The sequence below is a fragment of the Mesoplodon mirus genome, assembly GCF_964341445.2.
Source record: "Mesoplodon mirus genome assembly, chromosome: 5".
Lineage (NCBI taxonomy): Eukaryota > Metazoa > Chordata > Mammalia > Artiodactyla > Ziphiidae > Mesoplodon > Mesoplodon mirus.
The window spans coordinates 38243469-38351416 of NC_138980.1; the positions used below are offsets into that span (position 1 = coordinate 38243469).

Here is a 107948-nt window from a genome sequence, read left to right on the forward strand (position 1 = left end):
ATCCCTGGCCCGGGAACTAAGATCCCCCCACCAAAAAAAAAAAAAAAAAAAAGGGAGGGGGAGGCAAAAATATGTTTTCCTTTTCTTTTCTTTTCTTTTCTTCTTTTGGCCCTGTGGCACGTGGGAGCTTAGTTCCCCAACCAGGAATGGAACCTGGGCACTCGGCAGTGAAAGCATGGAGTCCTAACCACTGGACAGCCAGGGAATCAAAGATATGTTCTTTTTTATATATATATAATTTCATTTATTTATTTTTGGCTGCATTGGGTCTTTGTTGCTGTGCGTGGGCTTTCTCTAGTTGCGGTGAGCAGGGGCTACTCTTCCTTATGGTGCACGTGCTTCTCATTGCAGTGGCTTCTCTAGTTGCGGAGCATGGGCTTTAGGCACGTGGTCTTCAGTAGTTGTGGCACAAGGGCTCAGTAGTTGTGGCACACAGGCTTAGTTGCTCTGCAGCATGTGGGATCTTCCCGGACCAGGGCTCAAACCCATGCCCCCTGCACTGACAGGCAGATTCTTAACCACTGCACCACCAGGAAAGTCCCAAAGATATGTTCGTTTTAAAAAATGGGGTATGGGGCTATATAGGCATGTGGGGGAGAAGGAATTCATTATAATTATTTTTACCACAGAGTTTTTAGAAATACACTTGGAAGCTTTTCTTAACAGTTCCAAAATTTTAATAGATGCAATGTACAATAGATAGTAAGAGAGAGGGAGAGAGGGAAGACACAGAGAGGGAGTATAGACAGCGGCAGAGAGGGTGTAGACAGATTCAGAGTAGAGACAAAGACAAAGAGAGAACAGACAGAGGCAAAATGTAGATGGGACAGAATGTAGACAGAGGCGGAGACGGATGGACAGGGGCAGAAAGCGTGGCTGTATGGCATTCACCGCTCCCAAAACCAGAAGGAACCCCCTACCTACTATTTAGAAGGTTGAGATCTCAAACCTCAGAAGGTCCTGACACTCCCCACTCTGGGTGCCAGCCTTGCCCGTTTCCATTTCTGTCTCTCCATTTTGAACTTACGATGTCACCCTCTCTTCTGTGACAGGGTCCTTCCCTGCCCCACCCCCCTCCAGGGCCCACCCCTGCATCTTGGGGTGGAAACTTGTTCTTTTCTCTAAGTCTTGCCCCCTATCCATAACTGCCTCTACATCTCCCTCCCCAGCCTGAGCGATCCCCCCACCCTTCCCTTCCCTGTTAATAATCTTGGGCCCGCCATTCATTCATTCATCAAACATTTATAAGCAGTTCCCATGGGCTGGGCCCCGCTCAGCAATGCCGGGGACCCCCTGACCTAGGCCCTGCCTTCCCCCGCCCCCATGTATCTAGGAGGGGTGGGGGATGGGAGGGCCATGTAAGCAGTGATAACAGCGTGCTCTGAGTTTGATGGGGGAACATAGGACACTGTCAGCCTCAGAGAAGATACCTAACCCTGCCTAGACTAGAGAGTGGGACAGGCCTGAGTCTCCGGTGTGACACTCCGACCACCCAAAGCCCCGCCCTCAGCACAGAGCCGGGCTCAGAGAAGATGTGGTCCCTCAGCCTAAGGGACTTCTGGCAACGCCCCTTCTCAGACCCAACCCATTTAGCCTCTACCTGATCTGCCCCCGCCCCATCACTGATCTAGGCCACGCCCTTCTCAGCCCCTCCCATACTTCATTCACACCACCAGGCCTCAAGCCCCACCGCCCGGGAGGCTAACCTCACATGATCTCGTTGGCCAGAGAGCGTCACTTCACCGCCCTCCTTCAGTGTCATTGGCTCCCTAGATGTCAATCTTCTTTATAGAGGCCCAGGAGTTACCATGGCCGAGGTTTGAGGGGCAGATAATAATGGCCGTCCCAGGAAGTCTCGTTATTGGGCAAAAAGCCCGGCTCTGGGCGGGGCTTAGAGCCAAACGCTAGCCTGCCTCTGTCTAGGGTTCCTCAGGGACGTAGCCTTCCCTCAGAGACACACCCCTCTCTCCTTTCTATTGGCCCTGCCAAGTGTTGATCAACAGGATTCCACATTCCGATAGGCAAAACACCCCGTCCTTCACTGCTTCCCTAATTTCAATTCGCTTCTCTCCTTAAAGGCGGCAACCTTCTGGCCGTAGCCAGGGCCCTCGCCCTCCTTACGGAGTGACCATGGATTGGCCAGACACCCCGTCACTCCTGGCCAGTGGGCGGAGCCAGAGCTCCTTGGGGCGGTGAATTGGCTGACTGGGCCTCGGGGGCGGGGCAGCGGCTCCTGTCAGCGGGTGAAATGGCAGCGACAGAGCCGGCGGCGGCCGCGGTCCCGGGGGGCGGCTGAGGGGGCCGGGCCGGGCTGCGGGGCGAGCGACGCGGCGGGGCCCGGGACGGCGGCGCGGCCCGGGACGGCAAGGCTCGGCATGGCTATGGCGGCGCGCTCTTCGCAGGTAGGTAGGCGGCGCGGGCCGGGCCTCCCGGGCGCCTTCTCAGGCCCGCGACTCCGCGCTGCGGCCCACGGGGGCCGGGCAAGACTGGGACTCGGGCCCCCTCGCCCCGGAACCCGCGCCGGGAGCCCTCGGCACTCCCAGCACGGACCCTGGCCGTCAGCCTCGGGCCCTGGCCCCTGCCCATCCTCGTTCCGACGCTTCCCGACCCCTCAGGGCCCCTCCCACGACTCCTCCGGGCGCCCTCCTCCCCCACGCCACCCCCTCCCCGGAAGGCCCCCTCAGGCCCGTGACCCCCGCTCACCCTCTTTACTGACCCTCAGGACCCCTTTCCGGACCCTTCAGGACTCCTCCAGTCCCCACCCCGCAGCCCGGCCCCTACGAGCGCCCCCGCAAGCTCAGGACCTCCGCCCTCTCTCTGTCCTGATCCCTCAAGACCCCTTTCATCTGTAGACCCCTTGCCACGCCATCCCTCCCCTCACTTCACATCCTATCTCTGGGCCTAGACCTGCCCCCGCCCCCAAGGATACCCGTCCTAGAGCCATACCCCTCCCTTCTGACCGCACAGGACCCTTCCCCAGCCTCTGTAAATCCGGATTCCTGCCCGCAGGCCTCACCTCAGCCTGCTGGTCCATCTCCCACCCCCAGCAGCCCCATACCCAAGGGCACCCCTGAAAGCCACTCCTCAAGGTCCTCCTCGCACGCACACACACCCTGATCCTGACCCGTCTTGATCCCTACTTCCTGAAAATCCACCCTCACCTCATGCTCAGGACCTCCCAACAGATGTTCTGAACCCCACTCCTCACCCAAGGGACACGACCTCTGTGAGGGCCCCACTCACACGCACAAGCGCACACACACACACACACACATCTGGGAGGCAACAGAGCAAAACCCAGGAACCCCAAAAAACTCATACTGATAGACACCCTGGGCCCCTCACACACATTCAGGAGCCCTTCACACACACGGACGGACAGACACTTGGATCCCCAACACACACAGAAAAACTTAAGACCTCCAACACAGAGCCAGGCAATTGGGACCTGCCCCCCTCAACGCACGCGCGCACACACACACACACACACACACACACACACACACGGCTCCTCAGCACTTTGGCACCCCTCCTTGGAATTCACCTGCCCAGGTCCTCCTGGAGACCCCAACAGCTCCCAGCTCAGGCAGAGAGTCAGAGACATGAACTACCTGCCCTGCCCCAGGCAGCCAGCCTTCCCATCCACACCAGCCTCCCTGAGCCCGTGCCCCTATTGGGGCCCTGGAGGTGGCGGGGTGACCCAGAATCTCCCAGCACCCCTGTGGACACCTGCCCCAGGCCTCTTCCCCTTTATTCATCTCCCCCACTTTACCCTTCTTCAAAGGGAAGGATGCTCCCTCTCTCTCCTACACCAGTCTCCCCAAAAGAACCACTGCCTGCCCCCTGATTTCTGCCACCCCTGGCAGAGGGGTAGGGGTACCGCCTGCTCCTGGCCCCAGTCCTGAAGTCTGACCAGACTGGTAGGACCAGCATCCTGACCCCATCACGCCCGCTGGCCTCAGATGGCAGGGGCAGCCCCTGACAGCCCCGAGAACTCTTTCACCCACGACCGGCCTGTCATGCCAAAATGAAACAGCTTCCTTCGATCCTGGCATTTGAGACCCAGTGGGGCTGGGTTTGGGCCTGCCAGAAGCAGACAGCTCTTTGTTAAGGAATATTTTCAGAAGGGAAAAATGTGCTGAAGAGGCTCGGGTGGAACACGAGTGAGGACTCGGCTTGGTTTTTTTCTCTCAGCCGGGCTGGGATGGATCTGGGGGACCCATGTCGTCGTGTCTTTCCAGGTGTACTGGCTCTTCCCGCCCTACAGCCCACACTCTCGGGTCCAACCTGTGTGTCCCCCTGGGCTTCTATGGTCGACTGCAGGTGGTTTGGTTTGACTGCAGGTTGGGATGAGGCAAGTCAGAGAGGAGGGCAGATCACAGAACTGGCGAGACAGCGCAGCCAGGACCGCAGGGACTGAGAAGGAGCCCCAGGTCCTGCCTGAGGGGAATCCAGATCAGGCCAGCGCTTCCTGTCTGACATAAGCATGCCTGGAAAACCCCAGAGGAACAAACCCAGGCTTCTTTGTGGATATTTACCAGCGGATTCTGGATGGCTCTGGGGAAAAGCGCATCTAGGCTTGGGGCCTTGACTTACCCATCTAGAAAATGGGGAGAGAAATCCCGAGACCAGGACTTTGTACTTCAGGGGAGCCAGAGAGGTTAGGATGTGGCCCTGAATGTCCCCTGGGCACCATGTGGAAGGGGTCAGTGGGGTCCAGGAGGGGAGTCGCCCACCTCTGGGTGCTAGCAGAGTCACTGGGCATCCTGGGCCCCTGGTTGGAATTAGCTGATGCCTCAGTGGATAATGGCTGTCTTTCCATGGCTGAGCCAGTTTACATCAGGGCTAAGAGACAGTTGGTTGTGGGATTTGTGGTCCCACAGGGACCTCCCAGGGGGGCAGAGGGCTGTCGGGTGCCTGTTTGCTGGCAGTGCCCACACCCCACGTAGACCTCTGACGCTGGGCGGGGAGAGGTTTGTTCTGCCCACGTGCTGAAGGGAGGAGTGAACGAGGAGATTCTGAAGGTCACGAGGCACACAGGAAACAAACTCCACGGCCTCCCCAGGGGGGACTTTGTGAAGATGCAGTGGGGTCAGAAGCCTCCCCAGGATAGACTGTGGACTCCTTAGGAAAACACGAGAAGGCTCCCGGGAAGGTCTGGTGAAAGACATCAGTGCCCTTTACCCTAGACTTGGGGGCCGGGGCCAGGTCTTTGTGCATGTGCTTTTGATGGGTGCAGGGGGAACGGAGGATTGTGCTCCAGTTTCCTCTTGCAGAATATGGGTGCTGGTTGTTCCAGATGAGGCCCCCACCACGTACTGGGAATCAAGTCAGGAGCTGGGGTGTGAAGGAACGTCAGGGGTGGCCCCTGCCCTGCATCTAAAGACCCTCTCCATGTCAGCAGGCAAGAGCTGAAACCAGGAGCGCACACTGATCAGGCCGTGCTGCGCACCAGGCCCTGTACCAAGCCCCATTGACATACTATCTCATTTAATCCCCCCAAACCACCCGGAGGAACCAGCATTCCAGCCCGTGCCCTTACCATCCCATCCCGTGTGGAAGCAGGAGACAGATTAACGGACAGCATGCTGTGGAGCAGAGAAAAGGGCCCAGCGCATCCCTGGGGCATCAGGGAAGGTGGAGCAGAGATGACATACGAGTTGGGAGAGGAGCTCTCTGGGCAGGCATGGCAGGGAGGGGTGTTCCAGGCAGCCCAAGTGCTTGGAAGAGGCCCAGGCGGCAGGAGCAAGCATGGTGCATGCAGGGAAGCGTGCCTTGTTTGGTGGGTTTCATCCTATAGGCCTTCATGTCCCAAATGCCATCCAAGGGGCACACACCATGGGATGCTCCCTGGTCAAAGGGACCAGTATTTGAGGGCTTCCCTGGTGGCGCAGTGGTTGGGAGTCCGTCTGCCGATGCAGGGGACATGGGTTCGTGCCCCGGTCCGGGAGGATCCCACGTGCCACGGAGCGGCTGGGCCCGTGAGCCATGGCCGCTGAGCCTGCGCATCCGGAGCCTGTGCTCCACAAAGGGAGAGGCCGCAACAGTGAGAGGCCCGCGTACCGCAAAAAAAAAAAAAAAGGGACCAGTATTTGGAATTGAACTTGGAAAGGCAGCAAATAACCCCACCCCACGCCCCCCTCCACCCAGGGACGTCTGCTGCACACATGTTCTAGAAGCCAAACAGAGGGCAAGAGGGAGGATAGTTAGAGGAGAACTAACAACTCGCCGGGGCTGGGGAAGAGATTGATCCCTTCCAGGGAGATTTCAAGAGCTCCACTGGCACTTTTCTTTCATTTCTCAGCGCACCGTGATGTGTTTGTGAGATTGTTTTTTTTGTTGTTGTTGTTGTTTTTTATCTTTTGGCCACGCCACGCGGCCTGTGGGACCTTAGTTCCCCAACCGAGGATGGAACCCGTGCCCCCTGCATTGGAAGCATGGAGTCTTAACCACTGGTCTACCAGGGAAGTCTCTGTGAGATTGTTTCATTGAGGGCTATCTCCCAGCCCAAGAGTCCCACGAGGGCAGGGCACGTGTCTGTTTGTTCATGGTTGAGTCCCAGGCAAGAACAGGGCATGTAGCAGATGCTCGGCAGACACTTGGTTGATTTTAGGAGCTGACAGTCCTCCCTACTCACCCAATTCTGAAAGAGGGCCTGGATCTCTTCTGCAGAAAGAGGTCAGATCCATCTGCTTGGAGAGCCCCCAAAGGCAGGGCCGACCCACCTTGCCCTGGGCCCTGGCCCAGCCAGCCTTTGCAGCAGGAAAGATACCATCTTGGCTTTGAAGAGCCAGAGCCTTTACAAGATGCCACTTCTCTTATCCACCTGTCCCTGGAAGGCTTATGAGGGCTTTAAATTGTTTCCTTTGTCATTCTCAGGAATACTGAAATATAGAGAAATCAGGGATTTGCCAGGAAGGAACCTGTGATGGTGGCAGAAAGTAGCTGCTGACATGCAAGGTAGTAAACTTTTTTTTTTACGTCAGAAGGGATTCCACAGGTCCTAGGTCAGAAGGGATTCCACAGGTCCTAAGGGATTCCACAGGTCCTTCCACAGCTGATTTTAGCCTGAAGGTACTTGCTGCTGCTGCTGTTACTACCAATAACAATGATTTTAGTTTTATTGCGTTTAATATTTAAACAGGGCCGCCACATAAGGGGTGGGCCTGCTGAGGAGGGAAAGTTTGTTTATTCAGTCCACAAATATCAGATGCCTGATGGTACACTAGACTCTGGGGATCCCCTAGTGGGCTAGCCAGCCCCTGCCCTCATGGAACTTTCCACCCAGGGGGAAATAAATATCATGGGCCAGCTCCTGAACTAAGTACTTGACAGGTTTTAGCTCATCTATTCCTCCCAACAAAACCTGTGAGGTCGGTACTATCATCAACCCTGTTTTCAGATGAGGAAACTGAGACAAAGCACATTGTACCCAGATCAGAAAGATAGAAAAGTAGGTGAGGAGGGATTTGAACCCAGGCTGTTGGCCCTGAAGTCCTCCCGGGAGGCCAAGAGATCTGGGATCATTTATACACACACACAGCCATGGAGGAAGGTACATGGATGTGGAAACATCACGAGTGACACGGAGGAGCGGCTAGAACTGGGGACAAGAGGAGGGCCGGCAGTGACTGCTGAATTCCAGCAGCCGTCCTTGTTACCTGAGGGGCAGCTCGCCCATCAAATGCCCACCCCATGGCCAAGGAAAAGACCCGGAGACGTCAGGCCGTCTCCCCAGGAGTCGGGGTGGTCTGAGTGGCCCAGCTGATAGTCTGTCAGTCTGGGCAGTTGGGGTCACGTGGCATCTTTCAAGACTTCAGATTTAGAAATGACTCTGGGTCCCCATAATCATTAGAGGTAGAGGATCAGAAGCTGGGCTGGTAGGGGGTGGGGTATGGAGGCGGGGTAGGTAGAAAAGCAAAATTAAAGGAGTCTTGGGGTCTCCTGCCTGCCTCTGAAAGATGGCACACACACACTCACTCACTCTCCCTGTTGAAAAAGAGTAACTCATTTACTGAGCGCTCACTGCACTTGGTGTTTTACATAGGTTGTTTCTAAAGTCATTGAATGCAGAGTGACAGCTCAGCTGATCAACTTGGGGCAAAGGCTCTGGAGTCAGAAATCCAAGTGCAGGGAATTCCCTGGTGGTCCAGTGGTTAGGACTCTGCACTTTCACTGCTGAGGGTGCGGGTTCCGTCCCTGGTCTGGGAACTAAGATCCCGCAAGCCGCTCAGTGAAAATAAAAAGAAATGATTTTTTAAAAATACTTTGGTCACTCAGTATTTAAAGAAAAAAAGAAGGGCCTCCCTGGTGGCGCAGTGGTTGAGAGTCCGCCTGCCGATGCAGGGGATACGGGTTCGTGCCCCGGTCTGGGAGGATCCCATATGCCGCGGAGCGGCTGGGCCCGTGAGCCATGGCCGCTGGGCCTGCGCATCCGGAGCCTGTGCTCCGCAACGGGAGAGGCCACAACAGTGAGAGGCCCGCATACCGCAAAAAGAAAAAAAAAAAAAAAAAAAAAAAAAAAAGAAAGAGAAAAGAAATCCAAATGCAAACCTTTCTTCCTCTACGGCCTCGTCAGGAGACCCAGTGAGCAACTCTCTACTCGCTAGGGCACCTCTCACATGTTATAAAACTGTCCTTTACTTTTCTGTCTACCCTGGTACAGAATCTTCTTCTTTTTTTTTTTTAATTTTAAAAATAGACTTTAGTTTTCAAAACAGTTTTAGCTTTACAGAAAAATTGAGAAGATCGGGACTTCCCTGGTGGCGCAGTGGTTAAGAATCCGCCTGCCAATTCAGGGGACACGGGTTCGAACCTTGGTCCAGGAAGATCCCACGTGCTGCAGAGCAACTAAGCCTATGCTCCACAACTACTGAGCCTGCACTCTAGAGCCCGCGAGCCACAACTACTGAGCCTGCGTGCCAAGAACCTGGTCTCTGCAGCAAGAAAAGCCACCGCAATGAGAAGCCCGCACACCGCCATGAAGGGTAGCCCCTGCTCGCCGCAACTAAAGAAAGGCCACACGCAGCAACGAAGACCCAATGCAGCCAAAAATAAATAAATAAATAGATGTAATCTCTCATCATTTCTTAAAAAAAAAAAGAAAAATTGAGAAGATAGTACAAAGCATTCCTACAGACCCCACACTCACAGCCAGTTTCCCCATATTAGTAACATCGTCTGGTAAGTTTGTTATAATTAATGGACCAATACTGATACATTATTATTAACTAAAGTCCATACTTTATGCAGATCTTCTTAGTTTTTCCCTAATTTCCTTTTTCTTTCCCAGGACTCCTTCCTGGATCCCATAGGACATTTTGTCCTCACGTCTCCTGAGGCTCCTCTTATCTGGGACAGTTTTCTTAGGCTTTCCTTGTTTTTGATGACTTTGACAGTTTTGAGGAGGACTAGTCAGGAATTTTCTAAAGTGTCTCCTAATCTGGATTGGTCACATGTTTTTCTCATAGTCTTGGGGAGAAAGGCCCAGAGATGAAGTGCCCATCTCATGTCAGCGTATCAAGTGCACATGCTCTCAACATGACTTAGCACTGATGGTGTTGACCTTGACCACCTGGCTGAGCAGCACAGGGGTTTTTCTCTTCCTTCATCCAGCAGACATTGATTGAGCACCTACTATTGGCCAGATGCTGCATTAGGGGCTTGGAGTAGAAAATTAAGAAGATAGGCCTTTGCCCCCAGAAGGTTCATGATCCGGTAGGGCAGGCAGTCGTGTATAGTAGGAATTGCCATAGAATGTGTCTTGGCCTGGGGTATAGGGGTAGGTATTTTGGGGGAGAGGGGAGAGAAGTGAGCCAGAACCCTGGAGGTGGTCGGGGGCAGGGGGTGGTTTGCCAGGAAAGAGTTCACCAAAAAAAATGAGTTTCCTTCTTTTTTATGGTTGAATACCATTCCATTGTCTGGATGGACCACATTTCATTTATCCATTCATCCATCGACGTTTGGGTTGCTTCCACTTTCTGGCTATTGTGAATCATGCTGCTGTGAACAATCATGTACAGGTGGGACTTCCCTGCAGGTCTAGTGGTTAAGACTCCACGCTTCCAATGCAGGGCACGCTGGTTCGATCCCTGGTTGAGGAACTAAGATTCCACATGCCGTGCGGCCCAGCCAGGAAAAGAAAAAGAAAAGAATTAAAAAAAGAACTGTGTACAGGTTTTCCTGTGAATGTACGTTTTCCATTCTCTCAGGTAGATAACCTAGAAGCGGAATTGCTGGGTCATGTTGGCAACTCTTTGTCTACCTTTTTGAGGAACTGCCAGACTGTTTTCCACTCTACCTCATCTTTTATTCCATGCGTTTCTCTCAGTCTGTAATAGAAAGTGCAGGTGATCATCTCTTGGTCTCTGCCCGCCCCCCACCCCCATATGCTCTGGGCGTGCAGAGGCTGCTTCTGTCTTTGCCCAGCAGTATTCAACCCTTATCATGGTGCCCAGGACCTGGCTGGCACTAAGGAAATACTGGTGGGTGGGCAGGCAGGTTCTATTCCTCCAATATTTCTCAACTCTCAGGTTGTACCAGGCTCAGTGCGGGACGCAGAAGTAGCAGGGACCCAGACAGTGGTGATTCCTACCCCGGTGGTGGATCTGACTGAGCCGTGCTGGAGTCAGTTGGCAATCTTGGCTGGTGCTCAGGAGAAGGGAAAAGCTGGGGATGAGGGTGTCACAATCACCGACATGTATCTGGTCATTTAAGTCCTGAAAGTGAACTCACCGAGGACATGACGGGATAAGGACCAAAGCAGGGCCTGTGGAGGAAGGGGCACCAGGCTAGGCCGAGGCAGGAGGAGCCTCAGGAACCTGGCCTCTTGGAAACTAGATGGGAGAGGACTTAAAGAAGGGGGAAGCATGACTGGCAGTGTCCAAACGCCCCTGTGAGGGAGAGAAAAAGGGAGGCGGAGGGTCCCCAGCATCTGGACCTTTCTGCCCTCCAACCCCACCCCCAGCTCACCGGCAGTCTTCTCCCACCCCTCTGGCTTGGCTCAGCTTCCTAAGCCATGGGCCACCTTATAAGGGCGTGGCAGGCGGTGGTGTCAGCAGGGACAGCATTAGGTGGCCCACTGCCCACTCCGCAGGAGCCAGGAACCCCCTTCGGGTGGCTGCAGTGAAGCAGAAACAAAGGGCATTGAAATGGGGCCGTTGAGAGGCTGGGACCCCAGACCTGGAGGGCCTGTGTGTGGATCTCAGAGGCCAGTGGCTCCTCAGCACTCAAGGGGACCTGCCTTGTCTCTGCGTCTCTGTGCCCATCCAGCAAGGGTAGGGCGGCCGCGTGCCCTGGGGAGATGGGGGCTCATTCGCCTCGTTCCGCTCCACATCCCTGTCCCTAGAACAGTACCCGGCCCTCAGACGACCCCCAGTAAGCGCCAGGGAGGGAGGGACTGAGGCAGTGAGAGTCCGGGCGCTCTGGAGAAGGGACAGGGCTGCTCACAGAGCTAGGAGGGCAGTGAGCCCACGTCCATCTGTATGTACTCGGTTCCAGGCGTGGCGAGACCTGGTCAGTGCAGGAAGCGTGCGTGTGTGTGTGTACGTGTGCACGTATGGGCAAAGGGGTGTGTGGGTGTGAGATAGTGTGTGATTGTGTATCTGAGCGTGTAGGTGTGCGACTGTGTGAGTGTATGTCAGAGCGTGTGTGCATGTGCCCGCAAGACTGTGCGTGAGGTGGTTTGTGAGTGTGAATGTATCTGTGGGGTGTAAGGTTGTGGGTAAGTGTGAGTGTGTGAGTGAATGTATCTGTGTGGGTGTGAGGTTGTGGGTAAGTGTGAGTGTGAGTGTGAATGTATCTGAGTGTGTGGGGTGTGAGTGTGAAGGAGTGTGTGTCTGTGCGTGCATCAGGAGGATGGCTTCTGGGGCTGCGCAGCATTTAGAGAGTATGGGGATGAGTCAAGAGAAAGTTCCTGAGGGACCAGAAGGTTCTGCCTCTCAGACTGCAAATTTAAGCCCTGGGTATTGAATACATTTTATTTCTTGTATGAAATACACATTAATTTGTGATAAGTATCTGAGCAAACTCTGCTAGTGGATTGCCCTAGTAGTTTCTTTTAATCGGAAACCCAGAACTGAACCATTCTCTTGGGCTCTTTGCAGGCCAGGGTTGGGGTTGGCAGGGGAAGGCAATGTGCTTCTGAGGCTGGGGTCCCCTGGGCTCAGCATGGAGACAGTGGACCCCAGCCCCAGCCCTGGCCACGTGTGGTCTTTGTCTTTGAGGCCCCCACTACTCCCCAAATCCAGCTGTGCTTATGGGGCTCCAATCCTCGCCTCCACCACCTACTCCCCTCTCCCAGCTCTGAAGCTGGGAAACCTACGCGGCCTTCCCAGTCCCTCCCTGCCCAGAGAGATCCTTCCAAGTCAGCACTCCTTGTCCATGGCCCGCCTCTGCCCCGGGCCAGCCACAGACTTTGCGGGAAGCCCTGGAGCGGCCCCCATTGTCCCTCTCTCAGAAATGATTAACTCCTGGCTTGGTGGCGCACCGTGGCTTGGTCTTTGGGGCAGGTTGTCCCTGGCCAGCTGGGCAACAGGAGGAAAAGGTCGTCTGCTTCTGATGGGAGCCATTGCCTAGAGTTTGTACCACTCTCAAAAGCTAGAGCCCTCAGTGCCCGACAAACTCGAGGGGCCCTCAGGGGCCAGAAGCAGAACCAGTGGCCTTGGGGAGCCACAGAGTCCTGGGGTAGGAGGGTTATGAGCCCCCCACGAGGTGAAAGAAAAATGGTGCCCCCTGCCCCTTGACAGGGGAGCACAAGGGAGGGAGACTAGAATCTAGTGCATGGCCAGGATCAAGTCCAGCTGACCTGTGGACCCCCAGGTGTTGGTTAGGGGCTGAGCTTGGGCTGTGGGAAGGTGCTCAGTGACCTGAGGGTGCCAGGCAGGTGCAAAATGGGCTGCTTTTGTCCTGTGACTGTCCTCCTGCTGCCTGGAGACCAGATGCCCCCTCTCCAGGAACTGGGCGAGGGCCCCTCTGTGGCTGAGCTGTCAGAGCCAGGTCAGGTGAGGTCCAAGGAGAGCCACATTTCAGACGCTGTTCCATTTGAGTCCAGAGCCTTTGCTTTCGGCACAGTGCTGAGCTGGAGCCAGTGTCCCTGAAGCTCCCAGGAGGGTGGGGCTGGACCATCCCCAGCAGGAGTAGGAGAGATGGGCCGGCACCCACCCGGCACGTGGCAGGCCAAGATCAGGATACTGATCAGAGCCTGTAGCTCTCACTCTGACACCATCAGAGCACAGATTCCTAGCACTTTGACATGTCCCTGGCTTCCCTGCCCAAGGAGAGTTGACTCTTCTGGCCATTGGCAGCACCAGACAATTAACAGTAGAGAATAATTGCTTCTGGCTGTGCCAGCAGCCCACTTTGGTTGATGAGACAGGGAAGGTCAGATGCTGAGGCAGGGCTCCCAGGACAGGCCACAGCTGGGGACAGGGACCAAAGCTGTCAGGAAGAGCCACCAAAGCAGGGGCATCGGCACCCCCAAGGTCGCAGCAGGGACTCTGAGTGTGATGGGGAGCCTTGACCCCTTAGCCTGCTGAAGACTCAAGGGTGTCAGTTGAGACTTGGTGTTCATGTGCAGGGACAGCAGGACAGCTCAGGCGCTGGCCGTTGCCCTCCTGATTCCATCCAGGCATCTGGCCTACAAAGGCAGGGATCCCAGTAGCCAGCCCCCGGGGCAGAAGGAGCCAGCCAGGCCATCAGCTAGACTGGGGTGCGTGGGGATGAGGAGTGACCAAGTGGACAGACCAGAGGTGGGAAGCCTGGGGTGAGGAAATGTCTCTGTGTGACCAGCAGGCTCACTGGTCCAGAGCCGGCGGGACAGGGTGGGCACCCTGCCCAAAGCTGACCACACATGTTTCTGGTCCCCAGACAGAGCTGTGACCTGGCCCTGCTCGCGGCTGAGGAGCCTGCCCACCATGGCGAGCCCCACTCTGAGCCCCGACTCCTCGTCCCAGGAGGCCCTGTCGGCCCCCACCTGCTCCCCCACCTCTGACTCCGAGAACCTCAGCCCCGATGAGCTAGAGCTGCTGGCCAAACTCGAAGAGCAGAACCGGTGAGCTGGGACCTGAGGAAAAGGGAGAGGCCCCAGGGGTACAGCCTGGGCCCCAAACAGAAGTTGCTGGTGCCACCTCACACTCAGAGCTAGGCCTGGCCCTGGGCCAAGCGACAGCTCCCAGCAGAGGCTTGACAAGGATGTTTGCCATCACCTCCCACCAGACGGTTCTCCCATTCAGATGAGGAGGCCACGGTATCAGGGCCCAGTGGACCTGGCCTTCACTTCTCTAGCCTTTATTGAAGGGAAGAGTAAATCCTCTGACTCTGGAGTTGGCCCTTCCCACTTCTCCTCTGGCCCACCCCCTGTTTTAAAGTGTAGGTTTTATTATTATGCCAGTATGGCGAGGCCAGCAGATCAGGAGATGACTGCCATTAAAAAGACAGTTTGGGGAATTCCCTGGTGGTCCAGTGGTTAAGACTCCATGCTTCCACTGCAGGGGGCACGGGTTCGATCCCTGGTCAGGGAACTAAGATCCCACATGCCGCGTGGCATGGCCAAAAAAAAAAACCCCACAGTTTGTTGCGCACAGATTCCAAGAGGAGGGGCACAACACACCGTGCACCATGCAGGGCCACCCGGGAAAGCACCAGGGTCAGTCAGGAGGCAGAGGGAATGAGAAAAATGTGGGCAAGAGCCTTTATTGTGGTTTCTGCCAGAAGGAATGGTGAGGCAATGTAATCAAGCTTAGGACTGCCTAGTCTGAATACCTTCAGCAAGCTGGGGGCATAGGGGCTGGGCCTATTTGTCTAGTACCCGGCCCTGGGGTGATTAGGGCAGAGGGATAGTGGCCTTGAGTGCAAGAGCCTAACAGAGGTGGGTGGTTTGTGGGTTCTGGATTGGTTGGTTTGCATATGAAAAGTACACTAGCAGGCAAGTCCTTAATTATCTCTAGGAATCTGCTAGGCCTGGGAGGGGCAGTCCCTCCTGCGTCAGGGAGGCCCCAAATGTCAAAGCCTCAGAAATAGGTGGTTCATGCAATCCCTTGCTAGTTGGGTGCCCCCAGCCAGCATCTCACCCTCTCTGTACCTCGTCTGTAAACAAATCTTTACAAAACCCGCCCCACAGGGTTGGTACGAGACTACATGAGCTACTCCCCATGCTTCTCAGCCCAGGGCCGGGCACAGAATGGGACACATGAATGGCATCCTCTCCAGGGCTCCCGGGATCAGGATCAGGGCTCAGAGAGGTTAGGGCACTGGTGAAAGTCACTCAGCAAGTGCCTGCTCAGGAAAAACAACTTAGACCCAATCCCTGGTATCCTCTGGGACCCCAGGGAGGAGGGGCCAGGCTCTTTGGGACCCAGGGGCCAGGGTGGGAAGCTCCTGCAGCCTCCACCCTCCCCCACTGCCACACCCAGGCTCCTGGAAGCCGACTCCAAGTCCATGCGCTCCATGAATGGCTCCCGGCGGAACAGCGGCTCCTCGCTGGTGTCCAGCTCCTCAGCCTCCTCCAACCTGAGCCACCTGGAGGAGGACACATGGATCCTGTGGGGCCGGATCGCCAACGAGTGGGAGGAGTGGAGGCGCAGGAAGGAGAAGCTGCTCAAGGTGGCGCAGGCGGTGGGGCTGGGCGGGCGGCCGGGGGAGGGCAACGTCTGCCAGGGGCCGCAGCACGAGCAAAGGGCAGGACTGGAGGTGTGGGGGCACTTTCGGGGTGCCTTGCCAGGGCCGGGGGGATGGGTGTGGAGATCAGGGAGGGGCTGGCACCCCAGGCACCCTCCTGCTTCCCGCCCGTGAGTTCCGTGATGGGCTGGGGCGGCGCATTCAGCCTCGTGGACGCCGCGTGCCGTGCAGTGGCTCGGCCGAGCTCTGGGCCCTGGGTGAGGCGTGGGTGGACCCAATCTCAGAGGCCGGGCTGGGTGGCCGTGGGGAGGCTGCTCTGGGATGGAATCCAGCCCGGCCTCCCAATCCCACCCCCTGACCCCCCCACCCCCGCTCTGACCCTGTCGCCAGGAGCTGATCCGCAAAGGCATCCCGCACCATTTCCGGGCCATCGTGTGGCAGCTCCTGTGCAGCGCCACAGACATGCCAGTCAAGAACCAGTATTCGGAGCTGCTCAAGATGTCCTCACCTTGCGAGAAGCTGATCCGCAGGGACATTGCCCGCACCTACCCAGAGCACGAGTTCTTCAAGGGCCAGGACAGCCTGGGCCAGGAGGTGCTCTTCAACGTCATGAAGGTGAGGCCCCCTGGCCCCACAGAGAACCGCTGCGGTCATCAGTCCTGGCAGGACCCTGCCCTGACTCGCATGTGTTCCCTCTCAGGCCTACTCCCTGGTGGACCGGGAGGTGGGCTACTGCCAGGGCAGCGCCTTCATCGTGGGCCTGCTCCTCATGCAGGTAGGTGGCCTGGGCCCGGCCCATCCCGGCTCTGTCTGCCCCCAGGAGGTGGACAAAAGGAGAGTGTTCCCTCCATCCAGTGTCCTCCTAGGTCAGAACCTCCCTCTGTGTCCACCTGTGACCTCTGACAGTCTCCCAGCCAGGCCCCCAGGGGGTGAGCACAGAAGGCTGGCCACCTGTTCTGTCCCTTATCCCATCCCAAGATTGGAGGGAGGGGTAGGCCATCCTACTCAGTCACCCCCCAGGGTCGGGTGGGACACTCAGGCTTAGGTCAGCCAGTGGGATGTTTATGGGGCTCGGGGTCTCCTCCAGAGAATCCAGCAGGCTTAGGAGAGGGAGAATGGAGACGGCTGGGAATGCACCAGAGGATGCCTCCACCATGGGCTCTGGAGGTGGCCAGACCTGGGGTTCAAGTCCCAGCTCTACTGTTTTCTGCCAGGCGGCCTTGGGCAGGTGACTTCAGCCTCAGGAGGCTTCCTGTCATTGAAACAGGGTGGTGATATTTACCAGAGAGGTTTGCTGTGTGGGTCCGGGCAGCCCGGCACTGTCCACGTTCAATAAAAGTAAATGGAGCAGAGACAAGCGAAGCCATAAGAAGAGCAGTGGGCGCCCCCGCCCCCCCCAACTCACAGCCCCCTGCCCGCCCACCCCCAGATGCCCGAGGAGGAGGCCTTCTGTGTGTTCGTGCGGCTGATGCAGGAGTACCGCCTGCGGGAGCTCTTCAAGCCCAGCATGGCAGAGCTGGGGCTCTGCATCTACCAGTTCGAGTACATGCTACAGGTGAGTGGGCCCAGGGGCGGTCCCGCCTGCCCCCTCCTCTCCACCAGCCCACACCTACGGGTGCTAACATCGGCCATCCCGGTGAGTCTCTTTGACTGAAAATCCCACGCCTGAGAATCACATCCAGACATTCCAGCTCAGAGAGGGGCTCTACTCCCCAGGGGGCCGTAAAGCACTGCCCTGAAGGATGCTTTGAGGGACCAGGCAGGGGCCAGCCCCTTCCAGTGGGGGCTCCTCAGAGCTCGGGGCTCCCAGAACCACTACGGCCAGGATGGAGGGGTCAGCCTGGCTCAGTCACACCCATGGCACCCTCCTGTCTGCTCCCCGGTGTGGCAGAAGGAGGGAAGGTGTTGTCTGCCTGCCTTTGCTGATTACTGGAGAACCGCAGCCGCCTCTGTTTATAAATAGCAGCCCCACAGGGCCCGCTCCTGGCTGGCAGAGAGAACCGGTATACGTGTGTGTACACGCACACACACACGCACACACACACACATGCACGCGCGCACGCGCCTGCTCTGGAAGCCGGTCGCAGGTGGGGCTGTGCAGCTCTGTGCCACAGTGGGCAGGACGCGCCCAGTCATGAAAGCCCCCTTCCTCAGGCCCAGAGGATGGCTAGGTGCTGTCAGTCAAGGGGACCGGTAGTGCCAGCAAGCAGGTGTTCCAGGGCCACAGAGAAGGAGCAATCCCACCCCAGGCTGGGGAGCTGAGAGCTCCCGTGGTGAAGGAGCTGGCCGCCACCAGAGAGCTCCTGAGTCAGGAAGCCCAGGGCAGGCCGGGGGACAGCCCGAGGGTGTGTTCTCCCAGTGAAGGACCTCCAGGGGGTCCTACCGCCTTCTCCAGCCTCAGTTCCCCCAGCTTCGGTTGCTTTCCAGCAGTCTGAAGTTCAGACCAGTCAGACAGGCATCCCTTGAGCGTTGCTGGGCACAAAGCACAGAGCATTGTGGGGGGCGGTGGTGAGGGTCCCACGGGCAGCTGGGCCTCCTGCCGTCCCTGCCCATGTCCCCACCTAGTGCTCCTCAGAGCTCTGCGGTGCTGCCGCCCCACCCAGAGACAGTGCCGGGGGCTGCCCAGGGCAGGTCAAGGAAGGCTCCCTGGAGGTGCAGGCACTTCCGGGTGGAGGGAGCCTGTGGTGCCGACAGCTGTGCCCAGCACCCTCCTCATGGTGCCCGGCCCCCTACCCCCACCCCAGGAGCAGCTCCCGGACCTGAACACCCACTTCCGCTCCCAGAGCTTCCACACGTCCATGTATGCCTCCTCCTGGTTCCTCACGCTCTTCCTGACCACCTTCCCACTGCCTGTCGCCACGCGTGTCTTTGACATCTTCATGTACGAGGTGAGGACCACATGCCCCTTCCTCTCCTGGCCACTCTGGATGGAGTGATTCACGCCCTCAGTGGAAATGGTTGCAGGGCTCAGGGAGGGGTCAGAGGGCTCCCCAAGAGAGCGTGACCAGAGATGCACTCCCCCCGCCTCCTTCACAGGGCCTGGAGATCGTGTTCCGGGTGGGCCTTGCCCTGCTGCAGGTGAACCAGATGGAGCTGATGCAGCTGGACATGGAGGGGATGTCCCAGGTGGGCCAGGAGGGCCAGGGCAGGCAGGCTTGCCCCCCAGCAGGGGCATCTGGGCAGGTGGAGCCCTTCTGAGAGATGGGGAGGCCCTGGACTTCCTGAGCACCCTGATCCTTTCCCATCACCTCTGCCCCCAGCCAGGTCTCCATGGAGGACCGGGGTGGGGGGGTGCCCGAGGAGACCCAGGCTCTGCCAGACACAGCCCAGGGCCAGCAGCCTGGCAGCAGGGAGAAAGGAAGCCCCAGGCCGAGCCCTGGGAGTCCCCCCGCTTCACCTGCCCCCAGCTCTGTGTCCCCAGAACCTAACATGGCAAATGGTAATACTGGCCAAACCAGGAGGCCTTGGGTGTGGTTTTGGCCCCAGCAACCAGGCCGGGCGAGGGCACAGGAGGGAGTGAGGGGTCTGGGGCAGACTCTCGCCCTGCCCCACCACAGCCTACCCCAGCTGCCCTGCCTGCTTAGAAGAGGCCGGCCTGCATCTCACCGCCATGTCCCCATCATGCAGGCCCCCGCCCCCTCCCAGCGTCCTCCAGCTGGTGCTTCAGGGAAGAATGCACAAAGGCCACAGTTGTGTCCACGAACACGGGCATCCATTGTCCGCAGCTGCCAGAGGGGCCAGCTGGGCTAGGGTGCGGGAGCCAGCCTGGCCCCGAACTGCAGCAAGCTGTGTCCACCCGGCAGCTTGCACTTAACTCTTTGCGGAGGTTCCCGGGGCCCCAGGCGAGCAGGCAGACCACTGAGGGGTCCTCCCTCTGGCTTCCTCCACACCACCCTGATCCTTCAGCCTCTTCCGTCTCCTCTCACTGCCCTGGGGCAGCGGCATGTCTCCCCCTTCCTCCATGAAGGTCCTCTGTGCTCGGACCCCACCCACACCCACACTTGGCCTTCGCCCTCAGGAGCTCCCGAAGCCGCTTTCCCTGCACACACAGGTCCTGGCTGCAGGCAGCTCCTTCTCACGATTCCTGCTTCTTTCTCACACTCGCTCACTCGACCCACACAACAGGCCAGGTGATGGCGAGGGCCCAGGCCGACCGGCTCTGGCCATCCCTCCTGGTGTACCCAGGCCCTCCTCCAGGGGAGCAGGGTGCCGCAGGGGCTCGGGTGGCCCCAGGCGGTCAGGGCCCGTGTGTCCGTGACCACCCGTGTCCCCACAGTACTTCCAGAGGGTAATCCCCCATCAGTTCGACAGTTGCCCGGACAAGCTGATCCTCAAGGCTTACCAGGTCAAGTACAACCCCAAGAAGATGAAGAGGTCAGTACTGGGAGGCCAGGGTGCTGGCAGAAGGGGGGTCCCCGAGGGTGGGACAGTGAGCACGTCAGCCCTCCCCTCTGCAGGCTGGAGAAGGAGTACGCAGCCATGAAGAGCAAGGAGATGGAAGAGCAGATCGAGATCAAAGTGAGTCCCGGTTCGTCTGGGCAGTGTTGGCGGGAAAGCTGGGGTGGGGGTGGGGGTGGGGGTGTGGTGGTGGTGGTGGTGGATATGCCCTTGGGAGCCCCCTCAACCGCCGCTAGAGGGCAGCCCACCCAGCGCGGGCCACACAGCAGGGGGTCCTTAGGCTCTGAGAGTTGGTCCCTTGGCCTGCCTGTCCTTTCACTCACCACCAGGCCAGCATGGGAGCAAGGGCCACCCCCCCAGCATTGGGGACACGGTGGTGAACAGGGCCACTGAGATTCAACCTCCAGCCCTTTCCCCTCACGGTGGTCTCGGGCTGGGACTGAAAGGTCCAACCCTCTCATCACAGGACTGTGTCCCCTCGCAAGCAGCACCATCCTTAGGTGACAAGGGCGGGTGGGGGTGGGGCTTTCCAAAAGTCATCTCATTAACATAACAAAGACACCTTTATTCCTCTCCTCACTTAGGAAATTCCCAGGGTTTTAGGAGCCTGTGCCGGGACCAGGGACAAAGACCAAGTATATATTCCTTGTAAATCACAATATCATAGAGTGTGTTCTGGGTGTGCAGAGCCTCTGAACCCAGACGTCCCTCCGTCTCCTTCCCTCTGCTTTCATCCCTCCAGACGTGATTTTGGTTATTCCCTCAAGAGGCGTTTAGTGAGCACTGTGCGTCAGAGTCACAGCAGGACTGAGGGCCCCCAGTCCAGTGGAGGTGGGGGACAGCCACAAACACAAACACCAGCATAGCCTGGCTCTGTCCTCTTCAGGGGGACTGGAGCCCCACAGACCAGAGTTCAAATCCCAGCTCTCCTACAGACCAGCTGTGTGACCTGCCAGGAAGGTGAATTCACCTCTCTGAGCCTCAGTGTCCCCTCTGCAAAATAGGGATGACGCTCTCCTGTTCAAGTTATTATTATTATTAACCACCACCATCATCGTCATCCCTACCTCCTCTAGAAAGGCAGAGACAGAACCTAGATTAGAATCCAGGTCACCTGCCACCCATACCTGAGTGACGAAAGAGGGCATCATTGTCCTGGCCGTTTGTAAGTTTCTGAGAAATAGTCTTGTGTCCTGAATTTTTAAGCATCTCCCTTTCTCAGGAATGGCAGCTTTACTGATGCACCCGTCCAAACATGTATGTATGTTTTGCTCATGCACAGACAAGGGCCTGCTGCCATATGGTGACCATGATGGCTCAGCAGTAGGGAGGGACACAGCGGATCCTTAAACCACATGCCCAGCCTGGAATATTATCATGAGAGGAGACTGCGTGCCCCAAGGGCAGGGCAGATGCCTTCTCCCCTGACCCTGCCCTGTGCCCTTTCACCTTTCGCCTGTTTAAAAATGTACCTGGGATTTGTTTTAATCAGGTATGGTGAGGTGACAGACACAGAGACAACTGCCTTCAAAAGAAGAGTTTATTACTCACAGGAGGGGGCACACCTCTGCACGCAGGGCCACATGAGGAAGCACCAGGGTGGGTCAGGAGGCAGAAGGAGAGAAGCATGGGCCAGAGCCCTTACTGTGGTTTCCACAGGAAGGGATGGGTGAGGCAGGGCAGGCAAGTTCAAGAGAGTTCGGGATTGGCCAGTTTGAATAATTCCCAGGCTCTGGGCTATAGGGGTGCTCCCTAGCTGTCCTGGAACCATTGAGAGCAGGGGAAATACTAGCTTGGTGTGCGACAGTTAGATAAGGGAGGTGGGTGGGGGCGTTGGCTCTGGATTGGCTGGTTTGCCTATGGAAGGCAAGCTAGCAGGCAGGTTGTCTACCCTCCCTAGGAATTAGCTAGCCCTGGGAGGGGCAGTGGCTCCAGGATTAGCAAGGCCGCAGGATGTCAAAACATCAAAAATACAGAAAAAAAGGGACTTCCCCAGCAGTCCAGTGGTTAAGACTCTGTGCCCCCACTGCAGGGGCCACAGGTTCAATCCCTGGTTGGGGAACTAAGATCCTGCATGCTGCATGGCAAAAAAAGAAAAAAAAATTTAATAGTGTGATTAGTACATAGGCCCCCATAGTCCATGTTCACTCTCTGTCTGGTTTTCCCTTGGGAGGAAGAGGAGAGAGGCGAGTTGTTGGTCGGCACATCCAGCTCTTCCAGGGATGGCTGAGCTTGTGGCATCAATGCATTGAGGCCAGAAAGGGGGCAGACATTCCAGGGGTCAGGGGTCAGGACCCTGGTTCTGGATCCCTATGAGCAACAGAGACCTGTGCCGGCAACAGCTCTAACCCCAGCGAGCCAGGAGGCTCGGGCAAGACACTACCTGCCTCTGACTCAATTTCCCCTCCCATGACATGAGTCAGTGCCCATCAAACAAGTCTGCAATTCTCTCTGACCACAGTTGCTTCCTGGGAGTGCTCTGGGTGTTTCCATCGCCTGTTTCTCCCCCGTAGAAACCAAGCAGTGTTCTGTGTGATCCACAGGGAAGCAGGACCCTCACTAATCCGCCGATCAAAACTATTTCTGTACCCACTGCTTAAGGGGTACGTAGTTAGAAACTAGGTGCAAGGCAGATGTGAACCTTCCCCTCCTTCCCTGCTGTGAGGGAACCTAAAACCACAAATATGTAACCAAGACTACCAGCACAGGATGGAAGGCGGAAGCAAGGAGACCATCTCCAGAACTGCAGCCGGGGGAAACTGACCACTCTTGGGTACAGCTGGCTCTCAGTGGGTTGCGGAAATGTAGTTGTCAAACTGAAAGAAGCATGTGTTCAGCAAGACCTCTTCCCCTGGACCCAGACTCTGAGTTTGTCCTCTGAGAGTTCAACCCTGGCACTCCAAGTGAAGCAGTGAGGGGTGGGGCCTGTCTGCAAGCGGCTTCCCCCAAAACACAGAGGCCTTTACCCTGTGGGAGGCGTCACATTGGCCCTTGACAGGCTCAAGCGTGGGGTAGAAACAGACTCTGGAGGAGGAACCACCCCCCCAACGCCCCCCACCCCCCTGCACACACAGTGCGTAGCCACCAAAGTGATCACATTATTTTTACTGAACCAGAGTTTGTTTTTAAAAAAACACCTGGTGGACCATTCCGAACGGGAATTGGCCTTGACTGGTTTCTGGAATCACTGACCCAGAGCGTGAGACACTGGCGCCGTCCTGCCGGGAGGTGGCCTAGCCCTGCAGGGACAGCCGTCTGTGTGTACAGGGGCAGGCGGCGGGCTCTGACGTGCTCTCCCCTCTCCCCGCGTAGAGGCTTCGGACAGAGAACCGGCTCCTCAAGCAGCGGATTGAGACCCTGGAGAAGGTGAGGGGTGCGGCCACCAGCCTGTGGCACCGAACCCTCCCGGCCCCGAGCAGAACCCAGCAGCCAGAGGGCCAGCCAGCTTCCTGCCCCGGGCGCCGCGCCCCACTCCACCCCCTCAAAGCCTGTGGCGTAAATCCCAGAGGCCCCACCACAAGCCCCACTGAGATTTGGGCCACTGTATAAACTTGGGACTGTGGCGAAACTGCTTGAGGAGGGATTGAGTTATAACCCTGCTAACTGCAAACACGGAAATCCATGTGTGCCCAGTGCCCTCCCGGGCTGCCTGGGTGCGGGCTGCTCGGACAAAAGGAGACAGGATGGGGGAGGAGGGGGCGGCCTTGCACTGTGGAGGGGCTGCCATAGCCTTGACCCTGGCCCCAACCTGTTTTTAAAGATGGGAGTAGAGACGGGGATCCTGTACTTCCAGCTCCCCACTCAGTCTTGCTTGACCCTCCACTGACCACACCGAGTAGGTGGAATTTTTTGCCCTTGCCCCAGAGCCTTGATTCTTGCTTTGCCTCCAAATTAAAATGCACCCACCGGGCCCAGTGCTTCCCTCCCCTGCCCCCTCCCCGGATGGCACCTCCTCACTCACGAGTGAGGCCCCCGCCTGGCGGCCCCCATGGGTGGCACTGCCCTCCCCACTCACACGCAGACCCCTCTCCAGGACGGAGCTCGCTCTGGCTTTGGTCTTCCTCTGGGTCCTCTCCTGCTGGTTCTCTGGTTCTCTGGTCTCACTCCTCTCTCCCTGCTTCTAGAGACAGTCCACTGCGTTAGTGACAAGTGGTTCTTGTCTGTCTCTCCCTCTCTCCTGTCCCCGCGCCTTCTGCTCTGCCTCTTCCCCTTGTCGCTCGGAACCCCTCCACCGGGTAGGAGAGCGCTGCTCTGGCTGATAGGCTAATCCAGGTACTGTAGCTTTTCGTCTCCCGCTCCCACTTCTTCCTGGTCCCCGCACATGACCACCACACCACCTCTTCCCTGGCCGCTGCCGTCCCCCGGGGGGTGAGGGGGGCAGGCCTGGAGCTGCGCATGGGGGTGACTGGGGACCGCTTCTCCCGGGAGACAGAGGCTTCCCTCTGGGGGAGGGGGCGTGCATGTGAACGCGTGGTGCGTGTGGGTGCATCTGTGAGTGTACCCACACGCACATGCACGGGTTTCCTCCCTCCAGGGGACACAGGTGGGGACCCAGGAGGGCTCGGGGACCCTGAGGCTGCATCAGCAACAGGCCCTGGTGTGTGCACGGCTGAGCCTCCCCAACACACACACACACACACACACACACACACGTACACCCCTTCTGGCCCTCACGCTCTTCTCTGCTCCCACCTGCAAGGCCGCCATCTCCTTCCACTCACCTGCTTCTGCTGCTGCCTCATCTTGAATGGCTTTATCTGGAAGCTTCTGCCCACTACCTAGTGGCTCTGAGCCTGCAATGGGGGGCCTAAATTGGGTGGGCTGAAGGGATGAGGCTGGGGGGGCCTTGGGCAGGTGGAAGTCCCGGGCTCCAGGACTGGAGAAGGCCCCGCGAGAGGTGTATCCCACCCCCTGACCTGGCCCTAAGGAGCCAGCCTCTGGGCCCTTGGCTACCCCCACATCCCCAGCGTCACCAGCAGAGCCCAGCCTCTGCTGTGCCATGTGCCCTGGATGAGGACTTCTTTCTCCTCACCTGGGACAGAGGCTGAGAGCCAGAGCCTGGGCCCCGGGTGGCTGTGTTCCTCCAGGTTCCTCCGAGTGTCCTGTTCCTGCCGGTCCCCCCATCCCCAGGCCCCGTGGGGCGCCCCATCCCAGGCTCTGAGTGTAGGAGGCCTCACCCCTCTTCCTTCCGCCCCACCTCCACCCTCTCTGGGCCTCGCCTGGGGTGTGAGCAGAGGGTCACGGCCCCCTCTCCTCGCTGTGCTCAGGGGCAGGTGACACGAGCGCAGGAGGCTGAGGAGAACTACGTCATCAAGCGGGAGCTGGCAGTGGTGCGGCAGCAGTGCAGCTCAGCGGCCGAGGACCTGCAGAAGGCACAGAGCACCATCCGGCAATTGCAGGAGCAGCAGGTAGCAGGCTGGGTGGGCGGGGCCCCCAGGGCCAGGCCACGCCCCGTGCCCAGATGCCTGCAGGGCTCTTGAGCACATGGCTCCAAATCAGCCCTGCCTCAGCCCCTGGCCCACCTGTTCCTTGCTGGGGGGCAGGGGACCCAGAGCAGAGTGCAGATTCTCCCCCATCCTCACCCCCATCCTCAGCAGCGAACAGCCCTACACCCGGGGGGATCCCGTGTTTTCCGTTTCCCACCCCCCAATAGGGTGTCTGGCCTACCACACTGAGAGCAAGGCAGTCACCCTCCCCGGCCCCCAGCCTCAGCACAAGAGCCCCTGGGAACCAGCTGTCCCTGCCGGGACCCCTCCTTCCACCGATGGGGCTGTGATTCCTTGGAGGAGCCCTGGTGTCTCCCCAGGGTCTGAAGGGCTGTTGGGCTGTTATCGAACTAAACCCGGGTCCTCTCACCTGACATGCAGCAAAGCCAATCCATCAACACTGGGTTGTGGCGAAGGAAAGTAAAGCATCTATTTCAAACAAGGAGAACAGGCAGCTCATGCTCAAAAGAACCCATTAAGTCCCCAATGGCTTTTAGGCAGGGGTTTTTAAAGACGGTGTTAGGGGAGAGGGTCCTAGGATGCACGATCAGCTCATGGGACCTCCTTCTGATTGGTTGGTGGTGAGGTCACAGGATGATGTTTCGGGAATCTCTGTCATCAGCCTTCTGGTTCCAACCAGTCTGGGGTGTGCGTGCTTGTGTTCAGCATGTAGTCACTGTCCTCCACCTGGCTGGGGGTCTCAGTTTCTGCAGAACAGCTCAAAGATCCGTGTCACATGGTTATCTGTGTCCCTTCAGGAGGACCTAGGTGTCCTGTGACCTACCGTCCTCATCATTAACTGCTTGCTGCATTCTGGAACTCAGGGAAGGCCTAGGAGACTAAAGCCTTTTTCTACAAACAAGCAACAGGGACACCAAAGGGGTTTTGTACCCGGAAAGGCCCCACAGGGTCCTGCTCGGTTTCAATCCCCCCTTTCCTTTGAAACTTGTCAGTCCTGATGGGGGGAGGGGTGGCACAGAAAGGCAGTAAAGTTTTGGATGGAGAGGTTAATCCTAAGCCTGGCAGGGGAACTCAGCTTTAGGGGGACTCAGTTTCAGGGCTTCCCGGGGCAGGGCCAGCCATGCAGGGCAGGAGCTGGGACAAGGGAGAGGGTAACTCCTTCCAGCGCCCAGCACTTTGCCCTTGGAAGAGGGTCTGGCCTGTGCCCACCAGTCTGAGCCGGTGGGATGGGGGTGAGGGGGCAGCCCAAGTCTGTTGTGGGGTCATGAACTTCAGACGGGTAGTGGGAGGACCCATGGGCTGGAGCACTGCAGAGAGTCCGCTTCTCCCAGAGAGGGCTTTCAGAATTTTCCTCCAGCCGTACCCAGCAGGCTGCCTGCCTTATGTGGCAGCCCACCAGCAGCTGCAGCCTGCAAGCTCAGCATGCATGCCCCAGCGCAGGTCCCAGAGGGGCAGGGAAGGATGCTGTAGGCTCCCTGCAGTCCAGGGCTGAACCCAGCAGGGCCTGGCAGTGAGCAGGGGCCGGAGGGGGGTCCCTGATTTGGAGAAACCACAGGTTGCTCAAGAAACAGTGGGTGGAGAGACGGAAGGGTCATTCACTGAGGAGGGCCCCCTCACCTAGGCCTGGAGACCTGGCCTGAGGGATGCAAGCTGATTCTTCGCTCCCGGGTACAGGGGGGTGGAACTTCACCGTTGCTCCCCTGCATCCACCTCCTGCCCCGCAACCTTTTGAGTGCTGTAGCCCCACCTGGCTCTGAAGCAGCCAGGCCAGTGGGGAAACTGAGGCTGGGCTAACCCCACCCATGGCATGATGCCCCCTCTCAGGCCAGTCAGAGAGACATTCACCTGCCACCTCTGAGCTCTGGCCTTTAGGGCCTGATCAGAGCTGGGTGAGGCAGGGAGGCCGCTGCAGGCAGAGGGAGGGAGTGCTGGAGGTGCCAGTGCAGCCCCTGAGCACCGTCTCCATAGGCTCCTGGAGGAGGTGCAGCCTGGCAAGAGGTTGGCATGGGGCCCGGAGCCCATCTGAGCCAAGGGAGAGCCACTGGTATCCATGGGCCTCAGAGACCCCCAGTGGTCAAGGGCAGCGAGCAGACCTGGGCAGCTAGGCAGGTGGGGGAAGAGGGTGGCAGCTGCCCTGCCAGGCTCCCAGGGCAGCAAGATGCAGGCCCCGCTCTGACCCCAGGGGCTGCCCTCCCCCACTGGCCAGGTTTGTTTTGTTTTGGCTGCGCCACACGGCATGCAGGATCCTATTTCCCCCGACCAGGGATCGAACCTGTGCCCCCTGCAGTGGAAGTGCGGAGTCTTAACCACAGGACCGCCAGGGAAGTCCCACGGCCAGGTCTCCTTTATTGGGCACACCCATCACCCCTGGGACTCCTAGGGTACCTTTGAGAAGCCCCTGGGCACTGACCAAGAAAGGAATCTCAGCAAACTCTTTCCCCATCTGCCCCATGCCTCCCTCACCCTGTGGTTAGGCCACGGGCCACATAGCAGGGAGGGGTCCCCGGAGAACTCACCCTCCGTCCTCATCCCAGTGATCCTGGGAACCAGTCACTGGTGTCCCTTTCCATGGCATCCTGAGGCTATGGAAAGTCCCCTCTGTTCCCAGGACCCCTAGACACAGAGCATCAGGGCCCCCATGGCATCCGGCCCCTCCGGCAGATCTGGAGTTTCTCCTCACCCCCCTCTCCACCCACAGCCCGGCCCTGGAGGTGGACGGGGTGGGGCCAGGCATGGGCCCACAGCCGGCTGGCAGGAAGGCTACCCACCTCTGGCTGCAGCCTGGGGCCCAACGCAGCCCTCTACCCGCCCCCAGGATAACCCGCGCCTCACCGAGGACTTTGTGGCCCACCTGGAGACGGAGCTGGAGCAGTCACGGCTGCGGGAGACCGAGACCCTGGGGGCCCTGCGGGAGATGCAGGACAAGGTTCTAGACATGGAGAAGGTGCGACTGGGCAGGTGCTGGGGGAACCCTGGGGAAGGGGAGGTGACAAGAGGCCCTAGCCAAGGAGAAGGGGCGGCCAGGGGGACCAGTGGGACAGAGCCCCCTGCCCCAGCAGCCCCCAAGGAGCTCAGGGCACCTCCCTCGGCCCCTGCCTCCTTCTCCTTGGTCTCCACACCAGGTTCTGGGCAGATGGGAAGTTGGGCCCCTCACCCTCAGACCCTCTCAAGCCCTGGAGGTACACACGTGCGTGCACATACACACACACGAGCATACAAAAAGCAACACGACTCCACAAGGGGTGCGCCCGCCCTCATGTGCCAGGCACCAGGCCACCAGTGCGGTGGCCTTCATGGGCTCCCTGGGCTGTATGTGTCCCCCCTCAGGCCCTGGGTTCCAGGATGGAGAGGGGGAAGGGAAGGCCAAGGCCCAGGCCCATCAGGGCTGCTCCCCTCCATGGAGACACCACCCAGGGGGCCATCCTCTCCCACCTGCAGCCCTCAGGGGGCACCAGGTCTCTTGGTCCCTTCCCAGCTCCTTCCACACCGGTTATTGTCTCAATTCCCAAGGTGCTGACAGAAGGGAGGTGCCCCGGCCACCAGAGGGCAGCACTCACCCACTGGCAGGAGCCATGCCCCCCCCTCCAAGCTGTGCTATTTTGGGTGCCCTCCCAGGTGGGGTGTCTCTGCCACAGCCTTGCATGGGGCCATCGGCCTCTCGGTCCCCAACTGCCCGCCTGCCCAGAGCTGGGCTTCCCACCCCACTCCCTCCACATCAGAGGGAAATGTGGGCCCAGTAGGTCTGCCACCCCCCCCCACCCCAACTACCAGACTCAAACGAGGGTCAGGGAGAACCTCATGCAGTGAGTTGGCTTTTGGTCCCAGAGGCTGGAGCACGAATCTCTCATCACTGAGCCCTTGGGAGGCCAGGATAGGGCCTAAGCCGGCCCTCAGTCCGTCCCCAGGGAGACGGTGCTGAAATCCACGGTCTTCTCTGCTCCAGCTGGGCCAGGTCCCGGGTCTGGGCCCGGAGGGTGTGGATCTCAGATTCCCAGGCGGTAGCACCCGTCCTGTCCCAGCCCACCCAGTGTTACTAGCAGTCACATGTTGTGAGGGGGTTGCCCTATGCCAGTCGTGCCAGAGAGCAGGTGCTGTTATTACACCGATTTTACAGACCAGGATGTCCAGCTGGGGTGGCAAGGGCGGGGTCTCCCGCCTCGGGCCTGGTCCTTGTTCCCCCAGCGCATACTGGGGTCCAGGGTGCGCCCTCTCCCAGCCGGGCCGCCCAAGGCGGAGCGCAGAGGAGAGGAGAGCCGGGGCGCGGGGCCTGCGGGAAGGGCCGCGTGGCCGCGCAGCTCCCCTGGGCTCTGACCGCTCCTCTCCCCGCAGAGGAACAGCTCGCTGCCCGACGAGAACAACGTGGCGCAGCTGCAGGAGGAGCTGAAGGCGCTCAAGGTGCGGGAGGGTGAGGCCCTGGCCTCGGCACGGGAACTGAAACTGCAGCTGCAGGAGCTTTCGGACACCTGGCAGGTGAGGGAGGGCCTCGCCCGACGCGCACGAAGCGGCCTCGGGGCTCCCAGGCGGAGGCCGACCGCCGACCTCTCCCCGCAGGCCCATCTGTCCCGCGGCGGCCGCTGGAAGGAGTCCCCGCGGAAGCTGGTCCTGGGCGAGCTGCAGGACGAGCTGATGAGCGTGCGGCTGCGCGAGGCCCAGGCTCTGGCCGAGGGCCGAGAGCTGCGGCAGCGCGTGGTGGAGCTCGAGACGCAGGTGGGCCGCTGGCCGCCTGGGGAGGGGACTCGGAGCCCGGGGTCGGCCCCGCGGCGAGGCCGTGACCCCCGCCCGTCCGCCCCCAGGACCACATCCACCGCAACCTGCTGAACCGCGTGGAGGCGGAGCGAGCGGCGCTGCAGGAGAAGCTGCAGTACCTGGCGGCGCAGAACAAGGGGCTGCAGACGCAGCTCAGCGAGAGCCGCCGCAAGCAGGCGGAGGCCGAGTGCAAGGTGCCGCACCCCCACACACACCGCGCCCGCACCCCCGCCCGTCCCGCCGCGCCCCTTGACCGCTTGTCCCCCCGCCCCCAGAGCAAGGAGGAGGTGATGGCCGTGCGCCTGAGGGAGGCGGACAGCATGGCGGCGGTGGCCGAGATGCGGCAGCGCATCGCCGAGCTGGAAATCCAGGTAAGCGGCGGGGCCGGGGCTGGGGCCGGGCTGCGGGGCGGGACCCCGCGCTGAAGTCCGGCGACCTGGCCCGCCCGCAGAGGGAGGAGGGCCGCATCCAGGGCCAGCTGAACCACTCGGACTCGTCGCAGTACATCCGCGAGCTCAAGGACCAGATCGAGGAGCTGAAAGCCGAGGTGAGCGCGGGAGGGGCGTAAGAGCCCCGGTGTCCTCGGCCGGTGACGGGCCGGCAGTCGGCGCCTCGGGGAGCGGGAGAGGAGGGGGCCCGGCGGCCGGACTCCGTCCGTGGGTACGTCGGTCCACGCCTCCAGCGCGCGGGTCCCCCGCCCCAGGTGCGGCTTCTGAAGGGCCCGCCGCCCTTCGAGGACCCACTGGCCTTCGACGGGCTCGGCCTGGCGCGGCACCTGGATGAGGACTCGCTGCCGTCGTCGGACGAGGAGCTGCTCGGCGTGGGCGTGGGCGCGGCGCTGCAGGACGCGCTCTACCCTCTGTCCCCGCGTGACGCGCGCTTCTTCCGCCGTCTGGAGCGGCCGGCCAAGGACAGTGAGGGCAGCTCAGACAGCGATGCCGACGAGCTGGCCGCGCCCTACAGCCAGGGCCTGGACAACTGAGGCAGTGCTCCGCGTGCTCGGAGCCCGGGGCCGCCGCCTGCCCGCTCCTTGGCCGCCGCCCGCACTTAACAAACTCCAGGCCCTTGGTGGTCCCGCCCACCCCGAGGGCCAGGACCAGCGCGGCAGGGCGCAGAGGGTAGGACCGAACTCTGGGGATCCTGAGTCCCCTGGCAGGCCCACTCTCCCCAGCAGTGTTTACCCATCTTGGTCTGTAGCCCTCTGGGCCCAGTTACCTGGAGGGTCTGCCCCTTTTAACAGCCAGGGCAGGGGCGGACCCAGGAGTCCGCAGGAACCTCCCCCCTCCTAGCTGGCCTCCGTCTGGGACAAGGATGGCCCGGCTGGGAAGGACCCAGGAGCTAGAGGAGGCCTGAGGAAGAAGAGGCCGCTCTAGGCCCATCGTTACCACCCCGTACCACCCTCGGGACCCTTGGCCTCTGGGGACAGATGGCCAGGCTGGGTCTCCCTGCCTGGGGCAGGCATTGTGGCCCCTGCGACAGAAACCAAAGCCCCCCCTACTGTGTGCAGGGCCGCGCAGGGTGTGAGTGGCCAGCCGGAACCAGCCAGGGCCTGGGTAGTGTCTGTCCCTGCTTCTTGGGGGCCAGAGCAGCTGTAAGGAAGTGAAGAGAGCCCCCTCTCCCCAGCACACCACATCTTCCTCTGTAACAGTCCCATCGCCCCAGGCTGGCCAGTGATGAAGGGGCTCCCCGACCCAGGCTAGCCTCCTCTCCAGGGGGTCCCCGGCCTCCACTTCCGTTCCTTCTCAGTATCCCCGGCCCCACTCTCTGGCCAGAGCCAGGCCCCAGGGGAGGAGGCCTCCCAGTTGGGTTGCCTCCCCGCACCTGCTCGTGGTGGTCCCGTGGTCTCTGCTGAGTTAGAACCAAGAACGGTGCCAAAATCCAACGATGCCCCCAGACCCCTACCCCCTGGGGCCTCACGACCCTCGGGCTGACCCTCTCGGTGCTCCTGGAGCCTAGAGCAGCATCACAAGCAGTCTCCCCGGCACTTCCTGGGGTGGGGATCCATGCTCAGTACCCCCTTCCCGGTCGCCCACTCCTCAGTGTTACGAAGCCTGGGGACCAGGGTGGGCATCTGAGGGGCTCTCCCATGTGCCCCCCACACTGCCCACCACCATTTTGCACACTGCCTGTTCACACTCCACATGTCGCCCAGGCGGGAAAGATGGAAAATAAAGTGTATTTACACAGTCACGGACAAGGGATGCTGAGCGGGGCAGGCCTTGGGGTAGGGGAATCACCAGCAACCATGGGTCCCCGGCCCCTTGTCCACTGAAGCAGCAGGGAAGGGAGCAGGCTGTCCTTGCCCTTGGGAGCCTCCCACCATCTAAGAGAACCAGAGGTGGAGGTCATAGCAGGCCAGTAGGGGGGGCGCCAAAGAGGCTGTCCAGGTCGGGTGCGGCATGGAAGAGGAAAGGACATTCACACGTACAGTGTGAGCATAAGTGTGGGCGTCAGAAGAGACGGTTAGTATTGTAGGAACGAGTCAGCAAGGACCTGGGACGTCAGGCGTACGGACAGACCCTTAGAGCAGGGCATTTTCAGGAGGGTGGCTCTGGAGATGGGGAGGGAGGATGGGCCATGATTTCCCACCTGGGTGACTCAGCTGGGGCCTCCCCTGAGAGAGACAGAGGAATGAAGGGTCTTAGGGCCTCAGGAAGATTCAGTATCTGGTTTATTAGGCACCCACTTCCCAAGGCCTTCCGGGTGCTTCACTGTGCCTGGTTCTGAGGGGTCCCAAGTGTAGTGGAGCAGACAGACATTGGGGTCGGGGCGGGGACTTAGCCTGCACAAGAGTGTGGCAAGTGCCTAGACGAATGTGTAAGGAGATCAGGGAAGGCTTCCTGGAGGAGGTGGGGGGGGATCCACAAGGGCAGAAGCATAGCGGTGAGACGTGGCAGGGGCCAGCAGGAGCCACGTGAGATCTGTGAAGAAGGAACAGGAGAGAGTGGGCATGGCCAGAACAGGAAGGGGCTTTTCTAGTCAGGAGAAAGAGTTTGCACTGTGAACTAAGGGCGATGGGGAGCCATGGAGTGCTTAGGTGAGAGGGGCACCAGCAGGTAGACTACAGTGTTGGGGGGCAGTGCAGAGGCAAAACAGCCAGGCAGTGAGGGTTCCGCTGGGGGAAGAAGGCCCAGAGAGGCAGCATCCTCTGTGGGGTTGCCCATGCAGCTGAGGCGGAGTCCTAGCTAGCAGAGCGGTGACACAGCCAGGGATGGCAAAGGAAGGTTTCCTAGGAGGAGACGTTTAATTGGGTCCAGCCAGGTGCCAGCCAGGCCCTACCCTCTACACCCAGTGTGGACCCACCAAGTGTCCCCCACTCTGCTGCCTGATACCTGCCAAGCGGCAGGGCAGGACACTGGTTATGCACCAGGACAGCCGAATCCCAGCTCTATTCCCTCCCACGACAGCTCCTGTGGGCCCATGCATCATTCCCGTCACACAGATTTAACACTGAGACCCTGACAGTTGCTGTCTGCCTCTCCTGCTGCCACCGGGTAGCTGGTGGCTCCAGCTGGCTGGCTCCCAGGAGGGGGCACGGCCTTGGGGGAAGTGTCTGAGGTTCTGCCCTGCTCCATCACAGGGGCTGGCCTTGGAGCCCTGGCTGCCCAGCATGTCAAGAGTCAGCCCCTACCCTTGGGCTTATCTCAGCATCTGGAAACAAGGATGCCTGGGTCCTCACCAGGGCCCAGCTTAAAAAAGAGACCTCTGTGGACTTCCCTGGCAGTGCAGTGGTTAAGACTCTGCACTTCCAATGCAGGGTGCATGGGTTCGATCCCTGGTCAGGAGAACTAAGATCCCACATGCCACTAGGTGTGGCCAAAAAAAAAAAAAAAAAAAAAGGAACTTCTGTAGTTTGCCACCTAACTGATTGGCTCCCAGGGGTGGAGGTGGCAGTGTCCCACTGCGACAGCGCCAGTGTCTCTTCAGACCCCAGCTTGGGAGGCAGCCGCTTCTGGGGTGGGGGACAGGCAGGACTTGGTGATTCCTGTCTGACAGGAACCTGGCTTCGGGGACTGGGTCTAGGAGCAGAGATAGGGCTGAGGGCCCAACACAGGGTCCCACTCTGTCCTTCTACCTGCCCCGGGGATTGTGGTTCCCCTTGGGCCTCCATCATTCTTGGTATGAAGCAGGACACCCTCAGGGAGGGAAGGTGTAAGGGGTGCATTTCCGGCAGGGGCACTTGGAAAGGAGAGCCTGGGCTGGGGCTTAAAGGGTCCAGGGTCAGAGTGACTGGACTGGGAGGGCAAGGAATTCTGACTGGGGGAGACAAGTGAAGACATTGGTTGGCTCTGGTGAGGACGCTTGACTCTGGGACACAGGCAAGAATGCCTGGCTGGAGGGGCTTGGGGAGGACACCTGAAGTTGGGATGAAAGGTGAGGCCCATGGTTGGGAGGCACAGAGGGGCATGATGAGGGCACCTGGAGAGGAGTGGGCATTGTGAGGACTCCCTGATCTCCCACCCAGCCTTCGGAGAGGCTGCTCCTTCCCTGCAGGCCCTCCTACTGCGGGCCACCCAGGAGGCAGGGAATGCCCTTCATGAGCCCTGGACCCAGCTGCAGGCCCGCCTTTTGCACTGCAGCCTCCTCGGTGAGCAGAGGGCAGTGTGCACGCTTGAGAGGCCCTGGAGGGACCCGAGATGGCCATGGGTCTCAGGCCACCCCTGTCTCCCTCCTACACCCCAGGGTGTGCGAAGTAGGGCGGTGCACACTGTGAGGAGGGACCTCAGGAAGGGCCCCCCCACTCCCTCCTTGGATCCAAGCAAGCCTTTCCCCTCCCCCCAGGAGTGCGCGCTCCCCTGGCCGAGCGTGGGAAGAGCTTGGTCAACTGGCCACACGGCCCACGCCTTGCTCACTCGGTCGCGCGGCCCCACCTGGGCCCATCCTGCACCTAATTTTTCCATGAGAAATTGGGCATGAGAAAACCTACGTTCACGAACGCGGGTGGATGCGCGGCGCTGGACCACGGGGACTCGGCATCGCCTGGTCCCACCCCAGCCCCTCCTCGCGCGCCCGTATCCTCAGTGGAGAAGACGCAAGGCCGGGGAGTGTTCGGGAAGGCCTTCAACCAGAGCTACAACCTGCTGTGCACAGCTGCCAGCACAGCCCGGCCTGGCCCCTCTCGCCGCCCTGCGGTCAGCTGCGCCGCTGGAGGGCCCCAGCCCGCGACCGCGAAGGCGAAAGTGAACAGGCTTCAGTGTCCCGGCTTTATTGCAAACTCGGGCTGCGCGCGGTAGATGATACACTGGACTCTGGGCAGGGCCTAGGCCGAGGGAGGGACGAGGCTCGAGGGGAGCGGGAGCTTGTCCTAAGCCAAAGGGGTGGGGCTCAAGGGTGAGCCTTGGCCAAAGGTGTGGGTGGGTCGCAAGCCTGGGCCAAAATTCTAGGGGTCTAAGGGCTCTGAAACCAATCCACAGGGAGCCGGACTCCAGGAGGAGGGGAGGGGGGGATCTAAGACAAAGATGTACAACCTGAGGGACGGATCCTAAGGCAGGGGTGGGGCGGGTGGGCGGGGCTAGGGTCTCGCTCAGTGGAAGGTCTCCACCTCTACCACGGTCCAGTCACCCTGCGGGGAAGTCACGTCATCCGGGGAAAAGCTAGTGACTGAGGTGATGCTGGCGCGGGACTCGTCCAGGGGAGACAATAGTTCGGCCCAGCGGCCCAGTTCGGCGTCGCTGAGCGCAGTGCGGGGTCCCCCCGCGCTGCCGGCACCTTCCGCGTCCCCTGAGCCACCGGTGCCGCCCGCGGCACCCTCGGCCGCAGCTAGCAGCAGCGTCCGGCTCAGCAGGTGCTGCACGACGCTCGCCTGCAGCGCCCCCAGCGGCAGCTCGCCCAGACGCGCCGGTTTCGCTCCCCGCGAAGCCGCTCCAGCCCCAGCCCCAGCCCCAGCCGCCGCCTTCCCACCGCCCGCGCCAGGCCCGGGCCCCGGATCCAGCGCGCCTGTGGCGGGAGTCGCCGACGACTCGGGCCCTTCAGCCTCGTAGATGGTGCACAAGCCGTCAGCAGAGCCCGACCCGGCAGCAGGAGACCAAGGCAGGGGCGCTCCTGCGAGGAGAGGAGCCAGGCTGGGCATAGGGAGCGGGAAGCCCCGCCCCCGACACAAGACCCCGCCCCTTCCTTCAACTCCGCTCTCAGACCCAACTGTCTTGCCCCCGAGTTGCAAAGCCTCCCCTCCGACCTCGCCCTCCTACGGTCCCCAGACCTCGCCCCTCCTACTGGTCCGCAGTGTCCGGAGGGCTGCTTACCTGAGGTGCCGCGGATGGCCAGCGGCGGAGCGGAACCTCGGCTCCAGGCGGCCGGGTGGCAGGCGGCGAGCTCCGCATCGGCGGGTGGGGAGGTTGTGGCGCCGCCCTCGGGCCCACTGTCGTAGCCGCGCAGCTCTTCGGGCGTGCTCGTGGCGCTGCTGCTGTGGCCCGCCAGGTCCGGGCCGCTCAGCGTACTGGACGGGCTGCGCGATGGTGGCGGCGGTGGGCCCGGGGCCAGCGCCAGGGTCAGCCGTGGGCCCGAGATTGGGGCATCGGGACCCGGGGTTGGGGGGCGGCGTGGGGCTTGCAGAGGGGGTGAGGCAGGGGGAGAGGGAGGGGTCTGCAAAGCGGGCAAGGACAGGGAAGGTGGAGCCCGCGGAGGGGGTGTGGCCAGGGGAAGGGGAGGGTCTTGCAGAGGAGGTGAAGCAGGGGGAGAGAGAGGAACTTGCAGAGGGGGTGAAGCGGGGGGAGAGGGAGGGGCCTGCAGAGGAGGTGAGGCCAGAGAATGTGGAGCCCGCGGAGGGGGCGTGGCCAGGGGAGAGGGAAGGTCTTGCAGAGGGGGTGAAGCAGGGGGAGAGAGAGGGGCCTGCAGAGGGAGCGAGGACAGAGGAGGTGGAGCCTGCAGAGGAGGCAAGCTCTGAGGAGAGGGAGCGGCCTGAAAGGGAGGCGCGGCCAGAGAAGGTGGAGTGTGTGTGAGGGGCACGGCCAGTGGAAGAGGGGCCTGCAGAGGCAGTGAGGCCAGAGATGGTGTCTGTATAGGAGGGGTGGCCTGTAGAGGGGGAGTGGCCAGAGGCGTGGCCAGGGGAGAGGGTGAGCCTAGAGGAGGAGCACCTGGCAGAGAGAGTGTGGTCAGAAGAGAGGAAGGGGGAGAGGTCTGTGGAGGGGATGTGGCCAGAGAAGGGTCCTGTGTGGGAGGCGTGGCCAGTGTATAAGGCGTGGCCTGAAGAGGTGGAGACAGAGAAGGACCGGCCTGCGGAGGGGCCGTGGGCAGAGCAGGAGCCTGAAGAGGTGGTGTGGTTTGAGAAGAAGACGGGCTCCTCAGAGATGTTGCTTGAGATAGAGGGGCTTGTAGAGGGGCAGTGGCTGGTGGCATAGGACCCGACAAAGGAGGTGTGGCCAAGGGAGAGGGGAGAGCTGGAAAAGGAGGTAAAGCCAAAGACGCTTCGGTGGTGGGCATACTCTGCAGAGCGGGTGAAACTGATGGAGGGACTGAAGTCAGAAAAGTGGCCGTGGCCAAGGGAGAGGCGGATACCTCCGGAAAAGATGTACCCAGATGTGCAGGGGGAGCTTGCAAAGGAGGTGTGGCCGGTGGAGAGGGGAGGGTCTGCAGAGAGGGTGGAGCAGAGGGAGGAGGGGCTAGTGGAGGGGGCGTGGCCAATGGGTGGATACGGGCCTGGGGAGGGGGCGTGGTCGGTGGAGATGGAGGGAGCGAGCCCCTCAAGGGAGTGGCTGTGATATGGGAAGGCGGTGCAATAGGACAGGGTAGGGAGGAGGTGGCCAAAGGAGGAGAAAAGCCCTGTGCGGGGACTGCGCCCTTCCTTGGGGGTGTGGCCTGCGGGGGGCGTAGAGCCTGCAGTCCTCTGGACTTGGGCTGCGAGGGATGCCCCAGAGCCCGGGGTGTTCCAGCCGGGGAAGCCCCGGAGCGGGCTGGGGAGGACAGAGGAGTGGCGCTGGAGCCCAGGGGGCGCAAGGTTGGCCTCTGGAGGCCCCCGCCGGCGCTGGGTCGCCTCCTGGTGGCAGGACTCGGCTCCGCGGCGCTGCGCTCTGGGGCGCTGCTCACTGATTTCCTGGAAGCCTCGGTCGGGGGCCGGGGCCGGGCACTCGGAGCTGCCCGGGGGACACCCACCTCAGCGCCCGCAGCCCGGGATCGACGGGAGATGGCCGAGGAGGAGACGACTGGAGTGGACCCAGAAGAGTCTGGGGACAAAGCAGAAGACCGAAGGGTCGCCGATACTTCTAGGCTGGTCCCCATCACATCCGAGGAACCCCCTTCCTCCCTAGATCACGTACCTCTCCGTGCCCCAGCGCTCAGGGCGCTCCTTCTGGGCCCTTCAGGGGCTTTTCCTCTGGCCACAGGTTCCTCAGCTGGGGGCCGGAGCCCCTTCTGCCCAAGAGGGCCTGGCCTGGGGACAAAAGGGTCTGCGCTCAGGACAGCGCTCCAGCTCCTTGTTTCGTCTCCCAAGTCTACATTTCCCCATGGGTGAGGGCATATGACCTCTCTGCCAACCAGTAATAGCTTTCACCAATTTGCGCCCAGTGATGAGCAAGGACTCCCACACACTTTAAATAAAAGCGTCCAGATGGAGACACTAACCCTTGCCCAAGGCAACAGGGGAGAGGGGGCTTGTTGTTACCTGGTGGGCCCGCTGGCATGCCCCGAGCTAGAGATACAGCCTGGGCCTGGGGTCTTCGCAGGGGACCGCTCCCCTCTCCCAGCTGCTGGGGGCCTGGAGGCTGTGGGGAGAAGGCCGAGTCAACGCAGGTGCCCGGGAAAGGAAGGGGAGGCTGGTGCCTCAGAGGAGAGGGAGGCAAGAAGATGGGGTCTGAATCAGGGAAAGAGGCTGGAGTACCTGGGCTCCGGGGGCCTGTCCCAGCACTCCGCAGTGCCCCCCCCCGGGGAGTAGCCTCCGGGAGAGCGGCTCCCCGGCTGCCCCCCGCTCGCTCTGCCAGAGGCCCTCGCCCTGAAGCTCCCGCTGCTCCCAGAACTCGAAGAGCCGCGCTGGTTACGGGGGGAGGGGGTCGTGGAGACCCTGGGGGCTTGGGGGTCGGAAGGTTGGGAGGGCGAGAAGAGGGCGTCCGACCGGCGGCCCCTGCTCTGTACTTGTCCCTCTTGTCCATCTCGCACCTGATGAGGAGAGAGACCGATCAGCATCCCAGGTCCTGGACAGCTACGCTGCCTGCAGGGATCTAGGTCCTGGCACCTCTCGGCTCTTTCCCCAGCGTCGCCACCCATGCGCGCCCAAACCTCTGCCTGGATCCACTTCCTTCCCACCCACCCACCACTCACCAGCGCAGCTGCTCATGGTTGTTCCCAAGTCCCACCCTCACCGCCTTCCTCCAGGCCATGCCAGCCTCAGCCAACCCCCCTGCTCCCTCTCAGGACCGGAGATCCACCCCCCTACCCCTCGCCCCCTCAGGGACCCTGACCACCAGCGTCGGGACAGGGGACTGCCACAGGTTCCAGATGAAGGGGACGGGAGCACACGCCCAGGTCCCCCTCGCCAGCCACCAGCGCCGTCCCGGAGGGATGTCGGCACCTGCCGGGAGGAGAAGCGGCCCTGGCTGCCCGCGCACGGGCTCGGGGAGACAAAGAGCCGGGTCCCGAGCCCTTCCCCTCCCCCAGCTGGGCCCTGGTCCGCGCCACCCTTCCACCTGCTCGAGCCGAGCTCACCTTGGGCTCCGGCCTCCCGCCGCTCCACGCTGGGTCGCCTGGGGTGGGGCAGGGTGGGAGCGCCGCGGCGGCCGCGAGCGGAGGGCAGGCGAGGGGAGGGGGCGGCGGGCGGCGGCGCGGGGAGGCCGGCCGGCCCCTCGGCGGCGGGCGGGGGAGCAGGGGCCGCGCGCGCTGGATGCAGACCCGGCAGGCAGAGGCGGGAGCGCGCCGAGTAGGGCGGCCGGGAGCGCGTAGGAGGGAGGGGCTGCTTCTCCGCGGCTGCGCCTGAGGACCCCAGACACCCAACCGGTCGGGCTTCGAGGGGAATCCCTTGGGGTCCCGGACTCAGCCTAACCTCCTCTCCCCACCCCCTGCCATACACACCTGCCCCGGCCCCCACCCCAACTACTTGGCGACCAAGGCCCGCCTGGACGCGGATAGGTTGGGCCCTGGCAACCGGGGGGCGGGACCATCGCGCCTCGTGCCCAATTGACCAATCCGGCTGCTCGGTGTCCCAGGCCCTGTTCTTGCTTTTGCGAACGCAGGGGCGGGCCCCCGAGGATTCTTGGGGCTTCCGCCCCTCTCATACCCAAAGGGTTTTCACAGACCCCAGGAAACCCCGTACCTGGTTGGGCTGGGGGGACTGGTGGGAGAATGCAGCCCTGGGAATGTAGGGGTAGACGCTAGATTTGGGGGAAGAGAGGAAGAAAGGACAGGAGGGAGAGACGGAGGATGGTGAGAGATGACCCAGCCTTCTGCAGGGCAGAGCACCCCCCAACTCGCCACACCCTCCCAGGTCACACGAAGTCAAGTCAGCAAAGGCTTCCTGGCAGAGCCGGGCTTTGTGGGGATGAGATTATGGGGGGCCTGGAGGTGTAAAAACGGGTGCAAGAGGAGCCGAGAAGATCCCGTCTGAGGTTTCCCCGCCCAACCTGAGGGAGTGAGAGGTGTCATTTTGGTGACCCTCCAAACTGGTGCAGAGGCCTCATGGAGGACCTCGGTAGGGGACTGTGGCACTGAGGGGGTTGAAGCAAGAAGAGGAAGACGGCCATCCTCAGCTGCCCAGAGCTGGCCAACAGTGCCAGGTGCCCTCTTGCACCTCTGCTTATACTCAAGGCCACATGGTTCCCCACACACACACCGTGCTCTCTGCCCCCAAGCCCCATCTCTTCAGACTCTTAGCCACTCACTACCCCATTCCAAAGAACCAGCTCCCTCTGCCTCACCCCTTCCCTCATCACATTTGTACATACACACACACACAGAGTATCCACCATATGATTCCATTTATATAATATTTTGGAAAACACAAGCTAATCTATAGTGACAGAAAGCAAATCAGTGGCTATTGGGGACCGCTGGGGGAGGGAAACTTTTGAACCACCAATTGAAGCCACTCTGATTGATTCCTGACCCTCAGAAACTATGTGAGACAATAAATTCTTATTGTCTTAAGGTGCTAGGTTTGGGGGCAATTGGTTACACAGCACAGTAATATGTAACTACCTCAGGCTCACAAAACCTTAAAAGCTGGGTATAAAATATCAAGTGTTGGTGAGAATGTGGAGAAATTGGAACAGTTGTGTACTGTTGGTGGGAATGTAAAATGGTGCAACCACTGTGATTCCACTTATATGGGGTCCCCAGAGGATTCAAATTCATAGAGATGGATGGTAGAATGGTGGGTGCCAGGAGCTAGGGAGAGGAATGAGGAATATGAATTCAATGGGGACAGAGTTTCAGTTCTGCAAAACAAAAAATGTTCTGAAGATGGATGGTGGCGATGGTTGCCCAACACTGAATGTACTTAATGGCACTGAACTGTAAACTTAAAAATAGTTAGGATGACAGATTCTATGTTATGTGTGTGCTCTACCACAATTGTTTAAAACCTGGACAGTGTCCATGTGGGAAAACTCACAAACTACCTGTGGGAATGTAAAGGGGGCAGGCTTCCTGGAGGACAACTGGAAAGCATTGTATGCGTGTCATATGACTGAGACATTCCACTCAAGCATCTGTACCTACCTGTGGCAGTGCCATACAGCTCCTTCCATATCTCCTGAGCACCCACAGTCCCCACCTGCAGGAAAGTCAGAAGTGTCAGGGCCTTAACACTCCCTCCATCCCCCTCTCCAGAGCAGCCCTCAGCCACGACAGGCAGGAGCTGGTACATCAATGCTTCAACTCCCTCACCTCTTGGGTGGGAAAACTTGGAGGTGCGTCCTCCACCATCTCCCAGAGCTCCCCAGCACAATGGAACCCCAGCTGCCCATAATGGCAGCCTGCTCCTTCACCCTCATTAACACTACTGGCTTCCATCCCTTCCCCACTGCCTCACCTTCCAGAGAAACTATTTGCATCTAATTCCTTGCCTCAGGATCTGCATCTAGAAGAGCCCGAACTAAGCATCCATCCGTCCATCATTTACTGAATGCCCACTGTGTGCCAGGTACCATCCCAAGTGCTGGGGACACAGTAGGGAACAGAAGAGACCCGTGTCTGGGGATCATGGGGCTTTGATTTCAGTCACCACAGAGACTCTTCAACAAGTGTGCAAAGCGTCATTTATGAAAACACTTATCCCAACATAAAGCTGGAAACAAACCGCCAGGGTATGGATCTCAAGGAGCTTCTCCCGAGGCTAGAGGAAAGGGAGAAACTATTCACCTCAAAAGGCCCCTGCCCCCTTGCTACCACTTCACCTCACCCTACATTGTTATATACACAGCATGTGTCACAAACTGACATTACCTTGTTCCTTCCTTATTTACTTTCTTACCTCTGTCTCCGCCCACCCCACTCCACCCCCAATCCACACACACACCAATAGAGCAGAAGCTCTGAGAGAGAAGGTAACCTCGCTTTTCTTGTCCACACAATGAAGGTTTGCCTTTGGGCAGCCTGTGGTCGAGCCCACAAGGACTTCTTCAAGGGTCGCGCCCATTGCAGGGTTTCACAGGGGAACCCAACCCTCAAGGTTTCGGAGTGTCTCTACTCTGGTGAACTTCTTTTCTTTTCCCCATGGGAGATGGGTTCTCACTCTGCCACCTGGTTCAGGTCCCCTCACCCTTGAGTTTTGCAGGCAGGGCAGATCAAGGTCAACTGTCGCCTAAGACCCAGCTCAGGCCTCCCAAAGTGGGGAGGAAATCGTGGTGGGGGGAGGCAGAGTCTCCCTTTGAGAAGCCGGCCTCCCAGACTGGGCTCCAACCCCGGCTCCCAGAGCCCTCTGACCCCCGTGCCCAACCCCACAAGGACCCGGGAGCAGCTCACTCCCTCTCCTCCCCCAGTGGAGAGCTTCCCCTGGCTCGGTGGTCAGAGCAGGAAGGGGGAAGCGCCTTGCCCTCTCTTGGGCCCTGGTCACTGATTCCTTGGTTAAGCCTCAAGGCCAGGTAGCTGCACCTGGGAGTGAAGGGAGGAGGAGGGGGAGGAGGACTTCCACGCGTTCCTGAGAGGGTCTATACAGCTTGGCTCCCGGAAGCGTGCCTTCAGGTTGGCTTTGGGAGCCCAGCGCCTCCAGCCCTCCTCAGTTTCCCCCGTGCCAGGTTTGCCCCACTGAAGCGGAGCCCAGAATTCTACGGTCCCTGCTCCTCCGACCAGCCCCTCGCCCACCTCGGAGACATCAGGATTAGGATCGCCCTCCTCCCGCGATCCCGCGGTACCAGGAGTCGGGGGCGACCTGTGAGCGCCCTAAGGGACGCGGGGCCGAGACGGCTGGTGGGCGGGGCCGGGCGGGGCCGGGCGGGGCGGAGCTGCTCCCGGCTCTTGTCCAGCTCGCCCGCCCGCCCGCCCTGACTCACCCAGCCTGTCCCGCGAACTCTGCGGGAGTCCCGGCCGCTCCGCTCCCAGGGACACAGGAGTTGGAACAAGCGTCCGGCCCGTGAGGTGAGTAGGTGGCTCTCCGCCCCTGGGGACCAGGTGGCGGGGTGAGGATCTGGCCCACGGGAGGACCGCCCCAGGTGCGGCTGGCCCTGTGACCTGAGTCCAACGCTGTCTGGGGCACAGAAGGAGCTGGGGGGTGGGCTGGGGGGTGCAGAGAGAGGCCCCGCCCTGGCCAGCCTAAGGGCGCCTGTCAGGGAGCCCGGCAGGCCTGGCCAAGGACGAGTGAAGATCAACAGGCTGGGGTCCACCCTGAGGGTCTTGACCGTGTTCCCCTCTCCTCCGCTGCTGACGACTCAGCCCTGTGAGTCCCTCAATTCCCAGAACCCTACCACTTGGGAGCCTCACCAGGCTGTCTCTTCTGGGACTCTTGAACCTCAAGACTCCCCAGACCCCCCTAGTCCTGGCAGGACAGCTTGGAAAAGTACTGGGTTGGGAGTCCCTAGGCCTGGGGCCCAGAACAGGATCTGCTACTATGGGGCCACCCTCCCCCAACCAGGCCACAGTTTCTCACTTGTGTAAAAATCCAAAGTTGGACCCTGTGTCCTCCAAGACCCATTTCAGGGCTGACAACAGTCACTGTTTCTTCTTTGCCCCTTAGCATGGGCTGTGGGTGGGGACGGTGTGGGATGGGGCGCTGGACCAGGAGCACCCGCCACCGCCACGTGTTCGGAGGCAAGCTGGGGGCTTGGGGAAGGCCTGAGGGAGAAGCAGCAGCAGGGGTGAGGCATGGGTGACCGGAGCTAAGGCTGGGTAGGGGGCATGTTCCTGGCCCTAGGCTGAGCAGGACAACTCAGCCTGCTGGGCAGAGCAGCCATCCTCCCTCCATTTCTTCTCTGCCTGAAGGAACCCCTTCTGAGGTTCTTTCGGCAAAGATGCTTCATCTCAGCGAGACGTTCTCACTCAACAACGTGATCAGACAGACGGGACTTGGGGGTCTCGCCTCGAATGCCACTTGTCACAAACTGTGACACCTTGAGCAAGTTATTTCACTCTCCTGAGTCTGGAAAAGGAGGGTCCCAACATCCACGCTCCCAGGGCTGGGATAAAATGAGACACTGAAAGCATCTGGTGGTCATAAGTTCTCTGCTCCCACACCCCCATGAAGCCTTCTCCCCAAGCCCTCCCACCAGCCCTGTTCAGACACAGGGGGGCCAGCCTTGTGTCTGGGGAAACTTAATGGCAGGTTCGGGACGATGAAGATTGAGTCATGGAGACAGATAATGATAACCCCATGTCTGCTTCTGAGGCTGTTGTGTATACACTTTGCTCTGGGGGCGCATCCTCTGGGCCATCTGCTGGGGACCCTGGGTGTGTCTCTGCCTTCTTGCCTTTGATTGTGGACCCGGGATGGCCACTGGGGAGCTTCCACCATTGTGAGATGGGTCCTGAAGGGTGGCAAGGCCTCGGGGGCAGGAAGTTGGTCCCTGCCCGTGTGTGTGGCATTTTTGCTAACAGTTACCATTCTCAGGTGAAGCAGCTAAGCAGTGTCCCTCGCAGGGGTAGGTGGCCAGGGCAGGGAGAACAGTGGGTGGCCAGAACTGGAAGAGGGCATATGGCCGGCTCCCTGGTCCTGGGTCTCTCCTCAACTTAGTGTGTACTTGCCCTTTGTACACACATGCCCTGAGGTGCACACGCCAGAATGCCCCCAGGGTGTCCCTTTTGGTGGCTGCAATTTGGCTCCTGGGGGCTGTTGAGCTGCCCTGAGTGTGTTTCTAGCAGATTCCCTGGTGTCTGAGCCAATGATGCACTGGAGGCAACTTTACTCAGCTTGTTGTTTAGGACACGGTGTTAAACTGAGCACGAGGGATGGGCCATTGGGTGAGGGATCCTGTGCTCTGTCTGCACACCCCCTTGCATGTGCCGGCTGCTGGGTGAGTCAGGGCCTGAGTCAGGGGGCCCCGGAGACTGGGTGTGGGCAGGCGTGTCCCTGACCCTTACGTATTATCCCTGGTACTGAGGTGGGAGCCTCTGATGGGATTAAGGGCTGTGGCGGACTGCCCTGACTTCAGCCTGGTGGGCGGGGCCTGCATCCCATATCCCCGCCCACTTCCACCTTGTTCTCACTCAGGAGTAACCCTAAGGCCTTCAAGGGTTGTGGGGACCAAAAAGGGAGGCAAGGAGGTGTCAGAGCGATTGACTGAGGTGTGGGACAGAGGCCAGTTTCCCTCCCACCCAGGAGAAGGGTGGGAGGCTGGAGGACCGGCTCGTGGCCCAGATGCCTCCCTTCTTTGCCCAGCCTGTGCCCAGTGACAGGCTATCAGGATGAGCACCGCAGGCCGCAGGAAACCTGCGTGATATAAAACAGGATCTTTATATTTGGGAGCATGGGTGCTGGGGAGGGGGGCAGACTGCCTAGGAGCCCCCTCCGAGGCGGTGAGGGGCTTGCTGCCTCCCTTTCCTTTTCGCCCCTCCAGCCTCGGAGATGGGGGAAAGGCTCCCGACTGCCTGTCAGGGAGGGTGATGTCCTGGCCCGTGGCCCACGCCTCCGTGTGACTTGCGCCTGGCTGTCTGTATCTGGAATAATGATACCTTGGTCTAAAATGAAAGCCTGGGACAGACAGAGTGGGCTGGCCGCCCAGGAGCCTGGCAGCCCAGCCCTGTCCCAGTCGTAGGTGTCACCCTGGCTCTCTCCCTGTGAGTTTTCCATTTCCTCATCCTCTGCCTCGTCCTCGCGCCCCCCTGCCCCTGCCTCTCAGAGGCCAGGTCTCTGTTTTCTGCCGCAGATCCTAGGCACTTGCCCCGCTAGAAATCCAGGTGTTCTAGGTGGCACTCCCACCCCCCAGGGCTGACCAGCCATCAGCTTTGCCACTCCCTGCCCCTGGGGCCCGTAACCAGAACCAGGCTCCAGCCGGCTTTTCCGGTTGGAGGTTGGAGGTGGTGCCCGGAGCGCCCCTGAAGGGGGTGCGGGGCCCACGCCCCGGAAGTCCCCGAGTCTCTGGGACTCTCTCTGGTCCAGTGGTGGAGGGAGCCGGGGCTGGCCGCCTGGATACCGGGTACCTGGGGTCAGAGAAGCAGAGCGAAGTGTTTCCAATTGGCGTCAAGGGTGGGAGGAGATGCCTGGGCTCCGGGAGAAGGCTACACGGGCAAGCTGTGGGGCAGCGGCCCCGTGGACTGCCCCTCCTGAGCTCTGAGAGGGCAAGCAGAGTCCGACCGGGACAGGGGTCCCTGGGAGCAGAGGTGGTGAGGACAGTAGTTGCCCGGCTCCAGGAAGGAGGCGAGGTCTGTGGGGGGAGGGGAAGGAAGCGCACAGCGTGTGGGTTCTGCCAGAGTTTGGCAGGGCCGAGCGCGGATTGGGAGCAGATGCGTGTGTCTGGCTCTTCTGGGGACCCGGCACCAGGCGCCCTTTCCTGAGGGTCTCTCTCTGCCCCCTCCACTTCCTGCTCTCCCACAGGCGGGATGATTCCGGTGGCGGAGTTCAAGCAGTTCGCGGAGCACCAGCCCGCCTTCAAGGTGCTCAAACCTTGGTGGGACGTGCTGGCCGAGTACCTCACCGTGGCTATGCTCATGATCGGGGTCTTCGGCTGCACCCTCCAGGTAAGGGGCGGGGCAGGGGCGGGGTCTCTAGGGGCGGGGTCTGGGAGGTTCCGGAAGTCTTCCGTTACCGTCTCTTAGTTCTGGAGACTGAAAGCCTGAAATCAAAGTGTTGACGGGGTTGCTTCCTTCCGAAAGCTGTGAGGGAAAATGAGTTCCACGCCTCCCTTCTAGACTCTGGTGGCCTCAGCTTTCCTTGGTTTATAGATAACGTTCTCCCTGTATCTTCCAAAGCATCTTCCGTGTGTGTACGTCTGTGTGTCTGTGTGTGTCTGTGTCCAGATTTCTCCCTTTTATAAGCCCAAAGTCCTATTGGGTTAGGGCCCACCCCCAATGACCTCATCTTAACTTGATTACATCTGCTCTGGAAAGACTATTTCCAAACAAAGCAACATTCACAGGTATTTGGGGGTTAGGACTTCAACATCTTTTCGAAGGACACAAATCAACCCAGCTCTTTTTTTCAGACAAAGTCCGATGCTCAGAGGTTTATTGACTCTTCCAAAGCTGGGGAACAAACTGGAGACAGTTGGGGGTTGATGGAAACCTCTCTTGCCTTCGGCCTGCTTCCTCCCACACCCCACAACTTCCCAGGCCGCCCCAGATCCTTCACCATCTTTCACCCTCTCTCCCATCCCCAGGTGACACAGGACAAGATCATCTGTCTGCCCAGTCATGAACCCCGGGAGAACTTATCAGAGGCCCCGTGCCAGCAACTGCTGCCACGGGGGGTCTCCGAGCACATGGGGGACCTCCGGGAGTTGAGCGGCCTCAGGAACAACCTGGACCTGCAGCAATACAGCTTCATTAACCAGCTCTGCTACGAGACGGCCCTCCACTGGTACGCCAAGTACTTCCCCTACCTGGTTATCATCCACACGCTCATCTTCATGGTCTGCACCAGCTTCTGGTTCAAGTTCCCCGGCACCAGCTCCAAGATTGAGCACTTCATCTCCATCCTGGGCAAGTGTTTCGACTCTCCGTGGACCACGCGGGCCCTATCCGAGGTCTCCGGGGAGAACCACAAGGACCCTGCCGCCGCCAGGCGGGCAATGGTGACCATGGCAGCAGCGGCAGCAGGACCGGGGAAGGCAGGTGAGGGTGAGAAGGGGAAGATGCTGGCGGAGCCCGAGAAGGTGGTAACGGAGCCACCGGCTGTCACCCTGCTGGACAAAAAGGAGGGTGAGCAGGCCAAAGCCCTGTTTGAGAAGGTCAAGAAATTCCGCATGCACGTGGAAGAGGGGGACATCCTGTACACCATGTACATCCGGCAGACGGTGCTCAAGGTCTGCAAGTTCTTGGCCATCCTGGTCTACAACCTCATCTACGTGGGGAAGATCAGCTTCCTGGTGGCCTGTAGGGTGGAGACCTCGGAGGTCACGGGCTATGCCAGCTTCTGCTGCAACCACACCAAGGCCCACCTCTTCTCCAAGCTGGCTTTCTGCTACATCTCCTTCGTGTGCGTCTACGGGATCACCTGCTTTTACACACTCTGCTGGCTCTTCCACCGGCCCCTCAAGGAGTACTCCTTCCGGTCCGTGCGGGAAGAGACGGGCATGGGCGACATCCCCGACGTCAAGAACGACTTCGCCTTCATGCTGCACCTCATCGACCAGTACGACTCACTCTACTCCAAGCGCTTCGCTGTCTTCCTCTCTGAGGTCAGCGAGAGCCGCCTGAAGCAGCTCAACCTCAACCACGAGTGGACGACTGAGAAGCTGCGGCAGAAGCTGCAGCGCAACGCCTGCGGCCGGCTCGAGCTGGCCCTCTGCATGCTCCCGGGGCTGCCTGACACGGTCTTCGAGCTCAGCGAGGTGGAGGCCCTGCGGCTGGAGGCCATCTGTGACATCACCTTCCCCCCAGGCCTCTCGCAGCTGGTGCACCTGCAGGAGATCAGCCTGCTCCACTCGCCGGCCAGGCTGCCCTTCTCCTTGCAGATCTTCCTGCGGGACCACCTGAAGGTCATCCGTGTCAAGTGCGAGGAGCTCCGAGAAGTGCCCCTCTGGGTGTTCGGGCTGCGCGGCCTGGAGGAGCTGCACCTGGAGGGGGTCTTCCCACCGGAGCTGGCCCGGGCAGCGACCCTTGAGAGCCTCCGGGAGCTGAAGCAGCTGAAGGTGCTGTCTCTGCGGAGCAACGCCGGCAAGGTGCCCGCCAGCGTGACCGACGTGGCCGGTCACCTGCAGCGGCTCAGCCTGCACAATGACGGGGCCCGCCTGCTGGCACTGAACAGCCTCAAGAAGCTGGCGGTGCTTCGGGAGCTGGAGCTGGTGGCCTGCGGGCTGGAGCGCATCCCCCATGCCGTCTTCAGCCTGGGCGCACTGCAGGAACTGGACCTCAAGGACAACCACCTGCGGTCCATCGAGGAGATCCTCAGCTTCCAGCACTGTCGCAAGCTGGTCACACTCCGGCTGTGGCACAACCAGATCGCCTATGTCCCCGAGCATGTACGGAAGCTCCGGGGCCTTGAGCAGCTCTATCTCAGCCACAACAAGCTGGAGACACTGCCCACCCAGCTCGGCATGTGCTCTGGCCTCCGCCTGCTGGACGTCTCCCATAACGGGCTGCACTCCCTGCCGGCCGAGCTGGGCCTCCTCCAGAACCTGCAGCACCTGGCTCTCTCCTACAACGCCCTGGAGCTTCTGCCCGACGAGCTCTTCTTCTGCCGCAAGCTGCGGACGCTGCTCCTTGGCTACAACCACCTGAGCCAGCTCTCGCCCCAGGTGGGGGCCCTTGGGGCCCTCAGCCGCCTGGAGCTCAAGGGCAACCGGCTGGAGGCGCTGCCGGAAGAACTCGGCAACTGTGGGGGACTGAAGAAGTCGGGGCTCCTGGTGGAGGACACCCTTTACGAAGGGCTGCCGGCAGAGGTGCGGGACAGGATGGAGGTGGAGTGAAGCCAGGGAGGGGCGGGTTGCGGTAGAGTCCTTCCAGGATGCTACCACCCTGGAATCTCTACTGTTATCTTCAAGGGAGGGGGCCAAGTGAGTCCAGGCCAGAAGAGGAGGAGCAGACGTGCCAGGCTGGTGGAACCCAGGCAAGATCCTGGGATCGGTTTGCCTGGGAGGCTGTGGATCTGGGGTGGAACATCCTGGAGGGATTAACTCAGTCATAAGACTCTCAGAGCAAAACCACACCTGTGTCTTTGGCTAGCTGGCCTGCCCCCAGCCCTGGGCCAGAGCTGCTGCTCCCCCAACCCACTCCGAACATTCTGGCTCAATCAATGCCACATATGGGGGTGGGGCTCATCCCAATGGGATATCAACCCTCTCTTCCGGACCAAAACAGCTTATCTCTGGGATTCTCTCCCAAGGAGGGGACACAGACGCAATGGACAAGCTCCCCCCTCCTCCACCCCCAAATTGGATGTTAATCCCCTATTTATAAGTTGTTTGCTATGGACACCTGAACTCAGAAAAATGGTTTTCATATTTGGCTAGGCATCAAAATCAACATCACCAAAACAAAACATCCCAGGCCCCACCCCTGAAAGACTGACTCAGGAGCTTTGCCTGGAGGCCAGGAACTTGCCGGTAAATATAAGCATCCCAGGTAATTCTGACACAGACAGTCCCAGGCCTGTGTGTTGGGAAATGCTGACCTACAAAGTAGATATCTGGGTGTCTAGAGCAGGGATTCTGAAATTTTTTTTAGATCCCTAGATGCTTTGAGAAATCTGACGAAAGCTGGGCACCTCCTTCCTCAGGAAAATGCTCACGTGCACATACATGAAAAGTTCTGCAAACAACTTGAGGCAATCAACAGATTCCCCCAGATCCCCTAGAGGGCTGTTTATGGACATCCTAAGGATCGGGAACCCCAGGTTAAGAACACCTGCTGGGGAGGGTACATTTTTCTGAAGACAGGCTGGGACTTTGTCTTTCAAATGTTCCCTGTGCAAGGGAGTGTATATCAGTGGGTGCTTAATAAATGATACTATGAGAACTATAATCTTGATCCCTTCTGTCCACTCCTGTCATAGTCTAAGCCTTCGATTCCACCAGACCAAGTACAGGCAAGTGGCGACAGTCACATTCCAGAATCAAGGGTATGAGTCTATCCTGGAAGCAGAGGCAGAGAGAGACCTCAGCTAACCAGGAGAAATCAGGTGGCATCGTCTGCCTAGCTTTTTTCCTGGAGAACCGCTCTTCCTCTACCTTCCCTGTTAGTCTCCCGGCACCACAGTTTTGGATCTGCTCCACCTGTAAGTTGTCACCAGAGGAGTCGCCACAAGCCTTCAACGCCCATCACAGTGTCCCTGTGCTGGAGCGGGCAGGGTACAGCCTGCCCAACCCTGACCTCCTGGGATCACCACCTCCATGGTGTCTGCAAAATGCGAGCCTCCTCCTGGCACCAGAGAGCAGAGGCAAGGGGCTCTCCGGTGGCCCCAGGGTTCCAGATGGGGGCACTTTCCCAGCACTCTTCAGACCAGCTAAAGAAAATGTGTAGGCCGCGGAGGCGCCAGGTAGAGGCACCAAACCCCGGGGCCTATCTTCTGCGTTGTCCAGGAGCTGGGCGCAAATCCTGGGGGCAGGGCAGTTGAGGGAAGTCTCAAATGTCCCACGCAAGTCTGACTTGGAACTCTCTGGCCTTGACCTTGGCCCCCCTCCCGGCCCCCTCCTCGCCCCGTCGCCGAGGTCAGGGGTCACGCCACTGGATTCCCAGCGTCCTGACAGTGGCCCGAGCCCTACCCCGCCCATCCTACATGTCCTCGGCCAACCCTGAGCCTGCTGAAATGGAAAGGGCTTGCCCCGGGTGCCTAATTATGGTGAGGAGGCAGCAATTAAGCGTTAACAGGGATCCTAATGAAGCACTGTCCGAGATGAGAAAGGCAGTTCCGAGAGGGAGTGGGTGCCAGCGATGGCCGGGCCGGGAAGAGAAAGAACGAGGCTGAGGACACACAACCATGGCGACCACCGGGGACAGCGACAGGAAAGAAAGAAAGAAAGAAAAAAAAAAAAAAAAAAAAAGTCACGAATGCGCATGCGCAGCAGAAGCCACGGGCGTGACCTCCTCTCCTCCTCTGTATGCTTGCGCGCTGCTTTCTCCGCCCACCGCTCTAAGCAGAACGATGAGTGGGTTTCCACACAGCGCCTCTTGCCGGAGCTCTCGGGAACTCACGCATGCGCCTCACACTGAGAGGATTCGCACGTTGCCAGCAGCGAGCTCTAGGCGGCGTCATCCCTCCGGCCGGGACGAAGCACGCACGCGCGGAAGTTCGCACGCGGGAAGGGCGGGTGTGTACCGCGAGCATGCGCCCTGCCGAGCGAGACGGCGGCTCGGCGGGGTCATCCGAGCGCAGGCGCAGTGCGGTGTTTGTCTGCGGGACTGACGGGCGGCCGGGCGGTGCGCGGCGGCGGCGGGGAAGATGGCGGCGTCCTCCCTGGAGCAGAAGCTGTCCCGCCTGGAAGCAAAGCTGAAGCAGGAGAACCGCGAGGCCCGGCGGAGGATCGACCTCAACCTGGATATCAGCCCCCAGCGGCCCAGGCCCAGTAAGCACGGCGGCGTGGGGGAGGGGGCGAGCGGGGCGGGGCGCGCGCCGCGGGAGGCCCCGCCCCCGCCTCCAGGCCCCGCCCCCGCTTCCGGGGCGCTCTAGCTCCTCCTCTCCGACCCGCTCCCCGCTATCGGCCAGCGGTGAGAGGGTCACAGTGACCCGGGAGGCGTGGGGCTCCGCGGGTTCCCGGGCAGCCCTCCCCCTGCCTGGAGGTTCCCCCTTAACGGGGCCTGGGAGCCTAGTTACCCGGCCCCAGGCGAGGCCCCCCCACCTGATGACCCGCCCCCAATCACCGGGATCCTCGGAGCCTCTGTCACCTACCCTGAGCCTTGCTTCTCCTACTTCATGCGACCGTGACCACATCCAGGTCCTCCGCTAACATGTACACATCCCTTTTCACCAGCTGATTCTACTCCCGCCATTTCAGTGATTGTGTCAAGAGGTTCCCCCACCCCCCACCCCCACTCCGCACCTGGGTCCTTGTCATCGGGGTTCAGCAGATGATCCACTCACGCTCACACACGCGCACCTGGCCAGGGGACACCTGAGGTCGCTTGACCATATAACCATCCCTGTGGTTGTGTCTGGTGCTCCATTCTCCCCCCTCTGGGATCTTGTCATTGGGCTCAGCGGACTCCCTCCCACATACAGTTTACCCACATACACCAGGCCCCTTCATACTCCTCTGACTCGTTTCACTGTTGCCATCTTTCTGGCTCTTCCAGAAATAAACACGCAACTCCTAAGCGTGGCGACTTTGTCACTTAGAATCAAGTGACTTCCCCATTCTTACCCACACCCACCCAGCCCGGGGACACCTGAGGCCAGTGCGACTCTATCTAGGCATCCCAGGGCACATGCACCTCCTTTCTGATCCCACAATCCCAGTGCCTGTCTCCCTGGTGTCTTGTCATCTGGAGTCAAGAGCTACCCCCCAGCACCCACACCTGGCTCGGAATCACTGTGACCACATCTAGTCTCCTTGTGATTTCCTGCATGATCCCCTCCCCATATCCTTGAAGCTCAGAGGGAGTCAGATTTTTCCCCTCCCTACAGACCTGATGAACAGCAGCCCACACACATGCTTTCTGTTTTTGTTTTTGGACGCACCGCGCGGCATGTGGCATGTTAGTTGCCCCACCGAGGATTGAACCAGTGCCCCCTGCATTGGAAGTGCAGTCTTAACCACTGGACCACCAGAGAATTCCCCTGCCCACACACCCATGCCTTCTGTGTCTCTCTTGACCCAGCAAATTGCTCTCCTTTTTCTCCCCTCTGATATGACTCCTGTGGCTTATGTAGCTCCCTGTGGGGTCATCCTGACAGGATGGGGAAGACACCTCCTCATCTGGGTTCCCCCAGCACTGCCTGCTCACGCAGCCTGGCGCCCCCATCCTTGTGTAGGGTCCACTCCCCATCCTCCCTTTCCTGACCTGGGCCCGTGTGGGTTCCTCACTGGATTGGGGGTGTATGTGTGTGTGTGTCTCTTGGGGCCCAGAAAAAAACCTGAGGTGGCAGTGCTGGCATTGGACACTGCCTGGGGTAGGAAGCCCAGCCAGGACTGGAGGATCCCCGCTGGGCTCTGCAGTGCTGCTCCCCCTCCAACCCCAGCGTGGACGAGACAGGCCTAGGTACGGGGCCTGGGGTGCCTTGCGGGGTGGCTGTCCCAGATGCAGAGCGAGGCACGGTGAGACCCATGGTGAGCAGGCCCCGGGGAGCCCCCTCCAGGCATCTGTGTCTATGTCAGCTCCATCCCATCCTCCCAGTTCTCCCATCTCTGTCGGTTTCTACCCATCTCTGCAGTTTGGTGCCGCGTGCCTCCCCCTCCTCTTCGTTATGATTTGATTTGATTTCTTTTCTTTTGGACAAATCGGTTGTTTCCGTTGTGATTTATCGTGGTGTTGTTGTTGTTTTTTTTTCTTCCTTTTCCCCATCCAGTTATTGTGATCACTCTAAGCCCTGCTCCTGCCCCGTCCCAACGAGCAGGTACCAGCCTTTTTATCATCGCTGCTTGGACCTCTGCACCATTGACCTAACCGCTGCCCCGGCCGCAGAATGCCATCCTCCCCTTCCCCCTCCCACGTGCTCCGTGTGTGCGTGTGTGCGTGCGCATCCCCCCTCTCACCCTCACTCTCTGTCCATCCACACCGTCCACGTCCGGCCCACGCGGCCACTTCCTCTGTCTTCTCACCTCCCGCTCCTCCCTTCCTCTCGGGCTCAGGTTTGGACTCCCTGGAGGAGGAGACAGACTCCCTCACCGGCCGGGAGTCTGTCGCCTGCCAAGGGGGTCACGAGTGTCCGTGCGTGTGCCTGCAGGCGTGTGCATGAGCGGGGGGAGAGAGAGCTGGGCTCTGCGCCTGCTCATCCGCCTCAGCAGCCCAGCGGACCCGTGTCGCCCCCTGGGCTGAGCTGTGCTAGGCTTGGACTGAGTCCCTGTCCTCTTGAGGCTGGCACACCCCAGGGGGTGGGGGGCCCTGGGGCTTGGAGGGCTGTGAGCACTGAGGGCCTCCGGGCGGGAAGTGGAGGAGGCCCTGGCGCCTTGGAGGGAAGGCCAGGTGGAGCAGGGAGCAGGGTTGCGGTCAGGAAGCCTCTGGAGAAGGTGGAATTTGAGCAAAGTCTCCTGGGAGGTGGGGGCAGCACAGGGATGGAAGTGGAGGAAGCAGCCCCCCTAGGGGCGGAGCGCAGGTGCCAGTGGGTCTGGGAGCAGATGGGTGTGGGACATGCCTGTGCAAAGGGCGGGGGTGCTGAGAGAGATGGGGTGGGGGTCTGGCCTCGTTGGTCCTTGTGTGTGTGAGCAGGACTAGGTTGGGAAGTGTGCGTGTGTGGGGGTGTGTGGGGGTGTGTATGTGCGCGCGCGTGTGTGTCGGAAGGTGAGGGGCTCTGTGGCTCTGCTGGAGACCTTGTGGCATGTCATCTCCCCATCTGCGTGGTTTTGTGCCATGCCCTGTGTGCGTGTGCCTACGTGTGTCGACGGACAGCCTGGTACGTGTGTGGCTCCTGATGGCCGCATGCCCCCCCCCCCCGCCCCGTGTCCTTTCTCGTTCTCTCTCATTTATTCTTCTCTCTCTCTCTTTCCCCTTCAGCCTCTCGCTCTCATTCTGCCCTCCTGACCTGCCGTGGGCCTGGTACCCACCTCTGTGACTTCTGTTCTCAGGGTCTTTGTCTACCTCTCTCCACCCCACCTTAGCCACCCTGCACCGGCCCCACTCACACGCCTACCGTGCGTCAGTTTGTGGGGCCGGCTGGAAGGCTCTGTCCCCCTACAGTCTTGGCCACGGGTTCTGGGGCAGCCCTCAGAGGGCCCGGTGGACTGTGTAAGGGAGGGGTCCGACAGGACACCACACCGAGAGGTGTGGGGAGGAGAGGGCTGTGGTCCTCACTCAGAAAGGGGGCCCTGGTGCCCCCAGGGAATCTGAACCTGACAGGGATCCAGGGTCCCGGTGCAGGGGGAGCTCGAGGGTCCTCGGGAGCCCTGGAGGTTGTCCAGCCAGAGAGGGAGGGATTAGGACTGGGATTCTGGCCCCGGCAGAGCAGAGCAGCAGGGAGGGCACGGGAGGAGAGGCCTCCGGGCCAGTGGAGGGGACTGGGCCCAGCCACGTCCCCAGGGTCCCTAGAGCTCTTCCATCACTCCCGCCAGGCCCTCCTAGGACTACAGGCCAGGCTCATAGACCTGCCCCTCGCTCTGGCCGCGGTCAGGGTTGCAGGCCAGCAAAGCGCCCGGGCACCAGGTGCTGCACCATACCCGTTGATCACTGGGCCCACGTCACCAGGTGCCTGGAGAACTGTGGGAGGAGAAGGTGGGCCGTTCGGGAAGTGTGGAGAGAGAGGAGGGGGCGTCAGCCAAGGGCTAAGGAGACTGGCAGGCCCCCAGCTCCTGGCCTGCTCTCCAGGGGAAGGTGAACCTGGGAGGTGCTTGTAGCCTGCAGCCTCCCCAGCCAGGGTCTCCCCTTCTGGAGGCCGAGTGCCAGGGTCTCTGGCGTTCAGGGGTTCACTGGAGGGTAGTCACCCTGGCCTCCACTCCCCACCCTGGGGCCTGCCCAACCCGGAGGCTCCTCATCCCTCAGGGAATCTGCTCTCCTTTCCCAGGCCCCTCCCCGGCCTGTCTCTGCGGCGCCTCCTCTGGGCAGCTGGGCCCCAAGTCTCAGCTCCCGTCTGTCTGTCTCCTGCCCTTCCGTCCCCTAATGCTGCCTGCCCGTCCTGGGGTGCCCGCTGCCTGCCCGCTGCCTGCCTGCCTGCCTGTAGCATGCCCGAGCTGTCCGCATGCAGGCTTCTGGAAAGAACCGAACTCGCCGCCTGGCCTGGCCCCTGCCCCCCACGTCCCGCTGGCCCCTGGAGGGGCTATGCCACCTGGATCCCCTCACCCGGAGGACACAGGCCCAGCCTGGGGTCCTGCCCCTGCCTCGTCGGCCCTAGCTCCGCAGGCCAGGCCGGGAGGCTCACCGATGAGCCCGCTGGCCAGAGGGCGGCCCTCCCTGACCCTGAAACAGAGTGCTGGGCGAGGCAGCTGGAAGCCTGGGTCCCTTGCCCACTTTCTCCCCAGGGTGGTCCAGCCAAGGTCAGCGCTGCCCACAGCGCCAGAGCTCGGGCTGATCCCAGCGGGCATTCCTGCCTTGTGTGGTCCAGAGTGTGGGCGTGGTGGCCCTGGGCCTGCTTCCCGGGCAGAGGTGGGGAGGAAAGGGACACAGCGGGGAGGCTGCCTGCCCGAGGGACAGCATCCGCCTCTGGGCCTCCGTTTTCTGTCAGGGGAGGCTTGGGGATGAACCCTTAGCCTCTGGGGACCACCCCACCTCAACAGCCCACCGCAAGCCCTTCCAGGTGGGAGGAGTGGGCGGGGGGCGGGGTGGGAAAAGGCACTCTAAGAGTGGTCTGGGAGCGGGGAGCTCCTCCAGCCCAGCAGGGCAGGGGGCTGTGCCGCCCTACCTGAGGGATGCCAGGGAGGGGAAGATGAGGGCGCCAGGCCCTTGAGTTGGAGCCAGCTGGGAGCTAACCCCCTCCTCGCCCCTGGTTTTCACCACCCCAGCCCTGCAGCTCCCACTGGCCAATGATGGGGGCAGCCGCTCACCGTCCTCCGAGAGCTCCCCGCAGCACCCCACGCCCCCCGCCCGGCCCCGCCACATGCTGGGGCTCCCGTCAACCTTGTTCACACCCCGCAGCATGGAGAGGTGAGCGGCTAGGGTGGCCAGTGGGAGGGCCGGGAGGTTGGGGCCGGGGCGGGGCGGGGTGCAGAGCCAGCCTCAGGGAGGAGCTGGTGAGCTCTGTGGAACCCTGTGTGTTAGGGGCTGGGGTGGCCTCAGGTTGGTCAGGACCCCCATTCAACGGCACCCACGCTCTGTCCCCTCAGCATCGAGATTGACCAGAAGCTGCAGGAGATCATGAAGCAGACGGGCTACCTGACCATTGGGGGCCAGGTACCGCCCTTCCCTCGGCCCCCCCAGGGAGGGTGGGCAGGACGCAGCTGGTAGGTCTGGGCTGGGGGTGGAGGGCAGAAGCCCGGTGGACCCCCAGCCCTGGCTCTCCTCGCCAGCGCTACCAGGCAGAAATCAACGACCTGGAGAACCTGGGGGAGATGGGCAGCGGCACCTGTGGCCAGGTGTGGAAGATGCGTTTCCGGAAGACGGGGCACGTCATCGCTGTCAAGGTGAGCCCGCCCCCGCCCCGGGTGGGCCCCGTGCCCCAGGCTCGGCGCTAAGGCCCCTGCTGTCCCGTGCAGCAAATGCGGCGCTCGGGGAACAAGGAAGAGAACAAGCGGATCCTCATGGACCTGGATGTGGTGCTCAAGAGCCACGACTGCCCCTACATCGTGCAGTGCTTCGGGACCTTCATCACCAACGTGAGCCGGCCGCCCGCCCCCCAAGCTTCCCGTGCTGGTCTCTGAGCCAGCCTCGTGCCCCCCGCCCCTCCCCAGGACCCGAGCCTGTCTGGGGTGGGCAAGAAGGTACAGCCACCCCGCCAAGCCACCACCTGCTGTCCCCGCAGACGGACGTCTTCATTGCCATGGAGCTCATGGGCACGTGCGCCGAGAAGCTCAAGAAGCGGATGCAGGGCCCTATCCCTGAGCGGATCCTGGGCAAGATGACGGTGGCGGTGAGCAGCTGGGTGGGGCGCAGGCGGGCAGGTGGCCCCCCCCTGCCAGGCCCTGTCCCTGCCATCACTGGTGCCCTCCTCTGCCCGCGCCGCAGATCGTGAAGGCACTCTACTACCTGAAGGAGAAGCACGGCGTGATCCACCGGGACGTCAAGCCCTCCAACATCCTGCTGGATGAGCGGGGCCAGATCAAGCTCTGCGACTTCGGCATCAGCGGCCGCCTCGTTGACTCCAAAGCCAAAACGCGGAGCGCAGGTTGCGCTGCCTACATGGCAGTAAGTGGGGCCCAGCAGCGCCCGGCGGGCAGACATGAGGGGCGGTGTACCCACCGCAGCCACAGGGGTACATCCACCCTCTCCTGCTTCCCACCGGCAGCCTGAGCGCATCGATCCCCCAGACCCCACCAAGCCCGACTACGACATCCGGGCCGATGTGTGGAGCCTGGGCATCTCCTTGGTGAGTTGGGGCCCCTGCTCTCCGAGGCCAGGGGTGGGGTCTTCTCGGAGTACAGAGGCAGGTGGCGGGAAAGGGCAGGATCCTGTCCTTGGCCGGCCCAGCCCTGCCCATCTCTCTCCCAGGTGGAGCTGGCGACGGGACAGTTTCCCTACAAGAACTGCAAGACGGACTTTGAGGTCCTCACCAAAGTCCTACAGGAAGAGCCCCCGCTCCTGCCCGGTCACATGGGCTTCTCGGGGGACTTTCAGTCCTTCGTCAAAGACTGGTGAGGGGACTTCCCTGGTGGCACAGCGGTTAAGACTCCACGCTCCTGATGCAGGGGGCCCGGGTTCGATCCCTGGTCAGGGAACTAGATCCCACATGCCGCAGCTAAGAGTTAAAGACTGCTGAGGAGCCCCAGCCCCGCCCTCCGCTCTGGAAGGCAGGGCGAGGTCAGATGTGGCCCTGCACCCAGGCCACTGGGGAGGGGAGAGGGGCCCCAGGATGGGGTGGGGGCTGGAGCCCAAGCCCCGGGAGCTAGGAGTTGGGTTTGGACTCAGCCTGAGGGGACACCTGGCCCCAGGGGTATTTGGCAGGGTGGCCCTTGGGCTTCACCTTGGGGGAGCTGTGAACGAGCAGAGGCGCCCCAGGGCTAAGGGCTCTGAGTGTCCTGCACCAACTGGCAAGAGTAGCGCACGCGGGACGTCCACATTGAGGCCTCCCGTAGGGGAGCCCACCCACCTCTCCCATGGGCATCTCACAGCGCACATTGGGCTTCTGTCACGTTGGGGGGCCCAAGCGCAGGGCCGGGAGGGTGCAGGCTTCTGCCCACAGATCTTGCAGACCCGACTCAGCCACGAGGGCGGCCAGGCCCCTCCTCCCTGCTCTCACTTCTCTTCCTTTCCTCTTCTCCCTCCAGCCTTACTAAAGATCACAGGAAGAGACCAAAGTATAATAAGCTACTTGTGAGTACCCGGGGCCCTCCCCAGCCCCCATCCTAAGCCCCCCGCCACACTGGACGCCGGGCCTGAGCAAGGCCAGCAGGGAAGACGCCCTTGCCCTAAGTGCCCCGCCTTGGGCCCCACAGGAACACAGCTTCATCAAGCGCTACGAGACGCTGGAGGTGGACGTGGCGTCCTGGTTCAAGGATGTCATGGCGAAGACCGAGTCGCCGCGGGCGAGCGGGGTCCTGAGCCAGCACCACCTGCCCTTCTTCAGGTAGCCGCACAGCGGCGGCCAGCCCACTGGGGGCCGGAGGCGTGGCCACCGGCCTCCCCTTCCCCACCCGGCCACCCAGCTGCCCGCCAGGGGAGCCCTGGGACCTGGACGGCCGCCGAGGGCTGAGGACAGAAAGTAGGGGGCGCCGACCCACCCCTGACTCCCTGCCCACCAGCCATGGACAGATGGGCCCGCCAGGCCCCAGCCCTTCCCGTCCCAGGATCAGCCGGCTGTGCGCATCCCCCCCGACAGACACTGTGAACGGAAGACAGCAGGCCGCGAGCAGACTCGCTATTTATTCAGTTGTAACCTCTGGGCTGGGGCGGCCCCCGGGGGCCGGGAGAGAGCCGCCCGTCCTGTCCCCTCCCCTCCACACCGCGCTGTCCCACTGCCGCCTCGCACGCACATGCACCCTGGCTCCGTCTCCCTCTCTGTCCCCTCCCTCTCTACCTCTCTGGCTTTCCCTGTCTCCCTCCCTGCCTCTGCCTCTCTCCTGGCCCAGGCCCTGCCACCCCCGGCGGCACCCCTGGGTCCGTTTAGGTCTCTGGCAAGCCATGAGTCAGTTGGCTGGCGTCCTCGCCCTGGGCAGGCAGGCTGGACGTTGTGACTGCAGCCAGACCCGGGCTGGTCTCTCTCTCTTTCTCTTTTTGATCTCAGGGGGTCCTTTTTGGAGTTTATCGTATTTTATTGTACTTGGTGGGGTGTTTGGGGGGTGGGGGGAGGAGAAGAGCTTGTTCTCATGGGGTTTGTCGGTACCTTCAGAAACTTTTACCAAAGTCATGTTTAGCTGCTTGTGGCAGCCCCCCCGATGGCCCATGGGCGCTGGGGGGCTGGGGGCCGAGCCGTGGGGGCCTGGACCACCCCGCCAGGGAGAGACTAGTCCCAAAGGTGGGCTCTCTGGGGGCGGGGTGCTGCTCCCTCGGGGCTGGAGACTGGCCACAGCTTGTAGGGGTGAGTTGAGGACCTCGGGGGGCGTGGAGGGAGCCCAAGGGGCCGTGGCCACACAGGTGGCCTTCAGGGAAGGCAGGCGTGGGGCATGGTGGAGGGCAGCAGGTGCCGGTGAGGCAGAGGCAGAGGAGGGAATGGGTGACAGGAGTGGGGCCCATGGGGCCTGGGGAGGCAGGGATTGAGGGCACGTGGAGTGGACGTGGGGGTCTGAGGATGTGTGACAGGGACAGAGGTGGGGCAGGCCGAGGGCTGGGGGTGTGGAGGCAGTCACGCCCTCGTAATGGCCCTGAGCACCCCTCGACTCACCCAGAGCTGGCCAGTCCCCAGCCCATGCTGAGGCCCTGGCCCCGACATCCCCGGGGCCCTGGGGAGCAGCCAGAGCAGGAGGGGGTGTGTTTCCTTTTTGTTGGTGATGCATGCAAATCAAGTGGACAACGAAATAACAAAAAAAAAAAAAAGCAAAAAGAAAAAATAACTCCAGAAAAACCACAAAAAGCAACCAACACCAAAGGTGAGGAAGTTCGCTGGATGTAGCTGAAGCAATCTAGACTAGGCATCACTGTACCCTCCATCTATCTCACTGACTGTAGTTACTACTAGGATAGTCACAAAACGCCGCATGTTTTAAAAAGTACTCGAAGTCATCTTTTCTCTGTCCCCCCTCTGGGGGGTGGCCACCTTCTCTCGCTCCAATCCCCTTTGTGAGGGGAGTGGGGCAGGGTGCGGGGCCAGTAGGCCTGGCCCCCGCCCTCCCTCATGGGCCCCAGCCACAGGGGCCTTTGTGGGTAGCCGGGAAGGTCGCGTGGCTGGCCCCAAGGGCCAGCTGCCTGAGTTTATTTTTATTTAACTTTCTGTTCTGTGAGTGTGTGTCGGCCCGTTCCCCCTCCCCGCCTTCAGTGTTAAATGGGAGCCTCTCCTTCCCCCCTGCCTTTCCCATGTCTCCCCCCCACCCCGCCAGTCACCAGTCACCAGCCATCCCTCTCCATCAGGCAGAGGGTGAAGTGGGCAGGTGGGGGCCTGGGGCGGCCTGGGCCCAGCCCATGGTCCACAACCCCTTCTCAGGCCGCCAGTACTGCCCCATCCCTTTTTAAAACGAAACGCCCTCGTTTGTAAATCCTTAGACGCTTGAGAATAAAACCCCTCCCTTTTCTTCTGCGGTGTCTGTGGTGTGTGTCGCGAGCCTGGCAGGGCCTGGCAGTGAGGTGGGGAAAGGGGCCAGGGAAGGGGTCGTGAGCCCTGACCTTGGGGCTCGGGACCATTCTGGTGGATGGGGCCTCTGCAGCGAAGAGAAACAGGCAGGGCTGGTGGCTGGTGGGGTGGTGTTTGTAGTGACTAGCCCCATATCTAATGGCCAGTGTGAGGGACCTCCCACCAACCGGATAGCTACAGGTCTGGCCAGAGAGCCCTTAATCCCCAGCAGGCCTTGGCCGTGGGCTCTGATGTCCGCCCATCAGTGCGCCGCCCCCACTCCTTGCCTCCCCAAATGGCCCCCCAGCCAAGGCCAGAGCCGCCTGCCCGCCTGCTGGGCCCGGTGCTGCCTCAGCCGGTCCAGCATGCTGGGCACCCTGATCCTGCTTCTGGCCCTGCTCCCAGGGACGACCACCTTGCCCAGCGAGCCAGCTGGTATGTACAAGCAAGGGGATGGGGCCTAGCACACCTCCATTCCCGTGTTACCCTTTCTCAGTGCACCCTCTCATTCACCCTGCCTGGGGGAACGGGGGTGGGTGGGAGGTGGGGTCTGCCCCGTCCCCCGTTTTCCAGGTTCTCTGGGATCCCCAGCTGCTTCGAAGTCCCAGCAGCCACGGTGAGACCAAGGGCTGTGGGAGGGGAGCAGTCCGCACCAATGCTTTCAGGGAATGTCTGTGCTGGTGATGCTGGACATTTGAGAACATCCTTTGATGAGGACCCCAGCTGAGCGCCTCCTTAAGGCAGAGGTCTTTGTCAGTGTGGTGCATGTGTGTGTGATCACACACCCCAGTGGAGGCTCCCCTGTGCCTCTACCCTTTGCCGCTGCTGCCCTCAGCCTGCGAGTGAGTGAGGAACACCGACAAAGGGAAAAGGCCCAGACCCTGGTGGCCGGGCTGGGCCTCCACGATGCCCAAAGAGCTGGGGGGAGAGCACCTTGCTATTCTTCCCTCCCCTTAGAAAGGCAAGAATGGGGCCAGCACCCTCCCCCCAAACGGCCCTGCTGTGACCCCAGAGGAGCCCCTGGTCCTCGGTGCGTGAGCGGGGGGTTCAGACTCCAGAAGGGGAGGACCTTTGACCTCACCCAGGCTGACCCTCCACCATCAGGTGCCCCTCGACCCCTTCCGAGCCAGGGATTCCCTCGCTCACGGGGGGTGGAGAAGTAGAGGTCTGGGAAGGGGGTTCCTCCCCAGGAAGGCGCAGCTTTGCGCCCAGGCTCAGGGGCTGGGCTGGGCTGTCTCCAGGGGGTACATCACAGCTGCTTTTCGGCTGGCGGTGGGAAGCGCGGAAGCCGAGCGCGGGTGAATCCTCCACCGCAATTGCATCCATTTTCCAAAGTAGGCAGTGGAGGCGAGGTTGGCTCACTTGCCTGGGGGGCCTAAGGGACAGCGCATCCTCCTTCCCCTGTGCCACCCTTTCTCCCTGCCAGTGTCCCCGTTCCCCGCGGCGCCAGGGCCCAGGCTGCGCCGACCCCTTTTCAGTCTGGAGCTGTCGGACGCGGAGGACGCCTTCCCGCGCCGCGCGGGGCCGCTGGAGGTCCCGGCTGACAGTCGCGTGTTCGTGCAGGTACGGGCACGGGGCTCACCGAGGCTGGGTGGCAGCCGGTGGGGGCAGCCGACCCTGACCGCGACCCCGCCCCCCAGGCGGCACTGGCCCGTCCCTCCCCGCGCTGGGGCATGGTCCTGCACCGCTGCTCGGTGACACCATCCTCACGCCCGATCGCGGGCCCCGCCCTGGCGCTGCTGCGCGGGGGCTGTTCCGCCGACTCCTCGGTCACCTTCCCGCCACCGCGGCCGCTCCCAGGTGCCGCTCGCCCCGCGCGCTTCAGCTTCCGCCTGCGCCCGGTCTTCAACGCCTCTGTGCAGTTCCTGCACTGCCAGCTGAGCCGCTGCCGCCGCCTCCGGGGAGCCCGCCAGACGCCTGCGCCTCTGACGCTGTCTCCACTGTCGCCGGTGCTCGGGCACGGGGCGGGGAATCTGGGCGCCCGGGCCCGTCGGGGGCTGGGCACAAGAGCCTCTGGCATCTGAGGGAGAAGCCCCTTAGGGTTTGGGGATCTGGGGGTCTGGGAGCTTTTGGACCTGGGGGCGGAGGTACCTCGAAACTGGGAGTAGGCAGTGGGTCTCAGGCTGGGGTTGGGCGCAGGGACGTCCGAAGGGGCCGAATTTCCAGGGGTCTAGTAGTGCGACACCTGGTTGCAATATAGTGCTGGACACTTAGATCTCTTGGGAGCCCTGGGGACCCGCCCCTGGAGCCGGGGCCCTGACGTCCCCGCCTCTTGCCTCCCCCTCCTTCCCAGTGTCTGCCTCGGGATGAGGCGTGCGCGGGCGCCGGCAGTGGCCGCGATGAGAGTCGGGGTACCGACAGCCCTCACCTGCACACGCTGACGCAGCCCATCGTGGTCACGGTGCCGCGGCTGCCCCCCAGTGAGCACGCAGTAGTCCTCAGCGGGGGTCTCTGGGGTCGGGAAGGGGGATGAGGAGGACATCTGAGGCATGAGCCCAGTCTCTGCGTTGTACTCCTCACAGGACCACCCAAGGGCGTCCCCGGCAGAGCCGTGCGACCCGAGCCTCCCGTGCCGGCCCCGGGGATCCTGGAGCCCGCGCCGGTGGTAGCACTTGTGTTGGCCGCCTTCGTGCTGGGCGCCGCTCTGGCCGCCGGGCTCGGCCTCGTCTGCGCTCACTCAGGTACCAACCTGGGCCCGCCGGGATCTCCGCCTGGCCCCCAGCCTACTATTCCCACGCGTCCGGACCCCTGGTCGCGGCGATCCCAGCCTGCTCGGGCCTGACCATCCCTAGACCTGCTTCCGCTACGCCTGCAGCAGCCCCCCAGGGGGCGCCCTTGCCCCGGCCCAGCGCGCAGCAACCCCTACTCCTCAGCCTGCCTCTCCTCTCCAGCGCCCCCGCCCCCCGGCCCGCCCCCAAGAGCCTAGCCCAGTGGCCCCCCGCCCAGGAGGCCCCAGTGAGGCAGGTAAGTGTTGGGGGGAAGGAAGAGGGGGAGTGTAACCTGGGGCCGGTAGGACGGATGGAGGAGGGAGGTGATAATGACTCTTCATAGCGCGTTCTCTCTGCCAGGCGGAGTACCAAATGTTTTACGCATATTAATCCTTGTAACAAGCTTCAGGTAGATACTCTTATAATCCCCATAACAGATATTTAAAAATGAGGCACTCTCTGAAATTAACTTGCCAAAGGTCACAAAATTTGGTGGAGCTGGGATTCGAAATCACGTAATGGTGATCCGCGGCCGACTGCGGGCTTAGTGTCGTAAGAAAGGACCTCAACACCTCAGACAGGCACACTAGGCAAGGAGAATTCGGGTTTCAGACCTAGCACCCACCCTCGCCCCGGCACACAGACTGATGGGGCGGCCAATGATCGGTTGGGAAGGGGGTGAGCTGCCGTAGTGTCCTCTCCCCTGCTCAGCCTGAGTCGCCTCTCTCCAGAGAGCGCGCCCGCAACAGGGTTCGGAGACATACCAGCCACAGCCTTGGACCAGGCCCGCCAGGACCTGTGACTCGATGGGACTAAGATCCTTGCGCCCCGCACCCCCTCTTGCTCCTCCTCCCACCCTCCCACCTGGGCTCAGAATAAACATCTGGCCTGAACTGCAGCGTTCTGAAGTCTGCGTGTGCGCGTGGCGCGGGGGTGGGGATTCCGGGGTGGAAAAGGTCCAGACTGGAGGGGTGGAGCTTTGGGGCGGCGTCACACGCCCTTATATATACGTGTGCGGTTACCGCCCAGGGGAGCCCCAAGGGCATTTTGTCCCAAACAAAAAGGGGACACCCAACCCCACCGGCTTAAATTTAAAAATAAGCCTCGTCTCCTTCTCCACCCCTGCACCGCCCACCTGCTTTCTCAACCCCAGGATTTCTCCGCTCTCCACTCCCACCGCCCGGACCCTGCCCTCGCTAGGGCCTCGAGCTCAGGCCTCTGCTCCAGTCTCCTCTCCGTCTAGCCTAAAGGTCCTTAAATCCCTCCTGCCCGAGCTCCTCCCTCCCCAGAGTATAGACAAAGGAGGGGACTATTAGCTCCATTTTACGGTTGAGGAAACTGAGGTTCGGCAAAGCCAAATCACTTGCTCACCAGTCAGGGCTGGCCGACCCCACAGCCCAGGCTCTTGGCTACAAAACACATAATAGGAGTTTCACAAGACGTAGTCCTGGAACGGAAGGAGGGCACGAGATCTAAGAAGTTGGCTCCAGTTCACGAATGAGATAGAATGCGGGCGGGGGGTCTCGTTCGTCCCCGCCTCAGTTAGATGCCAGTCTCCCCATTACTTCCCGGGGAGGCAGTTCCCTTCGGCCCGCAAACCCAGAGCCACGCCCCCATCTACTTCTGCCTCCGCGCGGGGTCTTTTGGCCCCAGCGGCCGCCGTAACCCCGCCCACTAGGGTAACGGCCCCAGAACGACGACACCGCCCTCACCCGCCTCACCGGCATGAAGCCCCCGCAGCGGCGGCGAGCGGCCCCGGCGCGCTATCTGGGTGAGGTGACCGGCCCCGCGGCCTGGAGCGCCCGCGAGAAGCGGCAGCTGTTACGACTACTGCAGGCGCGACGGGGCCAGCCGGAGCCGGACGCCGCCGAGCTGGCCCGGCAGCTGTCGGGCCGGAGCGAGGTCGAGGTGAAAGGGGGGTCTCGGGATGGGAACGAGGCTGGAGGCGGGGCTAGGATGTGTTCGGGGCTGGCGGAGGGGCGGGCCCTGGGAGATGGCGGGACGAGAGTGAGGCTTGGGGGCGGGGCGGGGCCTTGGAGTGGGCGGGTCGAGGGTGAGGCGGGGGCGAGGTTGAGGAACCGGAAGAACGCCGGAGGAGGCGGGACTAGTGCAAGGCTGGGCCTTGTGTGCCTGCGAGAAGCTAAGGGCGGGGCGAGGGCGGAACATAGCCGAGGGGCGGGGCGAGGAGGAGGCAGTGCTGCGGCAGGCTGAGGGGCGGGGCGAAGCCAAAATTTAGGGGCGGAGCGAACTCTGAGTGAGAGCGGAGGCCCCGGACTGGGTGGAAGGCGCAGAGGGACTGGGCGGGAATGGGGTTGAAGTGAGAGTCAGGAAATGGGGCGGAGTGGACGAAGCGGGTAGGTGACTAGGGTAGTACTTAGCACGGGGGTGGGCCCTGGCTGCGGGGAGGAGCCAGAACCGGCCAGAGCCTTAACATCTTTGTCAGGTAGCTGGTCACACCTGGGGCCTTGGCCCAAGACCCTTGGGCAGAGTCCCTATGACCCTTAGCTCCGGGCCAGAGGGAGGCTAGGGAGCAGTGGCCGGCCCTGGAGCAGGCAGTGGACTGCCTAGCCCTGGGCTTCTAGAAGGTCCATTTGGCCTCATCCTCTCACTTCCCCAGATCCAGGACTTTCTCCGGCAGCTCAAGGGCCGAGTGCTCCGAAAGGCCACTCAGAGGATGCATCCAGATGGCCTACAGGGTCCCAGGCGCCGGGAAACACAGACCCCGGCCCCCATCGAGGTGAGGCGGGGCGAGGCTCCCCAAGGCCGGCCCCTGGAGGATGAAGTGGGAGTTGGGGGGATAACCTGGTCAGGGGAGCCCCAGGAGGGGTAGGGCTTGGGGGACTCCTGAGGGTTGATCCGTGAGCACCTTCTGGTTACTTCACCCAGGTGTGGATGGATCTGGCTGAGAAGATAACAGGCCCTCTGGAGGAGGCCCTGACCGTGGCTTTCTCACAGGTACAGCCATCCGCCAGGCAGGATGGGGGTATCCCGGGGACGGGGTCATATATGTGAGTCTAATTAAGCTGAACCTGGTTCCTGGGTTCCTCCTCTTGCCAGCTCTGTGACTCTGGTCCGTCACCGGACACCCTAGCCTCAGTGTCCGCCCTTCTGAGGCCCTCTGCTGAATGTGACGCTTTCCTCAGGGTGGCAGGGAGGATTTGGAGGTGGAAGGCTGTCACCTGCAGGGCAGGGGAGTAGCCCACGGGGACACTTCTGCCTTTCCTTGCCTGATCTCTCTGCCTGCCAGGTGCTCACCATCGCGGCCACGGAGCCCATCAGCCTCCTGCACTCCCAGCCCCCCAAGCCCACGCAGGCTCGTGGAAAGCTACTGCTGCTCAGCGCCCCTGGAGGGCAGGAGGACCTGGGCCCTGAGGCTCCTGGCCCCGCCCCTGAGGCCCCTGGACGGCAGGAGTCTCCTGGCCCCGCCCCCAAGACACAAGGCCCTGCCCCTGAGGCATCCTCTGAGTCCCTGGCTGGCCCGTCCGCTGAGGAAGACTTTTCTGTGGACTTCGAGAAGATCTACAAGTACCTGTCGTCCATCTCCCGCGGCGGCCAAGGCCCCGAGCTTTCCGCAGCTGGTGAGAAGGGAGGGGCTGACGATCTGGGGGTGGGAGCCTCCGGCGGCAAGCCCCGCCCTTCCCTCACCCGTCCCCTTTCCATCCATCACCAGAGTCAGCTGTGGTCCTTGACCTGCTCATGGCACTTCCTGAGGAGTTGTCCCGCCTGCCCTGCGCTGCCCTGGTTGAACATATGTCAGATATGTACCTACGCCTGATGGCCCCCCAGCCCGACCCTGCCAGTGGGGGCCTGGGGTCTGGGGCTGAGGATGACGGGACAGGTTCTGGGGGGCAAGAGGAGGCTGGCCAGGCCACTCCTCAGGCCCCCGAGAATGCTGGGCCCAGCGAACCGATATCCGCTTGGCAAGCAGCTGGGATCTGCCCCCTGAACCCATTCCTGGTACCCCTGGAGCTTCTGGGCCAGGTGGCCACCCCTGCAAGGTGAGGGGCCTGGCACCTCGCCAGACACACCAGACATCAGTGAGCCCCCACGCCCTCAATCCTGCTTGGGCTGGCACTGGTTGTCATTGAGGATCTTGCCACAGTGGAAGGTCCCTGACGCAGTGTGCAGTACAGGTCGCCTTTAAGATGCTCGATACAGCGTGGGTCTCAGAAATGGAAGCACAGGGAATTCCCTGGTGATCCAGTGGTTGGACTACATGCTCTCCCTGCCGAGGGCTCGTGTTCAATCCCTGGTCGGGGAACTAAGCTGTGCAGCACGGCCAAAAAACCCCCAAAAACCGAAGCAAAGTTGTACAGGGTTTCAGCCATAGAACTGGGATGAGGGGGTTCCAGCCAGATGGCTGGGCTAAAATCACCCTCAAATACTCCCCCCACTGGCTTCTCATCCCTTCTGAAGTCCTGTATCTGGTGTCCTGTAACTGTGAATAAAGTTCTGGTCTATCCCCCTGGCTCTCTTTCTCCTGTGAGTTAAAGGTGGGAGGGGGCCCAGAATCAGAGGTAGGGAGCCATAGCTTGGAGTCCTGGGGACGGAGCGGGGACATGCCAGGGAGGAGGGTGTGGTTTTCGGTAAAGGCCACTGCACCAGGTCGTCTGATGCCATCTGGAGCGACCTTGGCTTGGCTGTGGGGGGACCCTTGGTGATTGTTTGGAGGGTCTACGCCTGAGCCTGACCCGTGTCGGGGAAAGGTTTTCAGAGCCCGATGACCCCCCATCATACAGATGGAGGGGAGAGGCTAGCAGAGTGAGGGTGGCCAGGTCGGGGGAGCTGGACTCCTGACCACGGGAGGGTTAAAGGTGGGCTGCCCATGTGGCAGGAAGTTGGAGGGAGGGGAGTGAGTCCCTGAGGTAGCCTTGGGGAAGCAAGTGGGGGAGGGAGGGAGAGCTGGAGGGGCCTTAGGAGCAGAGCTGGGTGGAGGAGGGGGGTGGGGTCCTGGCCGTTACCCAAGGTCTCCAAGTTCCAGAGGTGCTGCCAGGTCTCCCTGCACGGGGCCCCCCTCCCTCAGCCTCGCTGAGCGTGTGGATTCAGGGGCAGGTTGGTGAGGGTCGGGTGGGGGAACCGGGTGTCCTCCTACGGCACCACCTTCCCCCAAATCGAACCAGTCCTCTGAGAGCCAGTGAATTTTCTGTTCGCAGAGCCTGTGCATTCACACAGCCTTTTATAGCAACGCTCGTCTCTCCCCACACACACTGCACACGGCTCCCCCCGGGGGCGCACAACACAGCTCGCAGGCGGGCCGTGGAGCGGAGCCAGCCCACTCCATGACCAAGGCCTCACAGCACCAGCCCCGTGGTGTCCAAAGTGCACATGCTGATGGTGGGACGGAGGGACCAGGCCAGAAAGGTTTGGGGCTGCGGGTGTGGTCACAGTACCAGAAGGCCGTGCCAGTTCTTGGAGACAACCTCCAGGGCTGGCTGAGGGCACCCCATCCAGGCTCCCTACCAGGCTAAGTCCATTCCATGGCCCCCAGAGTCTCCTCAAGTCAAGGGAAAGAAGGGTGGTCTTGGCTGTTCCTGGAGCAAGGGGGATGGATTATGCCTTGGTCCTCCAGAGTGTACATCTGGGTGTTTCGCAGCCCTGGGCAGCTGTTAAGAGTGTGCAGAAGTCAGCCCTGGGTTCAAACTCTAGCCTGGCTAGAAGCCAGCTGTAGGCACGTCACTCAACCTGCCTGGACCCGAGTCCCCTGGCCTGTAGAATGAGGATGCTAACAGGGTCCTGAAAAGAGAACAGACCCAGTACAGGAGGAGCTACCTCAGCACGCTGCTTGGCATGCAGTAAGCGCTCAATAATAGCTTTTATTAATACCATGGGCTCAGAGGCAGGGAGGAGTGAGAAAGCAAGGGGAGGGCCTGGGAGGGGGGGCTTCAGGAGGGACCAGGGGGAGGTGGCAGGAGGGCCAATGAGGGGTGGAGGTGGTGACAGAGGGAGGGGCGCGCTGACCTGAACTGGGGCCTGGGCTGGGGGCGGGAGGGAGCCTGTCTGCGCTCTCCCCGCCATGGAAGGAGCCTCGCATCCTGGACACAGCAGCCATTGTCGCTCTTCAGTCTCTGTCTCCGGAGCAGGCCGCGCAGGGCATATTGGTATGCAGCGTCCACCTCATGGGCCCAGGAAAGCCCGCAGGCCCGGAGCCCGAGGAGGGGCTCAACACTTAGGGGGGCGGGCGGCGGGGGAGTGAGGATGGCCAGAGGACAGGGGAGGGAGGGAAAGGGTGACGGGGGTCCCCGAACCCGGGAGCGGACATGACACTCATGCTCGGCGGCAGAAGAATAGCAGAGCCACCTACACGCTGGGGGCGGAGAGGCGGGCGTCCTCTTCCCACCCAGGCTTTAGAGTCGGGGGCCAGCCGGGCCGGTGAGTTACGGAGAGAGGACAGGGCGGGATAAAGGCACGAAGTGGGGCTCCGGCCTGGCCAGGAGGGAAGATGGGAGGGGTGTGAGGGGGGAGGGGTTGGACTTCTCCTGACGCCCTCCCCCCTCGGGCTGCGAGCTCGGGGGCAGGATCCTGAGCGCGGTCCAGGCCCGGCGGCGCCCCGTCGGATCGGCCCCGGGAGAGAGACCCCGCGGAGGGCCGGCCGAGGGCGCCGCACCGCTCAGACCAGCGCGTAGTCGAACTGCCCGCGCTCGAGCGCCTCCTTGTGGTCGGTCCAGGACGAGGCGGGCATGCGGCTGTAGGGGTCGAGCAGGATACGCACGCAGCGAACCATCAGCAGCACCAGCACCACGAGCAGGCACAGCACGAAGGCGAACACGGTGCGCTGCTCCGCGTCCAGGCCCGCGCCCACCGGGGGCCCCGTCGATGGCGGCAGCGGCTCGGGGGACAGAGTCCACGTCGCGCTCATGGCTCACATCGCCGCGCGCCCTGCGGAGGAGGGGGCCCGCCCGGGAGGCAGGGATGAAGCTGCGCCTTCCCGCGCCCCCGCGTCGTCCCCACCCGCCGCCCCCCACTACCCTGCCGAGCCTCAGCCCCCGCCCGTGCCTTTGTCCCCTGGCTACGCCCATGCCTGGCCCGCGGGCACCCAACTCCGGGCGTGCGCGCAGGTGGGGACGCTAAGAGCAAGGAGAGGAAACCCCGACCCGGCCGGCCCGCGCACAACAGGTGCGAACGCGCGGCCCGGGCTGCGTGGTGGGGGGCGAGACCCGGTTCCCCCACCCCGCTCCCTTTGTTCTTGCGTCCTGGGGACCCCCCCTCCCCCACCGCCCGCGCCCCCGCCCCGCCGCGCCCCTCACCCTGGCCTCGACCGGGACCGGGACCAAGCGGCCGGCAGCCGCGCTCTCTTCCGGGACCCGCACCAGCTCCTGGTCTCTCCCCGGTGGCCGCGGCAGCGGCCCGGACTCTGCCCACCCCACCCGCCCCTGGAGCGGCGGAGACCGAGGCAGGCGAGCTCCGCGCCAGCCGGGCCGCCGCGGCTGTTCCCATGGCGACGGGGGCGGGGCCGCCGCGGGGGGCGGAGGCTGCGCAGGGAGCGGCGCTCGGGCCCGCGACCCCGCCCCGTCCTCCGGGAGAACAGGGCCCCGCCCAGAGGCGCCGGGGAGACCACCGGCCCCATAGAACCATGAGCACCGAGGGCCTTGCCCTTCCACCCCCACAGGCACCCCCTCCAAACCACCCAGCCCGACTTAAGCTCCCACAGCCCCATTCTCCTCTGCAACCGACCCCTCAGACTCCCTGTTTGGGGGATCCCAGTGCCCCCAAAACTCATACAGGCGCTTAAGGTCCTCAAGCCTCGGGGACCCCAACCCTCAAGCGACCCCACCCAGGTCACTGAAAACCTCCGTAGCTTTTCCAGTCTCCTTCCTCCCCCCCTCCCCCCGCCCGACAACATACTGAGGGTGGGCAGGGTCTCCTCCAGGTGAGTCCTCCTCCTGTTTGAGTTCCTTCAGTGACCATGACCGCTGCCCCATGACCACTGGGCTGCGCCCCCCAGTCCCAGCTCCCCCCACCCCAGTGACAGACACCTTGGACTACCCAGGTTGCTCTCCTGCACTTTGTTGTTTTATTATTTCCAAATCTCTGCGTATGTATAGGATAATAATAAGGGCACTGTTAAAAAAAAAAAAAAAAAAAAGGCCGAAACGGCCTGGCTGATGTGGCCAGTGGGCCCAGGCCGCACCACTGGGTCCTGGGAGGGTACCCCTGGGCTGGGGGCCTCTGGGCACTGCCCGTGGCCTGGGTGCCCGGGGCCCGAGCAGCCCCCATGGGGCAGAGGGGCGGCGCTGGGGCTGGCGTTGTGCACAGCAGCCCCTCCCCTCCCCGCCGCATCCCGCTAGCTCTGCAGCAGTCCTGGCACGGCGGGGGCACAGCTGACAGTCTTGTCCCCAGAGGTCTAGTTGCTGCAGGTGGACACCAGTCCCCCGTGTGTCTGCAGTGACGATCCAGCCCCGAGGCCCTAGTCGTGGCTGCTGCGCTCAGAGGACCTGCTCTGTGCTGGAGGCGGAGATGTCCAAGAGCCGCCAGGCCGCATAGGGGTTGAGCTCGCCCTGGTCTCGGCAGAGAGCCCACACGCACAGCATTCGCAGTACCTTGTCCTGCAGAATCAGGGAAGGGTGAGGGCTGGAGGCAGGGTGTGAGCCCGGCACCCACTCCAGGACGAGTGCAGGGCACGGAGAGAGACGCTGCCAGGTCAGGGCACTGGGAGGGACCAGGGAGTGGTGCTGCGGGGTCGGCCTGGGTCTGGGGTCCAGAGCAGAGGCAGGGGCAGAGGCTGTAACTCAGGACTTGGTCAAACCGGAGAGATAAGCGACCCTCCGCCAGGCCCAGCTCAAGGTGCTGCCCTGCCACGCCGCATCCCCTCTCAACTGGCCTCACTGCGTGTTCCCGCCCCATCCCCTCCCCCGCTCACTCACCGGGTCACCCTCGACCACCTCGCCTTTGGGATTCTTGATCACCATCACCAGCTGGGCCTGGAAGGTGATGATCAGCACAGGGCCCTGCTCCATCATCTTGCCCATGGCCAACTGCAGGGGCAGGGGGGAGGGGCACGACAGGGCAGGCAGGCCTGAGAAAGGTCCCCAGCCCCTTCGCTGCCGCTCCCCACTCCAGGTGCAGACCCCTGCTTCAGCACCCCAGGGCTGCCACCTCCCACTGGCCCAGGCGGGCACGTCCCAATTGTGAGGCAGAATGTGAACCACTGAGGACCCACACAGGCTCCCCGGACTGAGGCTGTGCAGGCGTGTAATGGCCTCTCAGAGCCGGCTGTCTCGCGCACAGGTGTAGGTGTGCCTTCAGCTCCCCACGGGGAGGAAATCGAGGGGATCGTGGCAGAGCAGACCAGTGGGGGGCCTGAGCGGTCCTGACAAAGCCTCCCCAGTGAAGGTGCAGGGATAGCCCTGGCTTCAGGGGCCTCAGGGGACCCTGGTCTGGGCAACAGCACCCCCTGGGCCACCACTTGCCTGAGAATTCCTGACAGCAAGACTGTGGAAACCTTCCACTGAAAGGGACCCTGGAGGCCATTTAATCCAAGCACTAGAAATCCTCCAGGGAGGGGGAGCCCAACCCTCCCAGCTGAGCGCAATTCAGAGAAGCACCCCTGCCCACCCTGGGGTCCACCTGGCCCCCCGGAAGAGGCACTCACATCGATGTTGTCGATGTCCAGGATGCGGGAGTGGAACTGGAGGCCCAGCGCCTTGGCCTGCTGGATCGGGTGGGCCAACTGGCTGTAGGTCTGCAACAAGAAGCCAGACCCAACCGTATGGCTGGCCACCTGTGCGTGCGAGCCACGCCAAGGCACTGCACCACAGGGGAGCCGGGGGGCTGCTGCGGTGTCTCGGGAAGCTCCCTGTGGGCGAGCTCACCATGGGGTTTCAGGATTTCAGCTCTTGTACCTTCCAGAAATGGCTCCCGGCTCCTGGGTGTGTAGCGCCAGGAGTGGCAGATGCCAGGAGCATGGGTCCAAGCAGGGAGGCCGGTGCCACCCGTTGGCTGGCTCGAATCACACACTGCCCTCTCATTATAAAGACAGCACCGTATCAATACTATTGAAAGCGGTATTAATCAGCGAGGCCGGTAATTCTCTGGGAACGCGATCTGGAATACACTCCCAGAGGTAAGTCGAGGCCTCTCTGGCTGACCCTGAACATTCCTACATTCACCTCACTGTGAATCTTGGCCTGGAACCAAACGCTTTTTCTAGGATTCATCCTACCCCATGGCTGCTCTGGGGTGAACTGCCCAGGTCTACCGCCTTGTCACTGACCAGCCCCTGTGGGCGGGTCTCGGCCACTGGCAGCCTGTTCCTCTTACGGGGGCAGTGGTGCCCCAAATGACACCCTAACCCTCTTGTGCCTGCTCCCAGGCCCGGGACACAGCAGCCAGCAGCCTTGTATCTCAACAAGCAACCATGACAGAAGGCATTCCAACAGCATCCACTCTTTATGGAAGTAACTGACTGATCCACCAAGTGAAAAAAAAAAAAAAAAAAGGGCCAATCTGACTTCTTGTGTGGTTTTCTTAAAGATGACATTTTCAAAACACCCCTGTGTGAGTGGCTGCAACTTCAGCTGCGTTTCCAGGGGCACCAGCAGCAGCTTGCTGGCAAAGGTAACCAGCCACATCCTAATGGTCCCCAAGTAAAAAAAAACAAAAAACAAAAAAAACCCCAAACCACTCATAAATGCCCGCTGGATTAGTCACTGTGCAGGGGAGTATTTAACAAGAAAACCTGACATCTTCTCCTCTGCTTTTTCAAGTTGTTTGTGAGCTGGGTACAGAATAAAATCAGCCAAAAGAGACTCTGGATTGCTCAGTATCAAGAAGCTGGTGGGGGAGGGGGGGGAACAAACGCGGTGAAGACACAGGTCAGGGAGTGAGCAGGGTGGGGTGAGGTGGCCTGATGACGGGGATGGGCAGGCTGCCAGGAAGGGGCAGTGCAGACAGCATGCTCCCAAGGACGCCTGAGCCGCCGCCATGCAGCCCAGCAGGCCTGTGGCCCGGGGCCCAGAGCCCCGACTCCAGGAAGCAGCCGGGCCTCGTCAGGACACACGGCTCTTCCCGGGTGGGAATCTATCAATGTCTGTTTAGGTGTGTTTGAGGATCTTGCAATGAGAACAGCTAATGAATACATCCAGCGGTGCATGTGCTGGAGCGCTGCCCTTGTGTCCCCAAAGCATCCTCACGACCCCCATGAGATGAGCCCGATGATGTAACTCCGGCCCAGGGAAGGGAGGCTGTGGGGCCTCAAACCCCACTTGCCAGCCAGCACCCACGACCCCCGTGCACTGAGGGAATATCGAATGCACCCCCCGAGTTATCTGCCGTCCCTTTCCGCCCACCCCCTGACCCCTGGGCCCCCAGCCTGTAGCCACCCCCGCCCTTCTCGGAATGAGCCATCCAAGCAGATCTCCTCTGAACTGTGATTTCTTCTGAGGCCTAAATAAGGGGGGAAAGCAAGCAAGCACTTACAGCTTCGTAGCACCAGTCTTTGAGAATGTCGAGCTCTCCAGAAATCATGGCCTAAAAAGGGAAAGACAAAAAAAAAAAAAAAGTGTGAGAATGAGAGTGGGCTTTTGAGGCAGGTAAACTCTGGAGAATGTTCTCCAGTTAGAACCTTTCTTCTGCAGAACCCCCGCCCCAGCCTCCGGGTCCTAATCTGGGGAAGGGAGACCGGGCCAGGCTGCAGCAGTGGGAGCAGAGCCCCTGCAAGTGACAACGGGGCAGCCCAGGCTGGGTCCCAACGGCCTGCTGGAAGGAAAAGGAAGGTGGCAGCGTTTGGGGCCCTCGCCCTGTCCGGGAAACCGACCCAAGGAGGCCAGGCAGGGGATTCTACCTCCCCTGGGGACAAAGAAGCCTTAGACAGCCAGGTCCACGCGGGACAGGGCAGAGGGGGAGTGCAGGGGAGGGTTCCCAGGGTGCAAATGAGAGAAGCTTCCACAGGAACCCAGAGACAGGGCTGGATCTGGGGAGGGAGAGGGTGGGTTTTGGGGGGAGTGGGGTGGTGAGATGCTGGTGGGAAACCATAGGGAATCTGGGGGCTGAGACAATCTCAGCCCAGAAGATTCTGCCCATGCTTGGGCTGCTGCTTTGGGGAAATGCTACACTTTCACCTCCTCCCAACCCTGCCAAGTGTCCTGAGGGACCCGGGAACTCGGAGGAGGGAGAGGGGGCCAGGCGGAGGCGGTGTGGGAGGAAGGGACGGACATTCACACGGGGCTGGACGGGCTGCCTGCGGTCCCACTAAGGCTGTGCCAACGGCCCCTGGCTTGGCTGGGCTGCAGGATGCCTAGGCTCCAGCCCCAGCTTGGGGGGGCCTAGAGGAGGGTGACCTTGAGCAAGTCGCCTCCTCCTTGTTTATGTGCCAAAAGGAGAGGCGAGAAGACCAGAAGATGGGCTTCAGGGTTCCCAGAGAGGAAAGGCCCCTCGGCTGCTGTGCTGGTCCCGCCTCCCTGCCCTGAGTCATGCACTGCCCCGGCGCCCTTGAAGCAGCAGCCGGCTTCTCCCAACTCCTGAAAGGCCCCTGGCCCCTGGGAGACAAACACCTGGCCCCTGGCAGCTTCAAGGGAACAATGTCAGGAAGAGAGCTCAAGGGAAACAAGCCACGGGGCTCCAGGCTCCAGTGGGTGAGAAACTCAGTCCCTGGGGCAGACACACCCCATGGGCGAGGCAAGAATGGTCAGGGCACCGGCCCAGGGACCAGCGGGGGCTGCAGGAGACCGCAGCGGCCTGGCTTTCTCGAGCTGCTTGACTAACAGGGGCTGGCCGTGTGGGGTGCTCAGGCCTCTGTCAACACTGGAGCCACCTCTCCGCTCAGAAGCCCTGTCCATAGCCAAGCGGCCCTGCCAGAACTCTCCGCGGGGCCGCGGCCCTGCCAGCCGCACACGCACCTCCAGGACATTGGGGATGATGTCGTGCTCACACTGCTGCAGGAAGCGGTCCTTGTCGAAGGCAGGGTCCACCCGCAGGATCTCCGTGAGAACCTCTGACATCTCCGTCTTCGAGAACAGGCCCCCTGGGGCAGCAGAGCCAGGAGTAGGGTGAGGGCCCAGGACCCCCTCCCACCACCAGCTCGGGCTGTTGGGGGACGGTCCCGGGGCAGCCCACTCACCCAGCAAGTCTGTGACCTTGTCTGTCAGCACGCGGGACGCCCGTATGAAAGCGTTGTCGCTTTCGTCATACTTCATCTTCATCTCAAATAATCCTGTGGCGGGTGGCGGATGGGGTCAGGGGCCCCTTCCGGAGAGACACACCCGCTCCATCACAGCCCCCTCCGAGCCTGCTGGCCGACTCTGGGAGGCTGCAGAGACCCCTCCGGCAGGGGCTGAGGGGAGCCGAGTGAACGCCGGGCGCCGCCCCTGCTGGCTGCGGTTTTCGCTACCGAGGGAACACAGGCCTTTGGACATCCTCAGTGTCCAGGCCAAGTTCTGGTTCTTGGCCTCGGTGTGTCGAGGCCAAGTTCACATGGGGGGGTGGCTGGCACGTGCACCTGGCTGCCTCACAACGACACCGGCTCCAGCCAAGGTGGTGGCCCAGCCCTGACGGCGGTAGCCCGCCGCCCAAGAGGTACTGGGCGCTTCCCCTCAGGCCACCTGAGGCCTGCGCTCCGCTGCTCACTCGCTGGGCAACGCTGTGGGAGTGACTGGTCCTCTCTGACCCCGGCCTCCTGCTCTGTCTTGTGCCCGGTCCTCGGGGAGCACTGGTAAGTGTTTGTCACCGGCCTGCCGCCAGGCAGTTCTCTGAGATGGGGACACTCACGGTTAAACACCACGTTGTTGTCCCTGAAGTCCTTCCACTGCTGATACCACTTGGAGTCCTTGTGCAGCACGACCCCCAGGGCCTCCCTGGGGAAGATCGGGGAAGCAAGTGAGCGCAGCCCGGGAGCCGCTCCGCGCACGGGGAGAGGGGGCGGCAGGACGGTGTGACGACCCCGGCCTCTTGCCTTCTCTTTCCCCCTTCCTGCCACCCTGCCCTTCCCCTCCCAGTCCTCTCAGGGTGCCTGGGAACCTCGAGCACAAAGAAACCCCACAAACGGACTTGGGTAGGAACCCTCTGCGGGTCCTGGGAAACGGAGAGCAGTGCAGGTGCTGCAAGGGGAGGTGGTGAGAGGGGGGCCCCTTGGCAGGTCTGGTACCTACTCATTGGCCTCAAACACTTTCTCTTCCTTGAATTTCTCTCCCGAGAACTCCTTCCTTTTCCTGAGCCGCTCAGGCCGCCGGTAGGGCCCGGTCTGCCCCAGGACGCTCTCGTCGATCTCCTTCTTGACGGACTCCACGCCCTGCAGAGCACAGCCGGCCATGTGGGAGCTGGGGCTCCCCAACACCCCAGACCAGCAGCTGTGGACCCACCCCGGGGCCACGCCTCCCAGGTCTCAAGGTCACGTGACTCGCAGGTGCAGGGCAAGGACACGCACAAGCCTCGGGGGGAGGCACAGGCAAGAGGCAGAGGGGAGACCCCAGCTCTGACTTCGGCCCCCACCCGCCCCCCGCCAAGAGCTGCCCCCAGACGACCCTCACATTCTGAGGCCGATTCCACACTCTCGCTGGAAACATTCCTTCACATGGGCCAGAAGCCGGACGGGCGTCCTGAGAGCTGCCTCTGCCTCACCACCTCCATCCGAGCTGACCCAGCCTCTGGATCCCACCTCCGCAAACCTCTGGAGCCCATTTCCCTCCTGGCTCCATCACCCAAGACACTCTCCGGCCTCCTCTGAGCTGCTGCCGGAATCCTCACTGGGAGGCTGTGCTTTCAGGATGAACCTAAACTCCCCCGCACGGCCTCCAGGACCCTCTGGTGTCCCTGCCACCACTCTGGCCACACCTAGCTGCGTGGGGCGCCCCGAGCTGGTGATGCCCACTCCCCTGGCCTGGCGCCTTCCCCGAGCGTTCCTCTGTCATGTGTTACTTGGAACTGCCTGCCCCTTCCCTGTCCCCATTCTTGTCCCGGGATCCTCTGAGAGCAAGAACTCGGACCTTCTCTCCTGAGGCCCCATGGCCAGTAGAGGGCCCAGCGCGTGGTAAGCGGTATTTACGGAATGAATTCAGGACCTCAAGTGACCCAGAGCCTGACAGTCTCTGGGTTCTGGATGTGAGCTAAGGGTGTCAGCAGCTGACATCGGGTTGGAGGCTCTTGGTTTGTTAACGTGTAGCTCCCTAGGGGCTGTGACTTGCCCGAGGCTGCTCAGCCAGGATTGGCTGAGGCCTGGTGTGCCCTGCAGCCCTCGGTGAGGCCTCTCTGGGGCTGAGCCCAGAGCGCCCGCGGGCACGAGCCCCGGCCCAGCTCACCTGGGAGAGGGCTTTGAAGGCGGCGGTCCTGCCAAGCTTCTCCCCACCTTTGGACACAGACTCAGCCGACTGCTTGGCGGTCTTGGCTGCTTCTTCCACACCCTCCTTGATTTTCCGGCCAAGGTCACTTTTACTGACTTCGTCAAAACTCTACTGAGACAGAGAAGAGGAAGGTGTTGGCATGGCACCCGGTGGGGGCCTGCAGGAGCTCCCCCCGAGCTAACAGCAGACCCAGCCTCCAGAGGGCGGGAGCAGGTGTCCTGAGCCCATCTGGCTCATGGAGCCGAGACTGGGGTGCACATGCCCCAGAAGGCTGCCTATGATTTCTGGAGCACTGGACCCTAGGGCTCCGGCCTGTAACAGGCAGGAAGGACAGCACAGGAGCAGCAGCCCCGGGGTCAGGACAAAGGGGAGGTAGGTGAGGCCAGCGCACTGGGCTGGCCTCGAGGCAAAGCCCTGCCCCTCTCTCCAGCCCAGGAGAAGCAACAAAAAGAAAGTCTCCCAGGGCCTCCCTGGTGGCGCAGTGGTTGAGAGTCCGCCTGCCGATGCAGGGGATACGGGTTCGTGCCCCGGTCTGGGAGGATCCCATATGCCGCGGAGCGGCTGGGCCCGTGAGCCATGGCCGCTGGGCCTGCGCGTCCGGAGCCTGTGCTCCGCAACGGGAGAGTCCACAACAGTGAGAGGCCCGCATACCGCAAAAAAAAAAGAAAAAAAAAAAAAAAAAAAAAAAGAAAGTCTCCCAGGCCCTCTAGGAGTCTCACTCCCACCTCTACTCTCCCGGGGGCGGAGCGTGCAGTGTCCCAACCTCCTTCTAGCCTAGGGCAGGAAGAAAAACATCCTCCTTTCACCCTCCTCCTGTTCTTGCTTGTAGTTCAGAGGCTTCTAACTTAAGCGGTGACTCGCAGGCCAGTGGGTTAGTCTGAGCTCTCCCTCCTTCCCGAAGGCATTCTGGACTTTGATTCCGGAAGCCTCCCGACCAGGCAGCCTCCCCCGCCTGCTCACCCCCGGCTGCCCCCAGCACTGCTCCCCGACTCCTCCACCACAGGTGAGGGACAGATGGGCTCCGGAGGCCCTAAGGGGCCTTGGGGGTCCGGAGGCCATTACCTCCTTCACGGTGCCGGTCATCTCCCCCAGCTTCTTCCTGATCACCTCGCCCGTCCGCATGGTTTCTGATTCGATGGTTCTCTAGGGTAAAGGACGTTGTATCTTTGTGTTGCGACACACAATCTAAAGAAGCGTTTTCTCAGAAGTCCCTTCCTTCCTCCCCAGACACACCCCGTTCTACCACTCCCTCAGCCTGTCCACCCGTCCCCTCCTGGCCCCCCAGGGTCCCTGGCTGTAGTCTGGGACAGGGACCCTCCTGAGCACAAAGCCCCAGGCCCCGCATCTGTGTCTGGGCGGCAGGGGGTGATCTTGCCCATATGCTCACCAGTGATACACTGGGGGCGGGGCGGGGCATTCTCAGCGTTCTCCTGCCCCTCTCTGCCCCCTCCCCATCACCCGGTCCCACGCTCGGCCTTCGCTGCCCCCGGACGACCCCTCGGCTCACTCCTCCTCCTTAATGAAAAGGAAGGGCGATCTCCCACAGGGTCGAATCCCTCACAGGTAGTTTTACATCCAAGTGAGTGACTTGGGGAGACTCAGGGGGAACAGGCGTCGCCCATGGCCTGGGAGGGGCGCCAACAGAACAAAACCTCCGAGGGGCCTGGGGCAAATGCCCACAACCCCAGGCTCAGCTGCCCATGGGTGAGATGGGGGTGCCGCCAGGCAGAGCCCTCACGGGCAGACAAATAAAGGGTGCCAAGCCCATCCACTGGCGGGCGCCTGGCAGCTACTCCATGAGAGACGGCGGCAGTGATTAATATAATAATTACACCAGCCCCGCAACTCACTTTCTACCCATTTCAGTCAGAGGCCCTGAGGAGCAGCGCATCTCAAACCTAGTGCCCGAGGGACCCGTGGAGATGCAGATTCTGATGCAGCAGGTCGAGAGGGCTCTGAAACCCCGTCAGTGCTGCTGGGCCGTGTGTAGAGAAGGCTGCAGTCTCACGGCTGAACTGGAAGGCTGGGGGCCTGCTCCTGTCCCCTCACTCCCCGGCCGCTCCAGCACTGCCCTGGGAGGGAATTCCTGGCTCTGAGAGCAAGAGTGACTGCCCAGGGAGACGCAAAGCAAAGGGGACTCACGTATTTCCTTCTGGCTTCCTGGAGCGCATCTGACTCTTCCAGCTTCCTGGCCTCGTCTCGGAACTTTTTTATACTTTCTTTCATTTCTTTGTTTTTGGCTAATTCTTGTTTGATGTTATCTAGCAAGCCGGAGAGAAAGCCTTTCCTGTTTCCAGAAGAATAGGATTTGGACTAGAAAGAATGCAAAAGAAACGAAGAATTTTTTCATTTTCTCCTTTCTGTTGATATAGGTTTAACAATGAATACAAGCCGCACGGCGTGGCCAAAAATAAATAAATAAATAAAAATTTAAAAATAAATAAAAACAATATCTGGGGAATTCCCTGGCGGTCCAGTGGTTAGGACTCTGCGCTTTCACTGCCGAGGGCCCAGGTTCAATCACCGGTTGGGGTACTAGGATCCTGCAAGCTGCTCGGTGCGGCCAAAAACAACGACGAAAACAAAACAAAGCAAAACAAAAACCAAAAAAACCCCACAGTGAATAGTTATCTCTTTTAGAAGAGTATAACAGACAAAGTAAAAAGCCACCAGGCGGTAAACTGTGGGACAAGATATTATTCAGCAAGAAAAAGAAATGAGGGGCCTCCCTGGTGGCGCAGTGGTTGAGAGTCCGCCTGCCGATGCAGGGGATACGGGTTCGTGCCCCGGTCTGGGAGGATCCCATATGCCGCGGAGCGGCTGGGCCCGTGAGCCATGGCCGCTGGGCCTGCGCATCCGGAGCCTGTGCTCCGCAACGGGAGAGGCCACAACAGTGAGAGGCCCGCATACCGCAAAAAAAAAAAAAAAAAGAAAAAGAAATGAGTTATCAAGCCATGAAAAAAATACAAGAGGAGTCACATGACATGTTATATCAATTACATCGCGATTCAAAAAAGAAACAAAACAAGATGTGAAGGAACCTTAAGGGCGTATCACTAAAGGAGAGAGGCCAATCTGCAAAGGCTACAGGCTGTAGGATTCCAACTCTAAGGTCCTGGAAAAGGTGATACTATGAAGACAAGGAAAAGGCGAAACTATGCAGACAAGGAAAAGGCCGGTGGTTGCCAGGGGCTGGAGGAGGGGAGAGAGGGTGGACAGAGCACAGAGGATTTTTACCCCAATGAAACTACTCTGTAACCATACTGTCAACGGTAGATACATTACACATTTGTTCAAACCCATAAAATGCACAACACAGAGAGTGAACCCAATGTCAACCACAGACTAAAGTCAATAATAATGTGTCAATACTGGCTCATCAGTTTTAACCAATGTACCGCCCTAACTGCAAGAGGTACAACCGGAGGAAAACTGCGTGCCCGGTGGGAGGAGAGGGGGACAGGAGGTTGATGGGCACGCCCTGTACTTTCCACTTGATACTCCTGTAAAACTAAAACTGCTCAAAAAAATAAAGTCTATTAAAAAACAAAAGAAAATGCCAGGCCCCTTCTCTCGCTGGGGTGAGAGAAACAGGCGCAGCTTGGAATTCTCATGGGGCCTCACACACGCCCATCCAAGGAAAAGGCCAACACCCAAAGGGACCCTCGTCCCAGGACTAGAGCTGAAAGGACTCTGTGGCCCCTTATTCCAAAAGAGCCGGCCCAGGCCCTACTCCAGGGGCTTCTGGGCCCAGGGTAACTTCTTCCTTTGGGGCCACTCCCGAGTCCCCAGCTGGGCTTTACATGTCACCCAAGGGCCTGGGGACTGGCACAAACCTCCCTCTCTTGGCCCACAGGATCACAGTCACCGAGAGCCGGAGCTCAGGGTCCCCCCTGCAATCCCCACAGGAAAATCCAACGGAACACACCCAGAGGCCAGAAGACAGCGTGAGGCCCTGCTCCAGGCACTGCCCTACCCGAGACACAGGCTTCGGGGTCAGACACAGCCGGCTGTAGATGCCTGCTTCGCTCCCTGTGTAACTACGTGCAGGCTCAGGAAAGAGAAAGCTTAAAGACTGACTGTGAGCCAGTCAAGTCACAGGGAAATAACCGCACCTGCTCAGCTGCCCCCACCACTCCTGCCGGCGTGCGGGGTCTGCTGCAGCAGCAGGGGGTTCACCCTACAAGTTTCAGGGGTGACTGCCTCCCCGGTCCCCGTCCAGCCCCAGGGAGAGCAGCAGCAAGTCTGGGCGCTGCCCCACAGGTGCGGTGGCCCGGCCTGGCAACAGCAGGCTGCTGTCTGGTCCAGATGTGCCCTGACCAGCCTTTCTCCAGGGGAAATCCAAGTTCTAAGACTGTCAGGGACTGCACCAGCTCGCGGCAGCCCCATGGCTCACTCCAGGGCTGCAAACTGGGGGTGAGGGCGGGGCTGGACAACTAAGGGGAAGCGCCAAAGGGCATGTCCCAAGCCCACAACAGCCCCAGGACAGGATCTGGGAGATAAAGCATGCTGAGGGTAGAGAGCTGAGATGAGACTCAGAAGGGAAGGGAGGGTGTGGGCTGCCTGAGCATGCGGATTTGGAGACTGTGAGATTTCGGGCTTTCTTCCCCATGGTGGTGAGGCACCAACAGAAACGTGGTTGAAGAGGAATGACAGGGAAGGCAAAAAAGCTCTAGAAAATGCTCTCTGTGAGGAACAACATAAAGAGTAAGGGAGGGGCTTCCCTGGTGGCGCAGTGGTTGAGAGTCCACCTGCCGATGCAGGGGACACGGGTTCGTGCCCCCGTCCGGGAAGGTCCCACATGCCGCGGAGCGGCTGGGCCCGTGAGCCACGGCTGCTGAGCCTGTGCGTCCAGAGCCTGTGCGTCCAGAGCCTGTGCTCTGCAATGGGAGAGGCCACAGCAGTGAGAGGCCCGCGTACGGCAGAAAAAAAAAAAAAAGAGTAAGGGAGATATGGCCTGGGGAAACCCAGCTCCAGGAGATGGATGGGTGACTCTGCTCAAATGCCCAGAGGGCTGTCACCCAGCAGAGGGCACAGACTTGCTTAGTGAAGGACCCACAGGTGGGAGCCACCGGGAGGTGGATTTCAGCTCAGTTAGAGGAATGCCCTTCTAGCCAGCAGAGCTGAGACATGCTACTTTGTGTGAGGCAGGAGCCCTAATCCTAACAGTGTCGAGCACTTCCCGGGATACGAAGAGGACCAGGCCCACTGGGCTGTGTAACTCTGGAAGACCTTGGATGTGGAATGCCTGCCATTCAGACACCCCCAGCAGTGTGGACAGCATCCTGCAGCCCTCTCTCCTGTCAACTAGGTCTGATTTTCACACCTCCCCCTCCTGCCGGCTTGCTTGTATCCTGAGTCACTCACCAGGGTCAGCTCTCCACTCGGCCGGGGCATCTGATAGGTACCATGGGGTAGTGGCACTAGGTTGTGGCTGGAAAGAAAATGGACTCCACCTCCAAGGCATCTCTAATTGAGGGAGAAGAGAGAAAGATCCATTTAGACTAGAGGGTGATGAGGAAGTAGGGCACGCTAAAAGAGCAGGGGTCGTCTGAGAGTCATTTGACGATTTTTATCACATGTCTGCTGCATGCTAGATGCTTGACCATCTTCCCAAATTCTGAGAAGCCAGTGGAATCTGGTGGAAAGAGAAAACGCTTGATTTGCACATCCGGGGCCCATATCTACCCTCCTGCCTCTGAACGTGGGGGAAACTGATGGGTCCTACGAAATGCCAACCTATGGTGGAAGAAGGCTAAATATGACAGTCTGGCTGAACACCTTAGTCTGAAAATGGGCAGGCTAAGACTCGACGCTGGTGGCGAGCGGTCTTCTCTCACCAGCCCACCCTACTTCTGCCAGCCTTGGAGGACCAGAGGCCCAGGCTTCAAGGGGTAAACACTGCTAACTTGTCCCAGGCATAACCCTGGAATAAAGCTACCATGTCCTGGTCCAGGGTTGAGATGTGAGCAGAGCAACTTAGGGGCGTCACCTGGGCAAAGATGCTGCTAACCTCATGTGTAGCACCTCTTTGGTAAGCATTTCTTCTCCTACAAAATGATGAACTTAAAGCTCCATGAGGGGGCTTCCCTGGTGGCGCAGTGGTTGAGAGTCCGCCTGCCAATGCAGGGGACACGGGTTCGTGCCCCGGTCCGGGAAGATCCCACATGCCGCGGAGCAGCTGGGCCCGTGAGCCATGGCTGCTGAGCCTGCGCGTCCAGAGCCTGTGCTCCGCAACGGGAGAGGCCACAACAGGGAGAGGCCCGCGTAAAGCAAAAAAAAAAAAAAAAAAAAAGCTCCATGAGGGAAGCTCCATGCAGGTCCTGTTCAATGCTACACCTTAGCACCCAGCACGGAGCTAGGTACACTGATGTCAATGACCTGATAGAACCACTCTTTCATTTCCACATCCCCTGGGCCCTTCCTCTCCCCATTCCATGCTTCCTGTCTCCAGTCACTCTAAGCAACACCCCGAACTTACACAGATGCCACACTCTCCTATAGCTACTCAAGAGTAACTCTTGGGAGTTTAACTAACTTGTTTTACTCCTCTGAATGCCTACACCCATTGATCCTGGAGCCACTGACTTCAGCAACAGCCTGAAAGAGAAGTGGATGGTTGTCTCACTGGGGAGAAAAATCCCCCAGCAGGACCAAACCTGAGGGTGGTTCTCCTTGGGACATGCCCAAATCCAAACACGTGTACATTCAACCTTTAAAACCTGCCTCAAAAGACAAGCAAGCCCAGAAAAAAAAGCTCAGTCCTGAGTCAAAAACACCATCTTTCTCCTGACACTCAGATTGCTGGGAGATATTTTCCTTCCTCCAGAGTCTGGCTCTGGAGTCAGACTGACCTGAGCTTTGGACCAGGTCAGCCACCCCACTCAACTCTTGAGACCGTGCGCAGCTAGCTTAACAATTCTGAGTTCCCAGCTTCCTACCCTGTGAAACAGCGACAAACAGCTGCAACGTGAGTACTATTTTCTGAAGCCGCTTTACACGCCTTGACCCACAGGGCATCTATGAGCCCAGGCTCTTAGCCAGGGCGACAACTACCTCCCACACTTTCAGAGGATTAAGAGAGGCGATGCAGGAAATGCTCCCGGTAGGGGGACGTGGCATATAAAGGTGAGCTGTGACTGTCACGGTTTTTTGCCTTTTCCTCGCTACTTTTTCTCCACTGAGCACCACGGACACCATTCACTCCTCGGTACACATGGGGTCAGCCAGGAAGTGAGGGGCGATCCGCTCCCGGCCCGGCACGCCCGGCCCCCGCCCTCAGGCCTCGCTTCGGTACCCACGTTCCGAGGCCTCGCTCCGGGGCCCCCGCCCCGGCCTCGGCTGACCCAGCGACCAAACTCCTAGCCTCTCGCCGAGCTCAGGGAATGGCCGAAGGGATCAAAGGCCTGGGGAGAACGAGGCTCTGGAGGTCACGGGTCCGGAGCTCCCTAAGTCCGCCCCCCCCGGCCCAGCACTCTGCTCACCCGCGGGCAGCGGCACCAGCCTCCCCGCAGCGCCGCCGCCGCCGCCATACTGGAAGATCCCGTGTGACCTTCTCGCGGCGTTATCCGATGGCGTCATCCGCCGCGTCGGCCTAGTACGGCCTGGGTCTGGGAAAAGCGAGACCTGAGGGTGGGGTTTGTGGGAGGGAAAGGCCTATCACTGGACAGGGCTCCCAAGGAGGGCGGGGCCGTAGGGGAACTCCACAACGGGGGGCGTGGTCTCGTGGTGGGCGTGGATTCCTAGAGAGCTAGGCCTCTGATAGGGCAGAATTTCGGAAGAGCGGGGACTGTGACTGGATGTGACCTGGGGAGCGGGTACTCCTGTGAGGCAGAGACGTATGGTTGGATAAAACAGCGAGGGGGCGGATCCTGAGGGTGTGGATTCTGTCGCGAGCGGTGATTTTCCGACTGGCAACTCGGGGTTCGCGTGGCCGGAAGAACGGGTAAACAGAGCGACCCACACCGACGCACCAGCCCAATAGCCACTGACTCTGGCTCTCACTGACAATGATGGACAGTGACCAACAGACGGGCAAGTGAGTTGCTTCACGAGCAAGGGCGAATGAGCCCACTTTTGTACAGCACTTCGGGAAGGCGCCTGTTGGTTTTGGTCCCGAAAAGGAACGGGAAGCTGAGACCTGGCTGGGGGTGGACTACTCCTCCCTCCATCGATTCAGTGTGAATTGATACACCTGGCCCTGAAGAAGCTCAAGCCTCTGTCATGTCAGCACCCAGATACTATTTTCCATTTGGAGAATGCCGCCACCAAGTGGCGGTACCTTGACAAGGCCATGCAATCTGAGGCTGGGGAGGGGTGGTGGGCTGGTACCGTGGGGAGGGTTAATGTATGTTGCCTTTGCCCTATTGAAACCTTTTGCATTAGTAAACTGTGATAAGGTCTATGGGACTTGAAAGGGAGGCAACATACATTCCCTGGCTTCAGGATTGGACAGATCTGCGTTTTCTGTAACTCAGGACCTTCACCTCGAGGTGACAGAAGGGATGAAGGCTTCCACTCGGCTTTGTTTGAAATGTCTTTACTGGAAGAGGAGCAAACTAGTTAAGAGGTTGGGATATACAGGTTTGTTGTTGAGAAGAAGGTCTGGGCTTCTTAGTTGTAGTTGAAACCGTGGAGTTGGACAAGAGCACCCAGGGGGAGTATGTCAGAGGGGCACATCAAAGCCCCATAGTCAAATGGAGGAAGAAGAGCCCTTAAAGGAGACTGGGAAGGATTGGTCAGCAGGTCAGAAGAGGACCTAGAGGGCCTTGGAGAAGGCAGGTAGAGTAAACAGTGCTAAATGTTGCAGAGAACTCAAGCAAGGCAGACCAGGCCAGAGCTCTATCTATCATCCTTTTCATTTTGTAATATGGAGGAGGTCCCTGGGGAGACAGGCTAGAGGGTTTTGGTTGAATGGTGGCTGTGGAAGCCAGGTTTCAGTGGGCTGAGATTTTTTCTTTCTTTCTTTTTTTTTTTTTACAGAGGTGTGCTGGATCCAGCTTGTACTGCCTGGCAAGAGCCAACTATCAAATTTTCAGGAATTTTGGAGGCAGTTGTTAAACACAGCCATTATTTAAAAATTGATTGTATAAACTTACGATCAACTGGATTATATTAAAACAAAGGTAATAAATACTTAAAACTCAACACTTCTTAATTATGTTACTATCTATGCTACTGAGGTTATTTGCATATATCACATCTGTAGGCTGGAAATACCATATTATATGCGGTGCATCTCTTATGCATTTTGTCTTTAATGACACCACATTAATAGCCTGAAATTGGCCGTGGTGGGAGTATTTAGACAATAGGAATTGAAAAACACTACAGATCGGTAGCTTTCTGGTTTGTTTGGAGGGCCAGTTATTAAATGTTTAACCACCACATAGAGAGGGAGAACAGAGATGCCTCCAAGGAATCTTTGCTGTGCTTAGAAGGTGAAATGGTGACAGCTGGAGGGACATATGGGGTAGAGTGAGGGTGGTTTGTGTGTTATTCCCACCTTTTAATTTTGAAAATTTTCAAAGCTACAAAAAAGTTGCAAGAATACTATAATGAACACTCATACACCCTTCACCTAGATTCATTTTACTACATTTGCTTTAGCATTCTTTCTCTATGTATATGCAAACAAACATATATATGCAAACAAATATATATGTGTTGTCAAACTCAAGGTTGTATGCCCAAGGAACAGTGAGGCAAACAAACCGAAACATTGGACTTTGGAGCAGAGAAAGGTTAATTAGTTGAAGAGGCACCAACCTGGAAGATGAGAGACCTAGACTCATCTCAAATCCATCTTGCTGGCTGGCTGGGGGCACAAGGTTTTTGTTTTTACTGAAGTATAGTTAATTTACAGTATTGTGTTACTTTCAGATGTACAGCTAAGTGATTCAATTATATACATATATGTATATGTGTAATTATTAAAAATTTTTTTTCCATTATAGTTTGTTACAAGACATTGGAATTAGTTCCCTGTGCTATACAGTAGGTCCTTGCTGTTTATCTATTTTATATATAGTAATGTGTATCTGTTAACCCCAAACTCCTAATTTATCCCTCCCCCCTTCCCCTTTGGTAAACATAAGTTTGTTTTCTATGTGTGTGTCTGTTTCTGTTTTGTAAATAAGTTCATTTGTACTATTTTTTAGATTCCACATATAAGTGACATCATATGGTATTTGCCTTTCTCTTTCTGACTTACTTCACTTAGTAAGCTTTTCTCTAGGCCCTTCCATGTTGCTGCAAATGGCATTATTTCATTCTTTTTTATGACTGAGTAATATTCCATTGCTTATTATATATACCACATCTTCTTTATCCATTCATCTGTTGATGGGCACTTAGGTTGCCTCCATGTCTTGGCTATTATAAATAGTGCTGCTCTGAACATTGGGGTGCATGTATCTTTTCAAATTAGAGCTTTTGTCTTTTCTGGATATATGCCCAGGAGTGGGATGGCTGGATCATATGGCAACTCTATTTTTAGTTTTTTAAGGAACCTCTATACTGTTCTCCATAGTGGCTGCACCAATTTACATTCCCACCAAAGTGTAGGAGGGTTCCCTTTTCTCCACACCCTCTCCAGCATTTGTTATTTGTAGACTTTCTAACGATGGCCATTCTGACCAGTGTGAGGTGGTACCTCATTGTAGTTTTGATTTCCACTTCTCTAATAATTAGCGATGTTGAGCATCTTTTCATGTGCCTGTTGGCCATCTGTTTGCCTTCTTTGGAGAAATGTCTGTTTAGGTCTTCTTAAAGGCAAAAAAAGGTCAAAGGGAAGGGGTCTTTGTGATTTCAGCTCCCTGATAAGACCTCAGTTGCAGACTTACCAGCTTCGTCTTGTGACTTGGTGTGTCATTGGTGATTGTGATTGATCTACATGTTCCTGCAAAGCCTACTAGTAAATCATGGTCTGTTGTTGAAGCCACCAGTGGGTGTGGTGTTTTGTTATAGCTGCCCTAGCTGACTAAGACAGTCTGTTCTCACGGGTCAGTAGACTAACCCCAGGCTGCCTGGAAACCTTCCCAATGCTGTCCAGTGCGTGTGTGTTACAGTGGGCTGGGCACAGTCAACAGCAAGGCCAGGAGTAGGACATGGACCTAGGCAATGGGGAGCCACCCTCCAGAGGAGCATCCAGAAAGCCCGTTCTTGGAAGTGTGTACATGGTGTCCCTGGAAGGGCAAGATTTTGGACTAAGATGATCACAGAAAGACTCTTTGTATTACTCATCTACTGCTCTGTAACAAGTTACCCAAAATGTAACAGCTTAACAGAGAGTAGGATGGTGGTTGCCAGGGACTAGGGGGTAGATACACAAGATGTGTGAATTCTAGAGCTCTCTTATACAGCCAGCTTGGTGTCTACAGTTAATAGTCTTGTACTGTGCACTTAAAACATTTCTTAAGAGGGTAGATCCCAGTAAGACAGAGAAAGAGAAATATCATATGATATCACTTATATGCGGAATCTAAAAAAAAGTGATACAAATGAACTTATTTACAAAACAGAAACAGACTCACAGACTTAGAGAACGAACTTATGGTTACCAGGGGGGAAGGGTGGGGGGTAGGGATAGATAGCAAGTTTGGGATTGACACACAAAAAAATTGTAAATCACTATATTGTACACCTGTAACTTATATGATATTGTACATCAACTATACATCAATAAAAAAGAAAGTGAAAAAAAAAAGAGGGTAGATCTCATCCTCCCCACGCCCCGCAAAACAAACAAACAAATAAAACAAACAAACAAAAAACCACACACAGGGTTTCCCTGGTGGCGCAGTGGTTGAGAGTCCGCCTGCAGATGTGGGGGACACGGGTTCGTGCCCCGGTCCGGGAAGATCCCACATGCCACGGAGTGGCTGGGCCCGTGAGCCATGGCCGCTGAGCCTGCGCGTCCGGAGCCTGTGCTCCGCAACGGGAGAGGCCACAGCAGTGAGAGTCCCGCGTTCCACAAAAAAAAAAAAAAAAAAAAAAAAACCACACACAAAACACAAAACAAAGGGATACATAGAAAACTTTGGAAATGATGGACATGTTCGTAACCTTGATTGTGGCGACGGGGTCTGTGTGCAGATGCCCCAACTCATCAAATTGTATACACTGAATACGTGCAGGTTGTGTATATCAATGGTACCTCAGTAAAGCTGTGTGTCCTCACATGGTGGAAGGGGCAAGCGATCTCTCTGGGGCCTCTTTTATAAAGGTACTGGGGCACTTTGATAAGAAGCATCCAGAAGTTTGCCCCCCTAGGCCCAACTGGGGGAAGGTTCTGTTCCAAGGTCACTCACGTGGCTGTTCGCAGGATTCAGTCCCTTGCTGGCTGATGGATGAAGGGCCTCCATTTCCCACCGACTGTTGCCTGGCGACCCTCTTCAGTTTCTGCTTCCATTATGGCAGTCGGCTCCCATCCGAGGGTGCAAGAGAGGGCCAGCAAGACAGTCTTTTGTAACCAAATCTTGGCTGTGACATCCCACCACATTTGTCATATTCTGTTAGTTAAAAGGGACTCACTAGGTCCTGCCCACCGTCAAGGGGACAGGATCAGACCAGCGTGTGATTATAGGAGGTAGGGGTCCTGGAGGCTACTTTAGAAGCTGCCCCTCACCTACACGCTTCGTAAGTGTTAGAGCAATTTGATTCTATGGCCTGGGGAGGCCAAGACTGAGGGCTAACTCAAACGTTATTTGTTACAGTTGTACCAAACAGAACCTGGGGCAGAAAAAGGACATTAGGGGAAACCTGAGAAAATCTGAATAAAGCATGGACTTCAGTTCATTATAATCTATCGGTATCAGTTCCTTAATTGTAACAAATGTCTCCTACCAGTCTAAGATATTGTTAATAGGGGAAATGGTGTCTGTGTCATTATTTTTTATGAATAGATGCATAATTTTAATGTATTCGCCTTACTAGTCTCAATATAGGCATTAACGTAAAAAAAAATAATTAGGGACCATTCTTCGTTTTCTGTTGGTTTTTTTTTTCGTAACATAAAACTTTATTTTTTAGAGTTTTAGGCTCATAGCAAAATTGGGCAGAAAGTCCAGGGAGTTCCCATATAATCCCTGCCCCCCCAGCCGCCCCACACAGCCTCCCCGCCACTGTCAACATTGGCACCAGAGTGGTGCCTTTGTAACAATCAATGAACCTGCACTGACATATCATCACCACCCAGAGTCCATGGTTTACATTAGGGTTCACTCTTGGTGTTGAACATTCTATGGGTTTGGACAAATGAACAATGACATGTATCCACCATCACAGTATCAGACAATAATTTCCTTGAACAATGACATGTATCCACCATCACAGTATCAGACAATAATTTCCTTGTCCTAAGAATCCTCTGTGCTCCGCCTATTCATCCCTCCCTGCCCCATAACCCCTGGAAACCACTGATCTTTTTACTGTCTCCATAGGTTTGCCTTTTCCAGAATGTCATAGAGTTGGAATCATACATCACATAGCATTTCCTGATGGGCTTCTTTCACTTAGTCACGTGCATTTAAGTTTCCTCCATGTTTTCATGGCTGGATAGGTCATTTCTTTTGAGTGCTGTCCAGATATACCACAGTATTTAGCCACTGACCTGCTGAAGGACATCTTGGTTGCTTCCTTAGTTGGTAATTATGAATAAAGCTGCTGTAAACATACACATGCAGGTTTTTGTGTGCTGGTAAGTTTTAACCTCATTTGGAAAAATACCAACAGGGGCAACTGCTGGATCAATTACTTCTTTTTTATACACTCAATAGGATGATATTCCATTCTCACTGCAATTAATGCCTCTGTCAATTTCTTCTATTCCTAACATTTTTTTCCATTTTATTATTGTATTTTATGAAGACTCTAGGTTTAATAATGCCACAGCTCCAATTTTACGGTAATGGTAACCATTATATAATCAGGTTCTTAATATTTTTGACCTAATTGATTTTTTTTTCTGAAATTAATATTGCTGATCAAATAATCCTTAGAACAATAATAGCTACAATTTGTAGAGCTCTTACTGGGCTAGGCAGTGTGCCAAGTGCTTCACACACTGGTTTAGGGAGGCCCTCTGTGGCTGGAAGGAGCCTGAGTAGGGGGGACGGGCATCTAACCCTGCAGCTGGGCCTCATGGGCAGAACTGAACTGTCCCTCCAGCCTCAGATTGGGATGCAGGCACTTCGTTATTAAGAGAAATCTGTTGTCTCCAGCCTTCCTGCTCCCCTTCTCCCAACGACCCCCTCACCAGCTGTTATAGGCTGAGTGGTGTCCCTCCAAAGTCATGTATTGAAGTTCTAACCCCAGGACCTCAGGATGTGTGTTTGGAGGGAGGGCCTTTAAGGTGGTAATTACAGTAAAATGAGGTCACTGGGGTGGGACCTAAGCCAATATGACTGGTGTCCTTATAAGAAGAGGAGATTAGGACCCAGACACACACAGAGGGATGACCATGTAAAGACACAGGGAGAAGACAACTGTCTGCAAGCCTAGCAGAGACGCCTTAGGAGAAACCAACCCTACAGACACCTTGACTGTGGACTTGCAGCTTCCAAAACGGCGAGAAAATTAATTTCTGTTGTGTAAGCTGCCCAGACCGTGGTCCTCTGTTAGGGCGGCCCATGCAGACTCAGACAACAGGTCCTCTACCTCTCCCCTCAGGCTCGGAGCCCCTGCGCACACCCAGCTTCTGCTGCCCACGGGCCTCCGCCATCTGTCTGCCTTCTGTCTGGCCTCCTTCCCACTTCTGCTCCCCCTTCTACCCAGCTGACTCTCTCCTCCTTCTCCTGTTCTCCTTGCCCGAGAATAATAATAGCTGCTGGCACTGGCTGTGTGCCTTCCCTGTTCCAGACGTCGTGCTAGGCCCCAGGAAGCAGTGTCTTATTTAGCACCAGCCCACCAGCCTTCAAGGCGGAAGCTATCGTTAGCGCTCTCGTACAGGCCGGCACCCAAAGCTTGCAGAGGGAAAGGAAGCTGCCCACACTGGCCACATCTACAAAGAGAATGTAGCTGGCCCAGTTAGGGCAGAGCCTCGGACCCAGGTCACAGCATAGACCCCTGGCCCCGTCGGCTGTGCCCAGCCCAGGTGGTGTGAAAGCAAGGGCTGTCTGTAAGACAGGCTTTGAATCCTCCTTAATATCTGTGAAGCTGGTGGCATCATTCCCTTTCCTGGCAAGGAAGGAAAGGCCTCCAGAAGTTAAGTCACTCGAGTGCTAGGATGGGGAAATCAAAGGCGTTTGAAAGAAGCCATAAAGGGCAGCTAGACTAGAAGGCTTGCTGTGGGGACAGCACCAGCAGGGGATGAGGACAGATTGGGGAGATGTCAGGGGGAGCAAAAGAGCTTGGCTGGAGAGACTAGGCAGGGACAAGATCACGAGGGTCGCCTAAGCCAGGAGCTCTGGGGAATTTTAAATGGGGCGTGTTGGGGTATTGTGTGAGCCATACGGTCAGTTCTGTTTTGTGGAAAGATCCCCCTCTGGCTCCAGTGAGGAGGCCACTATGGTCGCTAGGAGATCACAGTGTCCCAAACGAAGGGGACGTGGCAGATGGGCCTGCTGAGCAGCCAGGAGTCAGGGCGCTCAGGACTCAGGGACAAGGAAAGCTTTTATGGTGCAGGTCGGTGGCACACCTGGCTGTCAACCTCCAGGCACGGCCGTGGTGCAGGGCAGTGCTCTTGGTCATCGCAGGCGGGTGATCGGGAGGGGCTTCTAGCATCTCCAGTGGCCCTTGAGGACACTCTCTCTGTTTGGAACCTCATCTCTCTTCTCACAATTATTTGCGCTTATTAGAGTCTATGGAGGGTGTGGGTGGAACAGTCAGGCAGCAGATGCAGGGCTTCTAAGGCAATCAGGCCTTTCAAAGAACCAGGCCTGACCTCTTAGCAGGGCTGACCTACCTATTAGTTGCCTAGGGCCCACGATACTTTGGGGGCCCTTGCAAATGCTTCACTTTTTTTTTAAATTAATTAATTTATTTTTTAGCTGCATTGGGTCTTTGTTGCGGCGCACGGGCTTCTCATTGTTGTGGCTTCTCTTGTTGTGGAGCATGGGCTCTAGGCACGCGTGGGCTTGGCTCACGGGCTCTAGAGCACAGGCTCAGTAGTTGGGGCACACGGGCTTAGTTGCTCCGCGGCATGTGGCATCTTCCCAGACCAGGGATCAAACCCGTGTCCCCTGCATTGGCAGGCAGACTCTCAACCACTGCGCCACCAGGGAAGCCCTCACTTTTTTTAAAAAATAAGAAGGAAAATATATATAATCTAGCTGGAATTATAGTCATCTTTATGCCAACTTAGTTGTAAAATATAATTTAAAATTTTTTTTCTTTTTTTCATGAAGGATGGGACCCATGAAGGCAAAAGTGCCTGGGACCCATGAAAGTCACAGTGGGGCATGATTTTAGCATACTTCTTTGGTCTTATTATGCTAAGGTCTGTCTCTTCAGTCTTGGGTGCCATTATCAACTCCTTTGTTACCATGACCCAGGAAGGGGAGGTGGGGAGGGAAGAGAGAAAAAAATAAACAGTGGGACCAAAGGGGTATTGGCACACCCATGTTCATAGCAGCATTATTCATCATAACCCAAAGGTGGAAGCAATGCAGGTGTCCACTGATGAATGAACGGAAAAACGAAATGTGGTCCATCCATACGATGGAATGTTATTCAGCCTTAAAAAGGAATGAAGTTCTTTTCTCTTTCCGTTTCTTTCTTTTTTTTTTTTTTTTTTTTTTTTTTTTTTTGGCCATGTGGATTGCAGGATCTTAGTTCCCTGGCCAGGGATGAACCCGGGCCCTGGCAGTGAACGCACTGAGTCCTAACCACTGGACCACCAGGGAATTCCCAGGAATGAAGTTCTGATACATGCTACAGCATGGATGAATCTGAAAACATTTGTTAAATAAGCCTACAGTTTCTGAAATGCACGAAACTCTACATGTAAAGAGCCATTCTCCTCTCAGCATTTGGGTGGGCTTAGAACACAGATCTGGTGGCCTTGCCTCCCCTCCCCCACTTAAAATACTGCATAGACCTACAGTTGGCTTGAATGTGCAGAGTTTTTCTGGAGGGATACACACAGGCTGCTCGAGAGAGGAAAGCCAGGTGGCTGGGAAACCAGAGAGAGGGGGAGCTTTCCTTCACTCATCTTTGGACCTTGTATGCTTTGAACGGTGAACATTACTTATTAAGAATAAACACAGGGTTCCAAAGAAGACATACAGGTGGCCAATAGGCACATGAAAAGCTGCTCATCATCACTAATTATTAGAGAAATGCAAATCAAAACTACAATGAGGTACCAGCTCACACCTGTCAGAATGGCCATCATTAAAAAGTCTACAAATAACAGATGCTGGAGAGGGTGTGGAGAAAAGGGAGCCCTCCTATGCTGCTGGTGGGAATGTAGTAAACTGGTGCAGCCACTGTGGAAAACAGTGTGGAGGTTCCTCAAAAAACTAAAAATAGAGTTGCCATATGATCCAGCAATCCCACTCCTGGGCATATACCCAGACAAAACTATAATTTGAAAAGATACATGCACCCCAATGTTCCTGGCAGCACTATTTACGAAAGCCAAGATATGGAAACAATCTAAATATCCATCGACAGATGACTGGATAAAGAAGATGTGGTATACTTAAACAATGGAATATTACTCAGCCAGTAAAAAGAATGAAATAATGCCATTTGCAGCAACATGGTTGGACCTAGAGATTATCATACTAAGCCAAGTAAGTCAGAAAGAGAAAGACAAATACCATATGATATAATTTATATGTGGAATCAAAAGTATGACACAAATGAACATAGTTACAAAACAGAAACAGACTCACAGATATAGAGAACAGACTTGTGGTTGCAAAGGGGGAGGGGGGAGGGAAGTATTGGGAGTTTGGGATTAGCAGATACAAACTATTATATATAGGATACATAAACAACAAGGTCCTACTGTACAGCATAGGGAACTATATTCAATATCCTGTGATAAACCACAATGGAAAAGAATATGAAACAGAATATATGTATGAATAACTGAATCTCTTTGCGGTACAGCAGATATTAACACAACATTGTAAATCAACTATACTTCAGTAAATTTTAAAAAAAAGAATATACACAGGAAATGGTTAGTTAGTGATTAATGGGGATAGAGTTTCAGTTTGGGGTGATGAGGAAATTCTGGAGATGGATGGTGGAGATGGTTGCCCAATAAAGTGAATGTACTGAATGCCACTGAACTGGACACTTAAAAATAGTTTTAAATGGAATCTAAAAAGTGACACATATTTACAGAACAGAAATAGCCTCACAAACATAGAAAACTTATGGCTACCAAAGGGTAAAGGGGGGGAGGGATAAATTAGGAGTTGGTGGCCAGGGTTGGTCAGGAGGTGGGGGGTGGAATGTGGGGCTAGCGGGGAGTGTGGGCAGGAGCCTTTATTGTGGTTTCCATGGGGACAAATGGGCAAGGAAGGGTAGGCAGGTTTATGGTTGGCTAGTTTGAATAATTTCAGCAGGCTCTGGGTGTAGGGGCTGGCCCTAGTTGTCTGGCACGGGGTGCTGGGGTGATCAGGGCAGAGGAATATTACCTCCTGGAGTGTGAAAGCCTGATAAAGGAGGTGGTTGCCGCTATTGGCTCTGGATTGGTGGATCTGTCCACTAACACAAAAGGTGCACTTGTTGGTAAGTTGCTTACTCTCTCTAGGAATTAGCTAGTCCTGGGAGTCTCTCCCAGATCACCAAGGCCCCAAGATGTCAAATCATCAGAATACAGAAAATAAAGGACACAGTTAATATGCAAGGAAGAGGAGCAGCATTGCCAAAGGACAAAGACAGGAAGGTTGGAGCAGGACTGGGGGCAGGTTCTACCACATGGGTGATGTGGGAGGCTGGGATCGTCAATGCTGGGACTTCCTCCATCCCTCCCAGGCCCTCTGCCTTTGAGCCTTCTCTGGAACGGAGGGACTGAGGGGATTGCCAGGACCAAGCTTGGGGTCCAGGCTGATAATGCCAGCACCACCAGGGCTCTGTCTTCTTCTGGCTTTGCTTACGGCTTCTGGCAGGTGCAGCTGTGTCTATGGACGGAGTCATCCCAGGAGCCCTGCCCCACTGCCCTTGGATTCCTCCTGCCTGGTTCTGCCAATGGCTTCTCAGTCCTCCTCCCTACTCTGACCCCTCCTGATTGCATGAAATCCCCCCAGTTGCTTGAGCCCTCTCTAGATTGGGCCCATCTGCTGTTCCTTCTTGAGGCTCACTGTTTTTCTCTAACAATGTATAGTGAAGCATCAGGTTGTGGTTGTGCTTCTTTTTAAATTTCCAATCTCTTGTGAAGCAACATGCGGTTCTGCTGTATGTGGCCAACACACAGCTGGGAAGGTGCCAAGCGACTTCTAAGATTGGCTTCGACCCTGGGCAAGGAGAAGGATTAACTGAGGATGCGCTTAGAGGTCACAACAGTATCAAACGGCTTCCCACATTCCTAGACACCTCTGCTCTGGTCCTGTGCTTGTTTGCTGTGCTCAGCCTTGACCAGCATAGCACATGCTCAGTGCGGACAGGGACTGTCCTTTTGGGCTCATCTTTGTACTCTCAGAACCAGGGCATTGTAGGTTGTTGTGGGTTGGATTATGTCTCCCCAAATTCATGTGTTGGAGTCATAACCCCCAGGATCTCAGAATGTGACCGTATTGGGAAATAGGTTCATTGCAGATGTAATTCATAAAGATGAGGTCATACTGGGCCCCAAATCTGATATGACTGGTGGCCTTATTTGGACACAGACATGCACACAGGGAGAATTCCATGTGAAGGTGAAGGCAGAAATCGTAGTCAGGCCACCAGAAGCCAAGGAACGCCAAAGATTGCCAGAAACCACGGAAGCCAGGAGAGAGAGATTCCCCCTCACAGCCCTCAGAAGGAGCCAACTCTGCTGACACCTTGATCTTGGACTTCTAGTTTCTAGGACTGTGAGAAGTTTTTCTGTTGTTTAAGCCACCCTAGCAAACTAATACACGTCTTTAGTTAATGACCATTGCAGGCTAATATCTGTGCATGAATAGACTCAATATTCCCTACGTGAGCTGACCGATTTGGAGTGCTGAATGGGGTCCCCACATGGGCTGAGCATGCATGATTGGGTCAGCTGATCTACCACGAATGTCAAACTCTTGGCAGTTGAAAGCCCTAAGGTGATTTTTGTTTTTTTAATTGAGATAAAATTCCGGTATCAGAAACTTCTATTTTATTCTATTTTGTCTTATTTTATTTTAATTTTATTTTGTCTTATTTTATTTGCTGTGCTGTGCGGCTTGCAGGATCTTAGTTCCCTGACCAGGGATTGAACCCATGCCCTCAGCAGTGAAAGCACAGAGCCCTAACCACTGGACTGCTAGGGAATTCCCAGAAAATTCACCATTTTAAACTGAACAATTCAGTGGACTTCCCTACACTCACAAGGTTGTGCAACCACCACCTCCATCTTGTTCCAAAACATTTTCTTCACCCCAAAAGGAAACCCTGTGCCCATTAAGCAGTAGCGCTCGTCCCCTCCTCCCCCAGCCTCTGGAAATAACTGATCTACTTTCTGTGGATCTGCCTCTTCTGGACATTCCACATCAATAGAATCATAATAATGTAGCCTTTTGTGTCTGGCTTCTTTCACTGAGCATCACGTTCTCTGGCTTCATCCATGTTGTAGTGTGTCTGTCAGTGTTTCATTCCTTTTGATGGCTGAATGCTACTCCATTGTGTGGATGGACCACACTGTGTTTATGTTCGTGTGTTGATGGCCCACCTGCCTTAAAATGTTCTACCCAGTGAATATGTGCGGACTGAAAAAAAGAATGACTGGAAGGATAGAGGTTGAGGACAGGTGAGCTGTGGGGACAGAGGCACAGGTGGCCCAGGCCCTGCCGCCCTCCCTCAGGGCCAGGAGTCCAACAGGGACTCCTAGGTCAGCCAGGGGAGCATGGGAGATGGGGGATGCGGGGTAGGTGGTGGGGGGAGGGGAGCAAACTTTGTCCTCACCCAGAGCCGGGCCTGACCTGCTCCCCTCTCCAGGTGACTGTGGCCGAGGCCCCGCCTTGGGGTCCTTTGGTTGGGACCCCAGGAGGGGCAGTCCTCCACCTGCAACACCCAGACCTTGTCAGGAGGGAAGCCAAAATTCTGCCCTTGGGACCCGATCACCACCCAGCTTGCTTCTCTTTGTACTGAGTACGTCTGCCAGCAAACGCACTGTGGATTTTCATACAGAGAGACCTGGGCTGCATCTGTCTAGGTGCTGAAAACACCAGCTGTGGAGAGCAGGTGTCTCCCCACCTGGGCACTGGGGGCGAGGGCGTCTTGGCTGCACTGGGAGGTCTGCTGGCTACACGCAGAGGGGGATGCAAGACGCAGCCAACTGGGGCAACGTCTGGTCCCCGGGCTGGTCCGTGCTCAGTTTCATGCTCTGCTGTTGCCATCCTGAAATTCTTAATACATCTTAAAAAACTTTATTTTTAAGTGTGGTAAAATACAAATAACATAAAATGCATCATTTGTAAAAGTGCACAGCTCAGCAGCATCGAGCACATTCACACTGTTGGGCAACCATCCCCACCATCATCTCCAGAACTTTCTCAACTTCCCAAACTGAAACTCTGTCCCCAGGAAACGCTGACTCCCCATCCCCCTCCCCCAGCCCCTGGCCCCCACCATCTACTTCCTGTCTCTATGGATGTGACTCTAGGGACCTAGCAAAAGTGGAATCATACAATATTTGTCCTTTTGCGACTGGTTTATTTCACTTACCATCATGTCCTCATGGTTCATCCGTGTTGTAACGTGTGTCAGAATATCCTTCCTTTTAAAAGATGAATAATAGTCCATTTTATGTATATACTAACATTTTGTTTATCTGAAATTCTGAATAAGTTTTGCACAAGGGGCCCTGCATTTTCATGCTGCACTGGGCCCCCCAAATTACACAGCCTGTCCAGCTGGCCCCTGTCACACTAGATCCAGTAGGAGAAATCCTTCCAGGCCCAGCCGACAGCTTACTCAGTCCCCTCCTCCCTGAAACTCCCTGAAGGGAACCCAGAGGGGGTCAAACGACTAACTCCCCCCATACGCTGCTTTGGGGAAGAACTCGGAGAAGACCCAGTGACAAATTTTGAAGGGCCTTTTATGGGTTGAATTGTGTCCCCCCACAAAACGTATGTTGGAATCCTAACCTCCAGGACCCCAGAATGTGACCGTATTTGGAGATACAGTCTTTCGAGAAGTAATCAAGTTAAAATCATTGTGGGCCCTAATCCAATAGGACTGGTGTCCTTATAACAAGGGGAAATTTGGATACAGAGACAGACATGCACAGAGGGAAGACGACGTGAGGACACAGGGAGAAGACAGACATCTACAAGCCAAGGAACGGCGCCACCCCTTCCGCTGAGGCTCGCACGGGGCAGGCACAGGGAGAACCCAGGCCTGTGTGAACCCACCTGCCTGTGGATGCCCAGGGGCGCCTGGGATGCTTTCAGCCTCTCCCTTCCCTCTGTCCCCTGCCTCCCTGACGTGGTGCCCACACCTTCCCGTCTGATGCAGGATCTAACCTGCACTGGGCAAGGGAGGATTCAAAGGGCCTGAAAAGGGGGAAGGCGAGGAAAGGGGTGCTATACACACATCGTGTCTTTAAATTAAAAATGTTTACAGGTTGCATCTTTGTGTGGCCAAAAGGGTTTAAAAAGAACTTGATCTTTTTTTTTGGCTGCATTGCCAGTCTTTGTTGCTGTGCGCGGGCTTTCTCTAGTTGCGGCGAGCAGGGGCTACTCTTCATTGCGGTGCGCGGGCTTCTCATTGCGGTGGCTTCTCTTGTTGCACAGCATGGGCTCTAGGTGTGCAGGCTTCAGTACCTGTGGCATGTGGGCTCAGTAGTTGTGGCGCACAGGCTTAGTTGCTCTGCGGCATGTGGGATCTTCCTGGACCAGGGATCGAACCCATGTCCCCTGCATTGGCAGGCTGATTCTTAACCATTGCGCCGCCAGGGAAGCCCCGAACTTGATACCTTTTAATGTTCTTCTTCAGTCACGAAAGTAGATGAGTGAAATGCTTTACGATTTTTAAAAATTACCAAAAAAAAAAAAAAAAAAAGAGACCAAGCCTTTTGAAAAAGGGTATTTAAGGTTTATGCTTTTGGTATTCTGTGGGTCCGGGGCCCCGATGCATCCACAATCAACGATCGTCCTCCTTCGCGCTCTAAGAAGCACGTTGATACCTCCATCTGGGTCACATCTCTTTGTAAGTTTCCCTTTATTCATTCACATTTTATTGTCACCTTGAAACGCTGCCCTGTGGTCCATTTGTTCCTTAGCCGCAGGCCTCCTAGGTCAGACCACAGGCACCACCGCCAGATGCCACGTGAAAACTCTTTAGTGGCGTTGCCCCCTTGTGCCCCGGCCCAGTCCACACAGCCCAGGCGGTGGAGTTTACGTTGAAGAGCTGACACGAGAAGGGCAAGGCCACTCCCAGCAAGGGGAACAGCAAGGGCCAGGCCTGGCATCCAAGGAACACGGACCCCTTCACTGCTGGTGTGATTCGAGGCCCCCACCACCTTGACTTGTGAACCTTGAGATAGACACACCCAGTGCCCCGTCCCCGGGAAAGGCCTGCGTGCACAGCTACGCTGGCTTTCAGGGTCTGCCTTGAGATTTCTGCGCAAGCACACATGCATGGCTCTCTGAGGGGCCCTGGTGTGAATCTTTTGGTTGCCGTGCATCCTGTATGTCAGGTGAGACATCCCCATCAGGCTATCTCCCTGTTTTCCAGGCATGCGGCAATTTTATTGATGTGGACGACTGAGAAAGCTCATGTGCATTTGTCGGTTACAACTGGCTTTAGTTTCAGAGCCTCTGGATCCCAGAGTCTCTCCCGCGGGGCCCTGGAGGTCCCGGAGCTCCAGCCCCTGCACAGACGATGTCTGAGGACTCGCTCTGCCCCGTTCCTCCGTGCTGCCCCGGGGGCTGGCTGCGTGGTGTGGGTCGGGCGGGTGGGTGGTTTACACAGTTGACCCACCAAGCTTCTCCAGGAGGCGTCACTTGACAGAGAGAAGAGGGCATTCGTGCCTGTGCCTGCCCAGCCCCACCTCTTGTCCTGGGATTCCTCCAACCGGAAAGGACCCTTCAGCGGGGCCTGCCCCGAGCCCTGGTCCCTCTCCCCGACACCCACCCAGTGGCTCTGAGCTGCAGTTTCTTCCGGGACCCAGGCCCTCACACCGCAGGGCCCAGGTGCCGCTGTGCTCTGACTCTTTAGGCCCTGCACCAAATCCTTCAACTCTAAGAAAAGCAGTCAGACGGAAGGCGGTCCTTGGAATGAAGGGGAAGGTGGATTTTTTTCTTTTTAATTAATTTACTTATTTTGGCTGCTCCGGGTCTTAGTTGTGGCATACGGACTCTTTTGTTTAAAATTTAATTAATTAATTAATTTATTTTTGGCTGCGTTGGGTCTTTGTTGCTGCACATGGGCTTCCTCTAGTTGTGGCGAGCGGGGGCTGCTCTTCCTTGTGGTGCGCGGGCTTCTCATTGCGGTGTCTTCTCTTGTTGCAGAGCGCGGGCTCTAGGCACGTGGGCTTCAGTAGTTGTGGCTCGTGGGCTCTAGAGCACAGGCTCAGTAGTTGTGGCACACAGGCTTAGTTGCTCCGTGGCATGAGGGATCTTCCCGGACCAGGGCTCAAACCCGGTCCCCTGCGTTGGCAGGCAGATTCTTAACCACTGTGCCACCAGGGAAGCCCGGCATGCGGACTCTTAGTTGCAGGCATGCATGCGGGATCTAGTTCCCCAACCAGGGATCAAACCCAGGCCCCCTGCACTGGGAGCACGGAGTCTTACCCACTGGACCACCAGGGAAGTCCCGGGAAGGTGGATTTTGAGACTCCACAGTCTCCAGGAAGCCCAAAGAAAACCAGAAAACTCCTGAACAGAGAGGGTGGCAGGCCGTGGGACCCATGCTTCCACAAGACCCCAAGTTCAGAGGGCCCCACGCCCCACGCTTGGTTTAACGCTCTGAGGTCACCGACTTGAAATTCTTGGTACTTTCTGAACCAGAGGCCCCTGCAAATTCTGTCCCAGTTTGGTGGAGTTTAGGAGAAGCCCTCGGGCTCTCAGAGGACACTGTCCCTGGAGGTCCAGGTGGGGGGAGCTGGCTGTGCGCTCACGATGCAGGGGCTCAAGAGAAATTCCCTCCCTCACTTGCTCTGGGGTGACCGAAAGACCCCCGGGAGAGCTGGGGGCTGGGTCCAGGCCCCTGGCACGTGCCCACGGGCACCTGAGCCCCTCCCCACCCCTGTGCAGTTACACAGGCATAATGTCCCACCTGTGGGAGGCGTCCTGCCCCATACACACCCCCAACTTTCCATCCCTGGCTGAACCCCAAAATGGACACATTCAGAGGCACAGAGCTAAGGGGCAGTCCAAACTCAGGATGCTCTGTATCAAACCAGTGGGGGGAAAAAAAAAATCGCCAGCACCAAACGGTGTCTGTTTTTCCAACTGGCTAAGCTTCAGGGCATCACCTTTAAATGAGTACGTGGGCAGTACTAACACCTCGCTCACAGATCAGTGAAGTACTCTGTAAGGTGCACAGCACGCTGGTTGCTAATAGCGATCACCTCTCACCACCACCTCCTGGCTCCTCAGAACTCGCTCCTGCTCGGACGCCCCGCCCCGGAGGGCCTCACATGCCCCGGCACTCGGCACACCCACAGGTCGGATGGGGGTCTTCGGTCTGTTCTTTTGGACCTCTGGGTGGGCAAAGCAAGGCTCTGAACTGGGGAGAAATGCTCCCTGGCCAGCTTGAATTGTGCTGCGGGACTTCTGGGCGGCTTCCCAGAGCCCGGGGCTGCCACTTGTCCAGGCTTGCAGGCCCACGTCACCACCATCTGTCCTGCTCTGAGTGGGCTCCAGGCCAGGGGCAGAGGGTAAGACCCACTGTGCTGTCCCTAGCGCCCCCGACTCCACAGTAAAAAACACTCTCACAGCAGAACGGTCCTTCCTGTCACTAAACAGAAACCATGGTTCTCAGGGACACCACCAGTGTCTATGATTTTCTCCCTTCTCTTTAGGAAATCCTTTGCAATTGTGCTAGGAAAGTACTGAGGTGAACAAACAAAAAGACCCAAAGACAGGGACTTCCCTGGTGGTCCAGTGGCTAAGACTCCACGCTCCCAATGCAGGGGGCCCAGGTTCGATCCCTGGTCAGGGAACTAGATCCTACATGAGTGCCGCAACTAAGACTCAACACAACCAAATAAATAAATAAATATTTTTAAAAATATATCTTAAAAAAAAAAAGGACCCAAAGCAAAGGGATGCAGGCATTAAGCCCTCAGTCTTAACCTTGAACGGAACCGTGAAGACGGCACCCCCCTACCCCGGGCAGGCTGGCGGCAAGAGCCCCCCACCTCGCACATGGACTCAGCCTCTCAGCTCTGAATCCTGGGGTGGGGGGAATCGGAAGCTGTCCTGCACACCAGACGTGGAGCTGGGGGCGGCAAGGCTTTGTGACAGCACACCCCCACTTACACCACTGGCTTCTTAGAGGGGGTCCCTGGAGCATCGGCATCACTTGGGAGTTGGTTAGGTTAGAAATGCAGAGTCTCGGGCTCAGCCCAGAACTGCTGAAGCTGGATCTGCTTTTGAACAAGGCCCCTGGGGGAGGGGGATGCACACTCTGGTCGGTGATGCGCAGGGAAGGGCTGACGCCCAGACCCCTTCTCCTCAGTGCAGTAGGTGTAGACGGCGCCTGCCTGGAGGTCCCAGGATACCCCTGGAGCCACCTCCAGCTGGAGCCCAGCCGCCTTCCCCACGTGGTGCCGGCCTGCCCCTCTGCCAGGGACTCAGGCTGGGTTTTCTGAGGGAGCTCAACGCAGAACCACAAGACACACACAGACAAGAAAGAAAATCCAGTGACTTCAGGAGAGGCCCTGTAGTGCCGCTGGGGAAGCACGTCCGCGGGTTTAGCTGAGCCCACTGGGTGCGGGGGAGCCGGGGGGGGTTACTGCTCTCTCTGCCAACCCTAGCCTCTCTCCTTGGATGCGTCTTGGATTCAGAGTGGCTGTGGTGTGGTACCTACTTGATCTGTTTTCCTTTCCACAAGGATCCTATGGGCTGGGCGTTATGGACCCCATTTCACAGCTGGGGAGACTGAGGCTCAGAGTCAGGGGCTTGCCTGCGGTGCACACTAGGGAGGCAGCAGAGTCAGGATTCGAACCTAAAACTCCGACCCTAAGACTCTTATGCTCCGCCCTGCCTCTGGGTGAGTTCGAACTCACCTTCCATCACCTGAGGAGATAAGTGTCAGAAGACATTTGGAATGGCCAGGGGCTCAGGTGTGGGGAGCAGAC

At 58.8% G+C, this 107948-nt stretch overlaps 7 protein-coding genes across 16 annotated transcripts; 5 read left to right on the plus strand and 2 right to left on the minus strand.

The window, feature by feature from the left end:
• Positions 1-2241: 2241 nt before the first annotated feature.
• EVI5L (ecotropic viral integration site 5 like) lies at positions 2242-32393 on the plus strand. Of its 6 annotated transcripts, none has more exons than XM_082623022.1 (20): positions 2242-2402; positions 13867-14050; positions 15411-15600; positions 16006-16230; positions 16316-16390; positions 17045-17170; positions 18360-18503; positions 18652-18741; positions 19892-19989; positions 20073-20133; positions 23326-23379; positions 24253-24285; positions 25281-25421; positions 28276-28404; positions 29790-29930; positions 30012-30167; positions 30254-30400; positions 30482-30577; positions 30658-30753; positions 30910-32393. In XM_082623022.1, the coding sequence occupies exons 2-20, from the start codon at positions 13914-13916 to the stop codon at positions 31186-31188; spliced, it is 2418 nt and encodes an 805-aa protein (XP_082479148.1). In that variant the 5' UTR covers positions 2242-2402; positions 13867-13913; the 3' UTR covers positions 31189-32393. The 6 variants fall into 6 exon arrangements, with proteins under 6 accessions (XP_082479148.1, XP_082479150.1, XP_082479149.1 ...); XM_082623024.1 differs by having other exon boundaries at positions 18399-18503; XM_082623023.1 differs by lacking the exon at positions 24253-24285.
• An 11223-nt stretch (positions 32394-43616) lies between these two features.
• Positions 43617-52086, plus strand: LRRC8E (leucine rich repeat containing 8 VRAC subunit E). 4 transcript variants are annotated; one of them, XM_082621550.1, is made up of 3 exons: positions 43617-43703; positions 47092-47234; positions 47873-52086. In XM_082621550.1, the coding sequence occupies exons 2-3, from the start codon at positions 47097-47099 to the stop codon at positions 50120-50122; spliced, it is 2388 nt and encodes a 795-aa protein (XP_082477676.1). In that variant the 5' UTR covers positions 43617-43703; positions 47092-47096; the 3' UTR covers positions 50123-52086. The 4 variants fall into 4 exon arrangements, with proteins under 4 accessions (XP_082477676.1, XP_082477678.1, XP_082477675.1 ...); XM_082621552.1 differs by lacking the exon at positions 43617-43703 and adding an exon at positions 46315-46702; XM_082621549.1 differs by lacking the exon at positions 43617-43703 and adding an exon at positions 46316-46919.
• A 409-nt stretch (positions 52087-52495) lies between these two features.
• MAP2K7 (mitogen-activated protein kinase kinase 7) lies at positions 52496-62554 on the plus strand. 2 transcript variants are annotated; one of them, XM_082621553.1, is made up of 12 exons: positions 52496-52717; positions 54658-54705; positions 57740-57881; positions 58061-58127; positions 58244-58357; positions 58430-58549; positions 58696-58803; positions 58899-59078; positions 59179-59259; positions 59382-59524; positions 60158-60203; positions 60326-62554. In XM_082621553.1, the coding sequence occupies exons 1-12, from the start codon at positions 52594-52596 to the stop codon at positions 60458-60460; spliced, it is 1308 nt and encodes a 435-aa protein (XP_082477679.1). In that variant the 5' UTR covers positions 52496-52593; the 3' UTR covers positions 60461-62554. The 2 variants fall into 2 exon arrangements, with proteins under 2 accessions (XP_082477679.1, XP_082477680.1); XM_082621554.1 differs by lacking the exon at positions 54658-54705.
• A 499-nt stretch (positions 62555-63053) lies between these two features.
• Positions 63054-66148, plus strand: TGFBR3L (transforming growth factor beta receptor 3 like). Its single transcript, XM_082621555.1, has 7 exons — positions 63054-63696; positions 64019-64155; positions 64233-64541; positions 64886-65012; positions 65115-65273; positions 65484-65556; positions 66032-66148. Exons 1-6 carry the CDS (start codon positions 63303-63305, stop codon positions 65516-65518), a joined length of 1161 nt encoding a protein of 386 aa, XP_082477681.1. The 5' UTR covers positions 63054-63302; the 3' UTR covers positions 65519-65556; positions 66032-66148.
• A 664-nt stretch (positions 66149-66812) lies between these two features.
• SNAPC2 (small nuclear RNA activating complex polypeptide 2) lies at positions 66813-69762 on the plus strand. The gene is made up of 5 exons (XM_082621556.1): positions 66813-67208; positions 67918-68037; positions 68187-68255; positions 68548-68878; positions 68971-69762. Exons 1-5 carry the CDS (start codon positions 67026-67028, stop codon positions 69300-69302), a joined length of 1035 nt encoding a protein of 344 aa, XP_082477682.1. The 5' UTR covers positions 66813-67025; the 3' UTR covers positions 69303-69762.
• A 1292-nt stretch (positions 69763-71054) lies between these two features.
• Positions 71055-72714, minus strand: CTXN1 (cortexin 1). The gene is made up of 2 exons (XM_082622968.1): positions 72545-72714; positions 71055-72176 (listed from the first exon to the last, which is right to left on the minus strand). The coding sequence occupies exon 2, from the start codon at positions 72154-72156 to the stop codon at positions 71908-71910; it is 249 nt and encodes an 82-aa protein (XP_082479094.1). The 5' UTR covers positions 72157-72176; positions 72545-72714; the 3' UTR covers positions 71055-71907.
• A 574-nt stretch (positions 72715-73288) lies between these two features.
• Positions 73289-88173, minus strand: TIMM44 (translocase of inner mitochondrial membrane 44). The gene is made up of 13 exons (XM_082623706.1): positions 88054-88173; positions 85937-86038; positions 82712-82882; positions 81632-81712; positions 80528-80677; positions 79382-79521; positions 79002-79087; positions 78355-78447; positions 78134-78258; positions 76716-76766; positions 74890-74979; positions 74162-74272; positions 73289-73843 (listed from the first exon to the last, which is right to left on the minus strand). The coding sequence occupies exons 1-13, from the start codon at positions 88099-88101 to the stop codon at positions 73724-73726; spliced, it is 1368 nt and encodes a 455-aa protein (XP_082479832.1). The 5' UTR covers positions 88102-88173; the 3' UTR covers positions 73289-73723.
• Between the last annotated feature and the right edge of the window lie 19775 nt (positions 88174-107948).

What these genes read in the sequence shown, in the direction of transcription:
- TIMM44 (XM_082623706.1), bottom strand. Translation starts at nt 88,101, where the DNA reads ATGGCGGCGGCGGCGGCGCTGCGGGGAGGCTGGTGCCGCTGCCCGCGG. An exon ending in AAAGTGTTTGAGGCCAATGA is followed by an intron (nt 79,088 to 79,381) that starts GTAGGTACCAGA and finishes GATCTTCCCCAG; the next exon opens with GGAGGCCCTGGGGGTCGTGC. An exon ending in TGGACATCGACAACATCGAT is followed by an intron (nt 74,273 to 74,889) that starts GTGAGTGCCTCT and finishes CTGCCCCTGCAG; the next exon opens with TTGGCCATGGGCAAGATGAT.
- TGFBR3L (XM_082621555.1), top strand. Translation starts at nt 63,303, where the DNA reads ATGAGGACCCCAGCTGAGCGCCTCCTTAAGGCAGAGGTCTTTGTCAGT. An exon ending in CGCTGTCTCCACTGTCGCCG is followed by an intron (nt 64,542 to 64,885) that starts GTGCTCGGGCAC and finishes CCTCCTTCCCAG; the next exon opens with TGTCTGCCTCGGGATGAGGC. An exon ending in GGTGCCGCGGCTGCCCCCCA is followed by an intron (nt 65,013 to 65,114) that starts GTGAGCACGCAG and finishes TACTCCTCACAG; the next exon opens with GACCACCCAAGGGCGTCCCC.
- SNAPC2 (XM_082621556.1), top strand. Translation starts at nt 67,026, where the DNA reads ATGAAGCCCCCGCAGCGGCGGCGAGCGGCCCCGGCGCGCTATCTGGGT. An exon ending in AGACCCCGGCCCCCATCGAG is followed by an intron (nt 68,038 to 68,186) that starts GTGAGGCGGGGC and finishes TACTTCACCCAG; the next exon opens with GTGTGGATGGATCTGGCTGA. An exon ending in CCCCGAGCTTTCCGCAGCTG is followed by an intron (nt 68,879 to 68,970) that starts GTGAGAAGGGAG and finishes ATCCATCACCAG; the next exon opens with AGTCAGCTGTGGTCCTTGAC.
- LRRC8E (XM_082621550.1), top strand. Translation starts at nt 47,097, where the DNA reads ATGATTCCGGTGGCGGAGTTCAAGCAGTTCGCGGAGCACCAGCCCGCC. An exon ending in TCTTCGGCTGCACCCTCCAG is followed by an intron (nt 47,235 to 47,872) that starts GTAAGGGGCGGG and finishes TCCCATCCCCAG; the next exon opens with GTGACACAGGACAAGATCAT.
- CTXN1 (XM_082622968.1), bottom strand. Translation starts at nt 72,156, where the DNA reads ATGAGCGCGACGTGGACTCTGTCCCCCGAGCCGCTGCCGCCATCGACG.
- EVI5L (XM_082623021.1), top strand. Translation starts at nt 13,914, where the DNA reads ATGGCGAGCCCCACTCTGAGCCCCGACTCCTCGTCCCAGGAGGCCCTG. An exon ending in AAACTCGAAGAGCAGAACCG is followed by an intron (nt 14,051 to 15,410) that starts GTGAGCTGGGAC and finishes TGCCACACCCAG; the next exon opens with GCTCCTGGAAGCCGACTCCA. An exon ending in AAGAGCAGATCGAGATCAAA is followed by an intron (nt 20,134 to 23,325) that starts GTGAGTCCCGGT and finishes CTCCCCGCGTAG; the next exon opens with AGGCTTCGGACAGAGAACCG.
- MAP2K7 (XM_082621553.1), top strand. Translation starts at nt 52,594, where the DNA reads ATGGCGGCGTCCTCCCTGGAGCAGAAGCTGTCCCGCCTGGAAGCAAAG. An exon ending in TGCCCCGTCCCAACGAGCAG is followed by an intron (nt 54,706 to 57,739) that starts GTACCAGCCTTT and finishes TCACCACCCCAG; the next exon opens with CCCTGCAGCTCCCACTGGCC. An exon ending in CAAAGTATAATAAGCTACTT is followed by an intron (nt 60,204 to 60,325) that starts GTGAGTACCCGG and finishes TGGGCCCCACAG; the next exon opens with GAACACAGCTTCATCAAGCG.